Source organism: Xenopus tropicalis, chromosome 5, assembly GCF_000004195.4.
Source record: "Xenopus tropicalis strain Nigerian chromosome 5, UCB_Xtro_10.0, whole genome shotgun sequence".
Classification (NCBI taxonomy): domain Eukaryota; kingdom Metazoa; phylum Chordata; class Amphibia; order Anura; family Pipidae; genus Xenopus; species Xenopus tropicalis.
The window spans coordinates 14,316,296-14,460,474 of NC_030681.2; the positions used below are offsets into that span (position 1 = coordinate 14,316,296).

The 144,179-nt window shown below is 42.3% G+C and overlaps 7 protein-coding genes across 10 annotated transcripts in view; 3 read left to right on the forward strand and 4 right to left on the reverse strand.

The window, feature by feature from the left end:
- Positions 1 to 5,797: 5,797 nt before the first annotated feature.
- Positions 5,798 to 26,142, reverse strand: flvcr1 (FLVCR heme transporter 1). Its single transcript, XM_002934686.5, has 10 exons — positions 25,376 to 26,142; positions 22,673 to 22,817; positions 19,282 to 19,422; positions 18,183 to 18,250; positions 17,335 to 17,438; positions 15,858 to 15,968; positions 14,461 to 14,566; positions 13,768 to 13,879; positions 8,712 to 8,779; positions 5,798 to 7,124 (listed from the first exon to the last, which is right to left on the reverse strand). The coding sequence occupies exons 1-10, from the start codon at positions 25,994 to 25,996 to the stop codon at positions 7,065 to 7,067; spliced, it is 1,536 nt and encodes a 511-aa protein (XP_002934732.3). The 5' UTR covers positions 25,997 to 26,142; the 3' UTR covers positions 5,798 to 7,064.
- Positions 26,143 to 29,911: 3,769 nt separating this feature from the next.
- On the forward strand, positions 29,912 to 33,772 carry spata45 (spermatogenesis associated 45). Its single transcript, XM_002934702.5, has 2 exons — positions 29,912 to 30,233; positions 33,511 to 33,772. Exons 1-2 carry the CDS (start codon positions 30,008 to 30,010, stop codon positions 33,528 to 33,530), a joined length of 246 nt encoding a protein of 81 aa, XP_002934748.1. The 5' UTR covers positions 29,912 to 30,007; the 3' UTR covers positions 33,531 to 33,772.
- Positions 33,773 to 36,604: 2,832 nt separating this feature from the next.
- LOC100494905 (putative deoxyribonuclease tatdn3-A) lies at positions 36,605 to 50,430 on the reverse strand. 2 transcript variants are annotated; one of them, XM_012963947.3, is made up of 10 exons: positions 50,286 to 50,428; positions 49,411 to 49,443; positions 47,179 to 47,249; positions 44,987 to 45,068; positions 42,110 to 42,172; positions 41,655 to 41,764; positions 40,361 to 40,416; positions 39,824 to 39,936; positions 39,231 to 39,311; positions 36,605 to 37,161 (listed from the first exon to the last, which is right to left on the reverse strand). In XM_012963947.3, exons 1-10 carry the CDS (start codon positions 50,340 to 50,342, stop codon positions 37,018 to 37,020), a joined length of 810 nt encoding a protein of 269 aa, XP_012819401.1. In that variant the 5' UTR covers positions 50,343 to 50,428; the 3' UTR covers positions 36,605 to 37,017. The 2 variants fall into 2 exon arrangements, with proteins under 2 accessions (XP_012819401.1, XP_031758756.1); XM_031902896.1 differs by lacking the exon at positions 42,110 to 42,172 and having other exon boundaries at positions 36,667 to 37,161; positions 50,286 to 50,430.
- A 2,874-nt stretch (positions 50,431 to 53,304) lies between these two features.
- Positions 53,305 to 64,117, reverse strand: tatdn3 (TatD DNase domain containing 3). 2 transcript variants are annotated; one of them, XM_012963945.3, is made up of 10 exons: positions 63,959 to 64,117; positions 60,364 to 60,396; positions 59,490 to 59,563; positions 59,127 to 59,211; positions 58,956 to 59,018; positions 57,103 to 57,212; positions 56,370 to 56,425; positions 55,288 to 55,400; positions 54,504 to 54,581; positions 53,305 to 53,473 (listed from the first exon to the last, which is right to left on the reverse strand). In XM_012963945.3, the coding sequence occupies exons 1-10, from the start codon at positions 64,019 to 64,021 to the stop codon at positions 53,330 to 53,332; spliced, it is 819 nt and encodes a 272-aa protein (XP_012819399.1). In that variant the 5' UTR covers positions 64,022 to 64,117; the 3' UTR covers positions 53,305 to 53,329. The 2 variants fall into 2 exon arrangements, with proteins under 2 accessions (XP_012819399.1, XP_012819400.1); XM_012963946.3 differs by having other exon boundaries at positions 54,504 to 54,584.
- Positions 64,118 to 64,383: 266 nt separating this feature from the next.
- Positions 64,384 to 72,364, forward strand: nsl1 (NSL1, MIS12 kinetochore complex component). 2 transcript variants are annotated; one of them, XM_031902179.1, is made up of 7 exons: positions 64,443 to 64,951; positions 65,147 to 66,564; positions 67,470 to 67,545; positions 67,996 to 68,126; positions 69,116 to 69,170; positions 69,989 to 70,056; positions 71,240 to 72,364. In XM_031902179.1, exons 1-7 carry the CDS (start codon positions 64,576 to 64,578, stop codon positions 71,519 to 71,521), a joined length of 2,406 nt encoding a protein of 801 aa, XP_031758039.1. In that variant the 5' UTR covers positions 64,443 to 64,575; the 3' UTR covers positions 71,522 to 72,364. The 2 variants fall into 2 exon arrangements, with proteins under 2 accessions (XP_002934731.3, XP_031758039.1); XM_002934685.5 differs by having other exon boundaries at positions 64,384 to 66,564.
- A 24,293-nt stretch (positions 72,365 to 96,657) lies between these two features.
- On the forward strand, positions 96,658 to 100,062 carry batf3 (basic leucine zipper transcription factor, ATF-like 3). Its single transcript, XM_031902246.1, has 3 exons — positions 96,658 to 96,713; positions 97,283 to 97,445; positions 98,563 to 100,062. The coding sequence occupies exons 1-3, from the start codon at positions 96,658 to 96,660 to the stop codon at positions 98,749 to 98,751; spliced, it is 408 nt and encodes a 135-aa protein (XP_031758106.1). The 3' UTR covers positions 98,752 to 100,062.
- A 38,489-nt stretch (positions 100,063 to 138,551) lies between these two features.
- The window catches only part of atf3 (activating transcription factor 3), an 11,276-nt gene continuing 5,648 nt past the window's right edge, over positions 138,552 to 144,179 (reverse strand). Inside the window, exons 2-4 of the mRNA XM_002934698.5 lie at positions 142,449 to 142,691; positions 141,222 to 141,329; positions 138,552 to 139,840 (exon numbers count right to left, since the gene is read on the reverse strand). Of these exons, the coding sequence (XP_002934744.1) occupies positions 139,643 to 139,840; positions 141,222 to 141,329; positions 142,449 to 142,688 (546 nt within the window). The 5' untranslated portion in view covers positions 142,689 to 142,691 and the 3' untranslated portion in view covers positions 138,552 to 139,642. The remainder of the gene's footprint in view (positions 139,841 to 141,221; positions 141,330 to 142,448; positions 142,692 to 144,179) is intronic.

Sequence of the window (144,179 nt, forward strand, 5' to 3'; positions counted from 1 at the left end):
CTATTGGTCAAAACAACGCCTTGTGGACCATAGATTTAAGAGTAGTTGCAGAATTAAAGGGGATAAATGGCTACTTTAAAGTCTGGGGTAAATACTTATATGCTATCTTGGATATTGGATATTCCTGGAACTTTAGAGACTATGACTTGGAATGAGATAAGGGGGGGCATAATCAAATAACGCACTACCAAGAGAAGGCTTGAAACCACCACTACAACTCACAGCTATCTGCTCACCCTAAAGGCCCCCATACACGGGCCGATTCTAGCTGCCGATATGGGTGCTTAGACAGATTCGGCAGCTAATCTGCCCGTGTAGGGGCACTACCGATGGGCCTGCCCGACCGATATCTGGCCTGAAATCGATCGGGCAGGTTAAAAAATCTAGTCGGATCGGGGACTGCATTGGCTCATTGATGCGGTCCCCGAACCGACTTTGCCTATACCTGTCGTTATAATTTGATTGTTTGGCCCCAGGGCCTGGATTCTTCCGATATCGCCCATCTGTAGGTGGGGATATCGGGAGAAGATCCGCTCACTTGGCGACATCGCCAAGCGAGCAGATCTGAAGGTGTATTGCCACCTTTAGCTGACACGGATTGCTGATAACTATACAGGCTTGCCCTTGAAAAGACTAGCCTAACGAGTGCAGCAGAATAGATCAATGTATCGCCATCTACTGGCCGAGGGTGGTATAGCTGTAGATATTTCTCAATGTTCCAATAGCCCTATGGTTGTAGGTGTGAGATTACCATGATTCTCTGAGACATGGTACTGCAGTGTTTTCAGAACCATGTAGTGGCCCCCTGGGGGCCTATAAAATGACTTTGGGGGGGTAGCCAGAAGGCAGTGAGATTTGTGGAGCCTGTTTTGCTTTCCTAGATACTCCAGAAAGATCAACCTGAAATCAGTTTCAGGGGTGGCTCTGTTGCCATGGGGACAGCTTTCAAAGGTGGGGATGCTTGCTGGGGTTAATTTTGCATGGCCCTGCCGCCATGCAAAATTAACCCCAGCAAGCATCCCCACCTTTGAAAGCTGTCCCCATGGCAACAGAGCCACCCCAGCCAATTATTGCTATTTAGGACCGGAGCTGCCGGAGAAAGGAAGGAGTTATCTTCTGTCACCCAACCTCCTTCCACATCCTCCAAACTTTCCCCACCAGCTTTTCTATTACTAAAGGAAGGAATATGTATAAACATATGTATAAAATCATTCTAGGGGACCTGAGCAGAGAGGTTTCCTGCATCAGCAACTGAAACTTTCCATATTTTGTCTGGACCTTGGCCAAAAAGTATTACACAGGGCACTCCTGTTGCACTGTGAGCAACTGTACATTGTTATACAGGAGGGTATATGTCCCCTTGGCCGATACAGCAATGTTTTTATATGTCTGTGATACCATTTTAAACCCAAGTAAATTTTGGAGCTCAGATAGGGCTTGCATGAAAAAGTCCAAAAACCACTGCTATACGGTAACTGTTAACCATAAACCAATTCCATGAACTACAGGCATTTAGTATTTATCATGTTTGCCAGCTGGTTTTGTTCATTATTAACTGGAATATCTCAAATTTGTGCTTGTGGGGCACTTATAGAATAAGAATCTGTTCCAAAGGGCAGCCATATGCTCACAATGAGATAAAGTACACTAAGTCAACAGTCAAGTAAAGTTCGTCATGTCTCAGTAGTTATACTTTTATGTTTATTTTCCTCCGGTGACTGTGTATAATCAAGGAAACAGATCAGTTTCACCCTCATCAGAACCAGCTATGTCTAAACCTGTTTGTATTCAACTATTATACCTTCGTTTCCTTCCGGAAATTGAATATTAAAGCTTTCTTTATTGCCTGAAATCTCCAACTTAAATGTTTAAAGTTAGGAAATGATTGCTTTACCTGTAAAGACTGATCCCAAATATTTTTATATTTGAGTGGTGGCCAAGTTATTTGAAGGTTTGTTAAGGAATTATATTCAAGAGTATGTTCTGGAGTATGGTATTATGAGTAGGTATCAGCATGGATTTATGAAGGACAGATCATGTCAAACAAATATAATTGCTTTTTATGATGAAGTAGGATGTTGGACAGTAGGGGTGCATTTTGTCAATGGTGCATTCTTAGCAGGGTGCCACAGAGTTCTATACTGGGTCCAGCTGATGTAGTAAGCTCGGTGTAGTACCCAGCTATGTTCCTGGCAGTCTCCCTTGCCCCCCACCCCCCAATACCAATGGGTTCCAGTGATGCCGATGCCCCCATAAAGCCTCAGATAAACAGTAATGGGAACCATCATAGTACACACAGAACACACGTGGAGGCAGAATGATTTTTTATTGATGATGAGAGTAACAGTGACAGTAATGAATGTTGCATTGGTCCCAGACATGAGAATGGAGGGTAAAGAGGAGGGAGGGATACAGAGGAGGGGGGGATACAGAGGAGGGGAGGATACAGAGGAGGGGGGGATACAGAGGAGGGGAGGATAGAGAAGGAGGGGGGGATACAGAGGAGGGGGGATACAGAGGAGGGGAGGATACAGAGGAAGGGAGGATATAGAGGAGGGGAGGATACAGAGGAGGGGAGGATACAAAGGAGGGGAGGACAGATACAGAACATTATACAGTATTCACACCCATCCTTCCTGTACAGATATCACAGCATTTACCATATACATAATTATATAGAGAATTACAGCAAACAGAAATGCACTGTCAGTAGAAAATACATTGGACCAGGGGGGTATATTGCTTGGGATGTTCCATTTATCTACAGTCGCTCCAGTTACAACACTAATGAACTGGGGGCTGGTAGGTCAGACTATGGTATGTAAGAGTACTTCGCTCCAGAGGAAATGTTTCAGGGACACGAAAAGTTCATGTCAAGGTTAACTTTGCCTTTAAGCTTGTTTAAAAGACATAAGGGGAATGTGATAAAAGTTGCAAGGGAGGAAGTGCTCTGTACCCAGGACAGCTCCTTGCTGGAGACAACTGGTCTTTGTTTAAAGGAAATGTAAAACCTCAACACATATTAATGTAAAAATTGCTCGTCTGAGCACTTTTGCACTTTTTATTTATTTCAAACTACATTCATTCTAGTTTTCAAGATATTAGGAGTTTGTACACTGCTAATATAATGGATCTAAAGCAACAGCGCCACCTGATGTTTAAGCCTGGAGCTGTCGGCGCAGTAACTGTAACAAAAATAGCGCTGTTGTACAATTAAATAAGATTCAAATGGTGCCAGAAACAAATACAAAATAGCAGGGGATGCCCTTTGTCTGGCTGGAAGGATTTCTGTACTTCTGTACTGTATATTCCCTGTGATTGCCAACGCACGCCGAGAAGCACTTTGGTTCTCCAACTGTGTTTAATATTCTACATACCCCTATACTCTGTATTACAGGCAGTTCTTCCCCCTGATTAGCGTCATTTCTACTCTATCTAATATGGCTACAGAAGTGTATGCTGCATATTTCACAGAAAAAGTCCCTGTCCTGCAGAGCTTACAATCTATTTGTATCCAGAAGAAAAGAACTGTATATTAAGACTCCTCCTATGAGGGGCTGGTAGCTCTGCAATCGGCAAGCTCCTTTTATCATCGATATCCAATCGGCAGCCCCTTCCGCTCTTACTGTGCCACAAATCCCAGCATCCTCCAGAAGCTGCTGTAGTAGCAAAACAGCTTAAAGGAGCAGTAACACCAAAAAATGAATGTGTACAGTAGTACATAATATATTAATTACTTCAATACACTGTAGTTTTTTAATGTTACTGTTCCTTTAAAGGCATAAAGCCTTGTGCTTGGTCAGTAAATGACCCTTATATGCACACAGAACATACACATACAGGGTAATGGAAGCAGGGGTGTGGCCCTCTGGATATTTCTTATCTACAACTCCTAGCAGATATTTCAACAGTTAAAGAGAGGCAGCCCCTGATTTAAAGCGATAACAACACATTTCAATGCAGTGCATACCATATCCACAGAATACATTGTCACTAGGGCCAAGTTGCAACTTTCAGCTGCTAAAATGCTCCACAGACAATATACTGTATTTATAATTAAAACCAAACCCCTCTTAAGTGTTACTTTCCCTTTAAATGACTAAATGGGAGATAAAAGCTACTTGTAGACAAGCTATATGCCCTAACCCTAAGCAAAGCCTAAGGTAGTAGCCGACACATCCAAACAGCTGGAGAAAGGGTTCTGGGGTTAGTGCTTTGCCTAACTACCCACTGAGTGATTTGTAGCAGCTATAAAGCAATGTGTCTGACCTCTCTAAGGGTCCAGCTCCACCATAGCTGCCTTTAATATAGGGCCCACCCACACAAGCAGGTGTCATGTCTCTTTAAGAAAAAAAAATAATAATAATAATAAAAGCACAAGTGTCTTTTGTACAAAATCTACAAGAAATGTAAAAAATAGAAACTATAAAAACATTTTTTCACATAAATTCAATACTTTGTGGTGTGCCATTATATATATTATATATATATATATGTGTGTGTGTGTGTGTTTGTGTATACAAAAACTGTAGAATGAAAATCTGACACTCAGGGAAAATAAATAACGACCGAGATACAAACGCTCCATATAAAAACCTCCATTTCCCACAACGAATAGTGAAAATCACATGCATAGATTTGGGACATAGAGGCACCCACTGATTTAATCAGGTAAAGCTGCTCGGGGTGCTCTTCTGAGCACTTTACATTATTTTATATACATTACAGGGGAACTCCTGCTTTTTGTTGAGCTCCACACAACCCAGAAACCCCTAATATCCCTATCCCTGTAATCTGTTCCTTCAAAAAGTAGGAATAAATACCATTTTTATATGCTGAAATCCAGCTGCAAAACAGTTCTTCTCTTTCTGTATCATTTGAAATCCTGGCAGGGGAGGAGAGACTAAAACTGATGTTACAAATTGTAACAACTTCTCCACAGCTTACAGACAGCATGCAGGAACAACATAACCCATAATGCATTGCACTGTGCCTTATTGACATCATGTGTGCAGGGAATTGTGGGATTTGAAGGATGCAGGCTGAGGATAGAGTTTTATTTGAGTCTCAAAGTAGCCAGCCAGATCAGAAGGGGAACAGGGGGCGGGGCTTAGGGAACTGTTCCAAACCATATTACCGTACATTAAAATCATGGAAAGGCTGCATATTTTTTTAACTGATGTATATTGCAAAGTTACTTGAAATTATGTTTATTTTTTAAAAAGCTCAAGTTGTGTTTAGGTGGAGTTCCCCTTTAATGTACGTGGGTTGATATGCTGTATGTCCCCTTTGTTAAGAGACCAAGACTCACAAACCATTTAATATATCAGAATATACATTGTTCAGATTGTAGCAGAAATGCATCAGGAGACACTTCCTGCAACTTGCGTTTCTGGACAACAGAAGTGGGTGGTGTTCTTGTTCATGATATTACGCATTTAAAACTGCTAATGTCACGAAAGCAAAAAAACAAAAATAATGTCAAGTGCTCGGATGAGCAAATCTGAGAGAAATCTCCACATGTGACATCTGACTAAATGGGCTGTACAGCCAATAGTGCAACACCACACTGATTGTGTCATGCGATTTCACCAATAGGAACTGTAGTGTATCTGTTCACTGCTTAGTCCCCTAATATCTTACCCATAATCAGAAACAATAGCTAAAATCCTAAATGACTAAAAAATACACAGATACAATTCCCTTTTACCGTTCGGCATCCCCAGACCCTCGGTTCCGGATATCTCTATATTCACAAATAAATATTTAAATAAATATTCAGACACGATGACACTAAGCGCTGACTACAAACATTCTCATTGGTTATTTTTGGTACTAACACTGGGCCAAAGCTGACCAATGCACTAACCTGTAGCAATCAATCAACATTTTATTGGGATACTGCCTGAAGAACAATGACAGTAGGATTTGGTTGCTAAGGGTTACTGCACTGGTGCCAGTTTGCTCCATGTTAGTAAATGAGGCCTTTTGTTTTTCTGGCTAGGCCCAACCCCCCCTGCATCTCCCAGAACCTCCCACTGGGTTATGTCTCACTACTTGCAGAGGGAACAGGACACATTGGGCAGATCTATCCTTAGCCTGCAGTTACTGCCTTATTCCTACAGATAAACTGCACGGAGATTGGATAAACCTTAAACCAGGCTAAAGCAATCTTTCATTGAAACTCCCAGCAACCCTTTCTACCCTCGTGGCTAGCTGACAGTGCTGGGAGTCTGCATAATGCCTCTAAGAAGGAGTGTCTCGGCTAACATGCCGCTGGTGTGTCTTGTGCAGTAAGTTGCAATTGATTGTATTCCAGGTAATTGCCCTTTGCCCCAAAGCAGTGGAACATCACAAAGGGTGACAATATATCTAAGTGAATGTACTGAAATCAGCAGTTATCCGAGCGCGCCGGGGGTGGCCCAAACGCACACAGTTTCCCCTCACAGTGCGCACGTTTCCTTTCTGCCCTTTACCATTGGTGATGCCCAGATAATCAGCCCCGCACGTTGTCATGTGACCTACGCTTCCTCCCAGAAGACACGGCATAGGCTTTACTATCTACCAGCTTTGTGCATATTCATTTTTCTCAGTCAAGATACTAAAATACTAGCACCTTAACAGTCACTGAAATGTACAGGTCATGGGCAACTCATAACCCACTGGGTAGCCACAGGGGCCATAACATAAATAATATATTAGCCTTTTTTTTTTTTTTTACCCAACCCATTTGGCTTAATTTCCAATATCTGCCTAGAGCATCACTACCTGCTCTAGAAATATCCACTGAAAAACCTATATAAAAGGATATAATGACTAAAATAACAATGAAGAAGGCTTATGGGCAGATAAAGAACCCACGTAACTGGCCAAATGTCCTGCTGTGCTCGGTCCAATACAAATTCCCCTGCAGCACTGTAGTTAGCAGCTCCCTCGCGTCACGGTATTACCCTCATGTAATATGATGAGCAGCGGTATATACCGGTAAGTGCGGTGCCTTGGCTAGAGCTGCCTCATTGCTACAGTATCGCACACTTCGGGCCGCCCCACAGGAACCATTGTTCTCAGACGGCAGAGGAGGACTGGGTGCTTCCAATGGTTAAACCTTCTTCCTGCACAGGGACCTGTTAATACAATAAAATGCTGGTAAGGAGGAGCTGGGTACAATTTATATAGACACTGAGCCCCTTTTCATTAGAAAATGCCAATTCACTTCAAACTGCCCTATGGCAGTAAGCGCTGACAAGAATGGCATCCACATCAGCGCACTCAAGGAGCAGACTTTGGCCACTAGGAGACATGCAGCACAACCCCAAGTTTATGTTCCCGGATTTTACTTTTTCCCGGAATTGATGCCGTTTCCCCTGGGAAACATAAAATTTGGGTTCTACTTTGGGTAAAATGAGTATTTTCTGTCCTAGATTACCCTTGAAGCCCACCTTCCATTACAACACTTGATTGAGGTCCTAGATATTTTTGGAGCCAAAGCTACATAAGCAATTGCTTTGTAAGATCAGTAACTTGTTATGAGCTATTGGGGTCCCTGGCTAATCGGTGGGCCTTAAAGGGGAGGCTTAATTTGAAGATGGCCCCTGGTGCATCAAGGATTGCTGAAGGGATTCCATTTTCCTGGGAATGTAACCCTTTCTAATTGTAGCTATCCCCACATGCCCAGTAATGCCAGGAAGCTGCAGCAGCAGCTGAAGAAGCCATCTTTAGAGCTAAGGGTAGCGCTTATGGACAATCATTGAACTCCAGCAAACAGGTACATTTTCTAGTGTCTTTTTGGGTAAAGTTGCATCTTTATTTAGCTATTAGGGTGGGCAAGAAGAACTTATTATGGGAGAACGAAACCTCAACAAAAATCAGGGTAAAAATGATGTGCTTCTGTAGCAGCCCAAGGCCACCCCAGCCCTTTAGCAGGGGTGATCTGTGCCTCTGTAGATGCCCCCAGCAGCCCCCCATCTTTTTTCTCATGATTAACTGCACGTTCACTGTGTTGCTGTCACTTACTTAAGCTTAGGAACTGACTAAACTTAGCTTGTCAGCAGCAGCCCCAGAGCCCACTGAGCACGTGCGGTGCCACTGACACACAAATGATGGCCTAACAAAATCCAAGATGGGGTGCTGCTGTGGAAAACTGTAAATGACTGAATCGTAACTGCTATAGGGCCGCTGCACTGGTACAGTAAGTTTACAGCATTACTACTGAATTTATTTAGTTATAAGGCCAGGACAATTTATGATTAGGCAATAAACCTGTAAATTGAAATGTAAGGTGTCTTTGGGCTGTGTATATTATATGCCCATCTCCATTATAATGTGTATCATGGATCTACCTAGTATAAGCACTAAATTAAAAAAATCAGAATACCGCGCAGAAAAAGTGCTTATGTGCTACAGGCAGTGGTAGCTTTGTCTGTTCCTGTGCTGGGAGCTCTTCTGCTTGCACAGAGACACGGACTGTCTGCTGGTAGTGTGACTGCCCTGCTTTTTTCCCATATAGATATAGAAATTGACACATCAGCCTCTTTATAACTGATCAGTAGCCTCTAAGCACAATATTGGGAGAGAAAAAAAGGGCTTATGTCCTGCTGCACTGTGATCACAAGGTCAGAAAGTGCCTATCAAATGCCTAGCCCTAGGCTTCTATTAAATACCCCTGTTGTGTTATGTGCATGGTATAACAACAACAGAATATCAATACTTACAGATTTCAATTCTGACTTTGTGATTCCCGCATTTATATTATGTCTTTTGAGGTCGGATCTGATCAGAGCTGCAAAACAAAATTCACAAGAAAGAGTTTGAGTCTCTAAAGACTCTACATAAACAATTAAACATTAAATAAACCCAACAGGATTGATTTGCCTCCAATAAGGGGTAATTATATCTTAGTTGGGATCAAGTACAGGTACTGTTTTATTATTACAGAGAAAAGGGAATCATTTAACCACTAAATAAACCCAATAGGGCTGTTCTGCCCCAATAAGGGGTAATTATATCTTAGTTGGGATCAAGTACAGGTACTGTTTTATTATTACAGAGAAAAGGGAATCATTTAACCATGAAATAAACCCAATAGGGCTGATCTGCCCCCAATAAGGGGTAATTATATCTTAGTTGGGATCAAGTACAGGTACTGTTTTATTATTACAGAGAAAAGGGAATCATTTAAACATGAAATAAACCCAATAGGGCTGTTCTGCCCCCAATAAGGGGTAATTATATCTTAGTTGGGATCAAGTACAGGTACTGTTTTATTATTACAGAGAAAAGGGAATCATTTAACCATTAAATAAACCCAATAGGGCTGTTCTGCCCCCAATAAGGGGTAATTATATCTTAGTTGGGATCAAGTACAGGTACTGTTTTATTATTACAGAGAAAAGGGAATCATTTAACCATTAAATAAACCCAATAGGATTGATTTGCCTCCAATAAGGATTAATTATCCTATTTTATTATTACAGAGCAAAAGAGGAAATCCAATTTAAAAAAAATGTAATTATTTGATTAAATGGCGTCTAAGGCAGATGGCCTTCCTGTAACCCTGTATAATGGGTTTCTGGATAACGGATCCTATACCTGTACTGTCAGTGTATCTATTTTTTGGGGTGCCATGCTGCTTGCAATTCACACACACACACATATATATATACATACATATATATATATATATATTCACAATAAATAATTGCATATATTAAACATACATAAAAACATACAACCAATACAAGAGGCTAAAATGGCCCTGCCCAAAAAAATAGCAGTATATAATATATATCCCGACTCACTGAAACCCCGTTATAAAATATGAGGATATTAGAAGACATCTCGGAGCTCCATGACCTTTATAAAATCATGGAACTCCTCAGTGCCTTATAGTATCCTTATATTTTAGAAGAGGGGGTACATTATTCACTCTATAATGTATAGGTGGCATCCGGTATATACAATCGCATGACTTGTTTGAATCAGAAGAGGTAGAAATGTTGCTTGGGAGCAGTAACCCGGTAACCAATCATTATTTTCCTTGTGCTGTTCTTATTGGGGGTGATGGAGTTTAATAAGAGGAAGCCCAGCCTGGGCATTCTTGGCACTCACTCTTTGTTAGGCTGTCATTGAGTGCACAGTACACACAGGGATAGATACTGTATCTCACTTATGCAATAAGCAAACACAGTAGGAAATCTCTGGCCAGATCTAATGGCTGTCTCAGCCAACAATGGAACAAACCCATTACTGACTCACATTGCACAGCACTGTGCCCCTGCCAGCATTCTGCACCCTGGGATGTTGGCACAGCAGTTATGGCTACATAGCAACAACTACAGTTCTAAGCAGCCAACAATGTAATGAACCAATTAAATTAAAGTTATTGGGGGGCCCTTTATACTCTATATCACACAGGGCTGAAATATGCCCTATGTGATTATATTTAAATATATATCTTATGACATGTTCATGTGAGTAAGCTGTGTATTAGAATGAAGTGCCAGCTGCAGGCATGCCTAGGAACCTGTCCCAGCCGTGCAACCACCTACGCATTACTATTGACACAACAGGTGTGCTAAGGGCACCCTCCTCTCCATCCAGCTGAATAAACACACTGCAAGCAATTCCTACGGCAGCAGAACAAAGGATTCCTTGGAGCATACAATTAGCTGAGGGGTACAGACAAATAATGTATATTGGATTGCACATATATATATATATATATATATATTGTGCTGGCCAACCCTGGGTTATGTATAGCGTCTCTCTAGGTCATCAGGGAACACCCAGAACTCTGGGGACCACAGGAACATAACATTATATATATCATAATGCTGCATTACTAAGCACCCCTTTCTATTTATTAGTATCACACCCTAATAACCAACAGCAGCCATTGTTTAAACCTAATCCCAACAAGTTGGAACTCCCTGGCTGCACACAATACACACAATACACACACAATACAATCTAAAAAAAAAAGTCTTATTATTGAAATAAGAAACCTGATACATCTTATGGCAGGATATTATTTTTCAGTGAAGAAGGTATAACTGCACAGCCCTTTGGCTACAGTGAGCTGTAGCTCCAGCAATCCCAGTCATTAATGGCTAGAAGAGCATGCTGGGAATTGGTGTTATGAAAGGCTGGATGGCTATTGGTTTTATATAGCACATGCTGTAATATTTAGCCATACATCCCTTTCAGGCCCTGGATAGAATATTATCTATCTGTAGTGATTTTTCAGGATGGGGGAAGCAATTATCCCTTGCACCCTTCACTTCTTGCTGTGTTATAGCAATGTTGAGCTTCCTTTGAATGGTGCACTGCCAGAGCATTCCCCTGTGACCCAGCTATCCCAAACAGCACTGCTATTGCCTCCCAACTAGAACTACAACTCCCAGCTTACCAGCATCAGTGCTGCCTTTTGGGCATACTGGGAAGTTCGGAAACTATATTACTATTCCTTAGCAAACACCTTTCCAGCACAGGAAACCCATCCCTGTTTCCATGACGGCAGGTAATGTGCGTCGTGAGATCGGCGCTGTTGGAAGAGGCCCAGTTCTGTGCAAGTTATGTAAGTGCCTAGGGCCGCAAAGTCATTGCCAAACTATCACTAAGCTTTCAGGTAGGGCAGATGCAGACAGGCAGCACCCAATTCCTTTCTGCCCCCACCTGGCTGCTCAGACTTTGGAAATCAACTCTTTGCAAATGATTAGGTGCCTGGCAGTCTCAAAACAACATTGTATTTCCATTAAAGGGAAAGTATACCCACAGACTAACAGTAATCAGCAAAGCATATCTTAAACTGGTCCTAAAGGTGCCCATACAAGTTAATATTCGCTCACTTGGCGAGGTCGCCAAGCGAGCGGATCTTCACCCAATATCCCCACCTTACGAGTGAGCAATATCGGGGAGCGTGTAGGCGAATTATATTGGCGGCAATGGGGCAGTAGGTTTGGAGACCGCATCAACGAGCCAATGCGGTCCCCGATCAGACTAGATTTTCTAACCTGCCCGATCAAGATCTGCCCAATTTCAGGCCAGATATCGGTCGGGCAGGCCCGTTGGTAGTGCCTATACACGGGCCGATTAGCTGCCGAATCAGTCTAAGGGACCGATATCGGCAGCTAGAACTGGCCCGTGTATGGGGACCTTTAACCAGAAACGTACCTGACATAATCTAACTACAACAAGCAACATGCTGGGAGTTGAAATTCAGTGACATCTGGAGGAAAACATTGGCTTCCGTCATCCTTCCATAGCTGTAAATACCCTTTCAAGTCTGGCATTCTAAAGGTATAATTTGAGGGCATGAACTGTCAAACAGGGTCATAAATGTAGCTCTACATGAAAGGGTGACTGTGTATAAAAAGTAGAATAGGGAGGTGCTATGATACAGTACAGACAGAGACTAGTGGTCTCTAATATTCTCATCTCTCTGACCATCAGCAATAAGCTCTAGGGATTAAGGGCTATGGCACATATGGCAGTTAGAGATATCTCTGCTACGGACTCGCACCATGAGACCTTAGGGTTGTCCAGAATGCCAGGCAGCGTGTTCCAGAACCAGACAGACCAACGTGCAGGTTTCCGGGACATGCTAGGGTTAATTGATTCTGACTCACCGGATGAACATGAATTTCAGCCAGGAGATCTGCCAGTATCGGCTAACAGTGATACATGAAATATTGTGCCAAGGCAGTTAAATGGGAGGGGAAAGCAGAAGCCCTGGCATGAAATGGGTACTGTGATGCCCTGAGATAAACAGATTGAAACCTCTCTCTATAAAACAGGAGGCTCCACTTGCAAAAGAAAAGCCCCGGCAGCAATGTGAAATTTACTATAACAGTATCCCAGGCTTATAGGCTGTTCCAAATGCCATTTGCACCCAAACAAATAAACTACTTCTTCATAACAAGCATCCTATCTTACACGAGGAAGGTTTTCATTGTATAGTTCTGGAGGCAGCCGTAAATGACAGCTGATCTCTATTTATCCCCCCTGTGTAAGAGCTACACTGTATCTTAAAGGAGAAGGAAAGGTAAATCCACTGGGGTGTGCCCAGGGTATAAGGTAAGCGATTACAATCACTGGGGGGTGCCTAACATTTTGCCACCCCCCCAGTGATTGTACCTTTCCTTCTCCATACACACGTATACATCAGCTTTAAACTCAGCCAGCCTTGATCAAGTTGGCACCCTAATGGTGCATATATGGCCTCAAAATGATACCTAATATGGGCTAATTCAGCTAGTGACAGGATTGGGTGAAAAATCCAGTGGGACACAGACCACCATCTAGCTGTATGCTCCCATCATTTTGAGCCTGATTCCCTGTGCTAGACTCCATTGTTTGTGTGTGATTCTATGAGTCCAGGGGGTATACTTATCAAAGAATGAAGTTAGAGTTTGCCAAAGTCCCCTAGAGTGAAATTCCATCACTCTCCATTCATTTCTATGGGATTTTTATAATACCCCCAGGTATGAACCGAACTGTTCTATAACTAACTGTCCAATGATGCCCCACTGTCCAGCCTCTCTTGCCATCACACTCTAGTGAGAGATATTCTTTTATAAAAAGAAGGTTTGGTCGAATGCACTTCATGGGAGTCCCTACAGACATACTGTGATCACTGTGTGGAGATCACCTTGGCTTGTAGGAGACATGCCCTGTGCCTAGTTCTCATACAATATGGAACCCTTTAATCACAGCGTTAGTCCCGGACACCTATTTAAGCATTTTCAGCCGCTGGTAACACAAACTCACCTGTTAGTATGATACCCACAAACATCCAGGCGCACAGAAAGATGTTCCCAGCTTGTGGATTGTAGTCTGTAGTCAGTTTCCCTTGGGCTAATGTGAATAAAATCCCAAATATCTGAAAGGAGAACAGCCAATAAATACCCTGTGTGAAGTCCCTGCATGCTACAAGCAGCCACATTCATGTTCATGAAGAAGTTAGCTCTGTATTAGGGAGTGTTTTCCTTTTGTACCGCTTTGTAACATCAGGCTCTCTATTTGTAACCAAGAAGACTCCCCCTAAAAAGTACCCATGGCATTGGTTTTGCTATAGGAGCCTGATGCCACAGGTTAGGTTAACTACAGAATCAGAATTTAAATATTAAGATGATAATTTTGTATAAAGAAATATATACAGTGATTGGTTAGACAGGGGCAATTGCAAGAAAAGGGAGTCACACACACTAACGTTGCTTAGGGGCCAGGCCCGGACTGGCAATCTGTGGATAATGGCAAATGCCAGAGGGGCTGCTGTAAGATGCCATAGACAGTCACTATTTAGTGTTTGGGCCTCTGTGTACTTGGAATGCCAGGGCCTATCTTGAAGCCAAGTCCAAACCTGACTGCTACTGTATGAGGCTGACATGTGAAGGATTGGCTGCACTGATACATAAGGGACAGGAGAGATATTTAAAGTGGGCTGACAGTTCAGTCACCTACCTGGGCAGAGGCATTTAGAAGCCCTGATGAGGTCCCTTCTGATTCTGGGTACGTTATCTCCACAGCAAACTCGAAACCAAGCGGCAGATACCCAGTCATAAAGAACCTGAAATGGAAAGATAAACAGGGCCAGTTATAGACACTGCTTAGCTCAGGCCTACTGATCATTAAAGGGAAACTATACCCCCAAACAATATATAAAATATATATAAAAATATATTGCATAAACAAGCAACCCCGCTTCATCTAAACAAACCATTTTCATATAAATAAACTTTTTTAGTAGTATGTGCTATTGGGTAATCCTAAATAGAAATTACCCAATAGCACCCAAGGGCCACTTCCTGGGATCACAGGAGTCACAGTGCACACAAACAAGCCAAGGCACACATACATGCTAGGCCCCATCAGCCAATGAATGGGCAGAGTTCTGCCTTTTGCTCCCACACTACTTCCTGTTACAGTCAGAGCTACATTATTTCCTGTCAGCTGATCTCTGAGGGAGCACACAGCCCATCACTAAATGGCAGCTCAAGGGAAAGGATGTAAAAGGGCAATATTTACTGATATATATATTCCAGTTAAGCGAGATTCTTTAATAGGTCACTTAATATGACATAAACTATCTGTTGGTTAGGTATTCATTCTGGGGGGTATAGTTTTCCTTTAACCACAAATGGCTCTTCAACTCTAACTGACTGCCTGTCCTGAAAGTGATGCATAGATTTGTATAAACTCTATGGACAATTTCTATACATCAGGCAGCAGTACAACTGGAATGACTGCCTCAGACAGATGAAGGGGAACCCACTGGGTACAGCAATAAAGAGATGCATGGCAACATGGGAAGGCTGAGCTTGGGATTCTGCAGCAAATGGACTGGAGTTTCTTCTATTTGATTTGGAATGGCCCGCCGGGGCACCAGGAGAAAACCCTATGAGTCCTGGTCCTGTTTGGCCCTATGGTCCAGGCACATAGGCAGGCAATGCAGTGCAGTGGTGCAGAATGTATCAGGCAAAAAAACAGCCACATAAATAATCAGTACTAGGAAGGGGTTCTGTGCCGGAGGTGCCCTTAGCTGGGGGGTGGGCCCTTATCTCAGGTTTTCCGGTTGGCCCCACCTCCCTCAGTCTGGCACCGGCTGCAATACATATGGCCTGTGTTTGGTTACTAGAAAAAGTCAAAGAAAGCACTGGATAAAACTGCCTTAAGCTGCTTACCAGGGTTAGAACATTCTAACTCTAGAAAGACCGACCTGCCTTCTCTACCCAGACAAGGTTATTTCAGGACTAGCACCGGTATTTATTGTGCTCTGCGGCACCTGACAATGTGCCCTTTATTTACAGCATCTGGCGACACCGTCAGTCACTGTCAATGACATGGCCCCAGGAGCTTACCCAAGAACCCCGCCTGTCACAAACACCACCACGAGGTTATCAAGGTCCAGCGTGAAGGTGAAAACCAGCATTCCGATGAATGACAGGATGTAAACAATCAGCGTCGTTTGTCTGCAAGAGTCATGGAGAGAAAAGACAGACACTGCTGTTATATAACCAGCAAACGTTATATCATATATACACATATACACAAACATACATATAAAGTTAAATGGTATATAAGCTGCAAACCATTATGTGTACACACACACACACTGATCTACATCATTAAATAAGTAAAGGATAAATAATACAAAGGAAATACAGATCACTTTCTGTTGTTGTAAAGGGGTTGTTCACCGTAAAATGAAATTTTAATATGATGTAGAGGGTGATAATCTGAGACAATTTCCAATTGGTCTTCATTTTTTATTGATTGTGATTTCTGAATTATTTAGCTTTTTGTTCAGCAGCTCTCCAGTTTGGAATTTCTGCATCTATCTGGTTGCTAGGGTCCAGGTTACCCAAGCAACCAGGCAATGGCATAAATGAAAAACTGGAAGATAAATAGGATAAGCCTGAATAGGAGATAGCAAAAAACAAAGTAAAAATAGCAATAAAACTATAGCTTCACAGAGAGATTTGTTGGCTGCCGGGGTCAGTGACCCCCATTTGAAATCTGGAAAATGAAGACGAATAACTCGTCCAAACTGTACCAAATAAGAAATGAAGACCAGTGGAAAAGTTGCTACCCATTTTATAGCATACTAAAACTTAAAGCTAAACTACAACTTGAAATCAAATGTCAAAATGATCCTGAGGTTTTCTGCTTTACTGCCAGCACAAACATGAGTTCTGCATGACTTGCTTTAGTTAACCGCACGTAACTCTCTCATGCTGCTAATAAGAGGCAGATTTAACAAAATGTGAGATTAGAACTAACTACGGAAAAAAACACTCACTTTCTATTCATTCCTATAGGATTTTTAGAAGTGTGTTTATCAATTGTTGAACTCAATGATAAATACGTTTCTAAAAATCCCATAGGAATGAATAGAAAGTGGGTGAATATTCTAGCGCAGGGATGGAGAGCCTGTGCCCTGGCTGCCTTTGTGGTATAAAACTGAGAGTATCTGCAGGGTGGGTATTGTAACGTACAACAGGAAAGACTGGAGAGAATAAAATACACAGATATATGTGGGGTTAGTACTCTACAGTTATGTTTCCACCTCAACAGTGGCAGTAAAGGCAACAACTTATTGTACAGCGCTGCGGAATATGTTGGCGCTTTATAAATAAATATTAAATAATAATAACAATAACATGTGCTTAAGAATAATTATACACCAACAGATCGATCAGCGTTTGGTCACAGTGGCCAATATTGATGGAATTGCTGCTTATTTGGCCAATACTATGTTGCAGCGAGTACTCGGAAGCACTGGGTTCTCACATGTACACAACAACTGGATGATCCATAGCTGCAATGTTCACTTACTTGTATGTTTTGGAATAATCCAACCACAGACCACAAATGATGGAGCCAACCATGCCTGCCAGTACAAGCGTTAGGCCGATCCTTCCAGCGTTCACTTCTTCATCCTGAGAGAGGCACAACATACACCTTGTCATGTAAACAACGGCCAGGCTTGGCTATGGTACCATTAAATGGGCTATTCTGGTCCCTAATGTGGGTCTGTATGGAGAGGTTCTCCTATAACCGTGACAACTCCTACTTTAAATCGGACCCACTAGTGTCTAGATGAGTCTAATTGGAACTGAAGCCCTACAAAAAAGTGGACTTTTCCCCCTTTTTATACTAAAAATGCAGTTGCATGAAATATTCTGATGCTGCATATAAAAGAGTATTCAGGCTAAATTGGAGCATTGTACACTTCAAAGCACAGCCAGCGTGAAGCAGATGTGACCCAAAAGAATCAGCTCTACTCCTTGTGTTCCCCACCCAGGGTCCCGCTGACTCTTTCATTACAAAGCATTTAGCTTTAAAGGGAAAGCATCATCCCCAAATTCCCCTTTGTATTAAATATATCTTCCATGCACTTCATTAGCCCAAGCAAATTCTGTTAGTACAATTTTCATCAAATTACTTTTTGTTAATAATTAAACCTGTTAAAGGCTCAGTACCCTGCAGCTGTAATTGTGCTTAGTGCTATAACACAGTGAGGATTTGTCCATGCAATACAATCAGTGCTGTATGCCCATGGCTGGGGTACCAATGCTGATATGTGTTCCAATATAGGAGAACAAAGATGTGCTGCTCTGACTCGACTAGCGCCCCCCCAGGAAACCAGGTGTTTGGGGATCTATTAGTTCTCAGTTACTCACCGGATAATGAAACGTGATCATTTGGTTTAGCAGCGTGGATACAGAATAGAAGGATCCAGTCATGATGCCTGGGATGAGAGAACAGATTGGTTTATCTGCAGGGAACACAGTACAGGAGAAACAGGCCCCTACCCTCCCACTCTCTATATGCAATCACTCAGCAGGGTTAGCTGATTGCTCCAGAAACACTACTATAGTTAAAAAATAATATATACAGTATATAAACAAAGCAGCTGTGTAGCCATGGGGGCAGCCATTTTAGCTGAAAAAAGGGGGAAAGGCACAGGTTACATAGCACGCACAGTTACATAGCCCTATTTCAATTTGAATAGCTCCCCCCACAGCTACACAGCAGCTTTGCTTATATAAACTATAGCAGGGTTTCTGAAGCAGTAGTACAGTAGGCAGTAGTACAGTATATTTTAATTACTTTGATACACTTTCATTTTATGGCTGTTTTGGCCCAAACAGCCATATGGTCACTAAATAGTGTCTGTCTATGGCAGGGGTGGCCAGACTCGGTCTGGTCGCGATCAACCAGAATGACGTGGAATGCGGAAGTGCGGTGTGAATGCGTACGTACGTGAGGTCGTACTGGTGGACCACGATCAACGTATTGGCCACCCCTGGTCTATGACATTTTACAGCAGCCCATCTGGGTTTTGCCAGAATCCACAGATTGCCAGTCCGGGCCTGACCCACACCCAACCATACAGCCTATCAAGGGAACTTACTGTCAGTGAAAGCAAATGACGGGCTGCACAACTAGGTTAGGGCACTTTTCTGCCAACTAAAAATGCCACCTGTTGCATAAGCCTTATTGCTTACATGACACCTTCTGGGCTTCTGTGCCACTGGTGAATCCATAAGCCTCTAATACAATGGTGTGCTCTGACTGTTACAGCAATGGCACATTTTAATCTGCTGCTACCCCCTGTTGTGAATGGCTGAGACTGCAGGGTTACCCCTGGTGCTCCCTATTGTAGATATATATGTATATAGAGACAACATGGTGCAGGAAGAGATCATGTGACAAACAGACCTGCGCAGGGAGCAATGCTTTTCCCATTAGATTAAGGGAAAGACCCCTCCCACTTACCATAGCTAATTAGCAGGAGAACAAATGGAACGTTCCTGAAGAGGTTCATTATGGAAATCTTGTAGGAATAATCCTCAGTAGCCTCATCTTGCAGAAGCGCTTGGGACTGGCTCGGAGGAATCTTTGGCTTCTCCTTGAAAACTGTAACAGATAAATAATGGATTAAGGTTTTCCTGATTGAATCAGCCGCTTAGTGTTTCCTGAGCGACATTCTCTGTGCTGCAGTTTCTGCTCAGGGACAGACAGGCAATAACTCCAGGCCATAGCATCCAAGCAATGGAACCATTACACTGCAAACGTGGCTCTAAAGCAACAGCAACACCAGCTGATCCCACCTCTGAGCCCCGAAACCAACAATGGGATCCCATAAGGGTTGATATCATGTCCAGACTGGGATTTAATATAGGCCCTGGCATTTCCAGTACACATGGCCCCCACCAGCCCAATAAATAGTGACTGTCTATGGCATCTTACAGCAGCCCCTCTGGCATTCCCAGTACCCAGAGGCACAAACAGCCCCCCCAGCCCAATAAATAGTGACTGTCTATGGCATCTTACAGCAGCCCCTCTGGCATTTGCCAGAACCCACAGATTGCCAGTCCGGGCCTGGTTAATATAAGTAACTTAATATAATATATAGAGCTTAATATAAGTTCCATAAGTACAATTGGGTCCCTGTGGAGGTCACTTAATATGGTCCGGAACAGAAATGCAGGATACTAACACTAGTACTGTCTTCTTCTCATTTGTACTTTACCATTTGGAATATAATATGCACATACGCAATGGAACAGGGAAAAAACCATCACTGTAAAAACATTCTATAAAAACAGCAAAGAGATGCCAATAGCTACCTAAGTAATAACTGGAGTGAAGTCAGACACAAGTTGTGTGTTAATGTCAATAATTTCCTTAGATACACCTTTCTATATAATAATTAGGTGACTAACACCTGCTCATCTTGTAGCCAGGCTTTGTGCCATGGTCACTGACCCTAGAAACCAGACCTTAAGGCAAAAGAAATTAGTCAGAAACTACAAAAATGAAGCTGCGTTTCAGGTTTAAATTCCATTATAAATGTTTTATACATAGCACTGCCGTGACACCCAAACTTCATTAGAAAGGTGTATCCTATATACATGGTTTAGTGGCAGTTGTGCCAGAAACCTCAACAAGATGTTTTATTAACTACCCTGGGGGGGCAGAAATATGTTGCTTTCGATAAAAGATCCCCTATCAGCAGCCTGCTTCTTATTTTGGGGCAATAGGAGAACATTCAAGCAATCTGTGCCGAAGTTCACAGTATGAATGACCCGGTGCCATAGAATGACTCTCTCTTCCTGCTTCCAAGCACAGTGCCAATAGCCCGCAGTGTAATCAGCTGTAATACACAGCACGCGTCACACCCCGCAGTGACTTCTATTTACATTGGAGGGGTAACAGATAGAATTGCTGGCTGGCCTCACACACACTTGCTCAACACACACTGCATGGGAGATTATCCGCATCCCCCTCCTGTCCTGAAATCCACTTAGGCCAGACACAGGGTGGGTAATCCTCAGAGAGATGAATGGGCAGGTTTCCTACTGACAGATTAGTGCTCACTATGCCGACATAAGGCTGACTCCACAAGGTATAGGATTGTGTTTGGCACAACATAAGGGAGGATCGGTCCTGCAGAAGTGCTCAAATATTCCAGTTGGTGAGTCGGGTGTCAGGTTTGGAAAACAAGGTGGAAAGATGTCAATGGTACAAACAGACTGCTGCTGTGTTCCAGGGGGAAGGTGTATAAAGAGCTTCCAGACCAACCCCCCACCTTTCAATTGGTGCCTCCCAATAGGTGACCATGTGGTTGGTAAGTGCCACTTCACCACGGCTTGGAAAACACAGAGAGACACAAGTAGGCACGAGAAAATATTGCACAATTACTAACCTTTCTAGGAAAGGTTACCTTCGGGGGTGTGGGAAACCCATATCAGAGAAACAACCCCCCAGCACTTAGATACCCTCTCATCTGCGCCAGAAATCCGCACAGGTGGGGAAATACAAACACTTTCAAAAATAACTTTAGAACAAAATCTCTTTGCGCAAATCAGTGGAGGTCAAGTAGATACACCTTCCAATTCATGATGGAGAAACAGCAGTGACAACCTAAGTACCCCCCGTGTCATCTGGCTTGACTCATTTCTAATACAAGACGGCTGTGCCAATACTTATAAACGGTCCAAATTGCCAGACAACATCTGCCTTTTTATGCCAGTGATCCCCGACCAGTGGCTCAGGGGCAACATGTTGTGCAGTGCCCCCAAACCAGGGAGTTATTTTTGAATTCCTGACTTGGGGGCAAGTTTTGGTTGAATAAAAACAAGATTTCCTACCAAATAAAGCCCCTGTAAGCTGATAGTGTGCATAGAGGCTGCCTAATAGCCAATCACAGCCCTTATTTGGCACCTCCATGAACGTTTATGGTGCTTGTGTTGCTCTCCAAGTCTTTTTACATTTAACTGTGGCTCATGAGTAAGAAAGGTTATGGACCCCTGGTTTATATGGACCCCCAACCAATTTCTCACAAGCAACATGTTGCTCACCAATGCCTTTGATGTGGCTCCCAGTGGTCCCAAAGCAGTTGCTTATTTTTGAATTCCTGGCTTGGAGCGATACAGACTGTGTATACTGTCAAACAGAGCCTCCTGTAGGCTACCAGTCCACATTGGACTACCAAATAACCAATCACAGCCCTTACTGAGCACCCCCTAGGAACTATTTTAATGCTTCTGTTGCTCCCCAACTTTTTTTTACATTTAAATGCTCACAGAACGAAGGCCTGTGCTGTGTATGGGTATCAGGTGGTATGTGGCAAAAATCTATTAGTATGAGGCCCATGTCACCAGTCTATTTGGTCTGCTCTGTGTAATATGTAATTGTATTTAAAAAGAAGATATCAGGTGGAAATGTGTTTTTATTATACTTATATAATAAGTAGACTTTCTGTTCTGACGATTTCCAACTGGCGATGCCAGGAATTGGTTTATCTTTCTATACAGGCCCTTACTTATTCCTCTTTCTATTCTTTCTAACTGTAACTTGTCTTATGAAAGTCATGCCTATGCTACACGTGAATTAAATTTAGAGGTGATTGCCCACTATTTGAACAGTTCTCCTTGGTCCATTCCTTACCCAATAATGGGTTTCAGGGGGCTTTCTACCTACCAGGAGATGTTCTTATTCAGGTACAGGGTACAAATGCCGTTTCAGTGTTTCCCGAATCTGTTTATTTATTAATAGTCAGTAATTTCTGGTACTATTTCATGTCCCGGACCCCCAAGGATAGTCATTATATATAACCAATAAGGCTACAATAACCTTGCAAGGGAATGGAACGGCCACTCACCTGCTATAGTCAATATGAAGAGCAACGTGGAGACAACAGCTGTACCATAGAACATAATGCTGATGTTGTGTCCAGTAAGTTCCACATCATCGTCGACCTTTGGGACTAACACAGGAGGTAGAAGAAATCCAATAGCGGTTCCAAGCTGTAAAACAAATGAATGGTTAGCAAAAGTGGGTTAAAGAGCACAATGCTTTGCATTAAGATAGAGGCTGGATGGAATGACGACACTAAGAGGTTTTATTGCTGGGGCTGTGAGTCTATAAGAGCTGCTACGGTTGCAATATCATTATCGTATGTGCGGCTCAATAGGACTCACAGGAGTGGTATCAATAACTTACCATCCCACACAGGGCACAGCACAGTGACAATGATGTTAACACATAGGGCATCTGCTTTAGATAGGGAGGACTCTGGGAGATGCTATCCAACACCTGCTGGAGGGTTGAAGTCCTAAAAACCCATATTCTGCATGCTGCTCACCAGGCATTGCCCATGAAAGCCAATAGGCATCATGGCTCAATACTGGTCCCTATACAGCAGCATTATTAATAAAGAAATCAGGAATATTGAGTTCAGCATTAACAAAATCACCTTCGTGGCCTACACTGGGCCCAGAGGGATCAGTTTTTCCCATCAACCTTACGTGGGCATACCGACATAAACAGAATGGCAAGGGCAGCACATCTATAAGGGGAAGCCAATTGCTTTGGGCTCAGTGACGGAGGGAGTATCCATTCTGCCTTCCTTAAATAGCTCAGGGTGTAACATTCATAATAGATAAAAAGTGAATTCCCTACGGCACAAATCATAAAAATGAGACCAGAAAAGTGAGATGCCTTTCAAGGGTAACTAAGCAAAACTAAGCAGTTATTGTTACGGGAGGCTGTTCCGGCACAGGAGCCAAAAGCAAACAAACACACCTTTCCATACACGTGTGAACGGAACAGGGGGGGAGTCAAAGGCGAATTCTGCGCACTTTCAGCATTCGGTTATTTTCCAGCCAGACACACTAGTACCTCAAGAGACTCAGCACATCTCTATTATAGCCCAATGAATGTCTATCTGCTCTCCTAGATACTGCCTGAAGCCTGGCCTGATAGGTTAATTAGGGTGAAGCTTGGGGTGAGTGCTTGTTTGCACAATAGTGCTTTGGGTGCTTTGAGGGCTGCCCAAACATGCAGCCTTGTGTATTTGTTTATAAATCATATATAAATCCTTTATTATAATTTTATCAGATTATAAATCCCTTGTGTATATTGTTTATAAATTCAGTGCATTTTCTGCCTCCGTTAAGCCTCCTCTTCTCTTTAACTTTCACTGTCACTGTCAAATAAGCCACGAGCAGCAGAGCAGTAAATGATAATAACGATAATAACGATAGTTTAGCCAAAGCTAGGGAGCCACTGCCTGATTCAGAGCGAGTGCAGAGAATGGGATGCCCCCAGCACCGTGCAGTCAGTCTGTGCCACAAGACTTGAGTCAGTACGGGCACATACACTGGGCACCCTTGGCTTGTCCATTCTGCCTTTCATATAGACCTCTCTGACAGCAGGAAGCAGGGCCCCACACTGAGCTCTCAGCCGACACAGTGCCAAAAAAAAAAAAGAAGACTGACTTCCTCATTGCAAAATTGGGCCGTGCACCCATGCTTCCAGATCGACTAGTTATAGGAGTGCAGCCTCCGGCAACAGGAACTCCTCGTGCAATGTTTTATAGAATTACTGTAAAGTTACTTACTGAAAATCCCTGAATTCAGCCTCAGTACCCAATGGGGGAGATGCCCCAAAGGCAGAGAGCATAAATGGCCAAAGGCTGGTAACAACTGGCACAGCAGACAGAAGGCCTGGCCACAAACTGTAGAACATTTTGCACTGACTCAAAGTGACTTTATTGGCTCAATAAATAAAGCCAATAAAGTCACTTTAAGGCACTACAACAAGTTCTACAGTGCGCAGCAGTTTCCTGGACTATATGTGTCTTTAGACCTGGGGCAGGTTGGGTCATATACTGCTTGGTGCCTGTACCAAAAGGATTAACATAGGAGTAGAGCACTTTACTATTGTGCAGAAGGCCTGGCATGGGTTATGAATAATGTGCAATTTCAAAATATGTGTTTAAAACAAAATCTTCCTCCAGGTTTGGAGGGGCCTAATAGAATGGCCATGGCTAATTGAACTGGAAGGTTAAAGCCCTGGCTCACTATGGGCTGGGGGAATAAAGTGGCCACAAAAAAGAACTAGACACTGGTACATTTAACCAAACCCCCAAGCAACCCATGTAAACCCTCATGTACTATATACTGAAAATACCCAACCACTGCTAAACTGGGCCCCACCATGGGGACCTCTTAATCTTGGGGGACCTGGCTGAGTTCTTGAACAAGCAGAGTATACAAGGCTATTGTGATACTAATATCTACAGTTAGTATTAATGTTTGTATATATAGTTTATGTATGTGAGTGTATAGATAGGTCAGTATAGGGTGTGGGTGCTGGGTTTACTTGGAAGGGTTGAACTTGATGGACTCTGGTCTTTTTCAACCCTATGTAACTATATATGCCCTTCCTGTCCTACTGTAACCCCAGCTAAGCCAACATTCTAATTCTAGAATCTGAGACTGAGAAAAGACTCAGGTCTACTAGATTTAAACTTTGGTCCAATAATTCCCACGCCAACAGGGTTCCCCCCAACTTGTCGTACCTGGTTGCCCAGTACCGCCGTGGCACAGGCTGTGGATACCTCCTTAGGGCCAAACCACACCGATGCCACCTGAGAGGGCAAGCCCAGGATAAAGACTTGGGCCACCGAGCAAACCGTCTGGGCAAACATGGTGACCCCGAAGAGGTCCGGCCGGACGCTGGCACATTTGAGCCAAGCTCCCAGGCAGTTGAGCCCTGAGCCCAGCAGGGCGGTGATCCTGAGCCCCTTCTTGTCCAGTAGCCAGGTGGCTGGGAAGATGAGGGGCACATAGGCCACCATGTAGACCACAGAGAGCCAGTCGATCTTGTCGCTGGTGACCTGGTAGAACTGGGTGAAGATGGAGGTGATGATGCTGTACTGGATCCATTGGTAGGCATTGACCAGCGAATAGAGGCTGAACACTGCCAGGATGAGGAACCTCCTGCGGTACAGCCGGGTCTCCAGGGGCTGCCCGGGCAGCATGGCCTGTCTCTCTGCCTGCTGGGGAGGCAGCTCGGTGTTCGGGCTGCGGGGGAGCTCAATCACGCTGACTTGCAGGTCCCCATTGCTGACAGGCGCCGGGACGTCCTCCTTCTCCAGAATGTGCCCATTGTGATGCTGCGTTACCTCCGGAGACACCATGGTGCTGGGGGAATGGGCAGAGGGTGAAACAGCGGGATGGGGCAGGCAGAGAGGGACACACACATGCCCAGGCCCGGCAGCTGCACCAACAGGCACAGAAATGACAGAGAGCTCGTACTGTTCTATCCCTTCAGTCAAGCACACCGGCACTCACCGACCAATAGCAACGCAGGCCTCGCCCCGTCAGCCAATCACAACAAGTCCCGGGGCTCCATCCCTACGCTGATTGGGCGACGCTTCTCTGGCTCGATGTGAGCGCCGAATCCGCTGTAAGAGATGCGCAAATAGTGCCCAGTCACGTGGTTGTACGAGCTGCTCTGTCCCCTGAGGGGAATAATATATATAATAATGTGTGTGGGTGCCGGGGTGACTCCTGGGAGAATGCAACATACAGCCAACAAAGCATTCAAGCATAAAAAATGCGCCTTATTACATAGCTGGGTATCAGATAACACAAATATTCACCAGAAACTATGTACCGTGTAGGAGGGGCCATTCCCTCACCCACACAGAGCCCCAGGTGTAACAGCCTGCCCAATAATCTATGTATTTACAGTATGCACAGTCCTCTCCCAGTATGTTACTCAGTGGGTCCCTGCTTGCACCCCCATGGATAGACCTACCTACACCCACCCTACTGTACTAGGCCATAGTCACAGCTGTAATGATCCAGGCCTGTTAGAACATCTTTTGAGTGTCAGTGGCACTGCACATGCTCAGTGTGCTCTGTCAAGAATGTACCCTTAAGGGTCTGTGGAAGTCAGCAAGCTGAAAATAAGGTTTGTTTGATGCTAGAGGGTTAAGTTTTAATGCAGAATGCACTCATTTCTGAACTGCAGGTACTGTGTGTCTGAATTACTAATTAACTGTGATGTTTCAGTTATATATATAATATACAGTCAGTCCCTAAGCCCAGGGAAGTGCCAGCAGCACAGAGAATCAGCCAAAAGAAGATGGGGGGGGGGATACTGGGGTATCTACAGAGGCGCAGACCTTCCCTGCTATAGGGCTGGGGTTGCCTTGGGCTGGTACAGAAGCGCAAAACATAAGGTGTGGAATTTGTAGCCTAATTCGGTCTCACAGGTAACTCAGCAGAGAGAGAGAGAGGGCAGTGGAGGAGAAGGGAGAGGGGCAGTGGCACAATTGCTGATTTTGGACCTTTGGGCAATGAAAGCAGTTCTGGGGCCATTCTGGACCCACATGTAACTGGTGCCATTGCACGTAGCAAACATCAAGGGTGTCTAGGTACTCCATGACCCTTTAACATCTCCTCTCTACATCATTTTGTACCATTGGGCGGCCGTAATCAGAGGAGGTGCCCTCTTGGTATATGAGGGTACATTTCTGAGTCCCCTCTTTGGATTGGTGGTGCAAACTGCAGTCTGTACCTTGCGACCAGGACCACCATCTCAGGGGTACAGGGGGTTCAGCAGTCAAGGCCCAAAGAGACGTAAAAGGGTGATTGTGAATGGGGCGAGGGTTGTGGTAAACAGGACTGGTATATAGCATAATGGGGTGGATCAGGAGTGTTGTTGTGTGTCTGAGGGTCATTGCTTTTTAATTGGGGCCCCATTTTAATTGTTCACAGGGTTTCCGTCCAGATGACTCATTGGTTAATAAATGTAGCCCCTGGGGGAAAGGCCCTGCTAACTTAGTAGTATGGGCCCCAGTGATTCCTAATGATAGCCACTTGCAATGATTAAACGTGTAGCACTTAGTACATTGAGCAACATTGTCAGGTGTTGGGGATCCCTCACCCCTGTACACAGCTGGTTATAAGCACTGGGCTCCCCATGGCTCCCTTATGGCCCCCCTGTGCTCCCAAGCTTGTGTGCTATGGTGTGATCCTCCTGTGCTGCCCACCCACTCCCCTAACTGGGATGCAGCAGAGTGGGGGCAATCTGTACAATCTGTAAGCGCTCCGTTCTAGTGCAAGAAATAGTAGGTTTGTAGCAGAAATGCTCATTCTGTGCCCCACTTCTCAGAATAGATCCCTGGGGTGGAACAGTACTGCATGGGGGCCCTCAGGTTTCAGAGCCAGAGTATATTCGGCACAGCTGAGAGAATGAGAGAAATGTCTGACTGGGGGATCATCTGGGCATGGTTGAGGGGTGCTACCATTAACATAGCCACATAAATCAACAACATCACTCATTGCTTCTCCTGCCGTAGAGACCACAGTCTCCCTTGGGCACTATGACACTGTATATGTTACATGATAGGGATTATCTGTAAATCCCCAATGTGTTTTTTGTGGAGGGAGCTGAGACTAGAAAGGCAGCTTTATACCCAGCAGCAGTGTCTGTGGCTCTAAACCAGTGGCACCCTGTGTAACTGCTCTGATGGGCCAAACGTTGTGTGTGGTAAATATGAAAAAAAGGTGATGCCACAAGAAAAAAGGCAATAACCACAGTGCAAAGTTGATTATAATGAGGGGTCTGCCACCTCTGCAGGATGAAATGTGTGCTAATGGGCCCTGGGCAAATGCCCCTTTTGCCCATTGAATACAACCCCTGTGCTTGGGACCCCACTAGGGTGGCTGCTACACTGTTTGGAAGCCAATGCTATATGCTAATGTAGTTCTTCAACAGGCCTCTAGAGGGAGACTAAAGTCTATACCGGTAGATACAACTGTTTGCAACTTTTACTACTTGCATTAAGGGTGAAGACACACAGAGCTACTAGTAGCAGCTACTTGTCACAGCTACTAAAACAGACAGCGCTGATCATTTACTGATAACTGTTTCTATGTGTGTTTTAGCAGAGGCAACTCTCAGTATTGTCTATGGCAGGGGATTTTCTGGTGTTTAGTAGCCGTGACAAAGTAGCTGCTACTAAGTAGCTCCGTGTGTCTTCAACCTAAACTGCTCTATATGGCAGCATGTGCTACTGCTCTATGCAAATGATGAAAATCTATATATTTAGTGATTTAGCCTCAAATTAAATCTGAATTCTGTATGATCTTATCAAAAGAAAATCATTCTAAAACCAAGTAAATTTTAAATCCACAATTTCAGCACCTTCACCTTTATTCAACCTCCTATATTAGAATCCACTGATCCTCAGCAACCAAAATACAGATTGGAGGCTTCATTTGTTTTCTTACCCTTTATTTTTTATTGCTTTATCCTTTTTTATTTTCAGGTCCTCTCCTATCCCTCTGTCCAGCTGCTGCCGTTACTAGGACACATAAGCCCTAGCAACCACATAGAAGAGAGTTGTAGAACTGTGTAAATGTAAATAATCCAAAAAGCACAAAAGACTAGTTTTTCAAGCAGAATACTGCTATCTGCAAGGGGATGATTTATGAATGTTTACATTTAAAGTTTTTCCACAATTCAAATTTATTTTGTGCTAAATCTCAAAATATTCAGATTATGGTTCAAATTCAAATGTTCAAATTGTGCAAAAAAAATTCCAAAAACTCGAATGTCAAACTTTAACATCTAAAAGCTTGTGAGTTTATATAGAAGTCAATGGGAGTTGTCCTAGGCAATGTCAAGCCTAATTTTCAATTCAAGATTTTCAAGTTTTTTGAGTTTATTTCAAGGTTGTAAAATCACAAATTTGAGCTATTAAGTTACTTTAACCAGCTTTTTATATTCAGATGTTTTAATAATTAAGCAAACATTCAAGTTTTTTTTTTTTTAAATGTGAGTTTATTTGAAGTAGAAAAAAACTCAAAAATGTATAAACAAACCCAATAAAAGTTCATTCTTAAGTGAACTCTTTGATACCGAGTGACTAGGGCTCAGTGCATGGATCATATTGTAAATAAAAAAAAGAAGTAACAATGAAATGTACACACAGACACAGTATAAATATTAACCGGTGACAATATAATGACACCCTATTTAGCCAGTTTAGGTGAGGAAAAAGTGGTTGCTTTGGTCACCTTCTGTTTCCCTACCATGGCAACGGGACACAATGACATGCAGTACCCAGAGAGAATAGCAGAGTAACACTAGCCGGGGCCACTCAGTAGATCATCACACCTGCAGACTAGCCAAGATGGCTCAGGCAGATGAAACCCTGCAGGAACTGTATGAGAGTCGGGAGACGTGGTGCATGGTGGAGAGGGATCCTACCCAATACTTTGCCAGGGCGGAGAGAAGGCATTATCCTCACCAGTTCAAGAGCTCCCTGAACCTGCAGCCCCCACGAGCCACTGAAGGCAGGAGCACATGGGCAAATATCACCCCAAAACACCGGGAGAAGAGGCACTTCCCTGACACGGGTAAGAACATCCAATTTCATGTATAGGAATGGTACCAACCAGGCTAAATTCCAGAGACAGGCCAGGGAGATTGGTACCCAAGGCAAAAACACTTACCGTTTGTCTTGTAGAAACCAGCATGGGAGAGGACAGATAAGAGCTGGTATCGATACAATAAACATTTTCTGCAATTGTGCCCTCTCTTTATCTAAAAAGGTTGAACCCAAGGCAGCTGCCCCTGCTGCCTACCACTCATTCCGCGCTTGGGCATGTGGAGCCCATGATTAAACCATACTTTATGGCATCCAGGTATATATGGATTTGTAAGATCATAGCCCAAATCCAAAATTTAGATTTGCTCAGAAAAATCAACTAGGGATGCACTGATTCGGCCTTTTTCAGCAGGATTTGGCCGAATCCACGGTCCTGGCCAAACCGAAAAATCATGTGACGCGCACTTTGCACGTGGTTATTTTTAACTCTTTTCTGGCTTATATTCATATTCAGCCAAATCTTTCACAAAGGATTCAGGGTTCAGTCGAATCCCAAAATAGTGGATTCAGCGCATCCCTAAAACCAACATTCTGGCTCTCTTACAGAACAACTGAAATCAAAGCATTCAGATTACCTAAAAGTGAATTCAAATCAAACAAAGCATATATTTTATTTGCAGTATTTATGACACTGAAGCTGATTAGTAAGCTTGTCAGTGAAGCTCCTCCAGCGGGCACCTTGCTGTCTGTGCTTCTTCCTGGCACCACGCTCCCCTGCTCCTGTTACTAATATCCCCCTGATGGCTCATTTTTATATTACAATGTTAAGTCCAAATTTTTTTTTTTTGCAGGTTGGACACAATTGTTATAAAATATAAGTCCTTCTTTTATCTGCATCCCCCCATGCCAATGCCAATTCTGGGGGCAAATGCCCATTTTCCACTAACCGTGAAACCAGCCCTGGTCGATAGCATGACTAATTCGTGGGCTCAAAAAGCAAACCTTTCCAGAGGCTCCCACAAATGTAATATATATGTTATATTTATATACATTAGAGTTTGACTGGGCCCCTCCCCCAATCGTGTTGAAGATGTTGTTGTTGGGCATAAGGGGCCCCTGGGGGTGTAGAGGCACACTCCAATTCAACCCTGTTTTATACGGCATTTATTCATCAGCCAGAACCTCAGATTGGTACCTGGGGCCCCCCCAAGATGCTAGGACTGTATACTACTGCATAAAAGTATGCATAAACCATTCTGTATCAGATGTGGAACGGTCATATTTTCTTTGTGTGAAATGTTTTCATGTATAAGTTGCAGACACAAAGCCTGTGTTAGTCTAAACCAGTGCTCACCAACCAGTGGCTCAGGGGCAACATGTTGCTCCCCAACCCCTTGGATGTTGCTCTCAGTGCCCCCAAACCAGGGAGTTATTTTTGAATTCCTGACTTGGCGGCAAGTTTTGGTTGAATAAAAACAAGATTTCCTACCAAATAAAGCCCCTGTAAGCTGATAGGATGCATAGAGGCTGCCTAATAGCCAATCACAGCCCTTATTTGGCTCCTCCATGAACTTTTATGGTGCTTGTGTTGCTCTCCAAGTCTTTTTATATTTGACTGTGGCTCCCGAGTAAGAAAGGTTGGGGATCCCTGGTCTAAACCATGTGTGAGTTTCTATAGTCTCTTGGGGAGAGAAATACAGACACACATGGGTTAGTCCAGTCGCCTGCAAAATATGCTGGACGTTCTGGGTGTTCTTGCCAGCTTGTATGCTGCTGGCTTAAAATTAGATTTTTTAATTAAAATAATACATATAATACATATTTTGCAGTGTTGTACATAAGGTTACATAATAACTGACAAACTGATACAATAGGCAATGGGGGCCCTGCCCGCAAGGGCTTACAATTTAAAGGGGCTGGGCACATAGTATGTAGCTGTTGGATATGTTGGAGAAATATTTTCAGTGAGGAAAGGGTTAAGGAGTGAGAAGAATGGGATGTGTGCTAGAGGTTGCTAGGTAATAACACTCTAAGGGTTAATAACTCTGATTGGCAGGAGTTAATACCCCCATGTTTGCGCCATGGTAACAGATACCCCAGAGGGTTTGTGGCAGACAATAGGCACTAAAGTATAAATCATTTAAATTGCTACCTGTCCTTTGTTGCTGTGTGTGTCAGGCTATTGTATGGCTGGGACTAGTCCAGCAGTTACACAGACAGGGTCACTGGGGTTGTTCACCTTTGAGTTAAGTTTTAGTAGGATGTAGACAGTAATATTCTGAGACAGTCTGCAATTGGTCTTCATTTTTATTAGTGCAGTTATTTCACTTTTTATTCAGAAGCTCAGGGTCCATATTGATTCAGGGCATTTTGTTACCCTAACAATTTAGTTAGGCGAGACGATTGCCATAGAAACAACTCTGGGGCAATTTGGAGTTTCTTCTTACCCTCTCACTGGGTTAGCAATTGCTTGGGCGACAAAATGCCCCATCTGCCATTACTCTTAACCAATCCGCTGCTTCTGTTCCAGCTCAAAATTTTTTTTCTTTTGCTCAAATAACTGTACCTCCTCCATACTTTATGGCCAGACATTGCAAGCACTTTTTTTCTGTCTGTAAAGGGGAACTCCACCCAAAAACAGTTTTTGTACATAATGAAACAAAATGTCATTCTAAGAAACTTTCCAATATCCATTCATTAAATATTTTCAGTTTCTTTAAAGTTATACTTAATGTAATTGCTATTATCTGTCTGGCTGTTTATATTCTCTGCTCTGCTGGTTCTGACTCCTCGTCATATCATGAATAATTATGGAACTCTTGTGTCTTAGTCGTTAGGATCAATACAACAAAATGCTACTATTAATCTGGTTAATCTGGGATCTGTTATTCAGAAACCTATCATCCAGAAAGTTCTGTATTACGGGAAGGCCATCTCCCACAGACTCCATTTTAATCAAAAATGATTTTCTTTTTCTCTGCAAAAACAAAAGAGTACCTCTTACTAAATCCAAACTAAGGTATAAATAACCCATACTGAAGGCAGCATAATCCTATTGGGTTAATATGTTTAAATGATTTTTTACTAGACAAAACGGGGAGATCTAAATTAAGGAAAGACCCCTTATCCAGAAAACCCCAGGTCCTGAGCATTCAGCATAACAGGTCCCATATCTGTAATACAGAATTCATATCCAATAACTCATAGAAAGTATCAGTAACAAGTATAGATGGGAATTCTTGCTCCTCACTGGCTAGGTTAATGCTTTCAAATGCTGAAAAACATATATTTTATTTCTCTTTCAGGGAAAGGACATTTAGTGTAAGTGGAATTTGATGCTGAGATTAAAGGAACGACTTTGGGCTTCTCTGCACGATCCTGCAAATGGTGCTAAATGGAACTCCCTATGGCATCATCACTAAAGGACTGGGTGCTGTGATATTTTCATTGCTTTACCACCTGGATTGAAGTGTTATCCCCTTACCCTATGGCTATTTATTTTCTCCCTCTGATATGTGACATTAAGGAGCTTGGCATTCTCAGGAATAAAAGCTGCCATAATAAAATTGTTGTGTTAATTGATTTAATAGGCCACAAATTATAATACATTGCTCCACCTCTCTATTAGCCCTTGGTTATAACTGTAATTTCCATTCTTAGTTCCAATTTCCTATTTATGACTAGCAAGGCTTGACATTACTGGGGTCCAGAATATTGTAAGGAACTCCCATACACCCTGCAAGTATAAACACATATATACAGGTAGGGGACCCAATATCTGGAAACCCATTATCCAGAAAGCTCCAAATTACAGCCATCTCCCATAGACTCTATTATAATCAAATAATGCATATTTTCTCTGTAATAATAAAACAGTACCTGTACTTGATCCCAACTAAGATTTAATTACCCCTTATTGGGGGCAGAACAGCCCTATTGGGTTTATTTCATGGTTAAATGATTCCCTTTTCTCTGTAATAATAAAACAGTACCTGTACTTGATCCCAACTAAGATATAATTACCCCTTATTGGGGGCAGAACAGCCCTATTGGGTTTATTTAATGGTTAAATGATTCCCTTTTCTCTGTAATAATAAAACAGTACCTGTACTTGATCCCAACTAAGATATAATTACCCCTTATTGGGGGCAGAACAGCCCTATTGGGTTTATTTAATGGTTAAATGATTCCCTTTTCTCTGTAATAATAAAACAGTATCTGTACTTGATCCCAACTAAGATATAATTACCCCTTATTGGGGGCAAAACAGCCCTATTGGGTTTATTTAATGGTTAAATGATTCCCTTTTCTCTGTAATAATAAAACAGTACCTGTACTTGATCCAAACTAAGATATAATTACCCCTTATTGGGGCAGAACAGCCCTATTGGGTTTATTTAATGGTTAAATGATTCCCTTTTCTCTGTAATAATAAAACAGTACCTGTACTTGATCCCAACTAAGATATAATTACCCCTTATTGGGGGCAGAACAGCCCTATTGGGTTTATTTAATGGTTAAATGATTCCCTTTTCTCTGTAATAATAAAACAGTACCTGTACTTGATCCAAACTAAGATATAATTACCCCTTATTGGGGGCAGAACAGCCCTATTGGGTTTATTTAATGGTTAAATGATTCCCTTTTCTCTGTAATAATAAAACAGTACCTGTACTTGATCCCAACTAAGATATAATTACCCCTTATTGGGGGCAGAACAGCCCTATTGGGTTTATTTAATGGTTAAATGATTCCCTTTTCTCTGTAATAATAAAACAGTATCTGTACTTGATCCCAACTAAGATATAATTACCCCTTATTGGGGGCAGAACAGCCCTATTGGGTTTATTTAATGGTTAAATGATTCCCTTTTCTCTGTAATAATAAAACAGTACCTGTACTTGATCCAAACTAAGATATAATTACCCCTTATTGGGGCAGAACAGCCCTATTGGGTTTATTTAATGGTTAAATGATTCCCTTTTCTCTGTAATAATAAAACAGTACCTGTACTTGATCCAAACTAAGATATAATTACCCCTTATTGGGGCAGAACAGCCCTATTGGGCTTATTTAATGGTTAAATGATTCCCTTTTCTCTGTAATAATAAAACAGTACCTGTACTTGATCCCAACTAAGATATAATTACCCCTTATTGGGGGCAGAACAGCCCTATTGGGCTTATTTAATGGTTAAATGATTCCCTTTTCTCTGTAATAATAAAACAGTACCTGTACTTGATCCAAACTAAGATATAATTACCCCTTATTGGGGGCATTTATTTAATGTTTCAATAATTCTTTTAGTAGACTTAAGGTATGAAGATGCAAATTACAAAAAGACCCCTTATTTGGAAAACCCCAGGACCCAAGCCTTCTGGATATCCTGTCCCATATCTGTATAATAAAACTGTGCATCAGTCCTATAGATTCCTGTGTGGTGCACTGTTCATTTCAGTATAATTGGATTATATTCATTTTTATATATTTTATCAAGAATATTTTTATAATTTTTTAATAAGTGTATGATTTTCTTGAGTGCACTCAGTGTTGAGGTACATTTGGGTACATGTACATTGGGTACATTTCTGTCCTAGGTAGGGTTTTGCTTCAGGGCTCTAGTATTTAATTTCTGCCTTAAAGGAGAAGGAAAGGCTAAGTCACTTGGGGGTGCCAAAATGTTAGACACCACCAAGTGACTTTAATCGCTTACCTTTTACCCCGGGCTAGTGCCCCTGTTAGAAGAAAACTACACCAGCCCGGGGTAGCTGTAGCGAGCACTTCCTCCTTCCGCGTTTCTTCTGCGGCGAAATCCCTGGGCCGGCACATGCGCATTAGAGTGAAAAGCCGACTTTCTTGTTTATGTTCGGTTTTTCACTCTACTGCGCACGTGCAATGTGCCAAAGCGGAAGAAGGAAGCGCTGGCAGCTACCCCGGGCTGGTGCTGTTCTCACTCAACAGGCGCACCAGCCCGGGGTAAGAGGTAAGCAATTAAAGTCACTTGGGCATGCCTAACATTTTGGCACCCCCAAGTGACTTAGGCTTTCCTTCTCCTTTAAAGTGGGTAAAGGGATTAGGAGAGAGCATTGGTATAAATAGTATAAAGCAGGAGAAATGATAAAAAAATAGAATTTGGCAGTTTTTTCTATGATGTAGAAGGCAAGGTTCCTTTATACAAATCTGCTTCTGCCTACATTATGAGCTGCTTATTCATTCCTGTAACACTCTGTAGCTTAGTGTAATGACAGGTACAGAATTGAATAAACCGGAAAGGACGTGTCGCACTTACTACTCATATACGTGCTTTGAGCCCTTGCTGTTCCAATGGTTGATTCTCGGTCACATTGTGCACCGTGTTTGCAATGGACACGCGCAGATGCCTCAAACTTGTGTGTGATTTTGCACACTGCGCTTCCTAATAGGGCTAACCACTGACCAGCCAAGTAACCAATAGCAAAAGTAAAAAGTGGAAAAAAAATCTTTAGAAATGACAGCATACTTTAAACATGTTGACAAGACTAACAAAAAATGAATTTTATATTGAATTCACTATCTCCCTGCCCCACCAGCAGGCTCACTTCCATATCAAGCATTAAAATGACATGGGCAGCAAACACACTGTACTTTCCTACCATTGTTGCCTTTGTCATTACTTATCATTATTGCTCCTTTTTCACAGTCTCTTAGGAACACCCAGCATTCGGGGGATATGTGTCAGAATGCCGCTGCTACATAGTCATGTATATTTATTCCACAGTACTCACCTTGGTTAGAGTGAGTTAGTCTAACATGCCATGACTTGTAATCAACAATTATTTCTGAAGATTACAGAAAACTTTTGGGAAAAGTCGTAGGGCATTGAGCGTTGTCACTTCCCGAACTCTCTCTGCTGTAAGTCCTTTAATGGAAGCAATATACTCACAGGAATGGCATATGTTGGATGGCACATTACGTTCCTAGAAGAGTAGAAAAGTAAATGAAATATTGCATTTATATAAGGATAATATATAATATAATCTAAAGACCGAAACGTCGGATTTTTGTGCAATGTGCTTACAATAAAGGCATTAAGTTTCCATAACTATATTTTTGAAAATATATTTTATATACAATGATCTGACTGAGCACTCCGCCTCATGCAATTTTTAAGGCATCATGTGCAGACACCAGAAGGACTATTATATATATATATATATATATATATATTATCCATTTATACATGGTCGAAATGTTGGCCTGATCTGTAATGTATTAATTATTTCATAAAAGTTATATTTTAAATGATTCCCGCTGTGCACCAATGTACACACGAATATCTATATATTATACATATACAGTTATATATATGCATATATGTGAGCTGTGGATAGCCAATTGATGCATCCCAGATTTTCTGTGGCAGCTGTTTCAGACCAATCCCAAACTTTCTCAAGGCTTTTGTGAATACAAGTTAGACAGGTAGGTTCCATGCCAATGAGCCCCTCTCCCTCCCTAGGTACCATACAATGTATCACTTTTGAGTATAAGTAACCGGCCCCCTCCTTGTACAGTAGTTATTTGTCTGGGGCACACAAGCCATTGTGCTATAGTTAAACACATCTAACCAGCTGAACAAACCTCAGGGTGCCAAAGGAGGAAAGAATGGGCAGTTTAAGTGTAGCTGGGAAGTGTTGGCATACCACCTTGCGCACAAACACATCTATTCACATTAATTTACTATGCTTAACTTACAAGTGACTAAAAGTTAAGGACATTTTTGTAAGCATAATTATGGCTCACAGTGTTATTCCCACAGGATTATACCAAAAACACAGATGGGTTCCAGCATCCTTTAGGCTGAGGGCACACTGAGCGTTGGCTCCGCTGCTCTCAGCCTGCGTTATTTTGTTCCTGCTCCGTTAAATTAGCCCAAAAAATGCCTGGTTTCACATTTTTGGCCCCACCTGGCCCTCAGCCTGTGCCATTCAAGGAAAATGAAAGCTGAAGTTCAAATTTAAGGGACATGGGAATAATATGACACCAAGGCTCTGATGGAGTCTGCACTGGTTAGAGCTAGTTGCAGCATTGCTAGCTTGTGTCTGTGTTTATAATGATAGAGTGGGATAACAAGAGGGAAAGATCAATAAGCAGGGCATCAGGGACCATAAATAGAAACCGTTGTTTTGCACCAACAACACAGTGAGAGTGAAAGCACTCAACAGATTAGGATATGGCATAGATGCTATTAAAGGAAACCAAGGAAGCATGAATTGGTCTATATATTTTAAATGTCATAAAACCCAGACACCATCTGTATAATTTTATCCCCATGTGCACAGCCAAATTACTGGAATTAAATTTGCTTTCCTTAATAGCCATTTCCATGTGAAATAGACAATAACACATGTCATAAAAGAAAGTGTTTCTACTTATCTCAATACTTATTATCCTTTCCAGGTCTGTACTGGAATACAAAATAGGCCCTGGCATTTTATATTCACAGAGGCCCAAACTGCCCCCCCCCCCCCCCCCCCACCATCCCACTAAACAGCAACTGTTTATGGCATCTTACAGCAGCCCCTCTGGCATTTCCCACAATCCCCAGATTGCCAGTCTGGGTCTGATCACTTCTGGTTTACATGGCAGACAAATGGCATGCAGTCAATCCCAAGGTTTGGATATAATAATCACCTGACCAGTGAAGGGTCAAAGTGATCTCCTTTTAAGCCAATGGAGGGGCAACTGTGGGTATTTTGTTATCGACTTAGCTGGAAATTAAATGTGTGGTAAAACACCAGCAATTGCCCTGTGTGCCATTGCCCATAAGGGTGAATTGATAGTGACACTATTAAACTAATGGCAGCATTATATTTCACTTTGCAGTGCTGATGCTCCCTGGCTGTGATTGCTAACCAGGAGTATGCACACTGGAAGCCCCCTGATCAGCTTTCATGGCCCTGCTTCCTGATCAAGGAGGGTGGTTTGTCCTCTTTTGCACATACCAAGGGAAATTACAGATACACTGTTTCACACCTCATCCACCTACCTCTTTTTTGGGTCCAAGAGATGGAGAATCAGTTTCCAAGCAAATGTTTTCCAATGGGATCTTCTTAATTAGTTTTGCTCTCTGCAAGACATTTTTAAACATACTTTTTGTAACAGAACTGATAGTCCAGACATAATCAATTCTCCACTGATTTCAAGAAAATCCCAAACACTGACAAACTGAGGAGCAAATCTTTGCAACAACAGAAGGATTAACTATAAAGTGATATACAGAACTGTTGTCACCTACATGCAGACTACCATGCACAAGATGCAGGAGACCATTTGCTAAGTTTGGAGATAAATATCACTGGGATGTTGCCCGTAGCAACCAATCAGATCTTTGCTTTTGATTTCTAACATGTAGGTGACTGTTCAAATCTAAATGCTGATTGGCTGCTAAGGGCAACATCACCAGTGATATTTATTTCCATGTTCCTTACACCAGTGTAGCAGTTGCACCAGAAGCAAGGGGCACTATATTACACCCCATAGTGTTTTTTTCATTTGTAAACACAGCAATAATAAATGAGCCCCACAGACGTTAAAGCAAGTGTAAGCCCAGAGAACAAATGACTGATAATTGCACTTTACTTGTTCATTTCTTATGACAGCAGGGGGAAATGAGAAAAAGTATCCAGCTTGCACTCCTTCCAAGGCTGTAGACGGCCGACCAGCAAAATTATGGAGCAGTACCTTCTCAGAACCTGAAAGACATGTTGAGCCCAGTTATTTACTGATATAAACGTGGGAGTTAAATGAACTCAATTCTATATGGAAACAAGTGTCAAGCAGAATCTCTTAGCTAAGAACAGCACAGAGAACATTTTAACCCTGTCAAATTAAAGGGGAACGCATTCCATCAAGTTATTTAGGCTAATGGGCATATTTAAATTTACCTTGGTGGGCAATGCAATCAATATGGTTGCTCTGACTCTAACAATAAATGAAATATCCCGATAAATATGATTCAAAGTGCAGAATGAATATACTTATATATTGTACTTAGCAGTATATAGAGTATGTACCTAGGAAATGGGTTTAACTTTCCTATAATATAAATCCTGTTCGTCGGTTATTTTTGGACAAATAGAAACAATCTATTGTCAGTTCTCAGCATGACATTCTTACCTTGTTCCTTAAGGAAAGAGACTGTTTGCCTTCCAGCTGAGCGGGAATGTACATTTCTGTAGGTGGAAATAATATTTCCCCTTACTGATAAAATACATTATAGGAAATGATCTTATCCAGATATAACATTTCTGCTTTGCCTTGTTTTTTGCACTTTGCCCCATTATAAATAATATTTTATATGAAAAGATGGTTACCCAGAACTGCTCTTAGGATGTAATAAAAGAGTCACCCTTTCTCATAAACTCTGTCTCCTGAAGTCATGCATTATTCCAAGTGGCTGCAGCTACAGTATATAGTGCCTATGAACAGCTCTGTAAACCAATCCCACATTTCACCATGCTGTAATACTAGATGATGTAGCCAATCACTTTACAGGAGAAGTCTAATAAATAACATAGATAACAATGCTGTATTTTATATACTGATCTTACTGTACCAGTCCAAAGGTTCAGCAGCCCTGTAACAGTAGTGACCCAGGCCTTCAAAGATGTAGAGTGGAAATCCCCTTCTTCCCATCTGGTTAGGCTATCTTTTTAGAGTCACTGGCACTGCAAATGCTCATTGTGCTTTGGGCTGCTCCTACGAAGCTAAGCTTAGGGATTCCAGAAATAATCAACAAATTAGCAGAAAGTGAAGTTTCATCTGTCACAGCATCTACTGCTACAGGACAGGACAGTTGTAATAGACAGGGCACTGGTTTCTGGGATGCCATGGAGTGTGAATCTGAATTACTAATAAGCACCAGAGCAATTTATATTGTTAATATACAGTATATTGTGAGCTGGTCCCTAAGCTCAGGTACCCGATAGCAGCCCAGAGCATGTGCTGTGAACCAGGAGAAAAGAAGGTGGGGAGTCAGGGGCATGTGTAGAAGGACAGACCAGTGTTTAAGAGCTGTGCATGATTTGGGCAGGAACAGAAGCTCAAGAGGGTATAGCATTATTTGTTCAGATTTAGTTCTTCTTTAAGCCTCTGCAAAATGGCAGCATTAAAATGGCAGCTGCAAATCTCTTTGACCCTACAGCCTGGACTGACTAAATCAGATATGGACACACTGGGTTAACTACTGTACATGTGTGTGCTCCGAGCCTTATCCACCCAATGGGAAGAAAAGTATTAGCTCCACAGCAGCAAATATGCAAACAAACAAAAGTACAATCTATTTCAGACTCATAACAGAACATTCTCTGGCTTTCCATATTTCACTTGCGAATCCCTCTTACTGGCTGCTGAATTCCACTGGAAAACGTAGTCCAACAGACACACGCAAACACACACACTCAGTACTAACACAGGCAGGTCCATTCTTTTTGCCATTTCCAGCTGCATCTGAAAAACCTTAAGCTGCTCCTCTCGTTGTTCAGAGGTGGGTGCGAGCCAAGGAGTGAAATCCAAGCCAATCTGCACAGAAGAACAGAACTGTTTGTCAGCCACGGAAGTGTCTGTTATAATACAGCCCCAATACACTAACACTGTGGTATAGGAAAGCAATAATGCTGAGTTACATTCTAGAGAAAGGAAAATTGTTTTTTGTATATATTGGACAAAACATCCCCCATTGTAAGAGAGTAAAAAAAAAATTGCTAATACATATACATGTAACACATTTTTAAGAGGATCTACTTTATTTTGAGTTTTGGAGTTTTCATGACCTACACACCATGTGTGACATAGCCCTAACACTAATTCAGCACCCCTAGCCACAAAGAAACGTATTTATCTCTTCCATATTATAACACCTCTTACCTCTCCTATAGCCACCAGTCTATCTTTGTACTTCTCAAACTGCATAAGGGTGGGTTCCAGATCCTAAAGAATAGAAATGTTATCCAGTATGAACAGCTGCACTTCATTCTAATGTGATTCTATCTGCCCGTTAGTGTGCCAGGGCTAGACTTCCTATATTGCACAGGTTGGGAACTTCTGTCACAAGATGTCATTATTTAAGCCGTAAGGGGGTTCTAACAATATAGAGATTAGTTTGGCCTAATCCCAATCCTGGATTCGGTGCTTCCCTACTTTATACATCTTGGACTTATGGCACACAAGGCTCCTCATTTACAGGGCCACAAATAGCCAGCTGCAATCACTGCGATCCTCTTGTGGCAATCAAAACTGCTTTATTGTGTTGGGTTGAAAACCCCACAGACTGTTCTTCCACTTCAGCTGATTCTTCCACTTTTTCTTCTTCTTCTTAGCGCCCCCAATTTTCTAAAAGCTCCTCCTCCTACAGTTTTAGGGGTACAACACCCAAACTCCCCACACTTCTTCGCCCTATAGCGGAGCAGGTTGCTTGTGCTTTTCTAAATTATCCCGCCCCCCGTCTTTTTGTGGCGCCGCTCTGAACCCCCCAATTTTCCCATTGACTTTGACAGGGAAGATTTTCAAACTGCTGCCGCACTTACAGCTTTGAAGCTACACCCCCCAAACTTGAATAACATAATAATGGAGTCACCACAAATAAAACAACGACATTTGTTGGATGCCCCCTAAGTCGGAGGGGGCAACAACAGCCAATCAAATTTCACCTATTGACTTTTATGGGAAATTGAAACTGCTGCCAATCTTACAGCTTTGAGGCTACACTCCCCAAACTTGAATCACAAAGTCATGGGCTCAGCCTGAATGAAAATATGATGATTGTTGGATGCCCAAAAGTGGGCGGAGCTGTAAACAGTCAATTATATTTTACCTATTGACTTGGCGGAAATCCAACCTGCTGCCATTCTCACAGTAATAACACCGGGTTCCCAAACTTTGCAAAGTTAGGCACCAGGTAACTGCGGTTCAGAATGCTGTCATTCTCACACTATTTATGCCAGGGTGCCCACTGTCACTGGGTGACTTCGACTCAAGGGTCCCTAAACTTTGCAGAGTTAGTCACTGGGTAACTGCAGTGGGGAAATTTAAATTGCAGCCATTCAGACACTATTAAAACCAGGGTCCCCAAACTTTGCACAGTGGTTTTTACTATATAACTGTGGGTCCAAGGTTAGAAAAAGTGGGCGGAGCCAACAACAGATCAGATTTTATTTCATGACACATTTTTCAACCCAACATGAAGTTTGTTTTCAAACTTCCCTTCTAGTTAATCTTCTAACTGTATACACTGTTCCTGGGATGCCTTTAGAAATACACTTGGCTCTCTGGGACTTGCAGAGCCCATTTTCTTTGCATATTAACATCAAACACCGTGACCTTAACTTTATCGCAATCATTTCCAAAAAATCTTTTGATCGTTGAGGATAAAATATCAGGCGCTAACGATCTCAGGAAACACCTACTGTTACTGTAGTCACGGAAAACATCCTAATCCCCACTGTTTCACAAGGAACCTCACATTCATACTTTTTTGATGGCTAAAAATAAATCTTATCATAAGCTACATGTATCCGGAAAAACTACAACTTTATAGCAATGAAATGATTAAAGGGAAGGATATATCATTTTGGTTTGGAAGCAAATTTCCCCCCTAATTTAGATCTTTCCAGTGCAATTTGACCACAAATGTTCAGGAGACAAGGATTTTAAGAAGAACCCTCCTTTCTGCTTGTCCCACTATGTACATCATGTATTCATAGGCATATTGTGAGATTGATTCTACTAGCAGAGCCGGATTGGCCCACTTGGATCCCAGGGGAAGACCCAGTGGGCCACAGCTGGGCCCCTGTGACTGCTACATAGTCTTCCCCATCTGCACCACTCCTGATGTACCGCACTACCACTGTCCTACCACCATGCTTGTTTTATTAAAGGAACAGTAACACCAAAAAATGAAAGTGTATAAAAGTAACTAAAATATAATGTGTTGCTGGCCTGCACTGGTAAAAGTTGTGTGTTTACTTCAGAAAGTCTACTATAATTTATATAAATAAGCTGCTATGTAGCCATGTAGGCAGCCATTCAAAGGAGAAAAGGCACAGGCACATAGCAGATAACAGATAAAACACTATTGTATTCTACAGAACTTATCTGTTATCTGCTATGTAACCAGTGCCTTTTCTCCTTTTTTCCAGCTTGAATGGCTGCCCCCGTGGCTACACAGCAGCTTATTATATAAATTATAGTAGTGTTACTGTAGCAAACACACCATTTTTACCAGTGCAGGGCAACAGTGCATTATATATTTATTACTTTAAAGCTCTTTCATTTTTTAGTGTTACTGTTCCTTTAATGCTGCAGGCAGGCAACACTTACCGCACAGAATTCAAGTTGTGCGCATCTCTTTCATTGTTGATGCACAAGTCTGAGAGACAGTGCACGACAGCTATCCCTGAAGTCCTTGTGTGCATATACAGGGGCCCCTGAGGTCAGGTTCTCTAGTGGGGCCCAGGTGCCCCAGTCTAGCACTTTCTACTAGTCATGCCACAGGGGTTGCAGTGCACAAAATGTCCATGTTTGTTAATATCTCACATGGGTCTGAGCTTAGAACAGTCCAGTACTTAACACCTATAAAACAAAGTGCGTTTTGAAAGGGAAAAGCTCTACCTATGGTTCTGTCAAATGGGGACCAAACTTGGGAGTTTACCAAATAATTTATTCTGGATAGTGCCAGTGTTTGCCACAGGCAGCACATTGCCCATTTAAATGAAAGAGAGAGGCTGCCAGGGGGAAAGGTCTTACCTTCATGGTCACACTGCGCTGCCCATCAACAGTGTTCTGAATTGGATGAATCCCAAAACACGGCATAATGAAATTAGGGTACCTTTAAAATCCAGAAATATATTGTTTAACAATATGAATAAGGAATATCACATTCAGCTCAAGCACATTCCCATTAGGCTTCATTCTCAGGGTGACATATAGTACAGGTATGTGACCCATTATCCAGAATTCTTGGGACCTGGGGTTTTCCGGATAAGGGGTCTTTCCGTAATTCAGATCTCCTACCTAAAGTCTGCTAAAAAAATTATTTAAACAGTAATTAAATCCAATAGGATTATTTTGCCTCCTATAAGGATTAATTATATCTTAGTTGGGATCAAGTACAGGTACTGTTTTATTATTACAGAGAAAAGGGAATCATTTAACCATTAAATAAACCCAATAGGGCTGTTCTGCCCCAATAAGGGGTAATTATATCTTAGTTGGGATCAAGTACATGTACTATTTTATTATTACAGAGAAAAGGGAATCATTTAACCATTAAATAAACCCAATAGGGCTGTTCTGCCCCAATAAGGGGTAATTATATCGTAGTTGGGATCAAGTACAGGTACTGTTTTATTATTACAGAGAAAAGGGAATCATTTAACCATTAAATAAACCCAATAGGGCTGTTCTGCCCCCAATAAGGGGTAATTATATCTTAGTTGGGATCAAGTACATGTACTATTTTATTATTACAGAGAAAAGGGAATCATTTAACCATTAAATAAACCCAATAGGGCTGTTCTGCCCCCAATAAGGGGTAATTATATCTTAGTTGGGATCAAGTACAGGTACTGTTTTATTATTACAGAGAAAAGGGAATCATTTAACCATTAAATAAATCCAATAGGGCTGTTCTGCCCCCAATAAGGGGTAATTATATCTTAGTTGGGATCAAGTACAGGTACTGTTTTATTATTACAGAGAAAAGGGAATCATTTAACCATTAAATAAACCCAATAGGGCTGTTCTGCCCCCAATAAGGGGTAATTATATCTTAGTTGGGATCAAGTACAGGTACTGTTTTATTATTACAGAGAATAAGGAAATAGTTTTTAAAAATGTGACTTATTTGATTAAAATGGAGTCTATGGGAGATGGCCTTTCTATAATTCGGAACTTTCTGGATAATGGGTTTCCGGATAAGGGGTCCGATACCTGTACTACAATGCATCAAAGCCAGCCCAGGCATGGGTCACCTCCTCTTGACATAAGGACACAGTTCCTTGGCTGTGACTACTAATGATATTACGCACCCCCTTGTCACAACCTCATTGCACCCCTCGCCTAATGATTTAAAATTTATTGGTGAGAACAACTTGCCCTTTTTTGCTTTAGTTTATACTGGAGCAGTGGCCAACTCCCACCCTTCCCAACTACAGTCAGGTGATCCCAGTGGAGCCAATAAAAGGGCAACCATTTGGCAGCTTAAACCTTGAAAAAGGTAAAATTTAGGTCCTTTAAAAAAATGTATAAAGATGCAGCAGAATTCTTAATAAATCGGATGAAAGTGAATGTAGGACTGGCCAGACCGGGGATGGCTGATTTGGTCAGCTTTAATACATTGCAGTATATGGACAATCCTTGTTTTGTTTAAAGAGGAGGGTTTTTCCTAGTAGCTTAATGCACAACATGTCTAAAGGTGGCCATACACAGCGAGGTCGCCAAGCGAGTGGATCTTCTCCTGATATCCCCACCTACGGGTGGGCGATATTGGGCTGATTCAGTTGTTTGGCCCTGGGGCCAAATGATCGAATTAGAATGACGGGTATAGGCGCCCGCATCAACGAGCCAATGCAGTCCCCAATCTGACTAATTTTCCAACCTGCACGATCAAGATCTGCATGATTTCAGGCCAGATGTCAGTCGGGCAGGCCGGTCGCTAGTGCCCATACACGGGCCAATAAGCTGCCGAATCGGTCTAAGGGCCCGATATTGGATGTTAGAATCGGCCTGTGTATGGCCACCTTAAAGGGTCGATTCTAGCTTCCAATATCGCAATAATACACTGGCATTAGCTTTTATGCCTTATATATATTGATAATGGGTGAATGCAGAGGACCTCTTGTCTTTGTCTGTATGAGTTTAGTGGTCACGGCCTCATTGCAGTACACCTAATGATTTAATATGGAGCACAACTTTGCCTTTTGTGTTATAACACTTACCTGTCTGATAGATAAATAAGTTTCTCAAATTCTCCCCCATGTTCTGTAACAGAAATGAGCGCTTGGATTTCCTTTAAGAAAACCAAAACATATCAGCATGCAGGTGCTTTACATGATTACATATTTTACATTAATTCCTATAAATAATTTAACCTGTTGTGTGTCAGTCACCTTTTATTTTTCTACCCTGGGTTTTGTCTGGAAACAAGTGGCTCAGAAAAGTCCAAAACAGCACACACACACACACACACAGAGCATAGGCGGATTTTCAATAAGGCTTGGGGAGGCTAAGCCTCCCCAAACCTGCTCTGGCACCCTAAAAATAAAAAAATAAAATAAAAAAATAAAAAAACCTGGCTCCGTTTCTGTGCTGTCCTGCAAATCTTCTCCTGTCCCTGCAAGCTCCGGGTTCTGCTCTAATCAGCTGTGCTCTGATTGGATCTTTCTTCTTGTATATTCTCCAATCAGAGCACAGCTTTCTTGACAGACAGTAAAATTGACCAATCAAGACACAGATGCAGACAGGGATCGGGAAATTTTGCAAACTGCAGAAATGAAGACTTAAAAAAGAAGAATCTGCAGACTGTAAGTTTACCCATGAACCAGCTTTGAACTTTGCTGCAGTTTTCATCCCACAGGTACTATACACAGGTACTATACTGTATATGTTCTAAAGGCTGACCCACTAGCTGAAATTAAATTGTTTTTTGTCATCTGACATTTATAATATCCCCTACCCTAACAGATGGAGGGTAAGTTAATTTTTCCCCCGTGACAAAGCTCATTGTGTTTTTATATATTTGTTATGGTTTTTTGCACATTCTATTTTTTTTTTTTTACTTTTGTCATTGTTTTTTTCATTTATAGTAAGTTACAGTGGGGCCAATGCTGTGTATCAGTGCCAGTGTTATAGTGCCAGGGCCTGAATATCTGCCATCTGTACCCACTGCTCCTCATGGCATATAATGTGCTGGGTTTGTATATAAAGACTGTGTCTCGCTGTATATAATGTGCCTGGGATGTCAGTACCTGCTGCCTCACTTTCTATAAAGCTAACTTAAACACATCTAATGGGGAGGTTCACTTTTAAGTTAACTTGTAGTATATTATAGAATGGCCTATTCCTAGCAACTTTGCAATTGGTCTTCCTAGTTCATTTTATATAGTTTTTGAATAATTTGCCTTTTGCTTCTGCGTCTTTCCAGCTTTCAAATGAGGGTCACTGACCAAAAAGTATTGCTCTGTGAAGCTAAAGTTTTATTTTTCCATGCAGGCCCCTTAACTATTCATATTCCCATCTCTTGTGTAAACCACTACCTGGTATATAAGACCCTAGCAACCAGATAGCTGCTGAAATACCAAATGGAGAGCTGCTGAACAAAAAGCTAAATAACCGAAAAACCATTAAAAATAAAAGAGGACCAATTGCAAATTGTCTCAGAATATCAGTGTCTACATCATATTAAAAGTTAATTTAAAGGTGAACTACCCCTTTAACCTAACTGAACACAAATGTATAGAGAACCCCTAACAGAAGTGCACGTATGAATGCTTTTACATCCTAAGCATTTTAGGGTTAAAAAAATCCCCCCCACCCGCACTTTTGCACAGTATCCCTGGGAGTCAGTGGGAACTGCCAGAGGTAGTTGGGAGGTTAATTTTTTACACCAGCAGTGAATCCACTAAGTGTCACATTAGGCTGATGCCACATGCGGCGTAGGGCTGATTTTTTCGGCAAGCGGAAAAACGCTTGCTGAAAATTCAGCCCTACGCCTGCTACTTGTGCCTGCACCCGAATGAATGGGATACGCTCGGGTGCAGGCACATGTAGCCGATATACGCACGAAAACGCAAGACTTTGCATTCTCTCTCGTTTTCGTGCGTATATCGGCTACATGTGCCTGCACCCAAGCGTATCCCATTCATTCGGGTGCAGGCACAAGTAGCAGGCGTAGGGCTGAATTTTCGGCAAGCTTTTTTCCGCTTGCCGAAAAAATCAGCCCTACGCTGCATGTGGCATCAGCCTTAGCTGTAGGTCAGTCTGTGTATGGGCCATCTTTAGCCTCCCCAAACAAAAAAGTCATCCTCCGCCTATGACACAGAGCTAAACCATAAAAGGTTAAAGAAAGACCCGGAAGTGTAGAATTAACGACGCTGGCACCCTGGTAACGGCATGTAATGGGTTAACCTTATTTATAAAAAATGTGCATTTTAAACTTGAAGGGAACCTACTTTTCTTGATTCTTCAATAACCTCCTCGGTGTCCTGAAATGACAAGTATTTCGTAGTCATTCGTTTGTATCTGTTTTGAGGGGAAAAACTAGGGCTGGGCGATATACCGTTTAATACCGAATACCGGTGTTTTTTTTTTTTCAAACTATATTCATTTTTCAGATACCGCAATACCGGGGTGTCAGGGTACTCACCCGTGCGACCCGGTCGCGCGCGTCCCGTTGTCTGCGGGACCTGTGTCAAAGCGCACGTACATGTCAAAGAGTGCACGTCCGTGACGCGCTGACGGCGCCGGTTCTGCGCATGCGTGGGGGGTATTTAAAGCTATCAAACACCTCCTCCTGTGCTATGTTGTCTGCGGCCTTGCCTGGGAAACTAAGCCTGCCTGATTTACCTTACGACTTTCTGTTGCCGATCCTTCGCTTGCCTGACTATGATTTTCAATACTGCAGTAATTATTCTCTAATTTATTAGGAAATGGGGTTAACACTTTCATGCATGGAAAAAAAAAATACCGTCAAATACCGATATAATTTTGAAAAATACCGTGATATAAATTTTTGGTCATACCGCCCAGCTCTAGGAAAAACTACTGCGCACAGCAAGAATATTTATTAATACAGGGATATTTATTAATAGAGGGAAAGGCGGGACACAAATAGGAATCAGCACAATCAGTGGGAATTAAACTGAGAAATGTAATTAAACATCAATTCCCTAGATATTAATCAGCAGCACCCTGGCAAAAACAGTTGCACACCCCCCAGCCCTGAGGGGGATGTGGGAGTTGCAGTTCACCCACAGTAGAGGTTAAATAGCCCTTATTTTTACGCAGACAGGCGTCTCCCTTGTCACAACGTGCTGCTGCCTGTTACCTGAGAGAACTCCTCAGCTGTCATGTGACAGTGACAATCCACATAGCCCACAGCCATCTGCTCTCTATCACTTCCGCTTCCCAGCAGTCAGAGGCGGGACTTACTGTGCGACGTGGGCAGGCCTAATGCTATTCGGGCCAACCAGTGCAGAGGGTGTGGGGAGGCAGAATGAGCACATGTTCAGTGGGCGTGGCTATTATGACAGTAGCCATGGCGTCCCGCCCACAAAGCGCAGCCCAATTCCCATGGCTTCTGTCATAATAGCCACGCCCACTGACAACCAAGTCCAAAGCTGAGCGGGAATTTGAGGATTTGTAACAGAAGCAAATGGCAGCCTATTGCGCTGACTTGTCTGCTCTGCCTGGTGATAATGGCAGTCCTTGTTTTAGGGCAGGGTAGAGAGGGCATCTTGTCTTAGGGCCGTAGGGGCCACTAAAAACCAATGTACAAATGTTATACAGTGGAACACTTGTTAGAAGCGTTATGTTATGTGGTGATGGAGAAGGGACAAGTGACATAAAGCCATTTAAAGGGAAACTTAAACGTATAGTAAGTTTTTCCATAGAATTGCCCATGAGGGGGCGCCATCTAAAGCATAAGGGGGGTCAGTGACATGACTTTCTACTAACATGCAAACAAGGGAGATTTCAACTTCATTCCTTTCCATTGTTTCTACATTTCCCCAAAAGTGGAAAGTGTATGGGGGGCTCATATGAGCATAAGTGGACATTGCCTAAAATGTGCTAATTATTATTGGTAAGTATGAGTGTCCACCTGGATCAGATACACGCCTGCCTCATTCCAGCATTCAAGATGGCAGTCACTGGCCGTGGCAACCAATTTTTCCAACTTATCTTTTTATTTAGTAGTGTATCTGTGGATATCACTGCTCACAGGTGTTTTCCCAAATGTATCTGTGATGGGTCCAGCTATCAGTCGAGGGAATATCAAACCTGCAGAGTTGGGACCGTCTGTTTGTTGCACGTCGACTGAGTCTCTAATCACTGGTCTGGAATGAACCTGGGGGGAAGGCTATGAAGGCAGATCCCACTCTTCTCTGCACCCTGGGGGAACTGGGGTGTCCAGGACCCACAGGGAGTCTGACTTTAAGGGTCCTCTGTGCAAACTGAAGGGCTCTTCCCCAGCACCCAAGCTCACACCCGCACAGGGGAGAGCGGGCGGTCTGGGAGGGAGATCCAGCCTGGGTTGGCAGGGCCCCATGAAGTCCGGTATCCACCGTTTTTTTCCCATGTGTCCTGCCAGCCCAATCCAAAACTGTTTGGTTCTTGCAAAGTCGTTTATTAGATTACGAGTATATAACTCCCTTTGTCATATCTGCTTTTTAAGCAGGAGTGCATTAAGCAGGGCTCTGCACAATGTACTTTGCTCTAGTTATGTAATTATTATAGAGAGGGTACCAAACATATCCCTAGGTACCTGTGTCCCTAATACTAGGCAAGACCTTAGTGAATTATATACAGGGGTAAAAGTATTTTTATTTGCACATTTTAACCATGGGAGAAAGTAGATACCAAATTCAGTAAACAGGTCCCTTTGGTGGCTGCCAGCCTTTTAACACATATGTGCCATACTCACGGCCCGTGGGCCACATCCGGCCCACGAGATCACTTTATTATTGTTTTTATGGCCTGGCGATATGAAGCGCCATACAATAAACTACAGATCCCATAATGCAGCGCTTCAGCTGCCTTGCTGAACACTTCCTGCGTTAATCAAGGGGAGCGGTGGTGCCGAGACTAGTAGTGAGGTCCTCTGCGACCGTACCCGACGACTGTGACTGGTATCTGATGTTCAATAGCGGCTTTTACCAGCACCATTCCTGCAGGTACGCGCTTGGCTCCTGATATCCGGCGGCTAAAAGATCAGTAGCAGCAGTCTTTGTGGGCAGCAAATGGGGTCGCTAGGGTTTAGACTGCGCACACCACACCAGCTGGTATTGACAGTATTTACCGCAGCTAGTATGGTGTGCGCAATACGAATTTCCTCTGAACTAACAGTAATAATCCGGCTGCGGACTCGATCATCCGTGTAAATAACTTGTATATATTTATGAAATTGGTACCTACACCTGGCAATACCAAATTATGCTCTTTAATTAATTGAACTATATAACCGATAGTGAATGGTTATTACAATGAATTCAATGGTCCAAATTGAGTATGTTTGCGTGTTTTTAACTTCTATCGTTGATCAATGAATTTAGAACTCACTTGACGATTTTAAATAATTAACTATTTTAATGATTAATCAATAAAGGTTAAGTATTATGATTAAGCAAAAACAACTGAATTTTAGTGTGTTCAATAAATGTTTATCCTGTTCGGCCTGCAACCTAAAGTGTGTTTTGGATTTTGGCCCCCTGTGCAATTGAGTTTGACACCACTGTTCTAACACAATACCAGACACTGAAATTCCGTTTAATATCTGCTGATTGCTGGGAAAATCTGATCCCTGCGAGTGTTGGCAGCTAAAGCTGGCACTGTACATAACAGGAGATAAGTCTTGCAAGCACTATAATTTGTTTGATGATCAGCCAATCACAGATGATATTAAGATTTCTTGACTAGTGGCATCCCTCTCCCCGTATACCCAGCTGAGCTGAACCCTGCCTTGCATACCTACCTGGCTTATGGAGATAGATATATACTATATGGCCTTGCTGGGAAGTGTAGTCACACATATGGACCTGGCCATAGTCTTTAGGGAATTAGTTAGCGCCTACGTACTACATACTGTAGAGCCGGGTTACAGGTTGGATAAGACAGATTTGTTAAACCCACCACCCCACATACAAGATGGGAGCCTCAGCCTTTCTACATTGTCAGGGGCTCATTCCTCCCTTTACATTTTTTTTTATAGAAAACAAGCTCAAATAAAACCTCTTTCTCAACCCTGTGGCCATGCCAACCCATACACCAGTGTATCTCTTCCCATTTGGGATTTCCCTATTTCTCTTTAATCTGCAGGACCCCGCAGGAGCAATGAATTTCATCCTTGATTCCATTACCCAAAGCCAACATTCTTTATTTGGGCAGAACTTGGCACAGTCTGGGAAACACCTTGAGTGCATTCTTTGTTGTGATCTCAATCACTTCTTCCAAAGAGATCCCTTTAACTCTGGCGATGTACTCTGCAGAATGGAGAATATTTTTTGGTTCATTTCTCACCTGGAAGAAGAAGCAAGGTAAAAACTGCATTAATAAATGTATCTGGATACCCAACAGAAATCATACTATAATCCTATGTATATGCATACATCTGCTATAAAAATAAGTTTAGTGCAGTTACTCTTTAAAAAGTAAGCAAGTGAAAAGTCTTTAGGTGGCCTTACACGGCCAGTTTAAGGTGTGGATTCCAGTCCTTTAGACCAATTCTGCAGCTTAACTGAATGTGTATGGGCACCCCAGACGGGCCTCCCCGATTGATCTCCACTGAAAATCAGGCAGATTTGATTTTCCCATTGACTAGGGGAGCACATTGGCGCATTGAGGCAGTCCTCGGTCCAGCAGCGCCTATGCCTGCCATTGTCATTCAAAACCATATATCGCCCATCTTAGTTGGGCACATTGGGAGAAAATCCGTTGTTTGGTGACATCGCCAAAGGAGCAGATCTCAACGTGTATGGCCAGCTTTACTACTGACTACCCAATCTTAGCTTTCCTTAAGGGGGCAGGGAGGGTTGAGTTGGGTTCAGTACAGAACAAAGCACAAGTACGCCATAGTCATTACTTCTTTTGGGAAAGCTAAGCTTGGCTCAGCACAGAACCATAAAATACAGTAGTTAGGCATTAACTTAAGCAGGTAAGAACTGCAGTCAGCTTCTATATTTTTCTCACCAGGGTTTTTTTTAAAAAACCTGTAGATGGGCAATTTGGTGCCACATAAAACCCATGGATGAACCAGTAATACAATAGTGTTGCCCATGCCTGGGTGAAGGATGTGCACACAGACCCCCCCACCTGACTCGTGCCCCTCACCCAGTGGACATGCTTGCAGAAAATATCACATCTCCAATTTATCTTTTTTGCGGCTCGTGTGGGCCCGGAGTAGTTATGCTACTGCAGTAATACCCAAGGAGAGGTGATTAATGCCTATAAGGCTGCTGGTGTGGCATCATGATGTATAATGATGAAATATGTACAATTAAATATTGGGAATACAGAACCCTTATACAAAAAGAATTTGGGGGGCATGTACCTGTTTTTCAGGACCAAGAGCAGGCGAGTCTGTTTCCAAGCACATGTTTTCCAAAGGAAGCTGCTTCACCAGTTTCTGCTTCTTAACGAAAAACAATACATGATTGGGATGCATTATGGGTAAAAGGAATAGCATTCAGGGGAAGGTGAATCAGGGTACATGGAATCAATTACCGCACCAGTGCAAAGGATATGGGATATCTGGGGAAGTCTCAGGGAAGGTTGGGGTACATGGCAACAAGCACCCTAGCCACCTTCCTTCCCTTGAATGGGAAAAGACTTGTTGCTGTCAGATAGTTATACTCGTAGGTATTACTCATAAATATGGAATGCAGCATTTCCAAGTGATACCCATCTACTGGCACTGGGGTTTCACTGCCAAGTTCTCTCTGATAAGAACAGAGAGATAAATACACACTGTGTGCCAGAAGGCACAGAGCCCTTAAAGTTATATTGCCACATGCCTATTGATATTTAATAGGAGTGTGTCATTATCAAGAGCAGTCTGGTGGCTGCAGGGTTAGTGTAGCAGCAACCAAAGAACAGAGTTGTTAAACCAAAAGTCATCCTTCTGCCTAGACAGTGAAGTATGAAAGATGCCCTAATGGGGGGACAGGTAGGAAAAAGGGAGAATACATATTTGCTCCTCGCAATGCACCTGGAACCCTGCTGGAAGAACATTTAAAGCAAACACTTATATTCTGCCACATATTTAAGTAAAAATATTCAAAGCAGGCGGGCCACATGTATGTGTATATATGGGGTTTCCTACCTACGAACATTACCTGTTCGCTTCTAATGATGGAGGGGGGAATGGAGAAGTAATAACCAGCTTTAACCCCTTCCATGGCAACAGAGGGCTTTCCATCAAATGCGTGTAGCAGCACCTTCTCTGCACCTACAATTGCAAACAAAGTAATAGTTTATATATTTACTGGGGCAGGGACTGATGGGAATGTGATAGGGACCTTAGATTGTAAGCTCCACTGGGGCAGGGACTGATGGGAATGTGATAGGGACCTTAGATTGTAAGCTCACTGGGGCAGGGACTGATGGGAATGTGATAGGGACCTTAGATTGTAAGCTCCACTGGGGCAGGGACTGATGGGAATGTGATAGGGACCTTAGATTGTAAGCTCCACTGGGGCAGGGACTGATGGGAATGTGATAGGGACATTAGATTGTAAGCTCACTGGGGCAGGGACTGATGGGAATGTGATAGGGACCTTAGATTGTAAGCTCCACTGGGGCAGGGACTGATGGGAATGCGATAGGGACCTTAGATTGTAAGTTCCACTGGGGCAGGGACTGATGGGAATGTGATAGGGACCTTAGATTGTAAGCTCCACTGGGGCAGGGACTGATGGGAATGTGATAGGGACCTTAGATTGTAAGTTCCACTGGGGCAGGGACTGATGGGAATGTGATAGGGACATTAGATTGTAAGCTCACTGGGGCAGGGACTGATGGGAATGTGATAGGGACCTTAGATTGTAAGTTCCACTGGGGCAGGGACTGATGGGAATGTGATAGGGACCTTAGATTGTAAGCTCACTGGGGCAGGGACTGATGGGAATGTGATAGGGACCTTAGATTGTAAGTTCCACTGGGGCAGGGGCTGATGGGAATGGGATAGGGACCTTAGATTGTAAGCTCCACTGGGGCAGGGACTGATGGGAATGTGATAGGGACCTTAGATTGTAAGCTCCACTGGGGCAGGGACTAATGTATAATCTCTGTAAATCACTGCAGAATTTGTTGGTGCTATATAAATAAAGGATAATAATACATTTTGTGACTTTTCCATTAATACACTTCTGAAGATGCCATTACCCCTACGTGTGAGAAATCTGTAAGAAATCCATACCTTTATCTCTCAGAAGACTAATGGTGGGTCTTCCAGCTGAGCGGGAATGAACATTCCTAGGATAAAGAAAAGTATAAATTTCACACCTTACAACCCTACCTGGTGGATCATTTGTACAATCATTTCTACTCTGTATGTGATGCAAAAGGATGTACAAGGCATAGTTAGGTTGAAGCTGGCCTTCCTTGCTTTAATACTAGATAGATTTAATTAATGGGAACCTAAAACCAAAAAACAAATTGATGTAAACTAACTCAGGGTGCTTCTCTGTAATTTATATACCATCCCTTTTTTTCCTGTTTTTTAGATTTGTGCATGTTTAGACTGCTAATAGAAGCTTTGGCTCTCTAGTTAGGAATTTCAGCCGCTACCTGGTTGCTAGGGTTCAATTCAACCTAGCAACCAGGCAGCGGTTTGAAAGAGAGAAATATAATTAGAGGAGGGTCTAAATAAGAAGATAAGTAATAAAAAAGTAACAATAACAATAAAATTGTAGCCTCACAGTAGCTTTTTGGCTGCCGGCGTCAGTGACTCAGATGGGGAAGGCAGGTAATTAAAAAAACTAAATAAAACAAATAAAACATGAAGACCAACTGAAAAGTTGCTGAGAATAGGCCATTCTATAAAATACTAAAAGGTAACCTGAAGGTGAACCAACTCTTTAATTTGAGAAGGACTTTTGGTTTAGAGCTTCTTTAAAGCCCACCAAAATAAAGCTAAATAGGAGCCTTACAGTGGTAGATTGAGCCTCTTTGCCAGTTCTATTTGTCGGATAAACACTTGCCGCTGCTCTTCCTTCTGATCGTCTGTACAGGCAATCCTTGGGGTAAAATCCAGCCCGACCTGTAAAAGTAAAAAAGCCAAATTCACAAATGAGTCAGCAGCAAACAAAGTGATTGCAACCAGATACTCAACCCTCAGTATTATATTAAAGGGGTGGTTCACCTTTCCATTAACATGTTATAGAATAGCCAATTCTAAGCAACTTTTCAACTGGTCTTCATTATTTATTTTTTATAATTTTTTTAATTATCTGCATTCCTCCCCTGCCTTTTTTCAGCTTTCAAATGGGGTCACTGACCCTGACAGTCAAAAACTATTGCTTTGTGATGCTACAATTTTATTGTTACTTTTTATTATTTCTATTTTGTATTCAGGTTCTCTCCTATTCATATTCCAGTCTCTCATTATAACCACTCCCTGGTTGTTAAGGTAATTTGGACCATAGCAACCAAATAGCAGCTTTAATTCCTAACTGGAGAGCTGCTAAACAAAACGTGAAATCATTAAAAAACTACAGATAATAAAAAATGAAGACCAACTGCAAATTGTCTCCGAATACTGGTCTCATTCAAAAAGTTAGCCCCAAGCTAAACAACCCCTTTAAAGAATTATGTTAGAATGCTGGTTGCAACACACTGGCAGAAAGCTGGTCTTTGTGTTGACAGTTGCTCATTTATAAATATGTACTATGTGGTAATGCTAGACCCACCATTAGGAGTAAGACTGGCTTTTACATAAGCTATGATCCAGATGGAGGGCCCGACAGGACTGATCCGATATTTGCCAAGCAATTGCATTGGAAATGAAAAGATGTTTAATGTTTTTGGTTTGCTAAAAGTTTAATGTATTTTGTATAATATATAACAGTTCTATTAGGGATCTAAAACAGCCCAACGGAGGGTTTTGCAACCTTGCAACCATGACTTGTGTAAAGCTGCACAGAACCACAAATTTAAAAAAAAGAGATTAATGGTAAGAGCGACACCTAGTGGTTGATGCAAGGAATCACCTATAAAGTAGGACCTGGCTACAAGGGTGACTAAGGGAGCGTTCTTTTTTTTGGCGCCAAAATATGATTTTGTAATGGAAAAAAATGTAATTACATAATGTGTAACTGCATTACTACAACTACAACAACACTTACTAGAGAGGAACAATGCAGCGTATAATAGGTAAGACCTATTCAGTAAAATTGGCAAATAGTGTCCAAATGTCCCATCTGCTTCATGTAAAAGGTACATGGTGTTGTTAATGTTGGCCATACACATGACAATTATGGTCTTTCCTGCAACCATTGGTTAAACTGCTTGTATGTTTTGGAGCGTGGGAGGAAACTGGAGGACCTGACGGAAACCCAGTGGCAGAACTACTGGGGGAGCAGGGCACCCAGTAGGGCCCGCTGGCGTCACTGCTGCACACTACAGGAAGGCACAAAGTGAAGACACGGAGCACAAGAATTTTTATGGACTCGAGTGTGTGACATTATCATTTTAATATAATATGGCTCTTGAACGCTCTCTATGAGAATAAATTGGCCCATGACCGCACTGAGATAAGCACTATCTATTTCTGCCAGGAAGTCTTCTTTAGCAAGACACAAGTAACGCTAAGGTAATACTTCTAGTGCTGAGGGTGAGAGGGAGCCCCAACAGCATTTCTGGTCTAGCCCCACACTGATTGTAGAATATCGGCAATAATAAAGTCTACAATCACCTTGCCTTACCCTTTAATAACTGAGGCCAGGAAATATGTTCATGTACAGTTCAAGTCTAGAAAGTGTTAGAAAATAATAAAGTTCCCCACCTCACCAATGGCCACCAACTCATCCCTGTACTGCTCTATCATCGGCAAAGCATCTTCTACATCCTGAAAAAAAGTAATAATGTTAAAAATTACACCAGAAATGTCTTTCTCAGGCTCAGTAATAAAACGGACATCTATTATTCAAAAACGATTCCAAACAAACATTATTACCTGAAGAGTTGCGCTGCGCTGCGGTCCTGTAGCAGAGCCCTGTACCGGATGGACCCCTAAGCAGGGAAACACTAATCCCACGTGACTGTGTATAGTAAGGAATAGTATAAGCATCACAAAAATATTGAAAAGGTTTTTTTTTTCATCTTATAAGAAATCCCAGCCATAGAGGGCCCAGCTATAGGAGAATGTCCAACAACTCTTTATTTCCATCATAGTACCATATAAAAAACAATAATGTTCTCTGGTGGGCACTAGGAGGTCTATTGTGCGCTCTTTGCACACCAGTGGGTCAGAGTCAGGGAGCTGGATGGCATCAGCAGTATTACATGTATATTATAGGTATAACACATTCTGACATACCTTCTAGAAAGTTGTATTACTTTCTCAAATTCCCCAGAATGCTCAGCAACCGCAACAAGGGCACAAAGTCCTATCTGTAAAGTAAAACATATAGTGAAGGCAGGGATGCACCAAACCTATCATTTACTGATTGGGCCAAATACTGGACCGAATATGAACCTTAATTTGTATATGCACATAGAGAAATTAAAGCAAAAAAGTCTGATGGATTACTGGTCGTGACTGATTAATTCACAAGCAGCCCATCCCACTGAACCCTGGCAAATGGCATCATTCCTACCCTACAGTAGACCGGGCCCACATCTGGTCATACATGGCAGCTGGCAGGGTAATATCAAGTGATTAAATCCACTACCATGTTAATTACATTGCCCCAGTCCTTTGTGAATGCCACAAAGCACTTGGAATGACACCGTGGCTTCTTATCCCAAAGGCTGCTGGGCATGAATATTACGAAAACTCAGCCTTTAGATTGTAGAGAAACAGCTTATGTGCACTGCCACATAGAGAGACATTTGGGAATCCTGGGTCTTGGCATTAAACACCATGGTAACATTCTCTGCCATAGCTGTACTGTACCATTTATGTCTGTGAGGGTAGGATGCTTAGCATGCCCCTTCCTGCTGTCTGATGCTCATAGGACAGTATAAAAATATATTTCAGATTAAGATTTAGAATCCTGGAAGTCACATAGGACTTGGCTTGGCCCATGTAACCACGTAACCAATAGCCATGTGAATTTAAGGATTCATTTTCTGTTCAGTCAGACTTGGATTTGCCCCAATCCAAATCCTGCTGAAAAAGGCAGAATCTTCACCGAATCCTGAACCAAATCCTAGATTCGGGAAATACTATATGTTTTTTATTTACTTACGGTCTTTGATTCTTCTAAGACTTTGTCGATGTCCTGTAAAAAAATATAAAAAATTAGGTCAATCATTTATAAAAAATGACAGTAAAAAAAAGAAAAAAAAGGACAGTATAATGTAATGTTAGGTAAGAAAATGAAAGCTGTATAACATCTAGAAGTGCCCAGCACTTTTGCAATTTCCATTATTTATGTGTTTATGATAGGATTCTATTGGATATTAGCAGTTTTTACACTACTGGTATGATGCATGTGTAACAGCAGAACCCTCTTCTATTGGGTCCAACAACTGAGCAGAGAAGGGGCATGAAATGCTTCCTACATCAGTAAGTTAGACTTTTGGAGTCTGTTCAGCCTTTACCCAGAGTGAACAGCAGAGGGCACCCTCATTATACATTCATGATATCAGCAGTGTAAAAACTACTAACACAGAGCCATAAAACTGTTTGTGCTATGAAAAGATTTAGGGTTTGTGAGAATGAACACTGGCTTTGTGTATTTGGTATATTACTTTTATATAAAGTATATATATCTACTACAAGGGAATTTACTACATTTGATAGAATTATGGATTACATACATGGGGATTACCCGTGATTATGGCACACAACAGGAGCTATTGCCTTAAAAACTCTCTGGGGCTAATTTATTGCCACAAGTGATACTTTGCCCCAGGGCAGTTCCTTAGAGCTACCAATCAGCAATTCATTTGGATCAGACCAAAAAGCAACCAACTAGGATTTGATGAAACAATGTTTTACTCCAAATGGCTGGTAGAAAGCAACACAGATAAAGGTCAGTCAACTGTAGCAAAATCTACAATAATGGGTGAACATATGACAACGATTTATTTGCAGCCAGGGACACCATCACGAGGGGACAGCAGTCGGGGGCCCTGAGTAGAGAAGACAAATACTGGCCTTCTTATATTTTTATCTTTCTTCCCTATTAATAACATTGACATCGGGCATAATTTTTACCAGCCAGGCCCATAAAATACAAGCCAAGTGGCAAGTCTTGCCCTGACAATGGGGTGTGGCCCCATTGAGTTATAATAACAATATGGTTACAGCGGATACAGAAAAGGCAGATGTGCTTAACCAGTTCTTTTCTTCTGTGTATACAGTAGAGGAGCCAGTGGGCCAAGTCCCACCCAATAGCTGCACTGTTGCCTCAGCTCCAACTTCACAGTGGTTGGCACAGGATATGGTGCTTAAAGGGTTACACACGATAAATGTAAACAAGGCACCTGGGCCAGATGGAATACACCCTCGGGTACTGAGAGAGCTAGGGGCAGAATTACAGTGGCCCTTGTTTCTGATATTCTCAGACTCTCTTTCATCAGGTATGGTACCTAGTGATTGGAAGAAGGCGAATGTCATTCCTATATTTAAAAAGGGAGTAAGATCTCAGCCTGGCAATTATAGGCCTGTAAGTTTGACATCCGTGGTGGGCAAGTTATTTGAAAGCTTGTTAAGGGATCACATACAAAATTATGTAGTGGAGAATGGCATTATGAGCAGTAATCAGCATGGCTTTATGAAGGACAAGTCATGTCAGACCAATTTAATAGCTTTTTATGATGAGGTAAGTAAGAAGCTGGACAGTGGGGATGCAGTAGATATAATCTATTTGGATTTTGCCAAAGCATTTGATACCGTTCCCCACAAACGACTGCTTTCTAAACTAAGGTCTATTGGTCTTAGTGAAGTCGTTTGCACATGGATTGAAAACTGGCTACAGGATCGGGTACAGAGGGTGGTTGTTAATGGCACATTCTCTACTTGGAATAAGGTTCTCAGTGGGGTCCATCAGGGTTCTGTACTGGGTCCACTTTTGTTTAACTTGTTCATAAATGACTTGGGGGAGGGGATTATGAGTAATGTATCAGTGTTTGCAGATGACACAAAACTCTGCAGTCAATTCTATCCAGGATGTGACATCCCTGCAGCAGGATCTTGACCAACTGGCAATCTGGGCAGCTAAGTGGCAGATGAGATTTAATGTGGATAAATGTAAGGTCATGCACCTGGGATGTAACAATATGCAAGCCCCGTATACCCTTAATGGGACTGCACTAGGTAAATCCATAATGGAGAAGGACCTTGGAGTCCTTGTAGATAATAAACTTGGCTGTAGCAAGCAATGCCAGGCAGCAGCTGCAAGGGCAAACAAGGTTTTGAGCTGTATTAAAAGGGGTATAGATTCACGGGAGGAGGGGGTTATTCTTCCCCTTTACAGAGTGCTGGTAAGGCCCCATCTAGAATATGCTGTTCAGTTTTGGTCTCCAGTGCTCAAACGGGACATTACTGAGTTAGAGAGGGTCCAGAGAAGGGCAACTAAGCTGGTAAAGGGTATGGAAAGTCTCAGTTATGAAGAAAGACTGGCCAAGTTGGGTCTGTTTACACTGGAGAAGAGGCGCTTAAGAGGTGACATGATAACTATGTATAAATATATAAGGGGATCATATAATAACCTTTCTAATGTTTTATTTACCAGTAGGTCCTTCCAACGGACACGAGGGCACCCACTCCGTTTAGAAGAAGGGAGGTTCCATTTAAATATTCGGAAAGGATTTTTTACAGTGAGAGCTGTGAAGTTGTGGAATTCCCTCCCCGAATCAGTTGTACTGGCTGATACATTATATAGCTTTAAGAAGGGACTGGATGGATTCTTAGCAAGCGAGGGAATACAGGGTTATGGGGGATAGCTCTTAGTACAAGTTGATCCAGGGACTGGTCCGATTGCCATCTTGGAGTCAGGAAGGAATTTTTTCCCCTCTGCGGCAAATTAGAGAGGCTTCAGATGGGGTTTTTTGCCTTCCTCTGGATCAACTTGTAGTTAGGCAGGTTATATATAGGCATTATGGTTGAACGTGATGGACGTATGTCTTTATTCAACCCAACTTACTATGTTACTATGTATGTTACTATGTTACTATGACATGGAAAGGCGTGTTTCCTGGGTTGTGAATAGGGCGGGGCTTAGGCTGATTGTGGGCAGAGTTTGGGCATAATTGGGGAGTGGCCAGGGTGGCTCAGGGGTGTGGCTGTGCATGCAAGGGGCTTTTTTAACCACCCAGGGGGGCCATTAGTAGTTAAGGGCTCCATGGTTACTGATGGTGGCCCCTGCAGCTAGTTCAAAGGGTTCTGCACCATTCTGCCACATAGAGGATGAAAGTCTACGCATGGGGTCTCTTATGTGGTCCATTGGACCATGCACAAAGAATACATTGGGAATGGAACCAGACAAGAATGGGCCCCTGCCAATGTAGGAAGGAAGAAGGGGCATTACAGGAATGTTACTGTAGTTCAGCAACACCTGCAGGCTGTAGAATGGCATACAGACGTATACTGGGGGTCTAGCCCTATATCCCTCCCCCCTTCTCTATAATGTGGGCTCTATCCCAGTAAACAGTACACACAATAACATACCAGGGCTCCAGGAAAGATAAGACTTGGTCACAGGGTGTGGGAAATACATAACCCTCTTTATAATATGACAGGCAATGTAAGACTTGCATGGGCTACTGGGGAGGTAGAGCTGCCATAGTGATTCCCTGCCCCCAACCAAAATGGGAAATAATGGAGGATATGCTTACATGATCAAAGTCTGAGGCAGAGAGGTGACAGTGACAGTCCACCAGAACTGCAGACCGAGCCATGGGAAAACACAGCTCCACACTTCCACCCGCGCCTGCGCAGTAGCCACTCCACCCACCGGGAGTAGGGTGTAGCAAGATGGCGGAAAGGAGATTCTGTTGAGGGCCACACTTCCACCCGCGCCTGCGCAGTAGCCACTCCACCCACCGGGAGTAGGGTGTAGCAAGATGGCGGAAAGGATATTCTGTTGAGGGCCACACTTCCACCCGCGCCTGCGCAGTAGCCACTCCACCCACCGGGAGTAGGGTGTAGCAAGATGGCGGAAAGGAGATTCCGTTGAGGGCCACACTTCCACCCGCGCCTGCGCAGTAGCCACTCCACCCACCGGGAGTAGGGTGTAGCAAGATGGCGGAAAGGAGATTCTGTTGAGGGCCACACTTCCACCCGCGCCTGCGCAGTAGCCACTCCACCCACCGGGAGTAGGGTGTAGCAAGATGGCGGAAAGGATATTCTGTTGGGGTCCGTAAGTAATTGTCTCCCCGGTCTTATGCAGGAGTCTGCCCTGTAATAAGGAGTGTTTCACTACAGAGTCGGATTAATGCATCCATAAGCTCTAATGAATGGACCCACTGTATACGGAACTAACATTCACGATGCGCGGTTTCCCCGCCGAGCCGAGTTTGTGCTGGACACTTCCTGTTTGAAGGATTTTTTTTATTTTTTCAATCCAAAAATGGCGGCAATTTCTGGTGGCGGCTCGCTAAGGCGTAGCGGCCGTCTGAAGGTGGTTTCTCCCGGTACCGACGGCGGCAGTGCGTACGGGGTCTCGGCGCCGCCTGAATCCGCAGGCCGGACCGTGTCTGGGAATATACGGGGGGCGCAGTCACAGGGGAAGACCCGGGAAACGAGATATGCGAGAAGGAACCGAGCCCGGGGAGGCGCCAGTGTTTGTGAATATGGGAGAGATGGGCGCGTCAGTGAAGGGAAAGACTCGGGTATCGAACGGCCGGAGCCGCCCACCAAGAGCAAGGCCCCCAGCCCTACAAAGCCTGAGACCCCCACCAAGAACAAAGCCCCCAGCCCTACAAAGCCTGAGACCCCCACTAATAGCAAAGCCCCCAGCCCTAAAAAGCCCGAGACCCCCACTAAGAGCAAGGCCTTTAGCCCTAAAAAGCCTGAGACCCCCACTAAGAGCAAAGCCCCCAGCCCTAAAAAGCCTGAGACCCCCACCAAGAGCAAAGCCCCCAGCTCTAAAAAGCCTGAGACCCCCACCAAGAGCAAAGCCCCCAGCCCTAAAAAGCCTGAGACCCCCACTAAGAGCAAAGCCCCCAGCCCTAAAAAGCCTGAGACCCCCACTAATAGCAAAGCCCCCAGCCCTGCAAAGCCTGAGACCCCCACTAAGAGCAAAGCCCCCAGCCTTAAAAATCCCGAGACCCCCACTAAGAGCAAAGCCCCCAGCCTTAAAAATCCCGAGACCCCCACTAAGAGCAAAGCCCCCAGCCCTAAAAAGCCCGAGACCCCCACTAAGAGCAAAGTCCTCAAAAAGATTGGCACCCCCACTAAGAGCAAAGCCCCCAGCCCTAAAAAGATTGGCACCCCCACTAAGAGCAAAGCCCCCAGCCCTAAAAAGATTGGCACCCCCACTAAGAGCAAAGCCCCCAGCCCTAAAAAGATTGGCACCCCCACTAACCCCAGAATGACTGTGACTCCAACTAAAGACAAAGCCCCCAGCCCTATAAAGGCTGAGATTCCCAATAGGCACGAAGGGACGAGCCCTGTAAAGGTTGGGGATTCCAGAAGCGGCAAAGCCCATAGCCCTATAATAGACAAAGTGTTGAGCCCAACAAGGGCTGGATCCCCCATTAGTGCACCTAGCCGGATAAAGTCTTCCAGTGATGAGAGTCCTGCAAAAGCTCAAGTCAGAGCATCAAGCACTGGGAATGGAACAGTACTGAGCCCTGTAAAGTCAGGATTGATCAGTAAAAGGAAAGCTGCAAGTCCTACAGTGTATGGATCTCCAAGTAAAAGGAAAGCACACAGTCCTGCAGGGGCAGGGTCTATAGATCCAAGCAAAGTAGCAAACTCTGCAGAGGCAGAACTTGTTTCTGGGACCAAAAGGCAAAACCCTGTTGAGACTGGGACTGTTACTAAGAGTAAAGCACAATACAGCGCAGAGGTTCATAAAAATACAGAACACCAAGATCCTTCCACTAAGTGTGGGACCCGCAGCCCTGGGAAGCAGAGACTGTCCAATAATGTACAAGGTTTACTTGGCAATGAGCAGCCTGTTGGTCAATTATCCCAAGTCCCTAACGAGAGGATTATCCATGGCTGCAGTGAATCTAATCCATCCAGGCAGTGTGAATCCAGCCTGTCAGCCAGTAGCAGAGCCCAAGGCTCAAGTGAAGCGGGTCCATCGAGTGAGAGCGGGACAGGTATACGTGGGACCCTGACTTCTAATAGAGACCCTAGAATACGTTGCAGTTCTAAACAGATTGTACAGGAGGTGTTGGCAAAGTGCATTGAATTCAGCAAAGAAGTAATGGAGAGCCAGCAACACGTGAGCATGGAAAGAAGGGAACAGGAACTGAGAAATTGCACTTGGGTGAGTCTAACGGGGTTAATATAATAATCCGCCTCTCTTGGGTTTGTTTCATATTCATTTTATTATTCTCTCTATCTCTGGGTAAATACTGTACTGCACTGCTAGAAGCTGGTCAACTGCAGAATGTAGCTTACTCCAAGTGCTGCTGTAAGGTTGGAGTGTTTCTTCCAGAAGCGCCCAGCAGACACGTGATGTTGAGATGTGGCTTTAAGGGGATACCCCAGCACTGCCCACCATTACGCAAAGCCTCATTTGGTGGGTGGGTGTCAGGCACCTCCAGTGAATAATACATTTTTTCACCTTGATTCTGTACCCAAGGGCCAGACATGTTGATCTTCACAAGCCTATTACAGTTAATTTAAAGACCTGGAGGAGACATAACTCCTGTTAAGTTATTTAAGTGAAGACACACAGAACTACTAGTAGCAGCTACTTGTCACAGCTTACAAAAATAGACAATGCTGATCATTTACTGATAATTGTCTCTACGTGTGTTTTGGCAGAGGCAATTCTCAGCATTGTCTATGGCAGGGGATTTCCTGACATTTAGGAGCCATGACAAGTAGCTCCGTGTGTCGTCACCCGCGATAGATCTCTGCTACTGTGGGTGACTAACTGTTCCGAAATGGCTTTCCACTGGCAACAATAGGAGTCACCAGTGGAAAGTCCTTAGCATCACTTCATTTTCCTGCAGGAAGAAATTTCGTGCAACTTCGGAATGCTGAAGCGATGTGTTGGTCTCAAGGGTCATACCCAGAGAGCAGAAAGGAACAGCCATACACTACTTTTAATAACAATTCCATTAACAAACTATTCTTCAGCCACTTTCATGACTGTATATTGGAAAGTTATTTGTAGAATTAAACAAAATTTTTGTTTTCTAAAAAAAATGTTTTTCTCTCCAGGATTTTGAAAAAGCTTTTCAGGAGAATATCACTATCAACGGGCAGGCGTGGCACGAGGCTCCAGAAACCCAAAATGGCAAGTCTGTCTATCCTTTGTAAAATGAATTGGTAAAATGGGCTCAATTCATATATTAAAGGGCCAGTAACAGCTCAAGTGGTTTAATATGTTTGCCCAGTACTTGCAAATACAATATTAACTGACAACAAGAGTTCTCCGTACCATAGTAAGACCTTTGCATTCATTCTGTTATCTGCAAATGTGAGCTCTACAGCTCATCTGGAATATCATTGGCCAATCCCATAGCAACACAGAAACGTATTGATATAAATTTTATTAGAGTGTTTACTATTATTTCTACATCAGTTCCTACCAGTACAGGGTAACATTATATTGGAAATCACTTCCATCAGTGCTTCATTTCAATTATTATATTAGCACTTCTTATATACAATAGTGTGCCTACTTCTGTGAGGTTAGCCAAGCTCTGGGCTGCAAATTCTAATTGGGATTCTATTCCCTGCACAGAACCAGATATTAAACTCTTGGAGGATAAACTGGATGATGCGATAGTGGATACAGCATTAAAACGGAAGAGATACCCCAGAAAAATCTTGAGCCACGTAGTAAAAATGCTGAAGACGGAAAGAGAAATCATGGTATGTAACTGAAAATGAACGTTATCTTTTAATGGTGAACTGCTTTAAATTGCATGTTTAACCTTTTATATTAACATATGTACCTATCAATGGCTCTTTGTTATTCTTTATTATTTTTTTCCCGCTTATTGGCATTCCTGTTCTGCCTGTTTCAGAATATATTATTTCCAGTGCTGTCTTATATATCAGAATCTTGGCAGTTGTGCATCACATAAAGTTATCAGGCAGCTCAACAAAGATCCCCAGATACAAAATAAACAGAAACAAATGGGGAGCGCCAATAGTGTAGATTATAAAAACATGACTAAAATAAAAAATTCTGCTGAAGTGTGGTTATTAAAATGGCATATCAGGCAAATAGCTTTTCCCAGTGAACAGGTATACAGCGATGGGGGTAGAACTGTTTGGCACCTCCCTATGCATTTAGCATAATATGATCATGGGGGGGGGGGGGTAAAAGCACGCACACTGGCACTTCAAAAATGCTTAGCATTTCCTGTTTATTAAACATAAATAAGCCCCTTTCACTGTAGTGGTGTTTATGTGGTGCCTTTGGAGCAGTTGGCAAAGCACTCTTGTAGCTGTCCTTGTGGTGGTCATCGCTGTCCCCAATATCCTTGTTGCCAGTGACACTGGTATGTGCATATATATTTATCATGCTGTGTAAAAAGTGGAGTGAAGCATTACCAGTGATGTTGCGCAGGGCAACCAATCACCAATTAGATTACAACAGTTAGAAAATCAAAGCAAAGCATCTGATTGGCTGCTATAAACAACATCACCGGGTAATGTTTTACTCAACTTTTTACACAGCATGATAAATATACCCCTAATTGCTTAATCTTTGCAGAAATATTTCCTAAATCTGGCACTGGTATGGGCCCCCATTATTTATTGTACCACTATTATTCCATCCTTTACATATCTTCTAATTCATTTTAATGTTTGGTTATGTCCTCCTCATCTATTTTGCTTTCATACAATGACAGGCCCAGACCAAACCTGCTGTGGAGCCAGAGGAAATAAAGATTGATTCCCAACAAGGTGAGTTCAGTATAGCCATCTCGCGCCTCTAGCTGAGCGTTTGCTGGAAATGCCAAAGTTGGCACAGCCAGTTGGCTGTGTGTAAAATTCAGGTGTCCTGGAGCTACTGTGCTGGCAGCCCTAAAATTCTTATAGAAATTCTACTGTCAGCCCAAAAGTTATATATGTGCTCTCCATTCTATTGCAACCACTTCAGAAATCCCCATTTCAGAACTTTACAACCACGGTTGAAATCAGGGAGCAGTGGGCTGCCTATTTTATTATATATATTAAATTAATTATATTAAATATTATATAGAAGAATGTACTAAAAAGGGAAATTGAAGGATCTGTCTCTGCCAGGGTATATACTATCAGACTGTGTCTCATTTCCTATTGGCATTTCCCTTTGTGTGGAAAGAGGCCATTGATAATGTGGGAACCTGGTAATATAAGCTTCATTCTATGTCTGAGGGCCTTTTTATCTTCTCTCTTGCTAGAACATGAGGAGCTTTCCAGGCACAGGGCCCATATTTAGTATTGTACCTACAGCAGCTGCCTTTAATAGGGGCTTCAACCGACAAGAGTTAGGGGCATATTTATTAAAGTGTCCATAGCAACCAATCAGCAATTGGATTTGAATGGTAACCTGCAAGTTAGAAAATGAAAGCAAAGCTCTCATTGGTTGCTATGGGCAACATCACCAGTGATTGCTATGTGCAGCATCACCGGTGATGTTGGCTTACACTCTGTAATAAATGTGCCCCATAATGCATTGAGCCTGTTTCAGTGAATGTTAGCTTGTGCAACAACTGATCTTTATGTGGTTTGTTTTCCAGCCTCGCGCATGTTGGAGCTGACTGCAGTAACCACCAATTTATCCAAGCAGATCAGTGAGACAATGAAGGTGAGTGTTTGTTACTAAGCAGGGTGTGCAATGAATTCTGCTTGTGTTACGAACTATAAAGTAGGATTGTAAGATAATTTGCTGTTTAATTTTTGTAGCTTTTGAATGATTTATTATTACATTCTGCATTTCAGCTTCCCCTTTTATGGTTTTTTTTCGTATATTACAGTAGCTGGAACAGGAAACACAATAAATGTGGTTATTTTGTTCCCAGTAATAAAAACCAATGTTTTTTTGCCAGGCCACACATGCATTTAGTATTATGTTTTTTTACAGTCATTATGCCACTGCAAACTATTGGCTCCCCATGTGGCTGCCAGTTTTATGCACTGACAAACTCCCAGCTCCTCTTCTCAAATTTAAGTGCATTTTCACTTTGCTGCAAAAGTACAGAGAGCACCATTTCCAAATATGCTGGTTACTGTAAACTTAAGTGTTGGGCCCCTTATGTGCTATTTCAGTATTGTTATTATAGGACCCTCATCCATGACATGAAAAAATGGAGCGCTTATGGGACTTATGAAAGAGTGAAAAAAATTGTTAGCTAATGTTTCGGTCCTGCTAAGAGGACCTTTCTAGTGTCTTTCACTTTTTCATAAGTCCCATAAATACTCCATTTTGCAAATAATTCCCTCTGCCATTTACAATTTTATTCTTGAATCAACAAATGTATTTGTAGCTGTAATATTGGTGTGTAGGCGCCATCTCAGTGCATTGTGCCTGAGTCTGAGCTTTCAGCCAGCGCTACACATTAGAACTGCTTTCAGCTAACCTATTGTTTCTCCTACTCCCATGTAACTGGAGGAGTCCCAAGCCGGACTTGGATTTCTTACTATTGAGTGCTGTTCTGATACCTACTGGGAGCTGCTATCTTGCTCCCTTCCTGTTGTTTTGCTAGGTGGGAGGGGGGGGGATATCACTCCAACTTGCAGCGCAGCAGTAAAGTGTGACTGAAGTTTATCAGAGCACAGGTCACATGGCTGTGGCACCCTGGGAAATGAAGAATATGGCTAGCCCCATGTGACATTTCAAAATTAAATATAAAAAAAAATTCTGTTTTTGAAATACTGATTTCAATGCAGGATTCTGCTGGAGAAGCTCTATTAACTGATGAAAAAACATGTTTTCCCAAGGCAGTTTTGCTTTAACATATTTGTTTTGATATTGTCTCTCTGGTGTGTAGGCTTTGCCAGCTCAGATAGAGAAGGCCAGTGGGTTCTCCCATGTGCTGAGCCTTCAGCCCATCTTGGAGAGCTCCAGAACACGCAAGGAAATCTTCTGCAGTCAAGTCAAAATGGTCGACCTGGCAAAGAAACTCCCGAGGGCGGTAGAAAGCACCCCGAGAGAGACAGGAGCCAAGGTGAAACCCAGCCCTGCACTGAGCCGGAGAAGGCAAAGGTCTCAATCACCTGAAAAAAAGCTCTACCCCCTGCGTTCCAAAAGGAAAATCAGCCTCTCTTCGTGACCCTAAAGGAGCTCATCCATAGGCTCTCATTATAGCCAACAGCTATGCTAGTTTTAATACTCCCTGCAGCTTGTGTATATTTCTGCTCAGATATTGCCGTTTTATTGTAAGGCACAGCCGGCATCTGTCAATGTATCTGCAGATGTCACTGAGCGGGCGTTATACCATCCAGTTCAGCTATGTTTGGGGGTTTGCATGGGTTAATTTACATAGGTACTAACCTGTACCAGTGCAGTTACTCATAACAACCAATCAGATTTTTGCTTACTTATTTCTAATTGGTTGATTGCACGGGGCAATTTAATATGTCTCAGCCCTACAGTGTCCTATTTGCACTTTATCTTGTAGACGACGGCACTTAGTGATATGGTAGAACTTCTGCAGCCTTTCAGCTTTAGTTACATCTTCCTGAACACTCCTGGCACCCCCTCAAGGGACACTGTGCTGTGTATCACTTCCCTTTGTGTTACAGCAGAAATTGTTATCCCTAGCGCCATGTAGCGTAAGTGCCATATGTGCCTTTGCTGGATAGTGATTTGTTGCACAGCCCTAGTGCCCGGGTCGCATTATCCTTACTGTGCTTGTTCTCTTTGTCCTTACAGTGTAAGGAAAATATTTCCCCCATTTGTAATAAAAGAAGAAAAATGCACATTTATGGCATGCCCAGATCAAAAGACAATGTATTTATGCTCCCCAAACCGTTGCTAAAGGAGCACTGTAAAAAACAAAAATGGATCCTGTGTAAATTGCATAAATGTACATTATATCTTCCTGCTGTATATTTGTAAATATACATATTTTTAAGTTAAAGAAATAAAACTAACCACCAGTTGGGCTACCCTGGCTCCACTCTTTGATATATATTTATTGCAATACTTGGTATGCGGAGCTGTAGTGTCTGGATCCGACTGCTGGAGTGGAGCTACAAGGGGTTGTTGTTGAGCTGAAGAGCCCTTTAGTGGATACCCAAAGGGGAGTGGGAATAACTAGCAACACAATTCTAACTGGCTGCAAGGGACGGATACACTAAGCTAATAAAAGACAAAAGTGAGGAGTCCATCAGGCAAACCAAGTCCAAACAGCAGGGGAGAAGGAATATTTTTAAAAGGTGCTAAATTGGAATTTCCAGACAGGATAGTGACGATTCTCCCATAAACATAATACAGCCCTGCGATTGGGTGATCTTAATGCATACTTAACTAGCAAGAAATCATTTGGGGAATGGGAAATATGTAGCTCTTCTGTAAATGTGTGAAGAAGTACAGGAAGCAACCCTCTCTGTATTCCCATCACCCCTTTCCGGGTGAACTACCTGTACAACACCTTGGCACCAATTGGCTCTCTACCCTCCTAGACCTACGGCATACCCTGTGGTTTGAATAGCGTCTAATACATGCACTCTGACTTCGGCTGCCTCTTTCGTTGGCCATCCTGTTGGGCATTCCCTTCAGACAGCAGGGAGCACTATTGTTCTAAATGAATATTATGATGTTAGTGGTGTAAAACTGCTAACATTATGAAAACTAACAGACAAAAATGAATGTAAACTGCTTAAGTGCTTAGAAGAATCTGAACACTATTACAATAAAAACCAGACAATGCTATTAAACGGGAAATGTATCTATAGTGGGGGGGCTGAGCCATTGAAGGCTGTCGGCCAAAAGTCCTGACTTACAACCTGCAAACGGATAAATTCCATGTGAACGTGCACTACTGCAGTGTCTTCCTTCAATTTATATATAAAGGAAATGAAAGTGTCAGTCAGTCCCTGCACTGCTCGTACAGACTCATGAGATAATAGAGAAGTGAGCGGTGAGACTTTTGGGAAGTTCTGTGGGAACAAGACGCCCTACAGCCAAGGCACTGCCTTCACAGGAAGACTTGGAGCTTTGCACACTCATATTCCCACACCAATTAGCTGTTAATTACAGGGGCCCCTGGGATAGACATGTTAAATAATACATGTAATCATTGAATTTTTTTTCTAGTTTTAAAGATATTCACAGTTTTTACCTTGCTAATATAATGAATTGGAAACAACAGCGCCACCTGCTGTTTGGCTTGGCAGCTGGCTACAGTTGCTAGAAACTAAAGTTAAGCTGGCCATACACGCACTGATACTGTTACAAAACAAGGATTTGTACGATATTTGATACAAATATGGCGGATCAACAAGACAACCAATATCACAAAAGCTCCGGATATCAGTCGTCTTGTTGATCAGGAGGGACAAATTTTTTATTTTTTTATATTTCTGCAGGCAGTTCTAAGCAGAGCAGCGTCACATCTGCAAATTTAAAGCAGGGGGATTTAGGCCACCACCACTTACCAATAAACTGGGATTGCCCTACCTGCAAAGATCCCATTGCGAGGTATGACCTGCCTAATTCAATTGTCCCTTTAAAGAGACCGCAAAGTGGCACCAAAGCTCATTGTGAGGACGGTACAACTGCTGCCCTGAATATGGACACTTGGAAGAGTAGCTGGAAGGAGCCATATTGGGAAGAATTCTGCATCCAATCTTTTAGCATTCAGTTGGTTCTCCCAGGCAGTCTGTGAAAGTGCACAATCACTTTTGGCCACTAGATGGCGCAAATATACCAGTAATACATTTTCCATGTCCGTCAGATACATACATTGTTTCAAGAGTCAGAAATACTGCTTTCAACAGCAATTACATCTACACTTAGCTTTAACACCACTCAAAATAGGCATAGGTTCATGTAAAGTAGAGAGCTGCTTAATATGACAGGTTCTTCTATGAGGCAAAATGTTATTTTTTTTATTTTTTTTATTTTTTTTTTACATCTATAATGCTGCCGGCAAAAGAAATCACATTAAAAAATGTAAATAGTTTCACCATACCATATGCCCAGACTGTGGGGCACACCTCAGTGGGTTTAAAGCAACAATAAGGGGCTGCATAAATAGAAATGAGTGTAAAATATGGGGTATGTTCTATTAAATTCTTCTGGATATATCTGGAGTGGGTGGTTCACCTTTTAGATAACTTTTGGTTTGTCACAGAATGGCCATTTCTAAGCAGCTTTTCACTTGGTCTTCATTATTTCTTTTCACTGCAGCCAAAAACCGAATGCTCAACGATGCTACAATTTTATTCTTATTCTTACTTTTTATTGCTTATTTTTCTATTAAGGTCCTTTCCTATTCTATAACTGTCTCTCATTCAGACCACTCCCTGGTTGCTAAGATAATTTGGACCCTAGCAACCAGATAACTGCAGAAATTCTTCACTGAAGAGATGCTGAACAATAAGTGAAATTAGTAAAAAAACAAAAAATGAAGACCAATGGCAAGTTGCTTGAGAATAGCCCTCTCTACATCCTACTAAAGCTGAACAACCCCTTTAATGACACAGCCATTGTGTAGCAGGAATACACAGAAACACATGTATTGTTCGTACCACACCATACGACAGAAGGCACATCCTAGTGCCACATGGTTGCCAAGCTCCGCCCTCCTTACACGTTGCGTGCCATTGGGCACTTCATCAGGGACCTGTGACTTTAAGAACAAGTTTTGTATTACAAAAAGGGGAATTTGAACCCAATAAATGTGAAACTCCCTTTAGGACCCCCAATAACCCATGGGAAGCTGATCCCTACAGTGAAACTGCATATTTTATGGCTTTATTGGCCCCCCTATAACCCTGGGGCCCCCAGCAGGCACTTAGCCTACTATTTTTACACCTCTAGTAACATTGAATGAATCCCCTCATATAAATGTATTTATTGAGTGTAACTCATACAGGGCTGGAATCCGTGCTGCCCCATAATGATTAAAGGAACAGTAACACCAAAAAATGAAAGTGTATAAAAGTAACTAAAATATAATGTGCTGCTGCCCTGCACTGGTAAAAGTTGTGTGTTTACTTCAGAAAGTCTACTATAATTTATATTAATAAGCTGCTGTGTAGCCATGGGGGCAGCCATTCAAAGGGGAAAAGGCACAGGCACATAGCAGATAACAGATAAAACACAATTGTATTCTACAGAACTTATCTGTTATATGCTATATAACCTGTGCCTTTTCTCCTTTTTTCTAGCTTGAATGGCTGCCCACGTGGCTACACAGCAGCTTATTATATAAATTATAGTAGTGTTACTGTAGCAAACACACCAGTTTTACCAGTGCAGGGCAACAGTGCATTATATTTTTATTACTTTAAAGCTCTTTCCTTTTTTAGTGTTACTGTTCCTTTAAGCACACCCGTCCCTCGGGGCAATGGGAGTTTCCAGGCGGTTGAGCCCATATCTCATTTCTTACACAGGGGATTGTAGTTCTGCTCTCTTGCATCCATCACAGCGGGGAGAACCTTGACTCTGACCTCACGCGTGTGACATCACACATCCTATACTGGTATTACCGCCTCTCCCCAGTGGATAAGCCAATTGTATTTTGTCTTTCTTTATTAATTGTACTGCTCCTGACCAATCAGAGCTATGTTCTAAATGGTTCCCCCCCACACTACCGCCCACAGAGAATTGTGACATCACTTATGTGTAACACGGAATAACGTAACTCCATAAAGCAATTTATAGGGGTTTCACCAGCAGGCTACTGGGTGTTGCTGAACTACCTTCCCTTGCATTATCTGTACTGACACACTGAAGCTTCATAAGTCACATGAAGTCACGTAATTTCCTGTGATACCACATGAGGTCACAAACCAAAACATTTCAAAATATGCACTTAATGAGGAAAACATGCACCCTACTCACCCCTCCTACTTCTAGCTCTGGTGTGGGGGTTGAGTGGGGCCAGAGGTACTGAGTTCTGCCACTAGGTCAAGGAACTCCGAGTATCACTCATTTATTATAAGGGATAATGTACCCCCTACTGTAAATGATAAGGATATTAGCAGTCACTGAGGGGTTCTGTGCCCATATAAAGGCACAAGACTGCAGGCTGAGTTATACAGGGAACTCTGAGTATCACTCATGTATTATAAGGGATAATGTACCCCCTACTGTAAATGATAAGGATATTAGCAGTCACTGAGGGGTTCTGTGCCCATATAAAGGCACAAGGCTGCAGGCTGAGTTATACAGGGAACTCTGAGTATCACTCATGTATTATAAGGGATAATGTACCCCCTACTGTAAATGATAAGGATATTAGCAGTCACTGAGGGGTTCTGTGCCCATATAAAGGCACAAGGCTGCAGGCTGTTATACAGGGAACATAATTGGGGATAAGATTTTCTATAACAGACAAACTAGCAATATGTGGTAGGACACTAAGCACAAGTTTTCACTAATGACATCACTAATTGCTTTTCATTGAACTTTTTAAAACAATATAAAAGTTAATATGGCTTTTGTTTATCGCACTTATTTCCAATAAAAACACTCCTTGGCACCACAACACATTAGGGGCCCCAGTAGTTTTATTTCAATAACAATAAGTATAGTGTGGCCCTAAGCTGATGCGGGCCCAGCAGCTGTAACTCACACTCATGTATATATAATAATAATAATAATAATAATAATAATAGATAATAATAGACGCAAGTGATTTCTGGCAATCCCAGAGTGAAAGTAATTAGTAGAATTCCCAGGGATGCCCGGTTGCAGGCAGGTTGGAGGCGCAGACAGTCGCTCTCGGTTCCCCACTCGGCAGCAGTGCTGCAGCTGCGGTTTCTCTGCAAATTTCCTCCTAAGGTTCCCACGTGACTTACCCGAAATGAATCGCAGGGACCATTCCAAGAAGCAGCAGCAGCCGCCGCACTGATAAAGTAGGGCAACTCCTGGGAACTTCTCACTCTGCGACACCTGCTGCCGCCAACAGACGCACCACAGCATCGCGCCTTTCCGCGGATACTTTGCTACGGGCTGCGACCTGAGGCTGCTGCACTACATGCACTCACTGCCCGCCTCCATCCATACAGCTGCGACTGTCTGCAGCATTCACCGGCTGCTCATTGCGGCTGTTTCCCCCATAGGGGTCATCAGAAGGGGCTTTGGGATTCTCTGACAACCTTACTGGGTAAGAAACCCGGCAACTGCCCCCCAGCTCCTTGGCACCGCCCCCTTTGTAGCTGACAGTTGCAGCTGGGGCGCATAAGAAGCAAATCTGCCCGGTGCCCAGAGAAGAAACAACTGACGCTAAAGACATTTTCATCAATTTATCTGCTCTTAGCTCTTACCCCCCCCCCCCCCATACATCCCTCCAGTTGTTACACCTGGGACTTCCTATAATTGCCCTATGTGGGGGTATTACTTCTGATCACCCCCAAACCAGCAGCATGTCAGAGAGGTCTCCTTCAGCCAGTGGCACCTTCCAGAGGAGCAGCGCCCACAACAGCTCCGGCTCAGAGGCAGATGCCCTCTCCCATGTAGGTTCAATGTTTTTGACTTTTGTAGTGGGGGGGGGGGGGGGGTAGTAACTGTTGTAATTCAAGCTGTGCTTAGGTTTTGACATGAAAATCTATTATCCCTGTGACATTTCCCCAGTGGCTTCTTGTGCTAGTGTGAACCATCCCATTGAGAATGATGTAACATATCTGGATGCAATACAATTACATTGTTACCTGTTCAACCAGCTTATATGTAGGTACTGGGTATTGGCAGGGGCACTTCCAAGTGTCCCAGGGTCCCCCAGAGGGAGGGCAGGGGGTAGGACTACAGTGCGGCCCACACTGGCACAGACATTAAGGGTGATGGCAAACAGCATGTTTTGTTGCCTGTGTGTGAAATTGCTTCCAACTGCAATTCAGCGTGATTACAAGTTATATGTTTTACAATGGCAATTTCTGCAGTTCCCCCAGGCAAGGTGTGTTTGGGGGTTCTCTCACCTATGGGGGAGCTTGGTTTCCTTTGGGCAATAAAGCACCCCCTGTGCTCATCTGTTTTCCAATACAGTTAACTACAAGTAAATGTGTGATTGGTTGATATTGGTTGTTACATATAGGTAACATAGCCTAGTGTTTGTAAATAAGCCCCAATGAAATATCTATAAGGATTATGCTACACTAATGGCTTCACAGCCCCTATGCCCTTTATTGTTGTTGGTTTGTCGCCTACATGGAGTGTGAGCTAGAGGGGACGGTGCTTTCAGTGAGTGGAGCTGCTGAGTATATATCAGGCCTATACAGTGACTGGAACATGCTGGGAATTTTTAGTCTGGGATTTTTAAATGAGGGCTGGTAAAAAATACCATTTATTCTTGGTGCAAAATGGCAGGGGGTGTGTAATTATAATCAAGAAATAGCATATATATTTGTGCCTGAGTTATAGCCGTAATTGTGCTGCATAGGGAAATGTAAGCCTACGCAAGTAAATCCCCTTTCTATGTTTCACAAAGCAGCAGTTCTGCCTTGCTTAACCGCTATCTGTATAACAGAGCATTCTGTCACAGTGACACAGATCCTATCTGATCCCCCCATTGTAAGCAGCAGTCCTGCCCTGCTTTATGGCTGAGATTCTAGCTATCTGTATAACAGAGCATTCTGTCACAGTGGCACAGATCCTATCTGATCCCCCCCATTGTAAGCAGCAGTCCTGCCCTGCTTTATGGCTGAGATTCTAGCTATCTGTATAACAGAGCATTCTGTCACAGTGGCACAGATCCTATCTGATCCCCCCCATTGTAAGCAGCAGTCCTGCCCTGCTTTATGGCTGAGATTCTAGCTATCTGTATAACAGAGCATTCTGTCACAGTGGCACAGATCCTATCTGATCCCCCCCATTGTAAGCAGCAGTCCTGCCCTGCTTTATGGCTGAGATTCTAGCTATCTGTATAACAGAGCATTCTGTCACAGTGGCACAGATCCTATCTGATCCCCCCATTGTAAGCAGCAGTCCTGCCCTGCTTTATGGCTGAGATTCTAGCTATCTGTATAACAGAGCATTCTGTCATCTGTGGGGTCATGTTCTATGTAACAGGGAATAACCACAGGCATGCCATTCTGTAGAAGTGGATGAGCAATAATGACGTTTTGTAGTGGGCAGCACTGCCTTCCTCTGACCATCATTTCTTAGAAAATTACCTACAACCATTAAATAGCGCTCAGTAGGGTAATACCGGTGCTGGCATAGTCTTTCATTAAAGAGGAACATGTGTTCTGAACTGTACTTAGTACAGGGAAATATTCATCTTGTCATAGATAGAAACACACCTCTTTATATCGCGTAATGTAACAATCCAGTCTCCTGCTGGTATTATAACACAACAGGAGGTGATGGGGGGTTTGGCCATCCAGTTCTACCCTCGCCCTCCCTAATAGCAGCGCATTACTAATCCCAGTGCCGGAGATGCCTGTGTATATTAGGGGATAGGGAACGGCCTGGCCAACTGCATTGCATCTCAGAATCAGAGCTGCTGTTAGTACTTTCTCTTTCCCTTTCATTATTACTATTATTATTTATCAACAAACAAATCCTATGTGCTGCAAGAGCCAATCGAAATACAGTTAAAATAGATTCCTTTGATGTGTGCATTTTTTGTGGTTAAAGGAACAGTAACACCAAAAAATGAAAGTGTTTTAAAGTAATTGAAATATAATATACTGTTGCCCTGCACTGGTAAATTGTGTTTTGTTGCAGAAACACTATAATACAGGTATAGGACCCATTATCCAGAATGCTCGGGACCAAGGGTATTCCGGATAAGGGGTCTTTCCGTAATTTGGATCTCCATACATTAAGTCTGCTAAAAAATCAATAAAACAGTAAATAAACCCAATAGGATTGTTTTGCCCCCAATAAGGGGTAATTATATCTTAGTTGGGATCAAGTACAGGTACTGTTTTATTATTACAGAGAAAAGGGAATCATTTAACCATGAAATAAACCCAATAGGGCTGTTCTGCCCCCAATAAGGGGTAATTATATCTTTGTTGGGATCAAGTACAGGTACTGTTTTATTATTACAGAGAAAAGGGAATCATTTAACCATGAAATAAACCCAATAGGGCTGTTCTGCCCCAATAAGGGGTAATTATATCTTAGTTGGGATCAAGTACAGGTACTGTTTTATTATTACAGAGAAAAGGGAATCATTTAACCATGAAATAAACCCAATAGGGCTGTTCTGCCCCCAATAAGGGGTAATTATATCTTTGTTGGGATCAAGTACAGGTACTGTTTTATTATTACAGAGAAAAGGGAATCATTTAACCATTAAATAAACCCAATAGGGCTGTTCTGCCCCAATAAGGGGTAATTATATCTTAGTTGGGATCAAGTACAGGTACTGTTTTATTATTACAGAGAAAAGGGAATCATTTAACCATTAAATAAACCCAATAGGACTGTTCTGCCCCAATAAGGGGTAATTATATCTTAGTTGGGATCAAGTACAGGTACTGTTTTATTATTACAGAGAAAAGGGAATCATTTAACCATTAAATAAACCCAATAGGACTGTTCTGCCCCAATAAGGGGTAATTATATCTTAGTTGGGATCAAGTACAGGTACTGTTTTATTATTACAGAGAAAAGGGAATCATTTTACCATTAAATAAACCCAATAGGACTGTTCTGCCCCCAATAAGGGGTAATTATATCTTAGTTGGGATCAAGTACAGGTACTGTTTTATTATTACAGAGAAAAGGGAATCATTTAACCATTAAATAAACCCAATAGGGCTGTTCTGCCCCCAATAAGGGGTAATTATATCTTAGTTGGGATCAAGTACAGGTACTGTTTTATTATTACAGAGAAAAGGGAATCGTTTAACCATTAAATAAACCCAATAGGATTGTTTTGCATCCAATAAGGATTAATTATATCTTAGTTGGGATCAAGTACAGGTACTGTTTTATTACTACAGAGAAAAAGGAAATCAGTTTTAAAATTCTGAACTATTTGATTAAAATGGAGTCTATGGGAGACGGGCTTTCCATAATTCGGAGCTTTCTGGATAACCGGTTTCTGGATAAGGGATCCCATACCTGTAGTTTATATAAATAAGCTGCTGTGTAGCCCCGGGGGCAGCCATCTCAGCTGGAAAAAAAGGCACAGGTTACATAGCAGATAACAAATAAGCACTGTAGAATACAATGGCGTTTTACAGAGCTTATCTGCTATGTAACCTAAACCATTGGTGTCTAAATATTTTTAATCCTGCAATATGGGAAGTCCTAATTCCTTCCATGCACAGGGCATCATGAGGTTCATCAGCATTTTAGGGGCTGCTGTTTTGATGGTATAAAGACTTTCTAATACTTTTTCCTGATGGCCTGTTTGCCTGATACCCATTTTTTCTCATTATACTACGGCCTGACCGATCCCTTAAGGTAATCTACTTCCATTTTTTGGTGTTACTGTTCCTTTAACCACAACATGAATGTTCCCTTTGTGAAGACAACAGAAAGTTACAGTAAACAAGAAAATAAATAAATATGATTAAGTTGTAGAGCTGATTAATAAAGCGTCTGCCATTGCTGGGGGTGCCTCAGTCAACAAATAAAAGGACTAATGGCTTGGCAGACCCTGGGTAAATGCCCCTTTTGCCAGGGGCGTAATTATAGAGGAAGCAGACCCTGTGGTTGCAGGGGGGCAGGAGTGTAAGGGGGCAAGTAAGGCCCTAATAATAGAGCAATTTCAATATATCTTGGTAGAATAAGCCAACTTTAGGGGCCCAAAACTGAATTTGTTGTGGGAGTTATGCCCTGCCTTCTGCCTATTTATATAAACAGCCCTGTTCTTAATACTTAAGGCAAAAGGACCAATAGAAAGCTGTAGCTATAGTGGCCTTTTAAACACTCGCTGCCTCTCTTCCTGTAAAGTTTCCTCTGTGCCCAATAGTCGGGCACCTTCCCTAGCGCTACTCTGCTGCACTGTACGTTCCATAAACGTTAATAGGGTTTTATTCTCATTTACAGTACATGGAAATTTAAACAAGAGGTTTTATTTATGTGCAGTAAATAAAAAAAATCCCTAATAGAGGAGGAATCCACCTGCCTCATGCAAATCTCTGCTGGTGGAATAATCCTGTACGGGGGGAAATTTCCTTACAGTGTTTGTGTATAGAACTTCTGGTATAAGGGTTAATTACAGTAATATGAGAGCAAACGTGCCTTCCTGCAGCATCATTAGCTATCTAATGCCCAGGCATTGCCACACTGCTTAGGAAACCTATTAACGAAACCAGTGAAAAGCTGCTGCAGCTGTGAGTAGGAGTGCGCCTAGCGTCAATACAGATATGGGATCTGTTATCCAGAAACCCATTATCCAGAAATCTCGGAATTATGGGAAGGTCATCACCCAGAGAACCCTAATAATTCAAAATTTTAAATATGATTTCCTCTATAATAATAAAACAGTGCTTTGTACTTGATCCCAACTAAGATATAATTACCCCTTATTGGGGCAGAACAGTCCTATTGGGTTTATTTAATGGTTAAATGATTCCCTTTCTCTGTAATAATAAAACAGTACCTGTACTTGATCCCAACTAAGATATAATTACCCCTTATTGGGGGCAGAACAGCCCTATTGGGTTTATAGGTATAGGTAACTATACATTAATAATATATATATATAATTTTTTTTTTAGTGTCAGTATCACTTTAAGGTGATACAAATATTGGAAAGATCCCCTATCCAGAAACCCCACAGGTCCCAAGCATGCCATATAATATAATACCTGTACCGTGCCCAAACTGTGTGCCATTATTAGGCAGTGCTGGGCAACATACACAACATAGACCTTATGTGTATAAGGAGCAACTAATGGTGGGCTGTGAGTGGAGCTGGGCGGCCAACAGATGGGTGCTGTAGGACCCTGGCAGACCATAGTATTGGTAAGGCCAGCTTATGCCAAGTGAGCCCACAGGACCCATGCTTCTAACTACCAGGGACAGGCAGGGATTTTTTGTTCATGCTATATACAGTATGTCCTTAAAAGGGCAAACAAGACATGCGACAGGCAAGAGTAAATAGAATAAGATGAGAAGTGGCAAAAAATAAAAGAGAAGGAGCAGTGAGACACAGTAATAGGGGGAAGAGGAATAAAGTAACAGAATAACGGATTATATGCCAGAGGCATCTGAATACTGTACCGTGGCATAAACCGAACCACATTATAAAAACAGATATCTCCAAATCAGAATCAAGTACAGGTATCTAGAAACCCGTTATCCAGAAAGTTCCGAATTATGGAAAAGCCATCTCCCATAGACTCCATTATAACCAAATAATTCTGTACTTGATCCCAACTAAGATATAATTACCCCTTATTGGGGGCAGAACAGCCCTATTGGGTTTATTTAATGGTTAAATGATTCCCTTTTCTCTGTAATAATAAACAGTACCTGTACTTGATCCCAACTAAGATATAATTACCCCTTATTGGGGGCAGAACAGCCCTATTGGGTTTATTTCATGGTTAAATGATTCCCTTTTCTCTGTAATAATAAAATATTACCTGTACTTGATCCCAACTAAGATATAATTACCCCTTATTGGGGCAGAACAGCCCTATTGGGTTTATTTAATGGTTTAATGATTCCCTTTTCTCTGTAATAATAAAACAGTACCTTACTTGATCCCAACTAAGATATAATTACCCCTTATTGGGGGCAGAACAGCCCTATTGGGTTTATTTAATGGTTTAATGATTCCCTTTTCTCTGTAATAATAAAACAGTACCTTACTTGATCCCAACTAAGATATAATTACCCCTTATTGGGGCAGAACAGCCCTATTGGGTTTATTTAATGGTTAAATAATTCCCTTTTCTCTGTAATAATAAAACAGTACCTGTACTTGATCCCAACTAAGATATAATTACCCCTTATTGGGGGCAGAACAGTCCTATTGGGTTTATTTCATGGTTAAATGATTCCCTTTTCTCTGTAATAATAAAACAGTACCTGTACTTGATCCCAACTAAGATATAATTACCCCTTATTGGGGGCAGAACAGCCCTATTGGGTTTATTTCATGGTTACTCTGGTTACTTTCATGGATATGAGTATCACTCATATTATATGGGATAATGTACCCCCTATTGTAAATGATAAGGATATTAGAAGTCACTGTGACTATTAAAAGCCCTATGTGCCAATGGCAGGGAGAGCTGTAGTTCTGAAAGAGCCAGCACTTTTATTCCCATTACCTAAGCTTACTAGGCTTATATTATCCTGTGTTTGATATGTAGAACTACAAGATATTCATTAGACATTAGCAGATGAAAACATGCACGATGCATCCCTTGGAGAAGGAGAAATGTAGGGGGTTCAGAGAAGAGATGAAAATGATTTCAGGGAAATGATCTCCGACAGACACTGCTGTGCCCCCTCTTATTCTTGCTACTGACGCGCTTATCTCTTCCCCGTATCCTGCCCTTTCCATCCGCACTCGCTTCATTCATGAGGTTTCTGAGGTTAAAGAGATACCACCAGTCTTACAGCTCCGCGGGGCAGTCCCCGACCTGAAAATATCAACCATATTCAACCGCCCCTTTAAGGATTTACCGTTACAGTAACCATAGATAACAGTTCCACAGAATAAATATACCAAGTAGACTTGACATTTAGGGGCTGGTCCTGCCCAGGTAACATTATATGTCTGAGTATTATTATTATTATTACTGGCCGGCGGTCCATGGAGTCCCATTCCCTCACAGGGGCAGGGAATAGGCAGATGGGGGGCACGAAATCGGCACATTGGGGCAGACAGTGGGTGGAGAGGTGCTGCTTATGAAGAGCAGGTCTGGGTGCTAAAAAGTGAGGGAGAGAATTTGCTGGTGAATTTGTAATACTGGCCCTAGTTGGTAATTTACTAGCCGAGTAGCAATCCTAGCCATACCAGTGGCAAAAATATATGAAAAATGTTACAGTGCTTCTTGTTCAGTGTTTGTTTTTGGACTTATGACCAGAAGTAAATGTTACATTTTGATTGGCTGCTATTCAGTAGTTTAACTATAGGGGGAGCTGATTGTACAGCTGGGGTCCCGGGGGAACATGGGTCCTGGTCAGGGAGGGATGCAGGTTACCTACAAGTGTGCAAGTTGGGGGGCTCAAAAACATTTTTGCTGGGGGTCCCATGCTTATGAAGTTATTCCACTGTTGCTATGGGTTACTAAACCATTAACAAACTTTGAACTTTTTGATATATCACCTGCCATTACCCCATACTCATACATTTTTGTTACAATGCCCCTGCAGACCCTACAGTGCAGGGGGTCTCTGAGTTCTGTGGAGGCCACCACCATGGCCTAAAGGGACCTTACAGTGCTACCCTCCTGCCAGCTGACGCTTCTTGTAGCTTTCTGGCCCTGAATCATCACTGGAACAAACCAAGCATTGCCATGCATTCCACTGTGGAATAGGGATTTTTTTACAGAAGTTTCAGCTAGGCAAAGGAGGCAGAAAGAGTCAAGCAGTGATATTCTGCTTGGGTGAGGAAATGCATTCAAGCTATCTATTTACGCAGTGATCTTCTTGGAATGTCTGGGGTTATTAGAGTGCTCAGGTTCATGGAGTTTTTATTGGACATTTTTGCAGTAATCTTCTGGTGTATCTGGGGTTAATGGAGTGCTATGATTAAGTGTCAGATGGACACAAAACGCGTCAGGCTGTTTGAGATTAGTATATAATAAAGCTTTTTTTTCTTTTTACCATTGGCATGGCCTGTTTTTGGTTTACCAGTGCGCCCTTCCCCTGTCTTTTTTATTTTAACCATTTAACCATTTGTCCGTTCCCTAGAGCTGGGACCATTTGCTTTACTTTGATAAACCTTTTACAGGCTATGGGTGCTGTTTTTCTAAAAACATAAATATAATTATTGTTAATGGAGTGCTATTTGGTTATTTCTGCAGGGATCTTACTGGCATATCTGGGGTTAATGGAGTGCTCATTGGCTATTTCTTCAGTGAACTTACTGGCATATCTGGGATCAGTGGCGTGCCCCCTGGCCATTTATGCAGTGATCTTACTGGTGTATCTGGGATTAATGGAGTGTTCATTGGCTATTTATGCAGTGATCTTACTGGTGTATCTGGGGTTAAGGGAGTGTTTATTGGTCATTTATGCAGTGATCTTACTAGTGTATCTAGCGTTAATGGAGTGCTCATTGGCCATTTATGCAGTGATCTTACTGGTGTATCTAGTGTTAATGGAGTGCTCATTGGCCATTTATGCAGTGATCTTACTGGCATGAAATGCAGGTGCAACAATGTGTCATTCAATGCTTAGAGCCACAATGTGTCGTGAACTGTGTCTGTCTTCTGGTGCACTTTGTGCTTTTGTTTCTGGAATTCCAAACATGCACAAAGGTGTGTTTTTTTAAAATAGGCGAGGTATTTAGGGGCGTGGCCACATAATGGGTGTGGCAGATCATTATTTCTCTCTTTTTAGTGTTGGGAGGTATGCATCTGCCTGCCAGAGTGTGTTTTTTGCAAACTATATGGGGTGGGGCCCCCCATGTATAGTGGGGCCCCCCATGTTTGTATGCAGGGGGGCCCCCAAACTATGGTTGCACCATTATCTTGTTAACAAAAGCTTTAAGTTGCACAAGGAGGCAGGCAGAGGAGCAAGACTCTGGCCAGGGTTACATAGTTACATAGGGTTGAAAAAAGACCAGTGTCCATCAAGTTCAACCCATCCAAGTAAACCCAGCACACTTAACCCACACCTACCAATCTATACACTCACATACATACACTATATATACAACCACTAGTACTAACTGTAGATATTAGTATCACAATAGCCTTGGATATTCTGATTGATCAAGAACTCATCCAGGCCCCCCTTAAAGGCATTAACAGAATCTGCCATTACCACATCACTAGGAAGGGCATTCCATAACCTCACTGCCCTCACCGTGAGGAACCCCCTACCCAACATCCCCCGGCAGGGCATTCCCCAACCCCCTCACTGCCCTCACCGTGAGGAACCACCTACGCTGCTTCAAATGGAAGCTCCTTTCCTCTAATCTAAAGGGGGGGCCTCTGGTGCGCTGATTGTTTTTATGGGAAAAAAAAAACCCCTATCTGCCTATAATCCCCTCTAATGTACTTGTACAGAGTAATCATGTCCCCTCGCAAGCGCCTCTTTTCCAGAGAAAACAACCCCAACCTCGACAGTCTCACCTCATAGCTTAAATCTTCCATCCCCTTTACCAGTTTAGTTGCACGTCTCTGTACTCTCTCCAGCTCATTAATATCCTTCTTAAGGACTGGAGCCCAAAACTGCCCCCATACTCAAGGTGAGGCCTTACCAGGGACCTATAAAGGGGCAAAATTATGTTCTCATCCCTTGAGTCAATGCCCTTTTTTATACAAGACAGCACTTTATTTGCTTTAGTAGCCACAGAATGACACTGCCTGGAATTAGACAACTTGTTATCAACAAAAACCCCCAGATCCTTCTCCATTAAGGAAACCCCAAAACACACTACCATTCAGTAGATAGTTTGCGTTTATATTATTTCTACCAAAGTGCATAACTTTGCACTTATCAACATTGAACCTCATTTTCCAGTTTGCTGCCCAGTTATCTAATTTTGTCAAATCGCTCTGCAAAGCGGCAGCATCCTGCATGGAACTTATAGTTTTGCACAATTTAGTGTCATCAGCAAAAATAGAAACAGTACTGTCTATGCCCACCTCCAGGTCATTAATAAACAAGTTAAAAAGCAAAGGCCCAAGGACTGACCCCTGCGGTACCCACTAACCACACTGGTCCAATTAGAAAATGTTCCATTTACCCCACTCTTTGTACTCTATCCTTCAGCCAGTTCTCTATCCAATTACAAATATTATGTTCTAGGCCAATATTCCTCAATTTGATCATTAACCTTCTGTGAGGTACTGTATCAAACGCTTTAGCAAAGTCCAAGTAGATGACATCAACTGCCATTCCAGCATCAAGGTTCCTGCTCACCTCCTCATAAAAGGCGACTAAATTAGTCTGGCAAGATCTGTTACGCATAAAACCATGCTGGCACAAACTAATAGTATTGTGAACTGCAATGTATTCAAGTACCCTATCCCTTATTACCCCTTCCAAAAGTTTTCCTACTACTGATGTCAGACTAACAGGCCTATAGTTTTCAGGCTGAGAACGGGATCCCTTTTTAAATAACGGCACCACATTAGCAATCCGCCAGTCTCTCGGCACCATGCCAAACCTCAATGAATCCTGAAAAATTAAGTGAAGAGGCTTGGCAATCACAGCGCTCAGCTCATTTAATACCCTGGGATGAATCCAATCCGGCCCTGGACCTTTGTTTACCTTTACATGTTCAAGTCTCTTTTGAATTTCCTCCCGAGTGACCCATGCCCCTATTATTCACACAGGAGACCAATCAGCCGGAGTCCTGCCACGTGCCATAGCTCTTACAGTAAAGAACCCCTTTCTATGCCAATAGTCAAACCTCCTTTAGATTTTGGTCTCATTGGATGTTCTGCTGTCACCTACTTTGCCTTTAGCTTAATCCACCCCCCCCCCCCTTAATTAAATTGTCTGACCTGCTTTAGGTTCCTTTATATCATTTTGTAGGTTGGTGGTGAGCAGCGCAGGAAATCATGTTCTCGTTAGCAAGAAATGAGTGACGGTGAAATTAATAGGAAAGGAAGTTCTTTTACTGGTTTGTGTGGATGATAATGCAGTTGATTTGGGATAAAAAAAACCTCATCCAATGAAATAAACGTTTATTTTCTTTCACTGTCGTGGGAAATAAGTGTTATCGTTTAGTCAAAATGCACCGAATGCAAAACTTTTAGATTCAGCAGAAGTTCAGTGGGAGCTGAGCGATTATCTACCAGAAACTGATATACAGGCAAGTTAATTGTGTGAATGTGATACAGGGAGCTTACAATCTAAGATAGTCTGGGGCAGGGACTGCTGTGAATAATACATAAATGTTAAACATTCTGCACTTGAAATGATCAAGTATATCTTCACTATCCCCCCATGTCTCTCTACATGCATCAGTTATTTTGAAAGACAGTTAGCGCTAATACTTTACCTTGGCAAAGGGAGCACTCAAAATCAATATCTGACTCCGATTCCAGCATGTAGAGAGACAAGATTGCTGAGAGGGGGCTAATAAAGGTTAACTTGATTTCAGAAACAGTAAAGACTTTTAACTGATTCTGTTAAAATTGTTTTTTTACTTTCTCTGCAGTCATTTTTATATCTGATGTTTGAAGGGTGCTGGGTTACTATTGGTTGAGTTCCAGTTTTCTTTACAGGCTAATTCATGTACTGAATAACACGGGTATACATCATTTATGAATGCAAGTACAGTGTGCAAGGTGACATTTTGGATGGATAATAGACACAGATAGAAGGATATTAACATGAAGTGAGTGACGCTGCACTATAAATGGGTCAGATATTATGTGAGGGCCCCGTGAGGGAGTCACTGGGGGGAATTCACAAAAAGTGGTGATACTGAGACAAAATAAAATGGAAATAGCTTTGTTTGATATTCCACCTTATTCATAAACCTCTGTCTCCACTTTTGTGAATTCCCCTTTAGAGTTTAGTTTCAAAGAAACTGAAGGAGGGCTCTCTCTGGAGGAAAACGGGGCTGGCATTCCCAATGTAAGGGGCAGCAGGGCAGAAAGATTTAGGGTGAGAAACAGCAGTATTGGGGGGAGCAAACAAGCGGTTGCTCTGTGAGGAGCAGAGGAGTTGGCCAGGAACGTACGGAGACACAAGGGAAGAGATGTAGTGAGGGGCAGAGGAATGGAGGTTATGAGAAGAAGCGTAAGTTATTCTTTGTTTAATGGGAAGTCATAATAAGGATTTCAATAGCAGAGGGGCAGTACTCACTTTTTAATATTTAAATACTAATTTTCAATACAGACTGTGGGGGGGAGAGATGGGAGTTAGGCTGATGTCCCACAAAGTGGTTTAGGTGCCCATGATAGATCTCTGCTACCGCGGGAGACTTATCGCTTCAAAACGCCTTTCCACCAACAACAATAGGAGTTGCCGTTGGAAAGGCCATCACATTGCTTTGGTATTCCGAAGTCGCGCAGAATTTTCCCTTGCAGGCAACTTCACGCGACTTTGGTAATCAAAGTGATACAAAGGGCTTTTCACTGTAGAAAGGCGTTTCGGAGCGTTTAGTCGCCCGTGAGGAGTCAAAGATCACCCCAGACAAGGTGCTGAGCTGCCATGGTTATGAGAGAACCATCAATAGCTATAGTAAAGGGGAGAGAAGGACCAGGCTTGGGTGGAAAGATGGTTAGTCAGTTTTGGTTAGCTTCAGTTTGAGGTGGTAGACTTTTGCTTCTCAGTTTCAGCTCTTAATGCCAGTGTAATTGCCACTGTGAGGGGAACATGCTCTGGACACAATTGCACTGGATGCATCAAAACACATGCAATTGTGCTTATCTTGTTATCTCAAAATTGTCAGTCAGGGCTGGCATCATACTTGTACACTGGATTCCTTTGGCACAAGTCTGCTGTGTGTGCCTGGCACCCTGGTGTGCCCATCCCACCTTCTGTCCTGAATAGCATGCACGTGCACCTATGCAAACTGGGGACCCTAGGGCTACCAATGGTCAGTAGGTGCACTTGTGTGTGACTGAGGGCGCAATGCAGGGTGTGTATGCCAGAGTACCAAGTGCAAATGCAAGGGGCATGTTTGGCATTAATACTTCCAGTTTTGAGCAACTGCAGTTGTGGTAGCCGTGGTAAACGACCTCTCATATTTCATATCATAAAGCTGACTGAAAAAAAAGTCATGTTTAAGTGCATGAAGCAAGAAATAACTAGAAATTGAGACAAATGTATTTAAATCCCATTTCCCCTTATGTGCAGTACGGCACAGATATACTGTTATTCTGGTGCAGTTTCAGTAAACTCAAATGTTGGTCACTTACAGCAGTAAATAGTCAGTATTTATGGTTACTAAAGCTGGAATTTAGCTTTACCTAACCAAACTGGGCTGGTTTGTTTTTATTATAAAGCTTTCAGGGTGCGTTCCAATCATTGAACGGAGCCCCAGTGCCATTTTAGGAAATGAAACTATATATTTTGTATGTGCCAGCTCAGTGTGGTTTTTCCTTGGTTATTACCACCATGCCCCAAAAAATCCGGTTCCACCCTGCACTTCTATTGATTTCAGTGCATGTTACTCATCTGCAATACAAGCAGTATATATATATATATATGCAGTCCCAGTACGGGTCCAAGCTGAGCAGGCGTGCATGTAAACATGAATAATAAGTGCATTCTGGGGGCATTCTAAAGAAAGGGTAACAGAGAGTGTGAGGGTTATTTATTATATGGAACACAAACTTCTCACTTGCAGGGGCAAAGGGACCTACAGGGGGCACCACTCTTATCAACTGCTTCACAACAGAGCTCTAGGGGCTCACAGTGGCAACTCTAAGGAGACCCTGTGCCTTAAGCATAGGGTGTAAATCCAGAAAGGCAGGTGTTTCATCCACAGAATCTCTTTACCAGACTCCCCAAACTCAATTAAAGAAAAACTTTACCCCCAGAATGTATAATTAACCAACAGATAGTAAGTGGCCTATTAAAGAATTTTACTAAACTGGAATATATATATCAGTAAATGTTGCCTTTTAAATCTTTTTAATTTAATAAGTTAATATTACATGTTGATTAAAAAGCTGTAATTTCTTTGCTTGGTGGAATAGGTGTCTCTACAGCAGCCTGGCCTCACTTATCAACATTCTCTTGCTATAGACTCCAGGTCAGACTTATAAAAGTCTATAAGACAATCTGCTTTAAGGCATTTGTTTATCTAGAAGTGAGTAAAATGAATGCTGCTCTTAGTAGTACCTTAAATATTTGCAGCAATGCCATTTTCCAAGGATGTTGTTCATTTTCCCCCACCTAGTGCCAGAATGAAGAATGTGTTACTAATTATTAATATGCTATGGATTGGCAGTAATAACATATATAAATGAATGAAAGTAACTCTAAATAGTACCACCCCCCCCCCCCCCCCCCCTTTCCAAATTGATAGTGTCCCTTTCATTGTATTTACTACCCAGTATGTATTAGTAACTGCCTTTACACTCTCAGTGGTAGGAAATGCAGCCACATCCTGCGCAACATTGTACCAACTACAACTAACTGTGAAGAGGTCCTAACTGAGCATTAGATGCAGATTGGCAGACTTGTAGTCAACTTATCTTAACTAATTGTCGTACAGGTATGGGACTCGTTTGGATCTCCTACCTTAAGTCTGCTAAAAAAAAAAAAATATTTAAACAGTAATTAAACCCAATAGGATCGTTTTAGCTCCAATAAGGGGTAATTATATCTTAGTTGGGATCAAGTACAGGTACTGTTTTATTATTACAGAGAAAAGGGAATCATTTAACCATTAAATAAACCCAATAGGGCTGTTCTGCCCCCAATAAGGGGTAATTATATCTTAGTTGGGATCAAGTACAGGTACTGTTTTATTATTACAGAGAAAAGGGAGTCATTTAACCATGAAATAAACCCAATAGGGCTGTTCTGCCCCCAATAAGGGGTAATTATATCTTAGTTGGGATCAAGTACAGGTACTGTTTTATTATTACAGAGAAAAGGGAATCATTTAACCATTAAATAAACCCAATAGGGCTGTTCTGCCCCAATAAGGGGTAATTATATCTTAGTTGGGATCAAGTACAGGTACTGTTTTATTATTACAGAGAAAAGGGAATCATTTAACCATTAAATAAACCCAATAGGGCTGTTCTGCCCCCAATAAGGGGTAATTATATCTTAGTTGGGATCAAGTACAGGTACTGTTTTATTATTACAGAGAAAAGGGAATCATTTAACCATTAAATAAACCCAATAGGGCTGTTCTGCCCCCAATAAGGGGTAATTATATCTTAGTTGGGATCAAGTACAGGTACTGTTTTATTATTACAGAGAAAGGGAATCATTTAACCATTAAATAAACCCAATAGGGCTGTTCTGCCCCAATAAGGGGTAATTATATCTTAGTTGGGATCAAGTACAGGTACTGTTTTATTATTACAGAGAAAAGGGAATCATTTAACCATTAAATAAACCCAATAGGGCTGTTCTGCCCCAATAAGGGGTAATTATATCTTAGTTGGGATCAAGTACAGGTACTGTTTTATTATTACAGAGAAAAGGGAATCATTTAACCATTAAATAAACCCAATAGGGCTGTTCTGCCCCCAATAAGGGGTAATTATATCTTAGTTGGGATCAAGTACAGGTACTGTTTTATTATTACAGAGAAAAGGGAATCATTTAACCATTAAATAAACCCAATAGGGCTGTTCTGCCCCCAATAAGGGGTAATTATATCTTAGTTGGGATCAAGTACAGGTACTGTTTTATTATTACAGAGAAAAAGGGAAAACATTTCTAAAAATGTGAATTATTTGATTAAAATGGAGTCTATGGGAGATGGCCTTTCCATAATTCGGAACTTTCTGGATAATGGGTTTCCGGATAAGGGGTCCGATTCCTGTACCAGTAAAAGGTCTGTAAGGTCTGCGCCACATGAAGACACTGGAGGATATCAATGATAAAAAGTGAAGGACACATTGCTCTGAGTAACGTATGACACAGGTTTCTACACACACTCCCTAGTCAGGGGAAGTCCGAGCCCAGCTTGCCACAAGAGAGCCGCTCTATCTCACGTTCCCATTTACATCTTTCATACCACAAAGCAGGGTAGTCAGCCTTTGGCACGCACATTTACTTTCACAACCTTGGCTCGGCGCTACACCCCCATTGCCACCCATTTGTCATACCCTTTTGTAAAAATAGGTTACTTTATACACCAAGACAAACCTTTTACTAGCAAGGAAGTGCAGTTTCCTGCTTGGGCGCTGCCATGGTGATGTCAGTCTAGCTTCTTATTGTGCAAACGGAACCAGAAAGTAAATAGGGTTTTACAAGAGGTAACAAAAATAGACTTCCAGCAAGCATGGGAAAGCAAAACCGGAAGCATGATGCTTTTAATTTTTTTTTCTTTTTGGGGTTTCTTTTTTTTCATCTTTACCATTCTGTGCTCCCCCCATGTCTTATGGGTTGTCCACATTTTGTTGCAGGCTAAATATAGAGAGCATATATAGAGAGCATCCTCTGGTGGTGCTATAGCGGGGCTAACATGGCCAGTTCTGTGGCAATTGTGTCCAGAAGGTCTTGGGGCTCCCCTAAACCTAAATATATGATAGATTAGAGCAATGTCAGATTCCCAAGATTTTGTCTTGCACAAAGGCTATCCAAGGTCTTGTTTCACCCTGGCAATCACTGTTCTGGGGGAGTGCGGAGCAGAGATGTGTTGGAATGCAAGACCCTTGAATGGGTGGTTACATTTTAGTAAGTTATAGATTGGCCTAGTCTAAGCAACTTTTCAATTGGTCTTCATTATTTATTTTTCATAGCTTTTGAATGATGTGCCTTCTTTGTCTGACTCTTTCCAACTTTCTAACCCCGGCATCCAAAAACAATTGTTCTGTGAGGCTGCAATTTTATTGTTATAATTACTTTTTATCATTTTTTTTTCTGATCAGGTCCTCTCCTATTCATATTCCAGACTCTCATTCAAACCACTGCTTGGTTGCTAAGTTAATTTAAACCCTAGCAACCAAATGACTGCTGAAAATTCAAATTGGAGAGCTGCTGAACTAAGTGAAATAATTAAAAAAAAACCACAAATAATAAAAAATGAAGACCAATTGCAAATTGTCTATATTATTGTTTATATTATTGTCTAATATTACTCTCTGTGTCATACTAAAGCTGAACAACCCCTTAAATGTAACAGCTCAGATCCAAGCTAGGTCTAATGGGCTAAAATTCTATATAATCTGTATATGCTAATATTATTCTATATACTGTATATACTCGAGTATAAACCTAGTTTTTCAGCACCCAAAATGTGCTGAAAAAGTCACCCTCGGCTTATACTTGAGTTGGGTGCCATGGGTCTCTCTAGACTAGCACCCTCTCTCCTTTGTGTGCAAATTAGGCCCCCCGCAACCAGACCCTCCAGTGCCCTGGCCTAGGCTCCCTGTAGCAATACTTATTTCCCCTTACATCTCCTCCGGGACTGGGTCTGCTGCCAGTTTGCCAATGTGCAATGATAGTGGGGTAGTACTCATATTGTTTTTGTTGACCCTCTTTAACACTTACAGAGCTAGTTTACTGTTTTTCTTTTAAATAAATATTTAAAGACATATACCCCACTGATGCCTCAATTAATGTAATTTACTGGTTTTTATTTTGATTATTGAAACTTAGCAGTAGCTAAGTCAATAAGTTTTTCCAGTTTTCTTAGGTAAAATTAGGTACCTCGGCTTATATTTGGATTGGCTTATACTCAAGTGGTATTCTGTATATTATGTATAAAGGTATATTGGTTAGTCCCTAAGCTGAGGTAAATGACAGCAGTCCAGAGCAGGTGCTGGGACATAGCAGGGAATTACTGGGGGCATCTTCAGAGGCACAGATCTTAACTTCTAAAGGGTTCTTGCCGCCTTGGACTGGTACAACATAAGGTGTAACATATCTATGTCAATTCTTTGTTGGGTTTTAGTTTTCCTTCACTTTAGCAGATTCTCTTGCTTTCCCATGGGGCCACAGTCACACCATCTAAAAAGAAGATCTGGCCTGCTGCCATTGATTGGATGGTGGGTAGGGCTGCCATGTTTCCTGGGGACAAGATACCAACATTGCTATGTCTGTTGTCTTTTCTTTCCTATTTGGCAGGAAGGGTCGGCTTGACTGACTGGTAAAATACTGGCCAGTTGGCAACCCTAGTGAGAGATCTAATGATGACAGACTGTGATCTTCTGCCCACCTACCCATCTGACTAAATCATACAATATTCACCTATAAGGTCTATAGACTGGTTATGCTTTTTAAATGCTCAAAATTAACAATTATTTCCTTTTTTAATTCCTAAAAAGAGAATCTTAGACAACCCACTTTCAGAACTGAGTATTAAATCTTTCCTCTGTGTTGTGGTTGAACTCCATTAGTAAGAGCTCAAGAGCTTAGCAGTAAACAAACTCGAATGAGCTGAAAAGGAAGTGGCTTGTTCATCAGAAACACTTGCGGCAGAGCTCACACTTACTCACTGGGTGCAGTCGCAGCCCTTTACTTACACATGAAACCTGCCTATAGGAGAGGATCATTGAATGTCTGTGCAGAATCCAATTAGCTGGCATCTCCCCCAAGCCTGGCATGAAGGTTGTAGACTTGGCTCTGGGCATCCTGATGGTCAAATGCATCTTTGTGTGGTTGTCACAATGTTTGGGTGGTACAGTGACAATGCCAAGAGATTGCAGTGTTTGGTCAAACTGCTTTATACTTTTCACAGTTCTAGAAATACATGTATGGGGCCTTTTATCCGGAAACCCATTATCCAAAAACCTCCACATTACGGGAAGACCATCTCCCATAAACTCCATTATAATTGAATAATTTTTATTTATTTATTCAATTTTTCTCAGTAATAATAAAACAGTACCTGTACTTGATCCCAACTAAGATATAATTACCCCTTATTGGGGGCAGAACAGTCCTATTGGGTTTATTTAATGGTTAAATGATTCCCTTTTCTCTGTAATAATAAAACAGTACCTGTACTTGATCCCAACTAAGATATAATTACCCCTTATTGGGGGCAGAACAGCCCTATTGGGTTTATTTCATGGTTAAATGATTCCCTTTTCTCTGTAATAATAAAACAGTACCTGTACTTGATCCCAACTAAGATATAATTACCCCTTTTTGGGGGCCAAACAATCCTGTTGGGATTATTTCATGTTTAGATCTTTTTTTAGCGGGCATGGTGTTCCAAATAAAGGAAATGCACCTATAAATGCTGCCTATACCCACTTTACACTCTCCTCTCTCTCTTTCAGAGCTCAGATACCAGCGACAGGAAGGTTCGCAGGAGAGAAAAGAACAGAGTTGCTGCCCAGAGAAGCCGGAAAAAACAAACACAGAAAGCTGACAAACTGCATGAGGTACAGTACAAGGGTTGGAAACCCATCATCCTTTTAGATATTGCTGAACTACAGGTCCAGCAGCCATCTATAGGGGAGCAGGTTGCTTGCTTTTGCAATGGTTCTTCCTTGCATACCTTAAGTGGAGGGGTTTACTAGGAAATTGATATGGTTTGGTTGGAATGGGGTATGGCTGGTTGAAAGTAGGCATAGTATATTTGAATCACAACCGCAAATATCTCCCAATTTAAACTGGGAATAACGGGATGCAGTGGTCCCAACTGACCCAATATAATCTAGATTCCAGTGGGATAGGAGGTTTGTGGGCTGTGCAAGAGTGGAGCACAAGCACATGGTGGACGGGACTTGGAAATATTTTTTTGTTGCTTTTGAAACAGATGTCTTTGAATTCAAAGGAAAGCTAAAAATAACAATTAGAAGTTTGCTCTAGTTCTAGTAACCCACAGCAACCAATATATGACCTGTATTTATAGTAAATTGAGCCATCTGGTTGCTGTGGGTCAGGCCCAGACTGGCAATCTGTGGATTCTGGCAAATGCCAGAGGGGCTGTAAGGTGCCACAGTCACTATTTATTGGGCTGCTGGGGGCTGTTTGTACCTCTGTGTAATTGAAATGGGTCCCAGTGCTGACCTGCTGTGGGTAACAGGAACTGGAGGAAACACAAATTGTATTCTCCTTCTACTCTTAAGGTCCCCATACACGGGCCGATTATAGCTGCCGATATCGGTCCCTTGGACCAATTCGGCAGCTTATCGGCCTGTGTAGTGGCAGAACCGAGGGGCCTGGCCGACCGATATCTGGCCTGAAATTGGTTGTTCGTTGATGCGGCCCCCGATCCGACTGCCCCATTGCCGCGTGTAGAATTCACCTACATGCCTCCCCGATATCGCCCACCTGTAGGTGGGGATATCGGGTGAAGATCTGCCCATGTATGGCCAGCTTTACAGCCATACAACCAGTAATCTGTCATTTTATTTTCATGATAGTTCCCCATTAAGCCTTAATACAGGTGAGGGAGTAGCCCATACACAAGATGACGTTTCCCATACATCAGCAGTGACAGATCCTAAAAGGACCACTTTCTCTCTAATGAACATTGTTTCTCTCATTTGACAGGAATATGAATGTTTGGAACAGGAAAACTCATCCTTGAAGAAGGAAATCGGGAAACTAACAGATGAACTGAAACATCTTAGCCAAATTCTGAAGGACCATGAGCAAATATGCCCGTTTCTGCACTGCCCAGTGAACTATGTGACGGTGCCCCGAGTGACAGATGCTGTTCCTGGCTGTTTGCCGCGGTGACTTCCTGGCTGTGAATGTCATTTCCTCTTTGACCTACGGCCACATTTTCTGCTGTATCCTGAAGCCAACAGAATCCCCCCCCCCCCCCCCCCGGTGCATGACGCCATAAACACCTCTGTGATTGTTACTGCAGGGAAAAGACAAATATGATGGAATCGACAACTTACCTATCACTGTTCCATGTCCTGTAAACCAAGATGGCTCCTGGAAATGAGAACTTGACCTCCTGGTTTCTACTGCTGCTTTGTCTAAGGAAGGCCAAGCGCTACACCCCCTTGTTCTACATGAGCGCAATGAATAGGGCTTGTGCTGAACATACTTTTGGATTATTGTTTTTTTTATCAGAAGAAATCTATGATTTTTGTTATTTCTCAAGCTAAATAAGGAAACTAAAGCTGCTCTATGTTTGTTACTTGCAAGAATGTTATTACCAGTATTCAACCCCCTCCCTTCCCCTTTGTTGTGACTGTTCTGTTAGGAGCAGCCTATTATGCAGGGAGATTATCTGTGCACTGGAATCGAATTATCTACTTCTATCTACTATTTATGCACCAAACATGGAGCAGCGTCAGTTTCCCTGTTTTCTCAAGAAACATCAAATAACATAGATTTTTCTTAGTTAAATTAATAAACAAAAATTATGTTTAGCCCCCTATTCATTTGTTTATTTTATTTCCCCTACTTTCTAACTCAATATAATTAATCCTTATTGGGGGCAAAACAATCCTGTTGGGATTAATTGTTAAATGATTTTTTAGTATTTATCAGTTTTAGAGTGTGTGAATTTGAGTTTGTTTTTCTAAATTGAATAAACTTGCTTATGGAATGCTCGCTTATTTATTAATGAGGTAAGCGTGTGTGAAAAAAACTCTAATACCTCGAATTTCTGAGTTTACAAACTCAAATAAAACTTGAATATCTTGGCAGCTCCCATTGACTTCTATAGAAACTCACAAGCTTTTCGATGCCGAAGTTTTACGTGATAGTTTTTGGGCTTTTTTGCGCTTAATAAATGCCAGACATTTGGGTTTTTGAACCATAACTCGTATTGTGCCAGTTTTAGCACTAAATAACTTGAATAAGGAAAAAAAAACGAACACATTTGAATGTTGATTAATCTCCTCCTTAATTTATGGAGATGCAAATTACAGAAAGACTCCTTATCCGAGAATACCCCAGGTCCGGAGTGTTCTGGATAACAGGTCCCATACACCTTTACTTTGTTTGTTCAGGGTTTAAGCGTCTTTTATACTTTATTGTTATAAAGTGTTTTGTTTATTACATGCAAAATGTATTTATAAAAATAGATTTATTTACTATTTGTTGTGTTTCTCTCATTTTTAACTCCTTAGACAGTAAGTGAATCCTTATATTTACAAATGGTACTGTGCATAAATCCAGTGTTTTAGTCCCTCAAGTTTCAGTTGCTCCCTCCATACCTTTTTTTATCTTGATAAACACATGTTCCTCCCAATTCTCACCTTAATCAACCCTCAGTCTGGGCTTCCATAAGCATCTAGAAGAAAACATTTGAAGGGTACTGGGAAAACAGGTGTCAGTGGGTCATTTACTTACCCAGATATATAACCCTCTATGCCTATACCATAAACATCTTCCATTGATGTATGAGAGAAAGGCGGTTGATATAAAGGGCCGGATTTCAAAACCGGGTGCCCCAAGGCCGCCCCCGGCCACGCCCCCCCCCCCCCGAGTGCGCATGCGTGCCCCCTAAACCCCCCAAATGCGCATGCGTGCGTGAACAGCGGTAGTGCGCATGCGCGAACAGCGGGGGGTAGGGGATGCTAGCAGCCATGCGCCGTAGGCCAAACTTGCATACGGAGCAGTGGGGAGAAGTCCCCATTGCTCCGTATGGGAACACAAATTTTTACATTTTGGTGCGGCGGGGCAGCATGCCGCCCCCAGGTTTCTGCCGCCCTAGGCCCGGGCCTTTGTGGCCACTCCACAAATCCGGGCCTGTTGATATAGAAGAAAGGACACATGAGTGTTTGTAATGTGAAGAAAGAAGGTGAAGCGGAAAGTGAAGAGACAAAATTCTTTTGACAGTGGGCTTGTAGCCCAAGGTTTCCTGGTTTGGTCCTTGGCACCCCAGTCTAAACTAAAAAGTGGATTTGGTGCACCCCTAAAAGTAATACAGATCATGATGACAATAAATATATCTTTAGCCCATTAGTCAGATCTTAGGCGAGAGTAAATGGGAAAGCAAATTCATGAAAAACCACAGAAAGAGAAAATGCCGACCAATTGCAACTGGTCACAGAATATCAATGTCTAATTATTACTAGGAAGAAATCCACGTTAGGTTATTGGAAAGGAACACTTTTTGAAAATGAAGGGTGGTTTGTGGGACTGGTAGTCAATTTTGGTTTTGTGGGTGAAGCAAATCAGGGCTTACTAGATATATTGAAGGACTCAGCAGACTTTAAATCAGGGGTCCTCAAACTACAGCCCGTGGGCCGGACATGACCCCCTGCGGCCATTTACCCGCCCCCCCCACCCCCGCTGCTGCGGGCCGTAGTTTGAGGCATTAATGATTGCAGGCAGTCTCCTCCTCCGTCTACTACTGTGTCGGCATTCTGCTCTGCCCAGCACATCACCGTGTCGCCACGTAACCCAGTGACACGCTGGGCAGAGCAGAACACCGAAACAGGAGTAGACCAGCCCCCAACAGTCTGAGGGACCATGAACCGGCCCCCTGTCCAAAAAGTTTGAGGACCCCTGCTTTAACTGATAAGGAGGTGAGGCTGGCTGTTGGTGATGGGTGCTTTAGTACAGCAGCAATAACTGGTTAATCATTTAACAGCTATTATTCCAGTTGTGAAACTACCATACAGCAGACCCCACATCTCACACAGGGGGGAGTCCAGGGCAGAGGTTGCCAAACCTGTTTACGACTCGCCATTCCAGCATCAGACTTGCTTTCCTGCCTTTGCCTGTCACATTGGCATATTCTGGTGCCCTGTACCGTAAATAAGCACATGGGGGTAAAGGAGATCATGGTCGGCTCAAAGTGCAGGTCATCACAGGTTAAACCATGTGGAGGGGGCCCTGAAAATTTCTTGTTCATTCAGAAGACATCATCAACAATTATACTAGCCCAAATGACCTATTTCCCCTTGATTCAGAGGTATGTGATCTATTGTGACAAAGAGTGGAGGGCCAAAGATTCCTTCCAATGTTTCTCAATAGCTCACATAAAAATAGCCTCTCCGTATCAAAAACAATATCATTCTCATATTTCCCCCGTGCCCCTGATGTACTCTCGCCTTTTGTCACCAATGATATGATCACTGATTCCCTTTATAAGATGATTCAGCTCTAGAAAATTCACAGTACTTTTTTGCTGTCACGCCTCAGTGATTTTTCTATAGAAAACAATTCCTAAATTACATCTCTGTATGATTTTCATATCATGGGTTCCAAATGTTGAATTCTAGTGATTTAGACCCATTTAGATCCATTTTATTGCTCGTATGAGAGATCATTATAGCATCAGTGGTACAGGTCAGTGGCACCCTATCAGAACATAGAGATACTGCAAGAAATTCCATTGTTCTAGGAGACAGGGATAACAGTAAATCAGCTCAGTTCTGTATTCTCTCTACTCAGTTCTAAATCTGTTTAATAGCTTTATAGTCTCTCTACATGGGCAAAACAATGGTCTATCTGTCTGATATCTGAGTTAAGGTGGCCATGCACGTGAAGATCCGCTTGGCGAGGTCACCAAGCGAGCGGAACTTCTCCCGATATCCCCAACTACGGGTGGGCGATATCGGGGAAAATGTAGGCTAATTCGATTGTTTGGCCCCATTAATTTTGGCCTCCATTATAATAGCGACAATGGGGCAGTCGGTTTGGGGATCACATCAATGAGCCAATGCAGTCCCCGATCCAACTGAATTTTCTAACCTGCCCGATCGATATCTGGCCGATTTTAGGCCAGATATCGGTCAGGCATGCCCCTCGTTCCTGCCCCTACTTGGGCCGATAAGCTGCCGAGTCGGTCCTAGGGTCCTATCTTGCTCCCTTCCTATTGTTCTGCTGATTGGCTGCTGGGAGGGGGGGTATCACTCAAACTTACAGCGCAGCAGTAAAGTGTGACTGAAGTTTATCAGAGCACAGGTCACATGGCTGTGGCACCCTGGGAAATTAAGAATATGGAAATACCGGTCATGTTGGCTTTACACTATAATAAATATGACCCATAATGTGCAAGCCAACATTACCGGTGATATTGCCCATAGCAACCAATCAGCAATCAGATTTGAACATTTACCTACAAGTTAGAAAACAAAAGAAAATATTTGAATGATCGCTAAGGGCAACATAACTGGTGATGCTGGCTTTCATACTATAATAAATATGCCCCATAAGCAAAGGAAGCACTATGGCCCTGCGGATGGTGCTTATTATCCTTGTTTAGCGTAATTATAAAAAAAATGAAAAAGCAGAAGAGAAATAATGATGATTTTTTCCCATGTCGAAGGTAAGGCATGCACAGATAGAAAAGTAACCCCCTTTGTGCCGAACGCCATTAAGCAGCCGTAGGACAGAGCCAAGGAATGAACCTTGTGGGTTTCCTGTTAACTGACTGTAAAGGTCAATGGCGTTCATTACCGACAAACTCGTTCATGGGGTTTCCTGGTATGTATCAAGCAGATTTCTGTTTGGCTGCATGAAGTGAAGCTCAAAGGTGCATCTCAGTGGGCTCCTCTCAGCTCCATTGCCCCTGCCTGACTGGCCTGGCTGAGATCTGTTTGATACAGTACCTCACAGAAGGTTAATGATCAAATTAAGGAATATTGGCCTAGAACATAATATTTGTAATTGGATAGAGAACTGGCTGAAGGATAGAGTACAAAGAGTGGTTGTAAATGGAACATTTTCTAATTGGACCAGTGTGGTTAGTGGGTACCGCAGGGGTCAGTCCTTGGTCCTTTGCTTTTTAACTTGTTTATTAATGACCTGGAGGTGGGCATAGACAGTACTGTTTCTATTTTTGCTGATGACACAAAATTGTGCAAAACTATAAGTTCCATGCAGGATGCTGCCGCTTTGCAGAGCGATTTGACTAAATTAGATAACTGGGCAGCAAACTGGAAAATGAGGTTCAATGTTGATAAGTGCAAAGTTATGCACTTTGGTAGAAATAATATAAACGCAAACTATCTACTGAATGGTAGTGTGTTGGGGGTTTCCTTAATGGAGAAGGATCTAGGGGTTTTTGTAGATAACAAGTTGTCTAATTCCAGGCAGTGTCATTCTGTGGCTACTAAAGCAAATAAAGTGCTGTCTTGTATAAAAAGGGCATTGACTCAAGGGATGAGAACATAATTTTGCCGCTTTACAGGTCCCTGGTAAGGCCTCACCTTGAGTATGGGGGGCAGTTTTGGGCTCCAGTCCTTAAGAAGGATATTAATGAGCTGGAGAGAGTGCAGAGACTGCAACTAAACTGGTAAAGGGGATGGAAGGGTTAAACTATGAGGTTAGACTGTTGAGGTTGGGGTTGTTTTCTCTGGAAAAGAGGCGCTTGCGAGGGGACATGATTACTCTGTACAAGTACATTAGAGGGGATTATAGGCAGATGGGGGGGGTTCTTTTTTCCCATAAAAACGATCAACGCACCAGAGGCCCCCCCTTTAGATTAGAGGAACGGAGCTTCCATTTGAAGCAGCGTAGGGGGTTCCTCACGGTGAGGGCAGTGAGGGGGTTGGGGAATGCCCTGCCGGGGGATGGGGTAATGGCAGATTCTGTTAATGCCTATAAGAGGGGCCTGGATGAGTTCTTGAACAATCAGAATATCCAAGGCTATTGTGATACTAATATCTACAGTTAGTATTACTGGTTGTATATATAGTTTATGTATGTGAGTGTATAGATAGGTAAGTATAGGGTGTGGGTGCTGGGTTCACTTGGATGGGTTGAACTTGATGGACTCTGGTCTTTTTTCAACCCTATGTAACTATTGTCAGACTGGTTGGCTTCAGCCTGCCTTAGCACCACCCACAGCTTGTATATTGTGTTATAGTCTAGAACAGAGGTCCCCAACCTTTTTTACCCTTGAGCCACATTCAAATGAAAAAAGAGTTGGGGAGCAACACAAGCATAAAAGAAGTTCCTGGGGTGCCAAATAAGGGCTGTGATTGGCTATTTGAGAGCCCCTAAGTCAACTGGCAGCCTACAGAAGGGTCTGCTTGGCAGTACTCATGGTTTATATGCAACCAAAACTTGCCCCCAAGTCAGGAATTCAAAAATAACTCCCTGGTTTGGGGGCACTGAGAGCAACATCCAAGGGGTTGGGGAGCTGTCACGAGCCCTCGCCGCTCCTTACCTGGCCCAAGCGTGCGGCGGCGTCCTCCTTCCCGGCGCGGCGAATCCAAGATGGCGGCGCCCAGGACTCCACGTGGGCGCAGGGACGCCGGCGCGATGACGTCACGCGCTATGGCGCCAAATTCAAAAATAAAAGAACGCCAGAGACCCAGGTTCAATGCCCGAGTATAGCTCAATATTCCTATTGTGTTCCTGGGTCTCTTATTGTCTTCTCTGCTTTCCTATTGCCGAACCATTGCCTGTTCCTGACCTTGAACCTTGCTGCCTGCCTCAAATGACCTTGCCTGAACCTGACCTCTCTTTTGGATTCGCCGCGCCGGGAAGGAGGACGCCGCCGCACGCTTGGGCCAGGTAAGGAGCGGCGAGGGCTCGTGACAGGAGCAACATGTTGCACTGGTTGGGGATAACTGAAACAACATTGGATATATCATATTTGTTATGGGAGTTTGGTCACTTTGAATTCGCTGATGATGGAATTTGCAGAAACAACCCCAACGTTTGCTCATAGCCTCAAGTCTTTATGAATGTCCTGAGCTCGCACCAGGAAAACCTGGGTTGGCCCCACCGAACCAGACCCAGTCCCTGCCGGCACTCCCCTGCTGATCTCCCTCCCCCAATCTCACCAAAGATAAGTATAATGTATGCATGCTGTAGGGGCTGCAGCGGGGGCCCCTGGAGGGAGTGTGGGCCCTGCACACCCCAGTCCAACCCTGGGGAAGGCCACCTCTGATAGATTCCATTTTAAACAAATAATTCACAGTTTTGAAAACGATTTTCTTTTTCTCTGTAATAATATCAAGGTCCCAAAACAATCCTATTGGGTTTATCTAATGTTTAAATGATTTTTTAGCAGACCAAATTACAGAAAGAACCCTTATCCAGAAAACCCCAGGTCCCGAGCATTCTGGTGAGATTCCAGGTCCCATACCTGTACCTATACCTGTACCTATACCTGTACCTATACCTGTACCTATACCTGTACCTATACCTGTACCTATACCTGTACCTATACCTATACCTGTACCTATACCTGTACCTATACCTGTACCTATACCTGTACCTATACCTATACCTGTACCTATACCTGTACCTATACCTGTACCTATACCTGTACCTATACCTATACCTATACCTGTACCTATACCTGTACCTATACCTGTACCTATACCTGTACCTGCAAAGGAAAACTTGTTTACAAAATGGTAAATTATTTGCATTGCGCATTTATCTCCCCTAAGAAGATTAGCAGATTGGGCTCAGTCGGTGGCATTTATCTCAATTACTAATAACTGCTTAGCTCCCCTGTGGCCTGGGGCAGATAACAAAAACAAAAAATGTTTTTAAGAACATTAAATGTAAGCTTGTATTTACTGACCATAATCAAAAACAGATAGGTCTGTGTGTAGCGTGAAAAATGATCATTTTTATTTTTTTCATAATTATATGGCTCTTTCGTGCTGCTTGACCTTTTGTGGTTCCCAGCCAGATGAGACTCTGTATCACTAATAACCTTGGGTCCCTCCTTGTTCAGCTGAGTCACATACATGTACCTCTCATGCGTGAGTCACCTTAGGCACCTCCATATACAGCACTCTCGTTTCTCTTGTTTCTCTTGTTTCTTCACTCTCGTAAAGTCTCTGCACTGTATGAAAACCCTGGAGAACTAATGGCAAACTTATAATAATAATGACTAATGACAATTCAGCAGGAACAGCCCCCTAAGTTTGCTCATAGCCTGTACAGAGAGATACCATAAAACTATGGCACATAGGGATTCCCCTGTACTAAGCACAATTCAGCAGGAACAGCCCCCTAAGTTTGCTCATAGCCTGGACAGAGAGATACCATAAAACTATGGCACATAGGGATTCCCCTGTACTAAGCACAATTCAGCAGGAACAGCCCCCTAAGTTTGCTCATAGCCTGTACAGAGAGATACCATAAAACTATGGCACATAGGGATTCCCCTGTACTAAGCACAATTCAGCAGGAACAGCCCCCTAAGTTTGCTCATAGCCTGGACAGAGAGATACCATAAAACTATGGCAGCATAGGGATTCCCCTGTACTAGGCACAATTCAGCAGGAACAGCCCCCTAAGTTTGCTCATAGCCTGTACAGAGAGATACCATAAAACTATGGCACATAGGGATTCCCCTGTACTAAGCACAATTCAGCAGGAACAGCCCCCTAAGTTTGCTCATAGCCTGGACAGAGAGATACCATAAAACTATGGCACATAGGGATTCCCCTGTACTAAGCACAATTCAGCAGGAACAGCCTCCTAAGTTTGCTTATAGCCTGTACAGAGATATACCATAAAACTATGGCACATAGGGATTCCCCTGTACTAAGCACAATTCAGCAGGAACAGCCCCCTAAGTTTGCTCATAGCCTGTACAGAGAGATACCATAAAACTATGGCAGCATAGGGATTCCCCTGTACTAAGCACAATTCAGCAGGAACAGCCCAAATAGGAAACAATGAGGGGATTAACTTCTGCTTGAAAATGTGCCAAGGACAGGCTGTCACTGACTATTCTATACCTCTACTATTCTAAGCCTCCATAGGGCTCAATGGTACTCACCTGATCAAACCTGCCAACTTTTTTCTTTACAAAAAAGTGTTAACTAATAGTGCTGGGCATGGATTCGTGCCGAATTTCTGTGTTTCGCCATTGGCTGATTGTTTCGCGAAACGGATGAAAAAATTCACCACGGAAAAATTCACAGCGCGTCCAAAAATTGTTGCAGGCGACAAAACAATAGCTGCAGGCGATAAAAGAATAGCCGCGCGACAAAACAATAGCCATGGGCGACAAAAGAATAGCCGTGTGTGACAAAAGAATAGTCGCAGCCGACAATTTTTTTTGACGCGCAACATTTTCACCGTTTTGCCAATTTTTCGCCGATTCCCGAATCTTTTAAAATAATTTTTCGGCGAAGCGAAACAGATTCGCTCATCACTATTAACTAAACATTAATAAATCACAAATTGTGGGAGCTATTTTCAAATACCGGTAGCTGAAATTTTTCGGGGAAAATTTCTGAAAAACTCAAATTTTTAGAGAAACAATATCAAAAAAAAAATCGAGTACTGGCAAAAACCCATTCAAAAATCTTGAAATATTTTTTCTCAAAATTGCTTAGTAAATGTGCCCCTTTTTTTAAAAAAAAATGCAATGCCAGAATTCAGAAGATAGACTCCCCCTTGACTTCCATGGCAGCTCAGGGGGTTGGCGCTAGCATGATGATATTTTTTGTCATATTTTTTTAAAATAAAGGGCAAGACAGCAATGTACGGTTTAATAAATAAGACATGGTCCTGATTACTGTGCATGGAGAGCGCATTTCCCCAGGGGGCAGATCTACCAATGGTTTTTTTCTTGATTTGCCAATAAACCCCCCCCCAAAAATAAACACCAGTAAATGGATAAACATTCTTTGAAACCTGAAATAGTAACAATTTATTTAAGAAAAAATACATGAAATACTGTACATGTGCACAACTTCCCCTTTATGTGCTAAAATGTCTATAGAAATCAATGGGAATTGTCTCAAACAACGTTATTTACTTTATTCCCAGTTTATTTAAAGATTTTCGGCCTCTTTGGAAATTGGAACAATGTTATTTTTCCTTGTGTGTGACTTCTATGCTACAAAAGAAATTGACTCTTCCAAATAAGTTTTTTTAACGGGGTAGTGTGCCTTTAAGTTAATTTTAACGGGCGTGTTTACTAAGATTGGAGATAAATATCTCCAGGGATGTTGCCCATAGCAACCAATCAGCAATAAGATTTGAACAGTCACCTGCAAGTTAGAAATCAAAGCAAAGACCTAATTGGTTGCTACAGGCAACATCACCGGTGATATTTATCTCCATTCTTAGTAAACATATGTTATAGAATGGTCAATTTTAAGCAACTTTTTAATTGGTCTTCATTTTTTATCTTTTATAGTTTTTGAATTATTTGCTGTCTTCTGCCCCTTTCCAGCTTCATAATCGGGGTCACTGACCCCGGCAGCCAAAACTATTGCTCCAGTTTTATTGTTATTGTTACTTTTTATTATTTATCTTTCTATTCAGCCCCTCCCCTATTCATATATCAGTCACTCTCAAACCACTTCCTAGTTACTAAGGTAAATTGGACCCTAGCAACCAGATAACTGCTGAAATTCCAAACTGCAGAGCTGCGGAACAAAAAGTAAAATAATTAAAAAAAACTACTAATACTAAAATATGAAGACCAACTGCAAATTGTCTCAGAATAGCACTCCCTATATCAATAACAACCCCTTTAAATAAGCAAGTGCTGAAGGGAAAAAAACACAAATGCCCTTTTGGGTTTTTTTCTCACATTTAAAATTGATAACTGAATACAGCAAACTTTTTTTTATAAATGATGCACTTTTTACATTTTTCTGAAATTTAAACATGCAAACTATGGGGCATATTTACCAATATCTGAATGTAACTTTTTACCACAATTCAAGTTTTTGGGTTTCTAAAAACGTAATTTTTGAAGCGCAAAAAAATTGATCATTTAAAAATAAAAATTGGGCATCTAAAAGCATAAAAGTTGATGTAGAAGTCAATGGGAAGTGTATTAGTAAAATTCAAGCTATTTTTCTATTCAAGCTTCAAAGTTGGCTCATTGAAAATGATATGTAGAATCTGAGTTGTTTTTTCACGTTTATACACGGTCACGTTTTTGAAATTCGAGTTTTTCAATGAACAAGCATGCATTCAAAATTTTCCAGTTTTCTATTTTTTTTCCAAATTAGGAAAAAAAACTTGACCATTTGACTTTTTTGATAAATTGTCCCCCTTTGTTTGGTAAAAAGCTAATGATGTGTTTCGTCTCTAATAAATAAATAAAATAGATATAAAAGTACAGGTATGGAATCCGTTATCCGTTACGGGAAGGCTATCTCCCTTAGGCTCCATTAAAAGCAAATAATTCTAATTTTTAAAAATGATTTCCTTTTTCTCTGTAATAATAAAACAGTACCTGTACTTGATCCCAACTAAGATATAATTACCCCTTATTGGGGGCAGAACAGCCCTATTGGGTTTATTTAATGGTTAAATGATTCCCTTTTCTCTGTAATAATAAAACAGTACCTGTACTTGATCCCAACTAAGATATAATTACCCCTTATTGGGGGCAGAACAGCCCTATTGGGTTTATTTAATGGTTAAATGATTCCCTTTTCTCTGTAATAATAAAACAGTACCTGTACTTGATCCCAACTAAGATATAATTACCCCTTATTGGGGCAGAACAGCCCTATTGGGTTTATTTAATGGTTAAATGATTCCCTTTTCTCTGTAATAATAAAACAGTACCTGTACTTGATCCCAACTAAGATATAATTACCCCTTATTGGGGCAGAACAGCCCTATTGGGTTTATTTAATGGTTAAATGATTCCCTTTTCTCTGTAATAATAAAACAGTACCTGTACTTGATCCCAACTAAGATATAATTACCCCTTATTGGGGGCAGAACAGCCCTATTGGGTTTATTTAATGGTTAAATGATTCCCTTTTCTCTGTAATAATAAAACAGTACCTGTACTTGATCCCAACTAAGATATAATTACCCCTTATTGGGGCAGAACAGCCCTATTGGGTTTATTTAATGGTTAAATGATTCCCTTTTCTCTGTAATAATAAAACAGTACCTGTACTTGATCCCAACTAAGATATAATTACCCCTTATTGGGGGCAAAACAGCCCTATTGGGTTTATTTAATGGTTAAATGATTCCCTTTTCTCTGTAATAATAAAACAGTACCTGTACTTGATCCCAACTAAGATATAATTACCCCTTATTGGGGGCAAAACAGCCCTATTGGGTTTATTTAATGGTTAAATGATTCCCTTTTCTCTGTAATAATAAAACAGTACCTGTACTTGATCCCAACTAAGATATAATTACCCCTTATTGGGGCAGAACAGCCCTATTGGGTTTATTTAATGGTTAAATGATTCCCTTTTCTCTGTAATAATAAAACAGTACCTGTACTTGATCCCAACTAAGATATAATTACCCCTTATTGGGGGCAGAACAGCCCTATTGGGTTTATTTAATGGTTAAATGATTCCCTTTTCTCTGTAATAATAAAACAGTACCTGTACTTGATAACAACTAAGATATAATTACCCCTTATTGGGGGCAGAACAGCCCTATTGGGTTTATTTAATGGTTAAATGATTCCCTTTTCTCTGTAATAATAAAACAGTACCTGTACTTGATCCCAACTAAGATATAATTACCCCTTATTGGGGGCAGAACAGCCCTATTGGGTTTATTTAATGCGTAAATGATTTTTAGCAGACTTAAGGTATGGAGATCCAAATTACGGAAAGATCCCTTTTCTCTTTATGTAGAACGTTACAATTTCCCCCCAAAAGCACAGCTTGGCTTTTTACTGATCTTCCCCTTGCAATTTTTTGTAAATAAGGTGGAATCTCCTGGAGGCAGATAAGAATATGTTGTATTTCAGTTGGCGCTGCTTGGAAAGCCTATGAAGCGATGCCTGACTGGGGCCGTATGAGCTCAGCCACTTCCCAGAATAACGAGTGAAATTTCATTCGCAACCAGGAAGTTTTCATTGAGTGTCAGCGAGAGAAAAACTCCACCGCAGCATTCCCCTCCGGCCCGACGCTGCCCAATCCCCATTCAGCAGCCCTAACTGAAAGCAACAGCCCGACACCTACAGATTAGAAAGTAATGTACAGACGTTACAGTAAACTCTAACCACAGCGCTTCCTGCCAAGAAAAACAGCCTCGTACGTCACATCGGCTCTGGTTGGTAAATGATGCTAAATATGACTTTTTGTTACAAAAATAAAATACTGCAAATGCACGCCATTGGGGCTGATGGCACTAAGCACAATAGGGCTACGGGGTGATTTTTTACATTTTTTTTAAAATAAAAACACTATATAATAAATTTTCCAGAACAAATAGAACCCGCCCACTAGTTAGTTTGAAATGTAATGTTTTGGTTTTTGGACTTTTCGACAAAATTTGGTGTAGATTGTACAGTGTCTACCTCATTCCCCCCAAGATGTTCTTGCCAAATAAATCTACATTTCAGTCATATTTATGTATTAGCTATTTATATTGCTCAATTTTGTCTTATTCATCAATGAATTTGGGGCCCTTGGGACTCACACTTTCTACTATTACTGTTATACTTCTGTTTGAAATATTGCAGGGAGGTTCATTGGCTCCTGTTAAAACTGACCCTAGTGTGTGTGAATGTGATAGGGACGTTAGATTGTAAGCTCACTGGGGCAGGGACTGATGGGAATGTGATAGGGACCTTAGATTGTAAGCTCACTGGGGCAGGGACTGATGGGAATGTGATAGGGACCTTAGATTGTAAGCTCCACTGGGGCAGGGACTGATGGGAATGTGATAGGGACCTTAGATTGTAAGCTCACTGGGGCAGGGACTGATGGGAATGTGATAGGGACCTTAGATTGTAAGTTCCACTGGGGCAGGGACTGATGGGAATGTGATAGGGACCTTAGATTGTAAGCTCACTGGGGCAGGGACTGATGGGAATGTGATAGGGGCCTTAGATTGTAAGCTCACTGGGGCAGGGACTGATGGGAATGTGATAGGGACCTTAGATTGTAAGCTCACTGGGGCAGGGACTGATGGGAATGTGATAGGGACCTTAGATTGTAAGTTCCACTGGGGCAGGGACTGATGGGAATGTGATAGGGACCTTAGATTGTAAGCTCACTGGGGCAGGGACTGATGGGAATGTGATAGGGGCCTTAGATTGTAAGCTCCACTGGGGCAGGGACTGATGGGAATGTGATAGGGACCTTAGATTGTAAGCTCACTGGGGCAGGGACTGATGGGAATGTGATAGGGACCTTAGATTGTAAGCTCACTGGGGCAGGGACTGATGGGAATGTGATAGGGACCTTAGATTGTAAGCTCACTGGGGCAGGGACTGATGGAAATGTGATAGGGACCTTAGATTGTAAGCTCCACTGGGGCAGGGGCTGATGGGAATGTGATAGGGGCCTTAGATTGTAAGCTCCACTGGGGAAGGGACTGATGGGAATGTGATAGGGACCTTAGAGTGTAAGCTCACTGGGGCGGGGACTGATGGGAATGTGATAGGGACCTTAGATTGTAAGATCACTGGGGCAGGGACTGATGGGAATGTGATAGGGACCTTAGATTGTAAGCTCACTGGGGCAGGGCCTGATGGGAATGTGATAGGGACCTTAGATTGTAAGCTCACTGGGGCAGAGACTGATGGGAATGTGATAGGGACCTTAGATTGTAAGCTCACTGGGGCAGGGACTGATGGGAATTTGATAAGGACCTTAGATTGTAAGCTCACTGGGGCGGGGACTGATGGGAATGTGATAGGGACCTTAGATTGTAAGCTCCACTGGGGCAGGGACTGATGGGAATGTGATAGGGACCTTAGATTGTAAGCTCACTGGGGCAGGGACTGATGGGAATGTGATAGGGACCTTAGATTGTAAGTTCCACTGGGGCAGGGACTGATGGGAATGTGATAGGGACCTTAGATTGTAAGTTCCACTGGGGCAGGGACTGATGGGAATGGGATAGGGACCTTAGATTGTAAGCTCACTGGGGCAGGGACTGATGGGAATGTGATAGGGACCTTAGATTGTAAGCTCCACTGGGGCAGGGACTGATGGGAATGTGATAGGTACCTTAGATTGTAAGTTCCACTGGGGCAGGGACTGATGGGAATGTGTAAGGGACCTTAGATTGTAAGCTCACTGGGGCAGGGACTGATGGGAATGTGATAGGGTCCTTAGATTGTAAGCTCCACTGGGGCAGGGACTGATGGGAATGTGATAGGGACCTTAGATTGTAAGCTCCACTGGGGCAGGGACTGATGGGAATGTGATAGGGGCCTTAGATTGTAAGCTCCACTGGGGAAGGGACTGATGGGAATGTGATAGGGACCTTAGATTGTAAGCTCACTGGGGCAGGGACTGATGGGAATGTGATAGGGACCTTAGATTGTAAGCTCACTGGGGCGGGGACTGATGGGAATGTGATAGGGTCCTTAGATTGTAAGCTCACTGGGGCAGGGACTGATGGGAATGTGATAGGGACCTTAGATTGTAAGCTCACTGGGGCAGGGACTGATGGGAATGTGATAGGGACCTTAGATTGTAAGCTCACTGGGGCAGGGACTGATGGGAATGTGATAGGGACCTTAGATTGTAAGCTCACTGGGGCAGGGACTGATGGGAATGTGTAAGGGACCTTAGATTGTAAGCTCACTGGGGCAGGGACTGATGGGAATTTGATAGGGACCTTAGATTGTAAGCTCACTGGGGCAGGGACTGATGGGAATGTGATAGGGTCCTTAGATTGTAAGCTCACTGGGGCAGGGACTGATGGGAATGTGATAGGGTCCTTAGATTGTAAGCTCACTGGGGCAGGGACTGATGGGAATGTGATAGGGACCTTAGATTGTAAGCTCCACTGGGGAAGGGACTGATGGGAATGTGATAGGGACCTTAGATTGTAAGCTCCACTGGGGCAGGGACTGATGGGAATGTGTTAGGGACCTTAGATTGTAAGCTCACTGGGGCAGGGACTGATGGGAATGTGATAGGGTCCTTAGATTGTAAGCTCCACTGGGGCAGGGACTGATGGGAATGTGATAGGGACCTTAGATTGTAAGCTCCACTGGGGCAGGGACTGATGGGAATGTGATAGGGGCCTTAGATTGTAAGCTCCACTGGGGAAGGGACTGATGGGAATGTGATAGGGACCTTAGATTGTAAGCTCACTGGGGCAGGGACTGATGGGAATGTGATAGGGACCTTAGATTGTAAGCTCACTGGGGCGGGGACTGATGGGAATGTGATAGGGTCCTTAGATTGTAAGCTCACTGGGGCAGGGACTGATGGGAATGTGATAGGGACCTTAGATTGTAAGCTCACTGGGGCAGGGACTGATGGGAATGTGATAGGGACCTTAGATTGTAAGCTCACTGGGGCAGGGACTGATGGGAATGTGTAAGGGACCTTAGATTGTAAGCTCACTGGGGCAGGGACTGATGGGAATTTGATAGGGACCTTAGATTGTAAGCTCACTGGGGCAGGGACTGATGGGAATGTGATAGGGTCCTTAGATTGTAAGCTCACTGGGGCAGGGACTGATGGGAATGTGATAGGGACCTTAGATTGTAAGCTCCACTGGGGAAGGGACTGATGGGAATGTGATAGGGACCTTAGATTGTAAGCTCACTGGGGCAGGGACTGATGGGAATGTGATAGGGTCCTTAGATTGTAAGCTCACTGGGGCAGGGACTGATGGGAATGTGATAGGGTCCTTAGATTGTAAGCTCCACTGGGGAAGGGACTGATGGGAATGTGATAGGGACCTTAGATTGTAAGCTCCACTGGGGCAGGGACTGATGGGAATGTGATAGGGACCTTAGATTGTAAGCTCCACTGGGGAAGGGACTGATGGGAATGTGATAGGGACCTTAGATTGTAAGCTCACTGGGGCAGGGACTGATGGGAATGGGATAGGGACCTTAGATTGTAAGCTCACTGGGGCAGGGACTGATGGGAATGTGATAGGGGCCTTAGATTGTAAGCTCCACTGGGGCAGGGACTGATGGGAATGTGATAGGGACCTTAGATTGTAAGCTCACTGGGGCAGGGACTGATGGGAATGTGATAGGGACCTTAGATTGTAAGCTAACTGGGACAGGGACTGATGGGAATGTGATAGGGACCTTAGATTGTAAGTTCACTGGGGCAGGGACTGATGGGAATGGGATAGGGACCTTAGATTGTAAGCTCCACTGGGGCAGGGACTGATGGGAATGTGATAGGGACCTTAGATTGTAAGCTCCACTGGGGCAGGGACTGATGGGAATGTGATAGGGACCTTAGATTGTAAGCTCACTGGGGCAGGGACTGATGGGAATGTGATAGGGTCCTTAGATTGTAAGCTCACTGGGGCAGGGACTGATGGGAATGTGATAGGGACCTTAAATTGTAAGCTCACTGGGGCAGGGACTGATGGGAATGTGATAGGGACCTTAGATTGTAAGCTCCACTGGGGCAGGGACTGATGGGAATGTGTTAGGGACCTTAGATTGTAAGCTCACTGGGGCAGGGACTGATGGGAATTTGATAGGGACCTTAGATTGTAAGCTCACTGGGGCAGGGACTGATGGGAATGTGATAGGGTCCTTAGATTGTAAGCTCACTGGGGCAGGGACTGATGGGAATGTGATAGGGTCCTTAGATTGTAAGCTCACTGGGGCAGGGACTGATGGGAATTTGATAGGGACCTTAGATTGTAAGCTCACTGGGACAGGGACTGATGGGAATGTGATAGGGACCTTAGACTGTAAACTCACTGGGGCAGGGACTGATGGGAATTTGATAGGGACCTTAGACTGTAAGCTCCACTGGGGCAGGGACTGATGGGAATGTGATAGGGACCTTAGATTGTAAGCTCACTGGGGCAGGGACTGATGGGAATGTGATAGGGACCTTAGATTGTAAGCTCCACTGGGGCAGGGACTGATGGGAATGTGATAGGGACCTTAGACTGTAAGCTCACTGGGGCAGGGACTGATGGGAATGTGATAGGGACCATAGATTGTAAGCTCCACTGGGGCAGGGACTGATGGGAATGTGATAGGGACCTTAGATTGTAAGCTCCACTGGGGCAGGGACTGATGGGAATGTGATAGGGACCTTAGATTGTAAGCTCCACTGGGGCAGGGACTGATGGGAATGTGATAGGGACCTTAGATTGTAAGCTCCACTGGGGCAGGGACTGATGGGAATGTGATAGGGACCTTAGATTGTAAGCTCCACTGGGGCAGGGACTGATGGGAATGTGATAGGGACCTTAGACTGTAAGCTCACTGGGGCAGGGACTGATGGGAATGTGATAGGGACCTTAGATTGTAAGCTCCACTGGGGCAGGGACTGATGGGAATGTGATAGGGACCTTAGACTGTAAGCTCACTGGGGCAGGGACTGATGAGAATGTTATAGGGACCTTAGATTGTAAGCTCCACTGGGGCAGGGACTGATGGGAATGTGATAGGGACCTTAGATTGTAAGCTCACTGGAGCAGGGACTGATGGGAATGTGATAGGGACCTTAGACTGTAAGCTCCACTGGGGCAGGGACTGATGGGAATGTGATAGGGACCTTAGATTGTAAGCTCACTGGGGCAGGGACTGATGGGAATGTGATAGGGACCTTAGATTGTAAGCTCCACTGGGGCAGGGACTGATGGGAATGTGATAGGGACCTTAGATTGTAAGCTCCACTGGGGCAGGGACTGATGGGAATGTGATAGGGACCTTAGATTGTAAGCTCCACTGGGGCAGGGACTGATGGGAATGTGATAGGGACCTTAGACTGTAAGCTCCACTGGGGAAGGGACTGATGGGAATGTGATAGGGACCTTAGACTGTAAGCTCCACTGGGGCAGGGACTGATGGGAATGTGATAGGGACCTTAGATTGTAAGCTCACTGGGGCAGGGACTGATGGGAATGTGATAGGGACCTTAGATTGTAAGCTCCACTGGGGCAGGGACTGATGGGAATGTGATAGGGACCTTAGATTGTAAGTTCCACTGGGGCAGGGACTGATGGGAATGTGATAGGGACCTTAGATTGTAAGCTCCACTGGGGCAGGGACTGATGGGAATGTGATAGGGACCTTAGATTGTAAGCTCACTGGGGCAGGGACTGATGGGAATGTGATAGGGACCTTAGATTGTAAGCTCCACTGGAGCAGGGACTGATTGGAATGGGATAGGGACCTTAGATTGTAAGCTCACTGGGGCAGGGACTGATGGGAATGTGATAGGGACCTTAGATTGTAAGCTCCACTGGAGCAGGGACTGATGGGAATGGGATAGGGACCTTAGATTGTAAGCTCACTGGGGCAGGGACTGATGGGAATGATGTATAATAAATGATATAATAAATTGTGTAGATTGGAAGAAATGAAGCTTAATTTTTGGCATGGGAAGAGTTCCTTTATTTAATGATGAAGATGGAAATCAGATGTGCAGATCAAAAAGTCAGAAATGTTTGCATTGATAAACATGCTCACATGCCCCATCTAGTGGTGGACATGAATATAGCACTCAATCAGGGAAAACCCCGTTATTCTTCTATGCAACTGGGTCATATTGACAGTATACTGAGTAGGAGAAACAATAGGTTAGCTGAAAGCAGTTCTAATGTGTAGCGCTGGCTCCTTCTGAAAGCTCAGACTCAGGCACACTTTACTGCTGTGCTGCAAGTTGGAGTGATATCCCCCCCTCACCCCCAGCAGCCGATCAGCAGAACAATGGGAAGGGAGCAAGATAGCAGCTCCCAGTAGGTATCAGAATAGCACTCAATAGTAAGAAATCCAAGTCCGGCTTGGGACTCCTCCAGTTACATGGGAGTAAGAGAAACAATAGGTTAGCTGAAAGCAGTTCTAATGTGTAGCACTGGCTGAAAGCTCAGACTCAGGCACAATGCACTGAGATGGCGCCTACACACCAATATTACAGCTACAAATACATTTGTTGGTTTAATAATAACATTTTAAATGGCAGAGGGAATTATTTGCTGTGTAACAGTGTCATTTAGGAATAAAAAGTACCCCATAAAAATAATGACAGAATCTCTTTAAGAACAACTGAAAAGTTGATTATAATATAATATAATATAACTATAATATTCTAACAATCAATATAGTAATTAGTAGTTAAGGTGAACTTTCCATTAAACTGCATGAAAAATTACTGTACATCCTGTTACCAACTGTGATTCTAATGACAAAAATATATTATAAATAATATATTTATAATATAAATCTAATATATAATATAAATATGATTTGTCATCATAAAAAACCCATATTGAAAATTTTCCACTGATTCTTTTGTAAAAAAAAATTCTAATTTACCATAATCAAATCTGACTGATTCTACGTCATTAAAAATGTTGCTCAACTCCAAATCGACATTGTGACAATATAATGCAATATTATGCTTCCCAATTTGGGGACCTCGAGTTATATATAATGGTTTTATTCTATCACATTTTTTATAGTTGGAATTTTTAATAAATAAGATAACATTATTAAAATGTAAAGGTTATTGAAGTAGAAAACATATGAAAATTACACAAATGATAATTGATAAATAATAGTATTATATTAATGTTAGTACTTGGGATCAAGTACAGGTACTGTTTTATTATTACAGAGAAAAGGGAATCATTTAACCATTAAATAAACCCAATAGGGCTGTTCTGCCCCCAATAAGGGGTAATTATATCTTAGTTGGGATCAAGTACAGGTACTGTTTTATTATTACAGAGAAAAGGGAATCATTTAACCATTAAATAAACCCAATAGGGCTGTTCTGCCCCCAATAAGGGGTAATTATATCTTAGTTGGGATCAAGTACAGGTACTGTTTTATTATTACAGAGAAAAGGGAATCATTTAACCATGAAATAAACCCAATAGGACTGTTCTGCCTCCAATAAGGGATACTTATATCTTAGTTGGGATCAAGTACAGGTACTGTTTTATTATTACAGAGAAAAGGGAATCATTTAACCATGAAATAAACCCAATAGGGCTGTTCTGCCCCCAATAAGGGGTAATTATATCTTAGTTGGGATCAAGTACAGGTACTGTTTTATTATTACAGAGAAAAAGGAAATCATTGTAAAAATCTGAATTATTTGATTAAAATGGAGTCCTATGGGAGACAAGCTTTCCGTAATTCCGATATTTTTGGATAACGGGTTTCCGGATAACAGATCCCATACCTGTACCAGTACCTATATATATATATATATATTTATATTTGACTTGTTCTCTTCAGAACTCTTATTCTATTTTCAGTCTGCCTCTCCAACGACTCCTTGGTTGTTAGGGAGTGGGACCCTAACAACCAAACAAACTGGGGAACAAATAATTATACCATTAGAAACAATGAAATGAGTAGAAATAAAGTATTCATTTGAAGATGAACATTGAGATCATTACTTTAAGATAAACCCCCTTAAAAGCTGGTATATAAAGTGAAACAGTGTCCCTGTTAAAACTGTAGGTGAAGTATTAATTTTATTTATAAAAAAAATAGATTATTATATGACAACTGTGTCCAATTAAATCACTATAAAACTAGAAATCATCCTTAATTTAGAGATATTCATTGATGCGTGATCTTTCGTGCAAGTGATATGTAAATGTAATTATTGTTCTGAGTATGATTTCTTTCCTTAGAATAATCACTAATACTGGGAATAATGTGTATGAGAGGGGCAATCAGTCAATAAGGGTTTCAGATCATGTGAATGCAGCTCCCCTTCCAAAGAATATTATTATGGTTTTGCTTTCAGTGGTCACATAACAGGGGGTCTGTGGGTGCCGCGTAATAATGAAAATTAATATCAAATTGATTCTGGCAATGATTGCATCTCCCCCGAGGATTCTTTGACTTAAAGCAAGAGTGGTTTGTCAACCTTATGGCAAAGATAAGCTAATACAAAAGATAATACAAAAAAATGATCATATCAGCCATTTTGTTATATGCCTTTATACTGTATAGCAGTGATCCCCAACCAGTAGCTCGTGAGTAACATGTTGCTCCCCAACCCCTTGGATGTTGCTCCCAGTGGCCTCAAAGTAGGTGCTTATTTTTGAATTCCTGGCCAAACAGAGCCTTATTTAGGCTGCCAGTCCACATAGGGGCTTCCAAATAGCCAATCACAGCCCTTATTTGGCACCCTCATAAACATTTTTCATGCTTGTGTTGCTCCCCAACTCTTTTTATATTTGAATGTGACTCATGGGTCAAAAAGGTTGGGGATCCCTGCTGTATAGCATTGTGTGGAGACATTCCCCCCTCTCTCTGGCCAATGGGACTTATTTAGGTTCAAGTACAGGAATAGGATCAAGTACAGTGTATTTATATAAACTATAGTAGGGTTTCTGTAGCAAACACCCCAGCTGTACCAGTGCAGGAATGGCTGCCCCCGGGGCTACACAGCGGGGTATTTATATAAACTATAGTAGGGTTTCTGTAGCAAACACCCCAGCTGTACCGGTGCAGGAATGGCTGCCCCCGGGGCTACACAGCGGGGTATTTATATAAACTATAGTAGGGTTTCTGTAGCAAACACCCCAGCTGTACCGGTGCAGGAATGGCTGCCCCCGGGGCTACACAGCGGGGTATTTATATAAACTATAGTAGGGTTTCTGTAGCAAACACCCCAGCTGTACCGGTGCAGGAATGGCTGCCCCCGGGGCTACACAGCGGGGTATTTATATAAACTATAGTAGGGTTTCTGTAGCAAACACCCCAGCTGTACCAGTGCAGGAATGGCTGCCCCCGGGGCTACACAGCATGGTATTTATATAAACTATAGTAGGGTTTCTGTAGCAAACACCCCAGCTGTACCAGTGCAGGAATGGCTGCCCCCGGGGCTACACAGCGGGATATTTATATAAACTATAGTAGGGTTTCTGTAGCAAACACCCCAGCTGTACCAGTGCAGGAATGGCTGCCCCCGGGGCTACACAGCAGGGTATTTATATAAACTATAGTAGGGTTTCTGTAGCAAACACCCCAGCTGTACCAGTGCAGGAATGGCTGCCCCCGGGGCTACACAGCGGGGTATTTATATAAACTATAGTAGGGTTTCTGTACCAAACACCCCAGCTGTACCAGTGCAGGAATGGCTGCCCCCGGGGCTACACAGCGGGGTATTTATATAAACTATAGTAGGGTTTCTGTAGCAAACACCCCAGCTGTACCGGTGCAGGAATGGCTGCCCCCGGGGCTACACAGCAGGGTATTTATATAAACTATAGTAGGGTTTCTGTAGCAAACACCCCAGCTGTACCAGTGCAGGAATGGCTGCCCCCGGGGCTACACAGCGGGGTATTTATATAAACTATAGTAGGGTTTCTGTAGCAAACACCCCAGCTGTACCAGTGCCGGGCAGCAGTGTATTGTATTATAATTACTTTCATTTGTTGGTGTTACTGTTCCTTTAAGAGATGGGTCTTTATGACATATTTGAAACATTTGGAGAGACAGGAAGAGTCTGAGATTGGGGCAGTTCTAGAGATGAGCAGAACCTTGTGAAAAATGCTAAAATTTGTCTTCCCCCTTACTTATTTTTTATAGTCATATACACTTTCAGTTCACACTGAGCTTTGGTCAGGGCCAAGTACAAATATCATTAAATCATAGTTTTAAGAATATCTCACCCTAACTGACCTTTAAGCTGGGCTTTCAGGTCAAGATAGGGATCCCCAACCTTTTAAACGTGTGAGCCACATTCAAATAGAAAAAGTGTTGGGGAGCCACACAAGCATGAAAGGGGTTCTTTGGGGCAAATAAGGGCAGTGATTGGCTATTTGGAAACCCCATGTGGACTGGCAGGCTACAGGAGGCTCTGTTTGGGGTAAAACTGGGTTTTTATTCAACCAAAACCAGGAATTCAAAAATAAGCAGCTGCTTTGTGTCCGCTGGGAGCAACAAACAAGGGGTTGGGGGGCAACATGTTACTCACTAGCCACTGGTTGGGGATCACTGGTCTAAGAGATCAATTGGCCATTCCCAGTACTCGCTAAGTACTAAGGCGTCCGTTTACTAAAGTGCGTTAAAATTAGTCGCACAATTTATAGACAAAATTAACGCCAAATATGTTACCGCCAGTTTACTAAATGGCAACAAATCTAAATTTGTGATTATTCTGGTGCAAAAATATGTGATTGCCAGTTATTGCATTCGGCAGAAAATACGCTATGTACTAATTAACGCCAGGTTTACTATTCAGCGAAATGGTCTAAAGACAAAATTGTCAATGGAATATTCACAAAAAATGAACGCCAACTATGTAGTGGTGTTAAAATATTCTTTCATCAGAAAATTCTCAAGGGGACAGGAAATATCCCATAACACTATTTTTTACCCATCATTCTTTTTCATTAGGTTTCATTGTTATTGGCTAGATTAAACTGTGCATTTATATGATGATAATATTTGTTTCTATGATTGTATTGATGGGGATAAGGCTTGTGACTGTATGTATGTATGTATGTATATCTTTATTTATAAAGTGTTACTTATGTACGCAGCGCTGTACAGTAGAATACATTAATACAAACCGGGGGTTATTAAGATAATAATAGATAAATACACAGTATAACAATAAATACAAATAAATACAAGGTACAGTTGCAATAAGTTAAGAGTCAAAGATACAAGGGGATGGAGGTCCCTGCCCCGTAGAGCTTACAATCTATATCGGAGGGTAAGAGCCAAAGGCACAAGAGGATGGAGGTCCCTGCCCCATACAGCTTACAATCTATATGGGAGGGTAAGAGTCAAAGACACAAGAGGATGGAGGTCCCTGCCCCGTAGAGCTTACAGTCTATATGGGAGGGTAAGAGCCAAAGACACAAGAGGATGGAGGTCCCTGCCCCGTAGAGCTTACAATCTATATGGGAGGGTAAGAGCCAAAGACACAAGAGGATGGAGGTCCCTGCCCCGTAGAGCTTACAATCTATATGGGAGGGTAAGAGCCAAAGGCACAAGAGGATGGAGGTCCCTGCCCCGTAGAGCTTACAATCTATATGGGAGGGTAAGAGCCAAAGACACAAGAGGATGGAGGTCCCTGCCCCGTAGAGCTTACAATCTATATGGGAGGGTAAGAGCCAAAGACACAAGAGGATGGAGGTCCCTGCCCTGTAGAGCTTACAATCTATATGGGAACTTACAGACACAAATAGGCAAGTATAAATGCAGTAGGTCCCAGTGGGTGACACTACAATATAATTGCTATATATGATTATATGAGGAATACATGTGTGATTAGGTAAAATGTGTTTATTATGTTGTCGATGGCATCAGTTTTGAAGATGCTACGATATTTGGGTATAAATGTGTCAGTAAAAATAAACGCCTTCAAACAAGGTTATTTTATAGCACAAATAGTCGCAAATTAAACGCCATAAAAGGAGACTATTTTATAGCAGAAATATTCCCAACCTTATTTTGTCGGCAGAATATTCGCAACTCGCTATAATTAACTCCAACGTAAATCGGTACGTTTGTGTAGTTAATGTGAATGATCACAGTGATTTCCACGTACATCAACTTTGCCTTGGCAAATATTCAGGCGCAAGAATATTCTCAGTGATAACCTGCGGAAAGCCATATATAATTTTAGCGCGGTTTAGTAAACAGACGCCTAAGTCTGAAAGCTGCCGTCGCTACTGTGTCCCTAAACGAAATTTTAAAAATTTGCTTTTAAATTTACAGAATTTCCCAAATCCTGCTGTTCTTTATGGCTTCTTGCTCCTCATTGTATAAACACCCATTTGGGGCAGATTTATTCACAATCTGATTTTCGTGGTTTAAGAGTTTTTTGAAACCACCACTAAACTTGTGGCATTTTAACGAACTTTTGACATACATTCCGAAAGTTAGAAAAAATACAAAATTATCTCAAAATTGTTTAGTAAATTGGCCCCTTAGCTCCGAGCGTATTTTCGCCGATTTTTTCGGGCGTCCGCACGACTTTTTCGTACGGCGCACGACTTTTTTCGGACGTTTGCACGAAAAAATTGGAAAGGTTTTACCGCTGTTTACAATTGTTCGGTACGAAAATTTTGTGACTTTCGGATCGCCAATACGATATTATCGTGACTAATACGATTTTTTCGTAAGCATTTTCGTGAAATTTGTGATCTTGCGAAATTTTCATTTCCAATACGATTTTTTCCCATTCGTGATTCAGATTCGTGGATTAGTAAATGTGCCCCATAGTGTTAGTAAATTGTTAGTAAATGCCCCCCTTAGTCTGGGTAATAACCAGGACCAAAATATTGCAGAAACAGGTATAGGACCCCTTATCCAGAATGCTCGGGACCAAGGGTATTCCGGATAAGGGGTCTTTCTGTAATTTGGATCTCCATACCTTAAGTCTACTAAAAAATCAATAAAACATTCATTTTAAAAATTTGCTTTTAAATTTACCGAATTTCCCAAATCCTGCTGTTCTTTATGGCTGGTTGCTCCTCATTGTATAAACACCCATTTGGGGCAGATTTATTCACAATCTGATTTTCGTGGTTTAAGAGTTTTTTGAAACCACCACTAAACTCATTTCTGCTAAAACCATGAATGTCGAGTCATTTATGAAAAGATCCAAATCGAAAAAGTACAAATGAAAAAAGACACAGAAAAACAAGAAAAACCTTTTCGTATTCTCACACAAATACAAGCATCAAAAAAATCTAGGGTTCGGTATTTGGCCAGGATTCAACCTTTATCGGCAGCATTTGGATTCGGCCGAACCGAATACAAATCCTACAAATCACGTGACTTTTTGTCATGTTAACATGGAGGTGGAAACGACATTTAACCCTTCCAAATCCTACTTAGCATATGGTAATTAGGATTCAGATTTGGTTCGGTATTCGCCCGAATCCCTTGCGGTGGATTCGGGGGTTCGGCCGAACCTGAAAAACTCGATCCCTAGAAAAACCCCAAAAACTTCTAAAACCACAAAGCTAAAAAGATCTTGGTTGCAAAAAGGAACCTGCCATTGACTTCTACGTGATCTCGACAGCTTTTAGATGGTGTATTTTTTCTTTCGGATTTGTCGCAGTTTTGTCACATAATAAATGGCAAAATAACTTTTTTTTTTCTGCAACAAAATTGTTAGTAAATATTAGGGGCACATTTACTAAGAACCGATGTTTTTCTAAGCTTAAATCACAATATGGTATAAAATCAGAGTAACCACGATAATTACTGAAGTTCTAAAATGTCATGAAAATGCTTTTATCGTTCGTACGAAAATATCGCAATTGCGTTCCGAAAGTCACAATATTTTCGTGCCGAAAAGTTTATTAACCCACGAAAAACCTTTCTGGCTTTGATGCCTTCCATAGGGCTCAATGGGACTCGACAGATCAAACCTGGCGAAAAGATAGTCCAGAGGAAAGTGTAACCAAAGCGTTAACGAATTTTGAAATATTTGTATTCTTTGTGCAAAGAATGATTTTTTTCGTGGCATTTTAACGAACTTTTGACTAACATTCCGAAAGTTAGAAAAAATACAAAATTATCTTTATTATTGTTTAGTAAATTGGCCCCTTAGTGTTAGTAAATTGTTAGTAAATGCCCCCCTTAGTTTGGGTAATAACCAGGACCAAAATATTGCAGATACAGGTATAGGACCCCTTATCCAGAATGCTCGGGACCAAGGGTATTCTGGATAAGGGGTCTTTCTGTAATTTGGATCTCCATACCTTGTCTACTAAAAAATCAATAAAACATTAATTAAACCCAATAGGATTGTTTTAGGGCTCTGGCACACGGGGGAGATTAGTCTCCCGCGATAAAACTCCCTGTTCGCGGGCGACTAATCTCCCCGAGTTGCCTACCCCTGCCATCCCACCGGCGAACATGTAAGTCGCCGGCGGGATGGCAGACGTGGTGGGGCGATTTCCGGAAATCGCCGAAAAAGACTCGCGAGTCTTTTTCGGCGATTTGCGCGAAATCGCGCCGCCGCGTCTGCAATCCCGCCGGTGACTTACATGTTCGCCGGTGGGATGGCAGGGGTAGGCAACTCCGGGAGATTAGTCGCCCGCGAACAGGGAGTTAATCGCGGGCGACTAATCTCCCCCGTGTGCCAGAGCCCTTACATCCAATAAGGGGTAATTATATCTTAGTTGGGATCAAGTACAGGTACTGTTTTATTACTACAGAGAAAAAGGAAATCAGCTATAAAATTCTGAATTATTTGATTAAAATGGAGTCTATGGGAGACAGGCTCTCCGTAATTTGGAGCTTTCTGGATAACGGGTTTCCGGATAAGGGATCCCATACCTGTAACAGATCTCACTCCTAATACAAAATCAAGTAAACTTGTATTGGTTTTTATGGTTTAAACTTCTCCCTGAATATATAATAAATTCATTTATCAGCTATATTCTCTTTCTAATTGCTCAACATATTTCACTTTCATTATTATTTTTCGAGCTCCGATACTTACTGCTAATGACCTACTTGGCACTTCCACAATTGATTGTTCTATTTATGATTCTTTTTAGACAAATTCAATTCAATTTCAGTAAATGACCCACAGTAAGGAGAAGTATGGACAATACCCATTTCTTCTAAACTCCTCTCAGTGTAACAGTAAGTGTGAAGTGTCAGTCACAATCAGCCATTACAGACACGAGAATTCGTGCAAGAATTTCCCAGCAACTGAAACTGTAAAAACTTCTCTAACACCTATTGTAACAGATACAGTTGCACTAACACCATCAGAAACTCTCAGAAATATTATGAAAGGGATCCATATTAAGCACTTCAGGGGGCACTAGTGACAGTAGCCATAGCAACTAGAAACGTTACACTTTCTACCCTTCATTTTCAAAATTCGGAATTATTAAGTGAATTTATCAAGTTTTCCAGATTTTTGGGCTTAAAAAATCTCAGAAATTTCCATTTGAATCAGTGATTTTTGCTGCAAAGAAAGAAAAATCTCATTAAAAAAACAAAGTACTGTATATACTCGAGTATAAGCCTAGTTTTTCAGCACCCAAAATGTGCTGAAAAAGTCACCCTCGGCTTATACTCGAGTCGGGTGCCATGGGTCCCTCCAGACTAGCACCCTCTGTCCTTTGGGTGCAAATTAGGCCACCCGCAACCAGACCCTCCAGTGCCCTGGCCTAGGCTCCCTGTAGCAATACTTATTTCCCCTTACATCTCCTCTGGGACCGGGTCTGCTGCCAGTTTGCCAATGCGCAATGAGTGTGGGGTAGCACTCATATTGTTTTTGTTGACCCTCTTCTCCGCTTACAGAGCTGGTTTACTGTTTTTCTTTGAAATAAATATTTAAAGACATATACCCCACTGATGCCTCAATTAATGTAATTTTATTGGTATTTATTTTGATTATTGAAACTTAGCAGTAGCTGCTGCATTTCCCACCCTAGGCTTATACTCGAGTCAATACGTTTTTCCAGCTTTCTTAGGTAAAATTAGGTACCTCGGCTTATATTCGGATCGGCTTATACTCGAGTATATACGGGTAAAATAAAATCTGCCCCCTAATCCTCCAAAATAACCATTTTTAAAATGTTATACATAACATGGGATAATCACCTCCAAAGGGACCGTCATTTAAATTCTGGTTATTGTTGTGAATAGAAAAATCGTTTATTTTGTATATAGAAATCGTTTTTTGAATATTTTCTGTATAGGAGCTTTTTTCCGAGACTGAAAACATGCCATGATGAGTTGAACGAAATGAAATCAGCACAATAAATAACGTCAGAGCTAATATTACAGAGTAGTTATGAGAGAAATATATAGCTGTGAAATAAAGAGTAGTTGCATACTGGCTAAGAACAACACTGTCCCCCTAATAATAAAAGTAAATATTTAGGGGAAACGGCCCCATTACATGTAGGAATGACAGATATAAGTTCCCCTGCTAAATCTATATATATACAGTATATTAATAGGAATTGTGACCGTTACTTCTGCAGGCATATCGCAATACCAGGTTTAAATATAGACTTGATTAACCCTTTGACACTCAATCTGCTTCTTGTTTTGCCCCTGTCTTTTTTTTAAATTGGAATCCAGTATTTCTTCCCTTTCCCCTCAAACTCTCATTTCTTGTTGCCCCATCCGTCCCTTTATTCCCACATTCACTTTCTTATTTTCCCCTTTTTGTTTCCCTTGTTTCTCACGCTGCTCATTACCTTCCTGTCTCCCCCTCTTTCTCTTGTTCTACTTTTCTCTCCTCCTTCATTATCACCCTCTCCTTCATTCTCATTCCCCGTTTCTTTCCTGCCCCATTATTCTCTTCTTGCCATCTCACCTTCTCTCCCCACCATCATTTTTCTACCTTCCTTTCCCTTTCATGCTCTTTTCTTCTCTCCATTTCCTATTGTGCTTTTGTTGCTTATTACCACTTACCTTTCACTCACCCCTTTCACCCCTTTCCTTTTCTGTTATGTCTCTGCCCCATATCATTCTCTCCTCCCCCCCCCCCCCGTTCTCTCCTTATATTCTGCATTCCCTCCGTCACTTTATGCTCTCACATTCTCTCACTTTCCGTCACTGACCCACTTATTAACCTAATTCCCTCGCTCTGCCTCTTTACCGGTTTCTCCCAGTTTCTTTCTTCTTTCTGTTGTATTGTCCCCCTGGGGTTTCACTTTTTTTACTTTCACTTTTTTCCCTGGGGTATCACTTTTTCTACTTTTTCCCAGCCTCACCCCTTGCTGTTTATCCCTGCTCCCTTTCTTATATGGAATATTCCCCTTTAATCGATCTCCTATTTGCTCCAGACACCTTCATCACCCAGTGTCGGACTGGGACCCCAGGGGCCCACCAGAAAACCTTAGACCCTAGGCCCATGTTCCAAACTATTTTTCCTCCTTTCCTCACCCAACCTCTTTATTCTCCTAGTCTCTTTTATTTACATGCTAGCATCTATTCTTCCATCTATTTCTCCTCTTTCTTCCCATTCAGAAATAGGGAATGACCATGAAACAGGCCAAATGGTCAGGAGCAGGAGGGCCCACTTACACCTGGGCCCACTGGGAGTTTTCCTGGTATCCTGCTGGGCCAGTCCGATACTGTCATCACCTGACCTTCTAGCCAACCTACAACTCAGGGTGCCCTGATATAGCAGTCTGCACTTCTATGGGGTAATGTAAAAAAAAAAGGGGGGGGTCTAAAAAACCCATGGCAACCAATCAGTTCCTTGCTTTCAAATATCTGCTCATTGGCTGCTATGAGTGCAGGCTTTGCATCTTGAATTACATTTCCCAGTGTCAGGTTATGAGTTATGTGTTTCCAGTTTATTTACCAATTCAGCATGTAATAAAATACTCTTATCTGGTTACTGTAGTTCCAGGCCAATAATACAAAACCATCCAGGCATAAATTTAAATGAGAACCTAAAGGATGGGTAAGAAAAGGATTGGGCAAGTTTATAGTGATAATAACAATGTGCCTTCACCACATAGCCAATGGTACTTTGTTACAGATCAGGACAGTTCTGTCATACTATATTGTACTATAGTGTACTATACTATACTATACACACATATGGGGTATATTTATCATGCTGTGTAAAAAGTTGAGTGAAATATTATTGGTGATGTTGCTCATAGCAGCCAATCAGATGGTTTTCTAACTGTTGAAATCTAATTGCTGATTGGTTGCCCTGGGCAACATCACCGGTAATACTTCACTCCACTTTTTACACAGCATGATAAATATACCCCATAGTGAATGGGCAGTTGCGACTTCCAAGCACTATTGTAATGGGGACACACCAGGGCAGTGGAAAGGACACCAGGAACTGTGGGAAAGATGGCACCATGTTGCTCTGTAGCAAAGTTGCCCAGACATTTCTCATAGTATAGTTATATGAAGGAAATGGCTTCTTGGCAAGTTCTCTAAGTATCTTACTAACTAACTATTGCAGGTAATTATGGGAAGCAGAATTGTTTAGCACAATACAATTAATTGCTGACCCCAGCACCCACAGTGCCGGCCAATCAGAAAAGAGCTTTATATTCCAGCTCAGCTATAATGTGGCTAGCACAGACAGTCACGGGCAAGTCAGGCCTGACCTTACACTGGGTCACAATGAGGGCAGAATAGATGATGTAGTAAAACCAAACTTCAGATTCTGTTTCGGCCACGTGTCTCTATTGAGAAATGAATTTGATGCTCCCATGACAAATTCCGCAACCACAACGTACAATTACAACATTTATTATCAAGCTGTCTGTAGGTCGGGGGTTATATAAACACGTTATGAATGCAGCAGAAATCAACATCAATTCAAGAACAAACGAATGTTGTTGGTGACAAAAAATTCCATGGTGGTGACGTTTGCTACGTGCATTACTTTGCAGTACTGTCCTGTCTTATACCAGTTGCTTTATAAAGTGAACAGCGACATCTAGTGGCGAGTGACAAGTATAACATTAACATCTCATTGGGCTTCAATGACTTTAGAGCCGGTATTAGGCTTCTTCTGATCCATTAGAATGCCAAAATTGAAAGCATTTATTTACTGATTTATTATTTTACAAGGAAAGGTAAAAACTAAGCTTTATCAGAAAGGTCTACGTAAATACTGCCATAAGTACTCACAGAAACGCTGCATCAAAAGAAACACAAAGAAACACAGGATTTCTTGTCTCCTTTTTTGTAAACATGTTCTTCAGTATCAGACTTCCTATCGCAGAAAAATCCTTAATTCCCTTAAATCCCCTCTCCTGCACCCCTTCCCATAAGAATCCACTACCCCTCCCATCAGAATGTGTGATCTGAGCTACCAACTACTAGAGCTGCAGCAGGAAGCAACAGAGACCGAGCTAAAATGGCAGCTGCTATCAAATGGAGGGAGCTTCTAGGGCTCTTTACTCAGGTGTGGTAAAGCTAGTGGAAAGTGACAAGTATAACATTAATATCTCATTATCTTCAATGACTTTAGAGCCAGTATTTGTCTTCTTCTGATTCAGGAAAGGTAAAAGGTAAAAACTAAGCTTCATCAGAAAGGTCTATGTAAATACAGTCATAAGTCCTCTATCAAAAGAAACACAGGATTTCTTGTCTCCTTTTTTGTAAACATGTTCTTCAGTATCAGACTTCCTCTCTCAGAAAAATCCTTAATTCCCGGAACCAGAGTCTGCACAGTTCTCTCCCCTCTCCTGCTCCCCCTCCCTTAAGAATTCACTCCCCCTCCCATCAGAATGTGTAATCTGAGCTACCAACTACTAGAGCTGCAAACAGGAAGCAACAGAGACCGAGCTAAAATGGCAGCTGCTATCAAACGGAGGGAGCTTCTAGGGCTCTTTACTCAGGTATGGTAATGATTTTTGCAGAATAAATATAGGGTTCTAGGTGGCACTAATGTGGCAAATCTATTGACAGTAAAATGCCAAAATGGCTTTCCGTAAGTTAATTTAATGCTGATGGAATTTCAGTTATGGCAGCAACACATAAGCTCATTAAATAACCAGTGAAAGTGAGGGCCTGTAATAGTAATGCTACTTACAGTTCTGCAATTTATTTGTTTCTATTTAGTATTATTTTTAGACCAATTCATTCTGCCAATGTCAGTAAATGACCCACTGTAAGGAGAAGTATGGGGGAGATTTATTACCATTTTTTTCACGATTCAAGTTTTTTGCACTAAAAAAACTTGAATTCGAGTTTGGATTAAAAACGTTAGGGGGCGTGGTCGCAAAAATGGCCATGGCCAAAAGATTTTCACCGCGTTATGTGCGCCATTTGTTTTTGTCCCTCTTTCCAGCTTTCGAATGTTGGTATGAGTCAGTTACAGTAGAATAAGCCAAATCACACAAAAAAACACACAAAAATTCATGCAAGGATTTCCCAGCAATAGAAACTGTAAAAACTTCTCGAACACAAATACAACAATGAGTAACAAATGAGTAATAATGCACTAACACCATCAAACAACATTATTATTATGAAAGGGATCCACATTAAGCGCATCAGGGGGGAATAGTGACAGTAGCCAACCAAACTAACAGTCTTAATTGCCTCCCTGGGTCAGATATAAATAAATAAAATAGCAGGATAAACACGAAAATAGTGATTTTTTTCTGCAAAAAACCTGAACTGAGTTAAAATCTGCCAAAACTAACCATTTTAAATTATTATATATAACATGGGATAAACACCTCCATGATACATTTTTTTAAATTATGTTTCTGTTTCTACTTACGGTTAGTTTACTAAATGGGATACATCCCAATATTATTAATATTATTATTATTATTAACATTTATTTATAAAGCGCCAACATATTCCGTAGTATAATGTAGATAATGCTATTCTGAGACAATTTGCAATTTGTTTTCATTTTTTATTATTTGTGGATTTTGAATTATTTCGCGTTATGTTCATCAGCTCTCCAGATTGAAATTTCAGTAGCAAACTGGTTGCTAGGGTCCAATTTAACCTAGCAACCAGGCAGTGGCTTCAAGAGAATTTAGAAATGAGCTCCCTTGACAAAGGCGTTTGAGCCGAAACGTTGGGGTATTCTCTCATCCAGAGTATCTGCCTTCATATCTCGTTTTTCAGTTATTACACTGGGGGTATATATTTATTTGTTTTTTGATGGATATACAATGTTTAAAGTTTGATACTTGTTTCTGTATCATGTTTAAATGAATAAAAAGTTTTTTTAATTATAAATACCTCCCTGGGGAAGTTTTTTTCTGGTGTGCAGGGTTTTTGTGGGATTTAGTGGTTTCAAGAGAGACAGTAATATAAAATAGAGGAGGGTCTAAATAAAAAGATAAGTAATAAAAAGTAACAATAACTAGACAATGTAGCCCCACAGAGCAATAGTTTTTTGGCTGCCGGACCCATTTAAAACCTGGAAACAGTTACAAGAGGAAGGCAAATAACTCAAAACTATAACATATAAAAAATGAAGACCAATATAAAACTTGCAAAGAACAGACTATTTTATAACATATTAAAAGTTACGTGAAGCCTCTTTAAGGGAAGGGATGGATTCTCCACAGATTTATACGCTAAGCCAGGGATCCCCAACCTTTCTTACTCATGAGCCACATTCAAATGTAAAAAGACTTGGAGAGCAACACAAGCACCATAAAAGTTCATGGAGGAGCCAAATAAGGGCTGTGATTGGCTATTAGGCAGCCTCTATGCACCCTATCAGCTCACAGGGGCTTTATTTGGTAGGAAATCTTGTTTTTATTCAACCAAAACTTGCCCCCAAGTCAGGAATTCAAAAATAACTCCCTGGTTTGGGGGCACTGGGAGCAACATCCAAGGGGTTGGGGAGCAACATGTTACCCCTGAGCCACTGGTTGGGGATCACTGCTCTAGGCTGACTGATAGAAATCCGTTGTTACCTTACAGGAGTTCCCATCTGATTCATAAAAAAAATGTAATCCCCCATTATCCAATGTGTGAGGGTAGAAAGACTTGTGAGTGGACCTATTCAGTGAGTGAACAACAAATGGGAGTTTGTGCCTTGTGGTTATCCTAGGAAAGTCCTGGATAGGGTGAAGGATCGAGTTATACAGTAAATGTCAGGAAGAAGTGCCGGAATGGGGATCGGCGTGTTCCTTTTGTTACGCGGCTCAGCTGTGACAGTGGCGCTGCTGCCTCTGTGCCGGGGAAGCACTGGGGAATACTGGGAAAGCACTGGGGAATACTGGGAAAGCACTGGGGAATACTGGGAAGGGACTGGGGAATACTGGGAAAGCACTGGGGAATACTGGGAAGGCACTGGGGAATACTGGGAAAGCACTGGGGAATACTGGGAAAGCACTGGGGAATACTGGGAAAGCACTGGGGAAAACAGGGAAAGCACTGGGGAATAATGGGAAAGCACTGGGGAATACTGGGAAAGCACTGGGGAATACTGGGAAGGCACTGGGGAATACTGGGAAAGCACTGGGGAATACTGGGAAAGCACTGGGGAATACTGGGAAGGCACTTGGGAATACTGGGAAAGCACTGGGGAATACTGGGAAAGCACTGGGAATACTGGGATTATCTTATCCTGAGATTAGAGAGTGCCAAAAGCCTTCTTTAATTTCATATCGGAGAGGTGGGACATCAGGTAGTCAGTTGGTACATTCAGATTCTCTAGGGCCCAAAGGACAGGTGTAAACTTACCTTGGGATCAAGGCAGATGTTTCCTTGCTTGGCATGTACGCAGTGTTGTTGTGCAGAAAGCATTTGTCTTTGCTATATATATATATACTGTATATATGTGTGTGTGTATTGGGTAGAATTAATACACTAGTGGCTTTCACTTATTTGGGGTGCTGTTTTCGGCTATAGGAGGAATGAATCCTACAGAATACAAGATGGAATTTTCCTTCGCCATGATGTACAGTGAGACCTCAATTTTACATATCCTGATTTTAAAGGAGAATGCAAGTCAAAATGTAAAAAGCATACTGCCCAATAGTCCTCCTATTGTTTAGTAAAAACGCCACACTTTTGGCTCACCTAATCACATATTTACTCAGTCACACTTACTTCACATTTTCTAGAACAGGCAGCCATCTCTAAAAAGGTATTCTCCCTTCCTTTCCCTCCTTGCTTCATACTGCACATGTGTTTCATTCCCTCCCCCCCCCCTCTGCCAGATCCGCTTCTGATTGGCTGGTGGGCATGTGTAGCTCAGAACAGGAGACAGGATCAAGTTACACACATGCTCAGAGAATAGGAAGGCTGCCGCTGGCACCTACAGGAAGGGGAGAGAGATTTCAGTGATGTCACTGTAGGCTTCACACTGCTGTAGGCTGCCAGCACCATATCTCAGAGAAGCAAGCAGGGATCTGGGAATGTAGATATGCAGTAAGTACTTAAAAAGAATGACTTTAGACTTACTTTTAATTTATATTAACCTTTCATTGTCCTTTAAAGGAGAGCTGATGCTTACGTGGGAAATGTTGCACATTATGTTTTGTGCTTATGTACCAGCCCAAGTCAAACACAACCTTTTTTTTTCTGCTGATTCCCTGCACATTCTCTGTGCTGCTGGCACTTACCTGACCCACTCACACTATACTGTATGTATACAATATAAATGCCATGCTATAAGGCTGATTAGTACTTTATATTACATGGCAGCTCTGAACTGGTGCAATCAGCATGAGAATTTAAAAACTGCCCTGTTGTATCAGCTTACATTATTATATATTTATATATATATTTGCCACAACCCCTAAACTTAAGATTCTCGAAAGCTGCCCGGACCACACTGAGCATGTGCAGTGTCACTGACACTTCTAACAGAATCCAAAATGGGGGACTCCTGTGACAATTGCAAAGCGCTGGATCATTGCTGCTATTGAGATGCTAAAACTTTAGGCTGGTGCAGTGAGTTCAGTATGATATGGCACTTCTAGCATATTCATTTTTAGGGTTTAATTCTCCTTTAAATTCTCCTTCATTTTACACCACTTTTTTTGTGGTCCCACCAATATATAAGGCATCTCCCTGATCTTACATTTTCCTGGATTTTACACCATTTTTTCTGGTCTTCAGAAAAACGTAATATTGGGTTCTACTGTAGCCGGCGTAGATCCGTTTCATGCGTGGGATTATAACCCCATACATTGCTATGGCTTTACACTCCTTATCTGTTGTTGAAATGTGATTGTTAATTGTCATTATATCTTTTCACTATTAGTGAGCCTGCAAGCCATTCTGCAAGGACTTTTATAGGAACGGTTCAATCTGGATACTTCAAACAATGGATTTTTGCAATGGATTTATGTACATCTGCTGCAATACTTGTGGCTCACCCAGGCTTCACTAGAGGGCACTGTTATGTTTCCTATGAATACATTTTAATCTCTGTATTCACCTGCTGGTCGTTTTCTGTAACTGCACAGTCAAAAAGATATGTTCAGAAGGAAAACAGAGAAGTGTTCTGATGTTGCTCTGCTCAGGAAAGTTCAGAAGGCTCAGATGCCCTTTCCAATTTCCTTCCTGAGCAGAGCAACATCAGAACACTTCTCTGTTTTCCTTCTGAACATATATCCTTTTGACTATACAATTACAGAAACTGGCCAGCAGGTGGGGCTATTGTTAGAAAATTCAAATGCAATGGCAGCCAGTTGCATGCACCTGCCCCAGGGTCTCCAAAGAAACCCTTCATTTGCTGATAGTTAGAGGTTTGATCTTATGGCTGCTATTGTAAATAGATAGATAGATTAATAGATAGATAAAGACTAGATATTAATCGAGGCAACAAAGCAATTTCTTTTTCAATATATTTATTAAAAAGTATCAAAACGCAAAAAACCTCGTTATAGAAAACAAAAGGTTTTAAGTACCTTAGATAGATTTGTAAGTCTGCAGTGAAACCTACACTACCCATGCAAATCCTCACATCCGTTCTATGGTGGGTCAGACCTAGTACCGCGACCATAATCCAACCTGCAGATGCTCCAGACTAAGTGAAAAATATATATCTATACACAGAGTGCTAACAGGGTTAACATACAAGCCAGTAACCACGGGTATAACAAAAGCCAAACAAAATTACATGACGCCTGCGTCACATGTAATATATTTGGATATATAGATTTTGATATAATTTATATATATATATAGATAGTAGGAACCGTAGAACACAATGGAAGCCGAGACGCATGGTTGTCATCCATGAATTACACACAGAAGTCTATATATTCAGTGCACCCATCATAGGTTAAGTCTAGAGGATTTAGGAGTATTACAAATGGGAATATGATTGGGCCCAGTGAGCTTGCAATCTATATAACAGCAGCCCTCCTAATTATACAGTTCTGGTAGTGCTAGCAAACTGTCATTCTTTTATAGTGTATATGGCAGTTGGATTTAATACTTCTTTGGTTGTCAACACAGGGGCGCAAAACATTAAACAAACACTGCCCCTGGCGGATGTAGATGGAACCACTCAGGAACTGGACAATGTGTAATTCCACCCACAGACACTAGGGGCCAGTAGCAGCTACCAGAATGTCTTTCACACTACAAATCCCTCAAGGGGTCAGGGGGCAATTGGACTTCAATGAAAGATGGGGCCGCGGGACATGACAATATATCCGAGCATGACGCACTTAATGTTCTGTTGCAGAATATAAATATTAAGACACATCCCAAACGAGTAAATGCTATTATTTGTAATAAAAAAAGGAGAATGTGAGGCAATTTTTGGCTTTTCTCTTGCACAATACAACACACTGTATATAAGGCATAAATGACTCACTAAAAGGCTTCCTCTTGTCTGTAGTCACTACTGGTGGCGCCGATGCCAATGGGTTCTGCCCTAGTAAGTGCTGGTTAAATAATACAAAATTGGACATAGAGGGAAGTTTCTGTTTTTCCCCATAAACCCTTTTCCTTTTGGACTGAGCTGCACATTAAATACTGGGATGAGAGAATAGAACACCGGTTATTGTTTAAGTTAACTTTTAGTACGTCCTATACCTAGCAACCTTGCAATTGGTCTTTATTATTCTTGCCTTTTATTATTCTTTCCTTCCTCTTCTACGTTTTTCCAGCTTTTAAAATGGGGTCACTGACCCCGGCAGCCAAAAAACAATTGCTCTGTGCACTCACAATTTTATTATTATTATTATAACTTTGCATTTCTTATCTTTCTATTCAGGCTGTCTCCTATTCATATACCTGTCTCTCACTGAAACCACTGCCTGATTGCTGAGATAAACAAGACCCTAGCAACCAGGTAGCTGCTGAAATGTCAAACTGGAGAGCTGCGGAGCAGGGAGCTTAATATCTAAAAAAACAACAAATAATAAAAATGAAAACCAATTGCAATTTTTTTCAGAATATCAATGTCTACATCATACCAATAGTTAATTTAAAGGTAAACAACCCCTTTAAAGGGGCAGTTTACAGTGTACACCTATGTTCAGCAGGAGTCCACTGCACAGAGCTGGTCTGAATTACAATCATTAAAATATACCCTAAATGGCTATATTGTGTTTCTTTTACCCTTAGCCCTATCCCCCCAGAATGATCATAGTTGAGTTATAGAAAGAGATAACTAATGGAGAAGAATCTGACTAATTAGCTTCCCCTTGTCTCATCAGTACCAAAGGATGGGGGGGCACTCCAATTAGGGCAACAAATAACCCCACTGCCTATTGTTTAATGAAATACAAATAAGCAGCCCTATGTATTGAGCTCAATAGAACATAAGTGCTGATATCATGGCTGAAAGCAAGTAAAGGTGCACAGAGCAACCGCTTCCTATACTCTGCACTTTCCTACTGCCCAACCTGCCCCATTATCTCCAGAGCTATAGAATCCATGGACCTTTAAGGGCTGCCAAGGACTAGTGAGCCCATTCTCATAACTCCCTATTGCCCCAATGGATCCAGCCTATGAAAAAGCAGGGGTAACACTGCCAAGCCAATGTAGTTTAACATGCCGCTCCACTATAGGGCAATGCTTTGCAATTCTTCCCAACACATGGGTGGGTGACAGTAGCTCAGTCCCCACTAATTCCAAACACTGAAATGTGAACTAATTGTGCTTCTGGCAAAAAAAAAAAAGAAATTGCACATTTTTGTGTAAAAAACAAACAAATCCCATAGTGCTGCTAAATAATAACAGAACTAGTAAATGGATTCTAGTTAAAGCCCCATGGCGTTCGCCGTGTCTCTGCTTCTTTTCGCAGAACGCCGTTCCCTGGCGGGAATACCATTCAGTCACGTGATACCTTTCCAGGTCATCAGAAACCAGTGTTCTGATAAGCAAACGTCGCCAAGACATCTTCCCATCCAGGCCTTATCCCAGGAAGGATTCCGGAGCAAGAAGTCTCTCCGGCACACAGTCATTGGCCACTGGAGGTTGAAGTGACTTGTAATAATACAGTGAGATACTCAGGTCCATGGCGCAAGTCTCTTAGCTCTGCAGGGTTCCATCTTTGATCTGCTGAATGAAGAGGTTGCGTTCATCTTCCGGTGTCCTCCCGTTCTGGGCCCGGACTATGCACGTGGGTCGGTGGAGGTTGAGCATGTAGATAAGATGCTGCTTCTCGTTCTTTAATTCTTCAATTTGGGCTTTCAGATCTGCATTGATAGATTCCAGCTTCTCAGATTCCTTAGTGGGGGGAAAAACCAAGAATACATGAGACCCTAGCAAAGCAAACCTGACATCTGGGCCAATAGACTGGAGATCCAAAGCCAAAGAATTGCTCCTCTGAGCAGTTTTGCAGTTTCTATTGGTTGAGTCCAAAGTCTGGTTAGCGACCTTGTGGGCTTATGTAATAAAACTCATTCATCAAGACTGGGCAAATTTGCACATAGTAACAAATCAATGACTGGCTATTTTCAGCCAGCTGCAGGTAGAACCATGAATGCAACAATATGATTGGTTGCCATGGGTTACTAACCACAGAGAAAATGTCCCCAATGTTTAAAAATAACCTCCAGGTTGTCCAGGCACAGTAGCCCATAGCAGCCAATCAGCACGTAGCATTTACTGGTCACCTGCTTAATAAGAAACATCTTAGTGGTTGTTATGGGTTACTATACCTAGGCAAATATAGTGCCTTTTATTACATATGGGGTTAAAACTGTTAATATCTCAGCAAACAATAAAAATTGAAAATTAATGTAAATTGCAAAAGTGCTCAGAAGAGCAGCCTGTGTTACAGCAATTCTTTTTTTTTTGGTTGGCTCCCCCTTGAAGCTTCTAGTTCCACGCTCCTTGTTCTGTTGCTGCCTACATTGTGCTGTCAAAAGTTGCTGGGAGATGTTAGTGGCACCTGTAATTTTATCCGGCTGCCAAAAGGTGGCGCTGTGTGAACGCCTACACAAAAGGAAAATACTTACAGCCCTTTATTAAATCATATTGCAAATCCGGCACAGCATTGCTCAACTATTCTTTTTTAAGGAAGCTTTTAAATAAAAAATGTTATCAAGCTTGAAATAAAAAATGTTGATTTCAGCTGAAGAGAAGTGACATTTCAGCAGAGTTTCTGCCTCAGAAAGAAAATGAAATTGCTGATATAGCCGGACATATTGGGTTGTGCCAAGCCCCTCTGTAGCCTAACCTTATATAGTCAGCCCTTAGGGACATTGGCCAGTAACCCCTGGCTGTGAGTTACGGCTGAACTACTGGCAGCACCAGGAGATTGGCTGCTGCCACCCTACGCTACTCAGGGAAAATTCCCATCATCCTCAGCGATACAGGTCTATAGCTTGTGATTTGTATGGTTATAACTGAATGGGACTGTGTGTGTCTGTAATTAGAGGGGGGCTGAGAAATAACAGGCACTGAGTTTGCTGCAGGTATTGGGCAGGCAAGAGCTCTGGGCAGGAATGCTAAATGCTGACAGTTCAGTACTAGCCAATCGCTTTTTGCCCAAACCTGTAATGAGTATGAGCACTTTAGGCTGAGCTCAGTTATGCCAAATGCCCTCCCCCTCGTCCAGCTCTTAAAGGGAAAGTAGCCTTGCACCCATGCTTCCCGGCCTTACCTTCTGCAAGCTCTCTGTCTTTTCCTTCTTTTTATTTCGACACTTGGCGGCAGCGACTTTGTTCCTTTCCCGCCGCCTCTTTTTCCGGTCGTCTTCCTCTGGGACAAACTGTGCAGCAACGAGAAAAGTACTGTTGTTAGTAACGGTGTGTGTTCTCCCCTAACAGGGGTAACACTCCTTATATAATGCCAGGAAAAAAACCCAAAGGGCCCAATTGTACTGTTCCAGAGTTCAAAGGAATGAATCAGCAAAGTGGGAGGGTTAAGTGATGCTAAAAACAGCCTCTCTGATACAATGAGGCAGCTTGGCATGAGGAAGTAAATGTCAGCTTGCATAGCTCCCCTAAATGCCATTGTACTATTGAATGCATGGCCCATAACTGTGCCACAGGTCCAGCTTGTGACTATATGTGTTGTTCCCCTGGAGTGATATTGGACTGATCCAAACGTTTGGCCTTAGGGCCATGATCAGATCACAATGACAGGGATACATCAAGCATGATGCGGCAGTCACTTAGATTAGATTTTTAAACCTGTCCGATTTTCGACCAGATATCAGTCAGGTAGGTCTGTCAGAGTGACCCATACATGGGCAGATAAACTGCCAACTTGAACTGAAGGGGCCCATGTATGGCCACCTTTAGACAAAATGCCAGTTATGGTAAGATTTGGGTAGAATTGCCATTAGCTTTCCTAGTACACCCAACTTGAAGCCCAGCTTGAAGGCCAGTTAGGGTAAGAATTGGGTGAATATATATTTACTGCCCTAGGTATTTTTGGCACTATGTCTGAATTTGTAACCCTGAACAAAGGTTGGCGCTGCGAAGGGGGCCTGAACTCAAAAAGTTGGATTATAGCAGTGATCGGGGGCAACATGTTGCCCCCCAACCCCTTAGATGTTGCTCTCAGTGCCCCCAAACCAGGCAGTTACTTTTTAATTCCAGACTTGGTGGCAAGTTCTGGTTGAATAAAAACAATATTTGCTACCAAATAAAGCCCCTGTAAGCTGATAGGGTGCATAGAGGCTACCTAATAGCCAATCACAGCCCTTATTTGGCTCCTCCATGAACTTTTATGGTGCTTGTGTTGCTCTCCAAGTCTTTTTACATTTGTCTGTGGCTCATGAGTAAGAAAGGTTGGGGATCCCTGGGTTAAAGAGTATTCCATATGTACATAGAGATTTATAAATATACACACATATGGAATGAAGGTACAGCACGGAGCATACCTCTGTTTTATGAGCTGAGATTTCCATGGGGACATCGGACACCACCACCGAATCCAAAGAGCAGGGCGCCCGGGTGGAGAAACGCTTGTTCTGAATGGCGAACCTCAGTTCCTCTTTAACCAGCGGCGTCAGGTTAGTGAAATCCTCGAAGCTGAATGACATTGTGGGGGACAGGCAGGGAACTATGGCCGTCGCGCTCACTTCCGCAGCCGAGCCTTGTCCTGGGTGTTGGAGCATCATTTTCTAAATGGGGGGAAAAAAGAAATACAGATATAAATATGCACCTATTTACTGAATTTATTGAATTAGAACTTCCTGCATCCTCCACCAACCAAAGGTCATGCCCTGGCAAATGTAGTTCTAAGGGAGCAGCAGTAATACAATTACTATAAGCTGTAGGCCCAGTAATGAAAGGTTAAACCTAATTAGGAGGCTGCATTTCCCCTTTAACACTGTCATATGTTGTATTACTTGTTGTGCATATAGATTCAAGGGAAGTCAATTATTATGCAAAGGTATTTTAGACTTCCCGTGTTGCCAAACTGTGGAATTTACATTTTTAGCATTTTTACTTAATATTCAAGAAATCTGTAAGATTCCAGTGAGTCAATAAATTAAACCATGCCATTAAACCCCCACCAAATAATTAAAGCATAGTATGGGCACTCAATGGCAAGTTGCCATTGGCCTTTAATTTGGTAATGTTTTAGGTGCTGATGTTGGAAGTGCAGTATGAGCCAGGTGGTGGCGCTGTCCTGCTGCATCCCTATGGAGGAGAATGGCCGGTGTGGGAAGCAGGTGGAAAGAGGTACTGCAACTGTTTTGTTAGTAAGAGATCTGGAACCTCCTCCTTCCCAGACTGCGTTCCCCTTGCACCTCTAGCTGTGGAAATATTAAAAGGAAAATTTCAGCCACCAAGAGAGAAAGTTTCCAGTGTTTGGGCTGCACAAACAGATGGAGAATGTACTGTAAATACTTTACTTCTCCCCCTCTCTCTGTCTCTCTGCCCAATGCAAAGTACAAAGGTAACCGGGAGTATAAATAGCCCCTTCTGGCTTATAATTACACAAGTCTCTGCGTTTATTTTTAGTGTGAGATCACCAATTAACAGTTCAATTTCCTAACGGATCGGCGCCAGGGCTCTGGGCTATAGTTTCCGGCTGTAAGGAGTCAGGAGAACTGATTGGTTCTGCTTGCTCACTGCGCTGTGGAACATACATCAATGAAGGAGCGAGTAACTGGGACACAAGAGCTGACAGCCCTTGAGAAATTCCAGTAGGCAGGGATAGAAACATACATTGTAGATGTACACAGTTGGGTTCTAGCTTCAAGGTAAAGATTGGGCGATAGTTAGAACACTATCTGAAACCCAATGCTGTAGGATTCCGAGGCCTTGGGCTAAGAACCCACGGAACATTTCAGCCATGATTGTGGGCGACAAACCACCCTGAAGTCACAAGAAGTTGCCTGCAGGGGGAAACTTTACACGACTTCGGATTACCGAAATGATGTGAAGGGCTTTCCACCGGCGACTCCTATTGCTGCTGGTCGAAAGCCTTTTCGGAGCTGTTTGTCGTCCACGACAGCAGAGATCTATCATGCGCGACTGAACCGTTCCGTGGGTTCTTACTCTTAGGGCAAAGACACACAGAGCTACTTAGTAGCAGCTACTTGTCACGGCTACAAAACACCAGAAAATCCCCTGCCATAGACAATACTGAGAATTGCCTC

Bases quoted from the DNA above. Each gene is read 5' to 3' on its own strand.
- flvcr1 (XM_002934686.5), bottom strand. From the start codon at position 25,996: ATGGTGTCTCCGGAGGTAACGCAGCATCACAATGGGCACATTCTGGAG. The intron at 15,969-17,334 runs GTAAGTGAACAT...TGACTCTTGCAG, and splicing joins GATTATTCCAAAACATACAA to ACAAACGACGCTGATTGTTT. The intron at 8,780-13,767 runs GTGAGTTTGTGT...TTTGTTTTGCAG, and splicing joins TGTGGGTATCATACTAACAG to CTCTGATCAGATCCGACCTC.
- spata45 (XM_002934702.5), top strand. From the start codon at position 30,008: ATGGCTCAGGCAGATGAAACCCTGCAGGAACTGTATGAGAGTCGGGAG. The intron at 30,234-33,510 runs GTAAGAACATCC...TTTCTCTTTCAG, and splicing joins GAGGCACTTCCCTGACACGG to GGAAAGGACATTTAGTGTAA.
- LOC100494905 (XM_012963947.3), bottom strand. From the start codon at position 50,342: ATGGCTGTGGGCTATGTGGATTGTCACTGTCACATGACAGCTGAGGAG. The intron at 42,173-44,986 runs GTAAGACCTTTC...TCTATTCTTTAG, and splicing joins AGCGCAGTGTGACCATGAAG to GATCTGGAACCCACCCTTAT. The intron at 39,937-40,360 runs GTAAGAATGTCA...CATGTCTTTCAG, and splicing joins CTCTTTCCTTAAGGAACAAG to GTTCTGAGAAGGTACTGCTC.
- tatdn3 (XM_012963946.3), bottom strand. From the start codon at position 64,021: ATGGCTCGGTCTGCAGTTCTGGTGGACTGTCACTGTCACCTCTCTGCC. The intron at 59,564-60,363 runs GTAAGTAAATAA...TTTACTTTACAG, and splicing joins TCTTAGAAGAATCAAAGACC to ATAGGACTTTGTGCCCTTGT. The intron at 55,401-56,369 runs GTATGGATTTCT...TTGCAATTGTAG, and splicing joins TAGTCTTCTGAGAGATAAAG to GTGCAGAGAAGGTGCTGCTA.
- nsl1 (XM_002934685.5), top strand. From the start codon at position 64,576: ATGAATGGACCCACTGTATACGGAACTAACATTCACGATGCGCGGTTT. The intron at 66,565-67,469 runs GTGAGTCTAACG...TTTTCTCTCCAG, and splicing joins AACTGAGAAATTGCACTTGG to GATTTTGAAAAAGCTTTTCA. The intron at 69,171-69,988 runs GTGAGTTCAGTA...TTTGTTTTCCAG, and splicing joins AAAGATTGATTCCCAACAAG to CCTCGCGCATGTTGGAGCTG.
- batf3 (XM_031902246.1), top strand. From the start codon at position 96,658: ATGAAGGTTGTAGACTTGGCTCTGGGCATCCTGATGGTCAAATGCATC. The intron at 96,714-97,282 runs GTTGTCACAATG...TTCCAAATAAAG, and splicing joins GTCAAATGCATCTTTGTGTG to GAAATGCACCTATAAATGCT. The intron at 97,446-98,562 runs GTACAGTACAAG...CTCATTTGACAG, and splicing joins AAGCTGACAAACTGCATGAG to GAATATGAATGTTTGGAACA.